Source organism: Punica granatum, chromosome 4 (genome assembly GCF_007655135.1).
Source record: "Punica granatum isolate Tunisia-2019 chromosome 4, ASM765513v2, whole genome shotgun sequence".
Taxonomy (NCBI): Eukaryota; Viridiplantae; Streptophyta; class Magnoliopsida; order Myrtales; family Lythraceae; genus Punica; species Punica granatum.
In genome coordinates this window covers 13,779,707-13,897,384 of record NC_045130.1, presented here as the reverse complement: position 1 = coordinate 13,897,384, position 117,678 = coordinate 13,779,707, and the positions used below count along the sequence as shown (strand labels likewise).

Here is a 117,678-nt window from a genome sequence, read left to right as displayed (position 1 = left end):
CGAATGTGGGAATTGGAGCCGTTCTTTCTCAAGAAGGCAAACTACTTGCTTTCTTTGTAAGAAGTTGAATGGACCGAGGAGGAATTATTCGACGTACGACAAGGAATTTTATGCCATTGTTCGAGTTTTGGCCAATTGGAGGCATTATCTTATTTCGAAGGAATTTGTGCTCTTCTCCGACCATGAGGCGTTGAAGTATATTAATGGCCAGCATAAGCTCAACAATCGCCATGCCAAGTGGGTGGAGTTTCTACAAGCCTACACGTTCGTGATCAAGCATAAGAGCGGCACTCAAAACCAAGTCGCTGATGCTTTGAGTCGGAGGTGTGGTTTGCTTTCATCTATGCAAGTAAAAGTGTTGGGGTTCGAGATCATCAATGAGGTTTATGAAGAGGATGTTGATTTCTCCAAGACATGGCGTGAATGTTCCAAAAGCCCTTGGAAGGACTTTCTCGTACATGATGGCTATCTTTTCAAGTCCAATAAGTTGTGCATTCCTCAATGTTCTTTGAGGGAGGCCATCATCAAAGAAGCTCACGAGGGAGGACTTGGAGGTCACTTTGGGCGAGATAAAACGCTTGCTCTTATTGATGCGCAATTCTATTGGCCGAATATGATCCGAGATGTCTCGAGACATGTGGAGCGCTGCAAAACATGTCACATTGCTAAGGCTCATTCTCAAAATACGGGCCTTTACACTCCACTTCCGGTCCCCAATGCACCTTGGGAAGATGTGAGCATCGATTTCGTGGTGGGATTACCAAGGACACAAAGGAACAAAGACTCGGTCATGGTGGTGGTGGATCGATTCTCTAAGATGGCGCACTTCGTTTCGTGCCTTAAGACCTCAGATGCATCTCATGTTGTAGATCTTTACTTCAGAGAGATTGTCAAGCTTCATGGCATTCTGAGGACCATCACTTCCGATCGTGATACGAAGTTTATGAGTCACTTTTGGCGTACGCTTTGGAGAAAGCTTGGAACTACTCTTCAATTTAGTTCCTCCCATCATCCTCAAACCGATGGCCAAACGGAGGTGGTTAATCGAAGTTTGGGAAGCTTGCTAAGGTCCTTGGTGAAAGGAAATATTCGCCAATGGGACATGGTGCTGCCTCAAGCGGAATTTGCTTATAACCGATCTCAAAGCAAGTATATCGGTAAGAGCCCATTCGAGATTGTTTATGGATCTAATCCTATTGGTCCGTTGGATTTAGTCCCTTTTCCAATTAATCACTTTTTTAGTAGTGATGCTAAAGAAAGAGTGAAGCAAATTCGGAGTATGCATAAAGAGGTTCGCAAGAAGATCATTCGGCAAAATGAGAAGTACAAGGAGCAAGCCGACAAGTTCAGGAAGCCGGCAACTTTCAAGGAATGAGACTTGGTATGGATTCATCTTGGCAAAAGAGCGGTTTTCCCAAGGTCGCTTTAGTAAGCTCAAGCCTAGAGCTGATGGACCTTTTCGCATTTTGAAGAAAGTGGGTGAAAACGCATATAAGGTTGAGCTACCGGGAGACTATGGAGTTTCTGCGACTTTCAATGTCTCTAACCTATTGCCCTATGCTGGAAAAGACGAAGGGTCCGACTTGGGGACAAGTCTCTTCCAACCGGGGGAGAATGATGGAGAAAACGAGAAGACCATATGATGGTTCTAGAATATAATTAAAGGCTGTTGGACTGAAACCGAAGAGTCATTTCGTGCTTAGTTTTCTGAGTCGTTTCTGCACTAAATAGGATCAAATAAGATGTCATTGGAAAGCCCTAGAAGTCTAGTTTCCAATGAATCAAACTGTTCGTAATTTGGAATTGTCTAGGAAAAGTTATTGTCATTTTCGTGAGTTGTGTCCAGAAAAATCCGAGAAAATAGAATTAGAGTTAATGGGGTGTCTTGGGAAGGTAAAAAGTCCTTGTGTCCTTGTTCTATAAATAGGATGATCGTGTAACGATATGGGCAAGTCATCTTTGAAGTAATCAATTTATATTCTAGAGTAACTCATTATTTGAGTTGTTTTTCTCTGATTTCGAATAATTCAGGTGGATTTCTAAGGTTCTTCGGGTCGTTCGCTCGTTGTTTTGGGGGCTTGGTCCTCTCTTCTCTCCTTACCGCCATCATTTTATGTATAAATATCACTGTACAAATCAAATCAATGATAATAAAAGAGGGTATAGCGTATTGGCGGAGGCTTAGCCTAAGATTTGATATTCTTTGTGCGACTAATTATGCCTCTTCAATTTATTAGCTCTTAAAATTTTTATTTCATTATACTTAGATCCAAAAACATCTCCTATAATCTTTAGAAAAAAATAATAATAATGATAGTAGGCTAAAGTTTCTTTCTGTTTATAGTATCCATTCAATTTTTTCACATTATATCTCAAATTATGAAGAGGTCAACATTCAATTTTTTTAGCAAAGAAAGATCATTATATTTACCCAAAAAAATATCATTATATTTAATATTTATGTAATCAAAGGAAATATCGTTATATTTTGGGTGAATCACCTAGAAAAACACGATATTTTTATACTTTTTTCTAAATATGACACGATATTTAGATAATAGCACGGAAATACACGATCTTTACATTTTTTTTCGTAAATATAGCACGACATTTAGACAATAGTATCTTCTGTGCTATTTTTCAAATGTCGTGTTACATTTAAGAAAAAATATAAAGGTCGTACTTTTCTAGGTGATTAATCCTTATATTTATAGTAAAATTGTCTACCTAAGTAAATTAATATGCAAAATAAAACTCATTTAACATACTGAAAACTAATAACTACATAGAACTAATATGGTGATCAATTATAAATATGATTAAAATACAGTCTTCGAAATATGAAATTGGCTATATGTTCATGATTGATGTATTTGTCATGTAAAAAATATGGCTCTATTTTAGAAATTTAATATTTTCAATAATTTCATTTTTTTTATCATACAATAATTTCATTAGATAGAAACAGTAAAGTTTTCTTTTCTCTCTTTTTTTTTTTTGGAACTAGGGACAATAAAGCTATATCGATTTCTTTGCATTTATTCACCGATCTATAAATAACGCGCTTCAAAGTCTCCAAAACGTCGTATAAATAAGCCCCTCTCTCTGAGACTCAATAATCCTCAAAAGAAACAGCCATGATGACCAAAAACATGGTGATTGCGCTGTCCAGGCCCCACGTCCTCTTCTTTCTCCTCCTCGCAAGCTCTCTGATGCAGTGCCACTCCCGCTGCAATTTCCTCGACGAAAACTTGTCGACCACAAACATCAAGGGGATGTTTGTGTTTGGGAGCTCTGTCGTCGACAACGGGAACAATAACTTCCTCCAAACCTCAACCCGCGCCAATTACTTGCCCTATGGGCTGGACTTCCCGGTCGCACCGGCCTCTGGCCGGTTCTCCAACGGGAAGAATGTCATTGATCTCCTTGCCAAACTCCTCGGGCTCCCCTTCATCCCGCCTTTCTTGGATCCTTTGACTAAGGGTCTGAGGATGGCTCGTGGCGTCAACTTTGGTTCCGGTGGTTCCGGTATTAGGGACGAAACTGGCTCTGTTACGGTGAGAAATTAACATATATACATAATGATATGGTTTGACAACCATAAAATTATAATCATCGGTTCTTCTGAGATTATTTGAGAAAAGTGGTTTTCCTTATCTATTTTTCGTGTTCACGGAGCTTATATAGACTTGATTTGAGCTCATAACTTAGATTGTTAGGTGATAGAACTCAACCTCTTTACGAAATGCAAATCCTATTATTACTATTTAATTGGCCAGTGTAAAATTACATTTTGTTTGACTTTCAACAAAGACCCGATGTGAGCATCCAAGACATCAGATGATATATCCTAATAGTGCCGTCTTAATTATTATTATAATTAGCACATATATAAGACATTAAAGTCAAAATTTACCCACCAACAAAAGTGTTGGTTAAGTGGTTAACAGTTCATCTTTTACGAACACAAGTTTTAATTCCGAGAAACGCACTTGTTGGGAGGGGGAGAGAGAATAACCTTTAATGCTCGAACTCCTGATTGGATTAGTCAGACTCTATTGGACTCTGAATAGCATGGTACACATCTAAAAAAAAAGTCAAAGCTTACCGACGGAAATTAGTTCAAGTAGTTCGATATTTATTACACTTTAAGTAAAGTCTCGAATTCGAGTCTTTGTAAATGTGAAAAAATTCATACTGGGCTATCTCTTAGTGGGCTGACTCGACTTGACTGAATTAGTTAAGACTCAATTCATCTTCTAGATACTAGATTGTACGTCGAAAAAGTCAAACTTATTCTTTCTTCTATCCTCGATTTAATAACTTGTACTAGGATTACTTCAAATCTTTTCCTTCTTCTTGCTCCTCCCGTGACGATCTAGAGATAGTTGCCTGTTTATGTTGACCTAATCAACAATGGCATTGAACAGTGCTCATTCGTGGTATATCTATTACGCACGATATCGTCTCCTATGCAACAACCGTTCTTGGCTAAACCTAAGAGGTTTTGCGAATTTGAATTTTTTCCTATTGAAATTTACCAGTCCCCTTAATTCATTTCCATATTCCCTACGAGACCCATGCATTGCTTTTGTTCATAACCTAAACGAAAAGATTATCCAGTATCTTCCTTATTCATGGATCCGACCAAAGAGGAACAACACTTAGTTACATGATCCCCACGCTCCATGGTGCGAGAAAATACCAGTGTAGGAGTGCAAACCAACAATGAAATGATCCGTCAAATACATGGGCCGGCAGCAACTCGTAGGTTTACCTATTGTGAGGAATGACTGCTTAAAATATCACTTCTCATCACTTAGGGGTCCGACCAATAACATAAGGCTGACATCGGGAACCTGTTTCTGCTGAAAATTAATTGTTGGATATGAAAATCGGAATAACTTTTGCAGGGAGACGTGATGAGTCTGAAGGAACAAATAATGGCGTTCGAGGGAACAACACTGGGAGAGCTTGAAGCAGAGTTGGGGTGTGGGAGCAAAGAATCCCTGTGCCACTTCCTATTTGTGGTCGGAACCGGCAGCAACGATTACTCCTTCAACTACTTCCTCCAATCTCCCCCCGATTCCGATGCCGACACTGATGAGAAACTCCAAGCCTTCACCTCCAATCTCACGGCCTCCCTCTCTCAATATTTCCAGGTATGTCTGCTTTTCCGAAAGTAATTATGATTCAATCCAATATCTCTGACACGACATGGTTACATACATGTTCAACAAGACGGGAGGAAACCGTACCAGTCTTTCAGCCATAAGCAAAACCAATTGACATCATTTCCGAACCGAATATTATTACAAATTTACAAACCAACTAAAGTTGGGCTCTGGGATGGGCCCCTGCGAGTGGAATGTCATCTCCCTACTCTCCCTATCAGGGCGATGAACCAGCTTTATTTAGGAGTTATTACGATGACGGTTATGATGACATGGACATATTGCCGTATACGGTTAGGATCATTTTCCATTTTGTCCTAACCATAATTGGAGCACGTTGGAGCGGCCTTCTACATATATATGAGTCGTTAGTTCCTTTGATGCATATGAATCTATCTGGTTGGTTTATTTGCTTGCAACATTAAATTCTCTGGAAATAGAAAAAAAAAATCCATGATCTCAGCTGAAATTGAGCGGATTTTTTATTAGTTTTGGGTCGGGCCTGTGTTTTGTCGGCCCACTTGCGGCTCGTGTTTTCCTTTCTATTGTATACCGTTATGTTCTTTCCTTCATTTAACGGGAGTTGTAATATAGATATAACACCAAAGGGGAAAAAATTAACAAAGAAAATGAAGTCAACAAGTTGCAATGGATTTGACAAACTGCATTTCATGTAAGCTGACTTTATCTGAAAGGTGTCAAAATCCTCGTGACTATGCCAACTAAGTCTCGAGCAAGTATTTGCGGCCGTCTTTCCGAAACTCGAGTGGAAAAACCCTCGAGAAGCACCAATGGAAAATAAAGGTAATTATGTTCTACATGTGTCCTTCCGGGAATTGTTTTCCCAAAAAAATAAGGATTTGGAGTAGTGAGAGTCGCACTCCTTCTCCCTGCACTCCTTCACCAGTGATTGATCAACACAATTATTCTCATAAGGCGCAGTCTCCCAATAAAACTCTAATAGTCAGCGGGGGGGACAATTTACTTGAACTTTCCCGATTTTATATACGAACTTCCTGTAAGCTTTTCTAATTACATACAAAACTCTTATTTTAGAAGAACCGCCGAGCACCAAAGACTACTCGAATGATCTCCTGCAATTTCGACATGAAGAGTTATATTAATTTATGTTTGACAAATCAATAGTTAAGCTCCGTTTGGATTTAAAGTTGCATTTTAAAATATTACTTTAACTTAATTCTACCCACAACAAAATAAAATTCTACTAATAACAAAATAAAATAACTCATACAAAGTCGAAGGGTGGGTCCCATTTATATTACTTCTTTTCAAAATTAAAAACACATAACTCATACAAAGTTAAAAGGTGAGTCTCATATATAACTATTTATACCATTTTTTTTCAAAAGTAAAATTTAATTTTAAAATGTTACTTACAAATCAAACGTAGCATTAATTTTGAATATAAAGCAAACCCATGAGAATACCGAAAAAGATGGATCACACTCGAAATTCTATAAATTTCGATGGAGGCGGATGCACCGAGACCTGATTGATTGATTGATAATTGACACGGATCATGTTAGAAAAATCGTAATTATTTTTATCTGATTATTAGTAATCATTTCTATTTATTTATTTATTTATTTATTTATTATTATTATAATTATTATGGTCATCATCATTTCTATTGTATGGTGGATGCAGAAGCTGTACGGTTTAGGTGCCAGGAAATTCGTGCTGATGTCAGTGAATCCGATAGGGTGCTATCCCTACGTGAAGGCAAGCAGACCAATGGTCAGAGTTCAGTCAATGAACAGAGCAGCTCGTCTCTTCAACTCCAACTTGGTCTCTCTCGTCAACGACCTCCCCGCCCGCTTGCCCCATTCCCACGTCGTTGTCGTCAACGCCTACAAAATCATACGAGACATCCTAAAAAACCCCAGCCCTAAAGGTTCGTGTGGTATATATCTCTAACAAACTAGTGAAACTTACTTACTAGCTCCTTTACTCTTAATCGAGATGTGAAATTTATCGTCGAAACTGATCTCAGTTCAGGATTCACGAATACCGAGGAGCCGTGCTGCGAGGTCCGGTCGATGGCACAGGGCGGGAACGGGATATTTTGCAGGCGGGGTGGGTTGACGTGTTCGAACAGGAGCAGTTACGTGTTCTTCGACGGGATTCACCCGTCGGAAGCCGTGAATGATCGGATATCGTCCAAGGCTTTCACTTCTTACCTTTGGTCTGAGGTTTATCCCTTCAACGTCTGACACCTCGCATGGCTCGTCTAGCTTAATTAACCAACGGTTCTCTCTATCTTCCTTGTCCTAATTAGTTGAATAAAATTCCTGAATCCGATACTAGTTCTCCTAGTGGTTTCGGGTTTTCAAGAAGTTAAGGTCAAAATGAACGTATGGCATTTGTATATGAATATTTTTCATGAATTCACTCATATCAGGATCACAGTTCATAACCTAAAATATTATGAGCTTCTAATATTAATGAATCATGACCCATATTAATCATCGAGGAACAACTTTTGGCACACCTAAGACACCTTTAATCTTTGGCACTACAGGAGGGAATAATTAAATTCAGGTTGTAATGCTTTTTTTTTTTGATGGAAAAGGTTGTACTGCTTTAACTAAGCCATTAGCAAAGCCCAATACATATCAAAAGCATACTTTGAGCTTTTGTCGTCACAACTGCTTAATTGGTTTACTATGGCCCGTGGGGCCTTTTTCAATAGAATTATTGTTGGACGATCGATTTGTGGAAAGGGCGGCCGTTTGTGGATCATTGATATTAATTATTCACTATATGGAAAAAGGAAAAGAGAAAAAAAGAATCAATCAAGATATACGTCGACAAGTTACCAATCACACACAACAAGAAAAATGGGCTATGACGACATTTTTTTGGGCCTAGGACAAGCGTTGCCAAAAGTCTCCTGATGCTTAGGGCGACACATGTTGTGTCCAATCGGCATAGGTCTGGCCGATGCTAGCCCGACCTATGGCTACGCTTAGGAAGGGTCGCCATAGAACAATTAAAATTAAAGAAAAAGGTTTGCTCGACGCTTACTAGCGTTGGCCAAGACCTAGCCTAAGTCGATGCTTGGAAACGCCGGCTTGGGCCTATTAATATTTAAAAAAAAAACCAATAAGCGTTGGCGAAGGCTAGTTGAAATTTAAAAAAGAAAAAAAGAAAACAAAACAGCAAGTTGTCAACTCGTTGTTAGCGATAAATGTCTACATTGAAACCCTAAAACCCAAAAAATTCTAAACTCTAAAATCCTAAAACCCAAAAAACTCTAAAATCCTAAAAATTGTTTATCATTGACAACAAGTTGACAGCTTGTTAACAGAACGACGAAAACGAAGATGAATACAAAGATGAGGGTTCACAATGAATACAAAATATGCAAATTCAACGTATATTCAAGAGATGGAAAGAACTACACGCCAAATCGGATACATAGTCAAGCAACAACTGTTAATGCGAACTCGAGCATATGCAAAGGAAGTAATAGACGGATTAATCGATTGAGCCAAGCAGGAAGCTTCTCGTTGAAGGAGAATTTGGATTGGGCATCGACATTGTCGGACTTGAAGACCCTAAGGCCTTCCTCGAGCTTCAACCCGTTCTCCGTCATTAGGCGATATTTGTTGTCCCCATCCCTCGCTTCGATGCAAGAGGATCGAATTAGCCAGGGATCTCACTTGTAGGCTCCTAGACCTAAGACCAAACCCGAATATCTCCAAAACCAGCAACGATTTTGCCATAGACCGATTAAGAAACAAAAGAGGAGGAGTTAGTGAGTGAACGGAGAAGAAGGAAAGATTGCCACCCCGGGAAAAAGCAAAGAGGAGGAAGAGGAAGAAGAAGAAGGCTCTGGCAAGGGGACGAAGTAATCGATTTCAGCGGTGAGATGTTTGTAGAGCAAATAAAAAGAGAGAGAATGAGTATGGAGATAGGACTACATAGAGAAAGGAAAAGGAAAGTAGGTGATATAAATGATATAAGAGAAGACTTAATTTAGTTTTTAAAATTTTCGCCCAATTTGGTCTTTGAAATTTTCGCTGCGCAATGAGCGGGAACTTTCCTATCCAACGTTTCATTACAACAGTTGCCTTCTGACAACAAGCTGCTAACAAGCTATCAGATTGGTAATTGTTGAAAATTTTGAACAATTCATAAACTATCAGCTAGCTGGCAACAAACTAACGAGCATGAAATGTGTAAATCAAAGACTCAATCCCCTCCTTAATAAACACGACCGAATTTCATATCAAGGATATTAATCGGTGAGATCGCTCGTGTGTGATTTTATATTGGGCCCGTTTGGTTTCAGAATTTGATTTTAGAATCATAATTTTGATTTTAACTCTACCTATTACACAACAAAAACACACGCTTCCCAAGTCAAATTTATAAGACTATCTCATTTGTCTTTTTCCACAATCAAAATCAAAATCAAAATCAAAATCAAAATCAAAATCAAAATCAAAATTACTTTAACTCTGAAACCAAACGCACTATGGTTGCGTTTGAATTGTTAGTGTGATTTTAGAATCATGATTTTGATTTTGATTTTGATTGTGGAAAAAGACAAATGAGATAGTATTATAAATTTGACTTGGGAAACGTGTATTTTTGTTGTATAGTTTGTTGAGTTAAAATCAAAATCATGATTCTAAAATTAGTTTAACAATTCAAACGGGGCTATGTCTCGAACCCAAACTCGGTTTTAATTGGTTAAATATACATCGGGATTGAATATTTCAAAGTAACGAGTATGAAATGTGTAAGAGATCAAAGTACTCGATCCCCTCCTTAATAAGCACGATCGAATGCATATCTATGGGATTAATTGGGTGAGATTGCTCGTTTGTGATTTTGTATGTCTTGAACCCAAACTCGTCTTTAATTGGTTTAATGCATCGGGATTGAAAGTTTTAGTTAACGAGCATGAAATGTGTAAGAGATCAGAATGCTCCATACCCTCCTTAATAAACACGACCGAATTCATATGAAGGGGATTAATTAGGTGAGATTGCTCGTGTGCTATTTTCAATGTCTCGAATCCAAACTCGATTTTAATTGGTTAAATATATCAGGAACAAAAATTTCAAAGTTAACGAGCATGAAATGTACGTAAGAGATTAGAGGGCTCGATCCTTTCCTTAATAAACATGGCTGAATTCATATGAAGTCGATTAATCCGGTGAGATTGCTTGTGTGTGATTTCTAATGTCTTGAATCCAAAATCAATTTTAATTGGTTCAATATATCAGGATTAAAAACTTCGAAGTTAACGAGCATGAAATGTGTAAGCGATCATAGGGCTCGATTGGCCTCCTTAATAAACACGGCCGAATTCATATCAGGGGGATTAATCGGGTGAGATCGCTTGTGTGTGAATTTCAATGTCTTGAACCCAAACTCGGTTTTAATTGGAATTCAATATATCATAATCAAAAATTTCAAAGATAATGAGTATGAAATGTGTAAGAGATCAGAGGGCCCGATCCTCTCCTTAATAAACACGACCAAAGTCATATCAAGGAGAGTAATCGAGTAAGACCACTCGTGTGTGATTTTCAATGTTTCGAATACAAACTCGGTTTTCATTGGTTCAATATATCAGGATTGAAATTTTCAAAATTAACAAGCATGAAATGTGTAGGAGATTAGAAGGCTCAATCGACCTTATTAATAAACACGGCCGAATTCATATCAAAGGGATTAATCGGATAAGATCGTTTGTGTGTGATTTTCAATGTCTCAAACCCAAATTCGGTTTTAATTGGTTCAATATATCGAGATTGAAAGTTTCAAAGTTAACGAGCATGAAATATGTAAGAGATCAAATAGCTCGATTCTCCGGAATGAACACGACCAAATTCATCTCGAGGGGAGATTAATTTGGTGAGATCACGCATGCGGTTTTCAATGTCTAGTGAGACTTAAAGCCCTAAACCCTAAAACTCAAATTATGATGCATTTTCCACCAATCTTTATCTTATGAAAACAAGTTACTAACAAGTTATCAACCAAATCATATATATATATATATATATATATATTGAGCACCAACTGGAAACACGTTGACAGCTTGCTGTCAGTACGCATATGGTGACTAACCAGAAAGATTTAATTTGGATTTCAAAATTGTGGTTAGGCGATGGGCGGGAAATTTCCCACGCAACATTTTTTTTCTTTTCAATTGAAAAATTTGGGCGACACTTGAAAATGTCGGCCTATGTACCCTTGGTCGACGTTTTCAAAAGTGATGGTCAGGGGTCCATTTATCCCTTGGGCAACGCTTTTTTTAAGCGTCGCCCAAGGTATTTCCAATTAAAAAAATTAAACATTTTAATTTTTTTAATAAATGTTGGCGACGCTTCAAGAAGCGTCGACATAGGTAAACCTATGGCGACATTTTTCATGAAAAGCATCGCCTAAAGTCCATCTCATAGAACTTTTCGCGACACTTTTGTAAACGTCGCCAAATGGTCATTTTGTTGTAGTGATAGTACCATATTGAGAATATGATACATTTCATATGTCTGTATACGATACAAATGACTATATTCAACAATAGAATTTTTACAGGCAAAAGTGCTACTCGTTTTATGTCTAACTCCAGCTACGCATACCGTCTATAATTTTTTTTTGGAAAAAAAACACTTGTAATTCACAAATATTTCAATTTTCACGTCGAATGTGTACATATGTACAAACTTGTATAAGAAGGAATTGCGGGCACCAATTTAACTTCTCTCAATATGTTCAACCAAAAATGCATTCCCAGCATTTCCTCAAAGTTTTTCATTGATGATTAATCAAATTTACCACAAGGATACATGTTTGATTATTTTATTTTTTTTATTTCTTAACCTTTATACTTCGTTTGGATAGAATAGAAACAAAGAGAAAGGGACGAAAATTGATAAAAGAGATATGTTTTTCTTGTTTTCCTAACTCTTTATTGTTTGTTATTCTTGTCCTCAACTTTTTTCTTTTTACCATTTTGGTCTGGATATCACATTTTTTGTCAAAAAATACGTTTTTCATACAAAAAAGATTTTAATATTAATTTTTATGTTGAAATTCTTATAAAAAATTATAAACAAAGAAGAAAGATGGAAAGAAAGGAGAGAATATTATGAGGGTGAGGGAAGGATGCGATGATGGCCTCGTCGATAGCTACCGTCCTCCTAATTAGGGTCAATGGTGCCTTCGAATGGGGGTGGTGGCCGCCGGCTAGTGCCCCAACACCAAATTAAAAACAAAAATGGGAGAGAGAGGAAGCTTTCCCCCCTCCCAACCCCAACCCCATACCAAATTGAGGTCACTAGCAACCTCACTGGTTGTCGGCGACTCTTCATTTTTTAAATTTAAAAATTTTGGAAATTGGAATTAATATTAAAAATTATTTTTGGACAAAAACATATTTTTTTAACGGAAAAGGTGATGCCCTGGACTAGAGCATCAAGAATGAGAAAGGTTGAGGACAGAATGACAAAAAGTAAAGGTTTAAGATGAAAATGATAAAAATGCTAAAGATTTAGGGTTAATGTAGTATTTTAAATAAGATCTTAGAGATTAAATAAATAAGAGTTTTGTTATATCCTCCAAAACGATGGAAATAATTGTAATTTTATCAACATCCATCTAATATTCAAAAGTTTAGTGGTATTGACTAATCCAGGTACGAGTTGATTCAATCTACTAAAGGGGCTCCCAATAATAGATTATTATTATTATTAATAAGACTTAAGTTGGAAACTTTATGTAAGGTAAAGAGATGTCGAATCATCTGAACTAAATCACATTGAATTTATATGTAAATTTTAGAAGAATAATTAGGCATATATAATTTAATTTAAGAAGACTTAAAAATTTTTTGATAAATAATTCTAAATTGGGGCTAGCTAGCAGGAATAAGTTGAGGCTAAATTAAAGGTCCCGACAAAGAGGATAAAGGCGGCCGCTTTGGTTCTTTTAATGCCCTAATAATGTTCCAAACACACCCCCACTTTTAGATTAACCAATGCTTTACCCTTAATCAATATGCGCCCTTTCAATTATAGGAATTATTATTTAGAATAAGTTCCAGCCTATATGTATATGTACCTAATTAACAGTATTACTCTAGTGGGCCAAAATTAATTATTAATAATCACTTTCCCCAAAGTCCAATCAGCGGATATTTATGCGCTTTTAATCCTTTAAAAACACATTAATAAGACGTTTGATTTTAACGAAAAAAAGATTAAAACGTTTTCTTTTTCCTTTCCCAAAGCGCAAGCAATTGACTATAATAGGTCTGTACGTGCATGCCCATATTGCCGGTGCCTGTAGAACAACATAAGTTAGTGCATGCGCATGGACATTAATTCTCGTCTGCTCGGTCCAATTTTAGTAAGTTATCGAGAGTTGTATGCACTTATTAATTCTGACGACTTTCCGGTGCCTCCTTCCGTGGTAAACTTGGCAAATTCTCGTAGCTAGTGTCATACACCACGGTGTTGTGTTGATATTCCGATTGTAGGGTCAGAACACGTAGTTTATTTTCATCGTAATATATATATAGAGACCTAGAGATCAATCGGTTGAAAAGGTGTGTAGCTTTATCTATATATAAGTATATATTCGAATCCAATGAAAACCATCGAGAAATGCAGTGAAGTGCCGTGTCTTAAGCTATATCCAAGAGATTTGACATCCGGTATGTATTTTCATCATGATGATATTTCTTATATAAACTCTTCTATTTCACATTTTCATTATTTCTCTCGATGAATTCACTATCTCCATTTAAAGATTTAGAATCTTTTCCTTTTTTTTCCGGAGTTCATTTCACTAATCTGATTGCGATGTAACTGTGTCCAACTGTCCACTATATAATCAAATTAAAATATGAAAAAAAACTAAAGCAGAGATGAATTTTGCAGAAGCATCAAATTCCATTGTGCTCTGAATGAATCGGGGCGACTGGTTCTCTTTGGAATTGCTTCAAAGTTCCTCTGTATGTGTCACAGAATCCCAATCTCTCTCCACACATGTAGAACCCTCGATATATGATCGTAAAGCATCATCAAAAACCGCGTAAATATGTTATATATATATATATATCATATATGTACAAATACAAACACACACACAAAAAAAAAAAAAAAAATATATATATATATATATATATAATATATTACCCATGGCAGAGCCTAGTGCATAAGCCAATATTTAATCCTGGCTCTCGAAAAGCTTGGCTATTACTTAAGTGGGCCTACATTGTACATGGGCTTTAAGCCCAACGCTTAGCCCACTTCCATTAGAAAGAAGCATAAAATAAAGGGAGAATTACAAAAATAGCCATATAAGTTGACCTTTTTGAAAATTGAGTCTTATAAGTTTAATTTTGACTTTTTAATACTATAATATTTGTTCCATCAGACACTTATGGTCCAAATTGTGACTGACAGTTTATTGGTACTAACATGAACATAAACGGTGTCTAATATTTTACAGGTTTGATTAAAAGAATTACGCAATATATATATAAATTGAAACAAAAGAATGAAGAAGAAAAAACGACTCAACGAAAAAGAAAAAAAAAAGAAGAAGAACCAACTAGCCCCTTGCCAGGCAGGTAGGTTATTGGGGCTAGGGGCCTTGTCGGCGGCCTACACCCCCAAATGAGGTCATCAGTCCCTTCAAGGTTTGCTGCCAACCTCGATCGGGGAGGTGGGGGCCATCGACTAAGCCCTCGTTGCCGGCAGTCACCCAGCTCGAGAGGGGCTGGGTTCTTCTATTTTCTTTTTTTTTTGTTTTTAAAACTATTTTTTGAATTTTTTTTAATTTCCACATAGGCTTTTAAATAGAGGTGAAAAATATTTAACACTTTTTACTTTAACGTCAATACCAATTAACAGCCAGTCATGATTTTGACTATAAGAAAAAAATAAATTTATAGGTTCATTTTCGTAATTCTCTTTACAATGAAAAAAAAAAAGAAAACTTTTAGACTTCAGCTTAGATTCGGTACATGCTTATATGGTGTCCTCATCATGTAAATTGAATGCTTACACCTCTCATAGAAATGGGAACCTGATGAGACCGAACGGCCCCGGAGGCTCCACGGAAGTTTTGAATATCGGATTAGCGAATCGGTTTTGTGAGTCATTACCGAAAATCTAAATGCATAAGTATGATGAATTCGTATTTTGTCTGTGTTTATTCGCGGACTGTTATAATCGGAACGTGAAATCACTGGCAAGACTTTATTTCGAGATATTTTACATGAATTTTTTTTTTGGGTGCATTATGGGCAGGAACTATAAAGTCTAACGAAATGTTAGAAACGGGTGAGGAAAGGATTTATTTATTTAGTGCCCGTTGGAGACCAACTGAATCCCTTGCCTCCGTTTCCGTTTGGCTCCTCTCTCTCTCTCTCTCTCTCTCTACAAAATCATTAAAAATAGCTTACCATTGTCTCTCTCTCTCTGCTCTGTGTCTCGCTTACTCTGCTTCGCCGCCATTAGCAAGTCCTTTCCTTGTCCTGTCGACCTCACCCAGTGAATAAACCCACTCCAGAGTCCATACTCCATAGTCCATACTCCTACCCAGAGAAAAGAAAAGAACAAGAACAAAGAGGGCTGGGAGCTAAAACCCATAGTAAACCCCAACAACCTTCAGGCTTTCATCTTTGACAACCAGCCCCTCTGTTCTTGCTCTGTTTCTCGACCTCCTCCTTCTCCTCCTCCTCCTCTTCTGTGCCCTAAACGTTCGTCCTTTACCTTGCCGGCGGGTTTTCTGCCTTTCTTCTCCTTCTGCTGTATCGAGTCTGTTCCTCCATTTCTATGGACCGACGGTGACAAAACTTGTGAAAAAGGTGCAAACTTGATGGTCTTTTGTATGTTTTATAGCCCAACAGATTCAGGTTTTTTGGAGGTTAGGAATGTCTGGTCACCAAATAAAATGAACTTAGTTCTCTCACTGTTTGATCGAATGTTTTACTTTTTCTTTTTTATAAGCAGGTTACATGCTTTCCTTGTTTTAGCTTGGAACACTTGCTGGGCTATTACAATGGCGGAGAAAGACCCCGATCCCTCAGCCCGAAAGCTGCCCTCTGCCTTTGAGGTAACATTTCTTTAGATTATGCTTAGACAGATCCGCGCATGGAACCACCCCCACGAACATATGGAACGGAGCAAGAGCAACCTCGTAAATGAAAAACCGGTTCATATTCTCATGACGTTCTGTCTTATCTGTTTTAAGCTTCATAGAGGGTCATGTTTGAATGAAATGTGGACCGGTAGTAGTATATCATGTCGAAGCACTCGTTGACTTCTTTGAAAGCCAAAGCCGGTATGTTTCGGATGAGACTTCTGACCCTTTTCAGCTCGAGCAGGTTGTCGAGGAGCTGAAGGAGCTAATGGGAATGGTGCTGCCCATAACAGCTATGAACCTCCTGGTGTTTATTAGGCAGGTGGTCTCGGTCCTGTTCCTAGGGAGACTCGGGAGCCTCGAGCTAGCTGGAGGTGCCCTGGCGATCGGGTTCACGAACATAACAGGATACTCTGTCCTGGTTGGCCTCGCCTCCGGGCTCGAGCCGGTCTGCAGCCAAGCCTATGGCAGCAAGAACTGGGACCTCCTCTCCCTCTCCCTGCAGCGGATGGTCCTCATACTCCTAATCGCAATCGTTCCCATCGGCCTCCTGTGGCTCAACCTTGAGCCAATCATGGTCTCCATGGGCCAAGACAGGGCCATCACGGCCACCGCCGCCACCTTCTGCCTCTACTCCCTACCCGACCTGCTCACCAACACGCTGCTGCAGCCCCTCCGGGTCTTCCTACGGTCGCAGAGCGTGACCAAGCCCATGATGTACTGCTCCCTCGCAGCCGTGGCCCTCCATATCCCTCTCAACTATGTGGCCGTGGTAAGCCTCGGGCTGGGGGTGCAAGGCGTCGCCCTGGCATCAGTCATCACGAACATGAACATGGTGGGGCTGATGGCAGGGTATGTATATGCATCCGGGAGGTGCGAGCTGACATGGAAGGTCGGGGGACTAGCGAGGGTGTTCACGGGGCTGGGCCCGCTGATGAAGATGGCAGTGCCAAGCTGCGTGGGCATATGCTTGGAGTGGTGGTGGTACGAGATCGTGACGGTGATGGCAGGGTACTTGCCGGATCCGACGACTGCCGTAGCAGCCACCGGGGTCCTCATTCAGACCACTAGCATGATGTACACTGTTCCCATGGCTCTTGCCGGTTGCGTCTCCGCCAGGGTAAGAACTAAGAACTTAATTATCGATCGATTAAATTTTCCAAGTTCCAAGCAAAAATCTGCCATGGCTATATCATAGGATTGCCCCGTCCTAGTTATTTGGCCTTCCCATACACTTCACAATCTTCCAGGTTGATCCCTCTGTCTTTCTGAAATCCTTGTGTGTCTCTAGGCCCATCTACTTTCGTGTCCGAAAGACGCGAGGCTAATTTCTTATTACCCTCCGATACATAATCCCGATAAATGCGGTCTCGTGTCTAGGGGGAAAGGATGGGGGGCAAGACTAGCTAGTGTCTTTGTTTTCCTAGGAATATAAAACTATATGTGTGCCATTGCAATTGGGAATCTGTCATATTGGTGTTTGTCCTTTCCTACATTTTTCATTCCAGGAATTCCTCCTTTTCTCCTTTCCATGCCTAAATATTAACAAAGACACCATCCTGTCCGCACCCGATGAAGTATAAAAGACGTTCATTGCACTCATTCCATATCCCTCAATGGGTTGGTGATCGCTTTTCGGGCTTTCCTGAGTTGCCTGGGGCTTATTCAGGAAACAAACAATAAACCTGAAACTTTGTAAAAACAAGAAAAACATTTCCTCGTCCTGGTGGGCTGCCCTGTGATGACACGACGCTCACTCTACCCAGTACCTAATCGCCCACCCAATCAATGTTTTCTCTTTTCAAAATCGAATTATTCCGTCACTTTCCAGAAAAGATATGGTCAGCTGCTCTTCCGCCGCGGATGAATAACACTCAACAATAATTGCTCCATGTCGGAGATAGTCCGAACAGTACTATGGTTGTGTAAGAAAATTTTTTGCCTAGATGCGATTGACAGGTGTGCTGCACGGGCCCATGTCCTGGCCTAGGCCGGGTCGGGCACGATGAATAGCCAGAATTTCCTCTCTGTTTCTTGCCATAAGAATGGAAAAGGGTAAGCTATCATTGATAAGTGACCAATCGTGGATGATCGACGCAATTGCAGGTGGGGAATGAGCTAGGAGCAGGGAAGCCACAAAGGGCCAAGCTAGCTGCATTAGTTGCATTGGGATGTGCATTCGTGATTGGCTTCATCAATGTCGTATGGACCGTACTACTGAAGGAGAGATGGGCCAATTTCTTCACCGATGATGGGCTAGTCAGGGCCCTAGTCGCCTCTGTCCTGCCCATCATGGGCCTCTGTGAGCTCGGCAACTGCCCCCAGACCACCGGCTGCGGGATCCTCCGTGGCACCGCCCGGCCCGCCATCGGGGCCCGGATCAACCTCTGGTCGTTCTATTTCGTGGGCACCCCTGTGGCAGTGGCCCTAGCCTTTGCACTTGAGGTTGGGTTCAGAGGGCTGTGGTTCGGGCTTCTCTCGGCCCAGGCAGCCTGTGTCGTGTCCGTCCTCTTCGTGGTGCTGGCCCGCACCGAGTGGGAGGTGGAGGCCTTGAGGGCCCGGAAGCTCACTGCCCTGGAGATGAGCGGCGCGTCAGGCAATGATGATGGTGGGGCAGGAGGAAAGGTTGGTGATGGAAATGGAGGATGTGACGTTGAAGAGAGCAGAGGGTTGCTTGTGAATGGAGATGATAGCGTGTGATGATCTCCTCTGGATTTGGTATTTTGGCAACGTAGATATATCATCAAATTAAGTAATGTGAGGTCTAGAATCGGAGTTTATGCTGTGAACTAAGCTTGAGTGATCTTATCCGACACGACGTTGTGCGGAGTGGACCAAAGACTGTTGGCATTTTGATTGCATTAATCAATCGAGATAAGAGATTGATATCTAAGGTATTCCATGATGAGTGCAAACATCTTACTCTTCTAAGTCTATTTTGAGAATCACATGTAGTGTCTCAACCTATCAATTGAAATTAATTCTCGTTCGATTGTCAGTTTTTCTAATAAGCACGAAATACTTTCAATAAGTTTTGTGACTCTGTATAATAACAGGGAAAGTCTACCTATGAATAGAATTTGCCAATTATATAACCAACCTTGTTACCCTCCGCTTTTGCTTATTGGGTTGGCAACTTAGGGCGGGCCGCAGGGGTGTGGGGACATGAAGCGCGCATACTTGAACATGGTGCAATCAGGGGGAGTTGCCTTTGAATTTTAAGGTTTTGCTTCCACAGAGGTACTGAGAAAGACAAGTACGACAATGTCATTACATTGCCACTTATTCCCCATGCAAATGAGAAATAGCAGTCTCAATGTGAACATGATGTACACCTCTCTTTTAAAATGCCTTCCCCCGTATTGCGATAGGACTTGGACCTCGGCAAGATGGGAAAGCACTACAAAGTTCTGGGTGCATTTATTTCGGAGAAACTCGAACTCTTGTATCGGAAAAACTTTGATACTTGAAGTTGCATTACACTATCACAGTAACAGTAAGGATCCAACTCAAAAACGTTCTTCTCATATGTATGTAGGCATATATCTGAGCATGCGCAGAAAACACGTATGGCAAACGAGTAGGAGTTCAGGGGAGTCAACCATCGAATGTGAATGAAACATGAGCTGACCAGCGAGATTCCTTCCACAAGCATCCCTCAGAGGAGCCCTGCACATACACATGCTGGACTTTTTGATGGGTCTCCTTTATAACCAGAAAAGAATACGGACGTGCAGTGTTAATACTATGATGCTTTGCAAGCTTTATCAGAAGGAGATGGATGGATGGATCGGGAGGGGAATCGGACAAAGTTAGGTGTTGCGCATTACTGGGGGAGGAAAATGCTCGTGTTGTGTCCTACGGACTGCTTAGCTTCTCGAAAAGATTTAGGAAGTGGGGGTGCTCCTTAAAAAGTGCCCTTTTTAAGATGGGAACAGAGGAGGGACGAGTGGATGGGGAGGAAGGATGGGACGAACGGACGGACCCTATTGTATTTTATCACACACTGCTTCTACTGTGGTGGGTATCTATCATTAGTTCTTTCGGTGCTCTTCTGCTGTCTCTGCAGTCTCTTTTCTCTGCTCCTCTCATTCTCTTTTCTTTTGCCACAATTGATGAGGATGAGATGAACTTAAGAGTGAGGGAGAGGGACCTGAGATTGCGACCCAACATTTCACACGCGCGCGCGCACGCGCCCGCACAATTATATTGTTACGTGTGCATGCTTTTTCCCTATCCGATCAGATATGATGCCTGGCCGGTGGTTTGTCATCGATCTTTCCACATCCTTCCACACGTAGATGGTTTAACAATAAAAGTAATGGCCCGGATGATCATCCATGGACAACTGATATAACATTTGAGTGGTCATCAAAATTGCTAGATCAAGTTTGTGATCTCGTGCTCTGAGAACCCGATAAAGTCCATCTTTTACATAGTTCTTCTCCAAGTTTTGATGGACTTCCATCATATGGCTTGGCTATGTGTTGTCATGAAAGCTCGTGTTTGCCCCTTTTTCTTCACAGTGCATGAGATAGGTCAATTTGGTCCTAGAAAGGGATATGGAAGTGAGAATGCAAAATATGCACGAGATTTAGTATATGAAAATTGAATGCGATGTCACTGTACAAACCCGCATTTCCCCTGTTTCGCCCGACTTTTTTTACCTAACTGCTAGTAGACAGAATGGGTTTAAAAATGGGGGCCAAAAAAAAAAAATTCTGGTGCCAAAGGAAGTGATCTTTTATTCATAAAGCATATCATGGAATGAGGCCAACCTCTGTATAGTATCTGCTCCCATCTCCAGTCTCAGGTGATGGAGTGTCATTTTCAGATTATAAAGATAGGAATTAAAACGTGACAAAACTTCCAAACGCATCATGACGAAATGGAGCAGTCAATTTCATATATATGCCGAATCCTGCTTTTGATCTAGAGAATATATACCTCTTTCATCCACAAAAGTACCATGTGATGTGCTATTAACTGTATATTTGAAAGTAATCTGAACCGTGGAGTTTACGGCAAACTGCAGAGGAGGCCGACCTTTTTGTGTATATCTAATGCAATTCGAGGTCATTCGTGGAGCCGATACACACTACACCCCGAACATTTTGTGATTTTCCAACTTCGTAGCTGATGTTTCTCAAAAGGGTAAAGCGGAGGGTGACATTCAATTCAATCAAATCCTAACACTCCTACAATGAGGAGGAGAATATGAGCTTTTGGTCAATTTGGGCTTTCAAGATATAACACAAGCCTTCAAGCTGAGATTGCTCTGCGATGGGCGGCCCAAATACCATTTCCCAGAAATCAATCTTGCATTGCAATGGTCATACGGAGTTGGGAGTGTTCGTTTCCTCTTTGCAAGGAACTCTGAATTGAACATAATCTACAATACCGTGCTCCCAGGAAGAAAACAGATGCGTTGAGAATTGAAATTACTGCATCAAACTAGATCATCTACTTTGGCGGTACCACCCGGTTTAATTTTCAATTATCGGTACCAAGAATCGGCTGACAATGTCTGCAGGCAAGTCTTCGATACCTAGGCCTTGGAATTTGTTGCGTGTACAAAACGGAGCAGAATAAGTAACCCTCAAAGCACTAAATAATCATTAGAAGAGTAAAAACCATTACAGACAAGACATTACCATCTAGTAAAGCAGAGGAGCTAGCTATGGGATGAGCAGAAACAAAAAGCTCATGCCGGTGATAAACCCCTGCTTCTTCTAGATCTAGTAGTAGAGACATTCGATCTCTCTTGCGACCTTGTTCGAGGCTTATCACCTCTCCGTGCTTCCTGCCTCCAAGTCCCAGAGGATCTTGTCGAGACATTCTTATCGCTCTCACCAAATTGTCTTCTGTCCATTCTTCTCTCAGCACGACTAGTAGGATGATTCCTCGAACTTGAATCTCTTTCCCAACTTGCTTTTCCTCTCCGTGCTTCCTGCCTCCCAGTCCCAGAGGATCTTGTCGAGATGTTATTATCGCTCTCACCAAATTGTCTTCTGTCCATTCTTCTCTCAGCACGACCAGTAGGACGATTCCTCGAATTTGAATCTCTTTCCCAACTTGTTTTATCTCTCCGTGCTTCCTGCCTCCCAGTCCCAGAGGATCTTGTCGAGACGTTCTTATCGCTCTCACCATATTGTCTTCTGTCCATTCTACTCTCAGCACGACTAGTAGGACGATTCCTCGAATTTGAATCTCTTTCCCAACTTGTTTTTCCTCTCCTTGCTGAGGCGTTCCTACAAGTCCTACCCTGTCTAACACCTACATCCTCATCGAGATCATTGTCATCCTCATCAACATCACAATCATCATCGTCATCGTCCTCAAGTTCAGAACTTGACAGGTTATGCACACCATTATCTTCCTCACTCTCATCCTTGTCTTCAGCATGTTCTTTCAAACCGGAAACCTTCTGGTCCTGTTTTTTACTGCTCGAACTAGGGGCAGTAACCACTTTCTGCTCTTCCTTAATTGTGTGCATGAGATGAATGTACCTGCTCCTCATTACCATTATCGGATGCTCCTCGATTAGAGAACCCCTTTTGAAAGCCCCCTTCAGAACAACGGTATAAGTCCCTAGCTTTTTCGACAAGTAGAATATACCCGGGTGATTAAGCAGAGCCATTTTGAACCTTGACCTGATCCCAAGAAACTCTCCAACAGAAAGCACATTGTCCTTCTCAGTTTTCTTAGACACAAATAGATTGAGCAGCTCATGTAGCACTGCAGCCGCCCACTTATCAGACTCGCCGGTCTGAGGACCCAAATGGGAACCATCCTCGTATGGAGAAACGTAGGGCAGCCTCTGCCACTCATCGACCCATTTCTTGAACTTCTTGTCTATCTCGAACCCTTTCGAGAAATTCATGGGGAACACGACCGGAGTTCCTTTCTTTTCGATGGCGGAGACAGCATGCTCATTGCTCCAACACACCAGCTCCAAGACTCCAACTTTATCACTCCTACACGATTCTGAGCCAAAATCCCCATTGCCCGCAACCCTGAAATAGTCGGGGAAATCAGAGACAATGCTTTGAACGAAATCTCGAGGGAGACCCATATCCCACATTAGCTGATCCAGAAGACCCAGTGGGACTTTGTTGACTCTCGAAATCATCAGCAGCTTCAAAACCCTATCCGCAGCATCCTTCCTGTAACTCTCGCTCTGATAAATCAGCTGTTCGTCAGCATCCAGCTCCAGCACCTCGTCCTTGAGCTTGAAGTGGGGATGGACCGCAACCCCGCCGGGCATAAATTCCTCAAACACCGAGGGGTACCTGCGGACGAACTCGATCGGGCGAATCGGGATTCGGAGGGAGTCCCTATTCTGGGAAATGACGGAGATGGGGAGGGACTTGGAGGGCTCCGATTTGAGGAGGTTCTTTAGGTTGATGAGGGGCCGGAGGTTTCTCTCCCTCTCGACGGCGTGGTCGAGGCCCCGATCGCGGACGAATTTGACGGCGGTGGCGTCGAAGGAGGAGGGGCGGAGCTGGTGGGTCAGAGGAGGCGGGTAGCGGCGACAGGAAGAGGTCTTCGAGAGCCTGCGGAAGATCAGCGTCATGGCAGCAACGAAGCGAAGCTGGAGGAACTATGGATTTCGATTCAAAATCTCAGCTTTGTGCTTGCTTACCTCTGCACCGCCGCGTTAATGGCGTTGCTGTTTTTCTTTGGAGAGGGAGGAGAAGGGTTTTGACTTTTGACTTTTTAAAGGGGCCGCAGGGTTTTAGAGCTCTCTATTTCTTAGGCAAATTCGATCGATTGCCTTACATTTAGGTTTAGAGCTTTATAACAATTTAACCTAATTCGATTAATTTGATTTAGATGGGCTTAGGCACGTTGGGAGTGTCCTTTTTTTTTTTTTGGTTATTTCAAAATAGAATTTTAAAGCTGATGAATGCTAGTAAATAAAAACTATTGACAATTGGAAGCTCCAATGGTTTTTTTAAACGTGCTCTAGTTTTTATCTTTCTTATGGCGAAATGACCAAGGCACCATTCGAGTGAGTTAAAGAAAACCTATTCCATTAGGGGTCCATAATTTATGATAATAAGCTATTACTCAATTGAAATTTGAATCAATGGCCAAAAAAAGAAAATCTAAAATTTGGTTAATATGATAAGAGAATTTCACTGTCTCCAAAAATTTTGACTTCCCAATGATTACGAGAAATAATTCTCGAGAACATATATTACGACTCTATTAAGATGTATGGATTTGCACTCTTGCGCGCATTAGTTTGCTAATTTGCGCTGGGCATCATCAATAGCCACGTGTTTGTCTCTGTAAAGGATAACCGTTGATTCTGGCAGATGGAAAAATTTTGATTAGGGATTCTACTTCTGGCGAGATTCCGGCAGCCGGAAACGAGGAAATCGGGAGCTTCGCACGTGAAGACTTCGAGAAACCAGTGGAGACCTCTACGGAGCTATGAGATGAATTTTCCAGCTTTGAAGCCATCGGGAATCGCATCGCAAGTTCAAAATGGACCACCCAAAGTTGCTTCGACTTCATCGGAGCTCTTGCAGCAGGCTACAAAAGAAAAGAGTGCTATTCCAAAGCGAGGGCAGACTCAAAGTTCCACCAAAGCTGCTTCAGGTTAAGGCAGAGTCGAAGCTGGTAAGCCGTTGAACTGGACGAAGATTTTTCCCGGAGTGAAACAAAACCTAGAGTTCCTTGAACCCGAGGTTATTGAGGGAGAAACTATTATTTGTCCGCCAGATGAAGTTGAGGAAATTGGGCGTAGTCACTGGGATAACTGTCTGGTTGGCCAATTTATGGGTAAGCCTCCTCCATTTATTAATATTATCAAGATGGTTAATAATGTTTGGGGAAATTTTGGTAGAGTTTCTGTGAGCACCAAAGGGAAAATGTTTATCTTTCAATTCGATAATCCTAAGGTGATGCAATGGGTTCTAGAATTAGGCCTATGGCACGTTGATAAACAGTATATGGTGCTGCAAAAGTGGTCAAATGACATAGAAGACTCTCGAGTCAGCTTGATGAAGTTGCCATTGCGGATTAAGTTGTGGAATGTGCCTTTGAGCTACTTTTATGATAAAGGTATGAGTTACATCACGAGTGGGATCGAGCTATTGCTTTGAAGACACGTATGGACTGTGCACGAGTCTGTGTGGAGGTGGATGTTTCTAAAGAAGTTCCTGATACTCTCAGATTGAGGAAAGGAACATATCATTACATGGAGATAGATGCTGAGACGCCTTGGCTGCCACCTAGGTGTAAGAAATGTCACGTATTTGGCCATGAGTGCCGTGAGGCTTTTGAGGAGAAGGAGCGAAAGAATGTTCATGAGATCTCTGTAGAAGAGAAATCGAAGAACAACCCAGTTATGGAAGCAGCCTTTTCCAGCGAGGCCCAACAAAATATTATCAATGAGGTCGAGTCCCTTCAAAGGCGGAGGGTACTGCTGATCGAGAAGCTTCGGTAGGTGCAGCTAAAGAGAATACTAGTTTGTTGATTGTTAAAGAAGACAAAGTATCTATAAATGAGGATGTTGATGTGCCTCTTGAAGAACATGGAGATGCTGACATTCAAGTGCAGCATGATATTTTCGAAGTTGGGGGCACTAAGACAAAGGACGGTCTCTATAGGGGTGGCATATGCTGTTCAAATAGTTCAGGGTAAAAGAGATCGAAGAAGAATAAAGGAAAGGATTCCTCGTCAACCCTACCCAAATGAATATTATGACATCGAACATTATGGGTCTTAATGATTCCTTGAAGCAAAGGGCAGTTCAAAGGATGATGAGATCTTACCAAATAAATGTATTTTGTTTGCTGGAAACTCGAGTTAAGGAGATTCATGCTGCTGCCATTCTCAATAGTTGGCAAGGGTAGACTTCTTGGAATAATTATGAATAATAGAATATGGTTATTGACTGATAATAATTGATCGATTTCTATTCTCAAGAAAACTGATCACCTTATCAATTGTATGATTGGTCTTCCTGATGGTAGGGCTTGGTGCTACGTTACTTTCGTTTATGGCTCTAACTGTGCTCTGAAAAGAAGAGTTCTTTGGAGGGATTTGCAAGAACTGTCTTCCGCTGTACAAGGGTACAATTATTTCAAAAGACGCCATATGAATGATTTTGATGATTGTCTAAATGATTTGAAATTGTTTGACCATAGCTATGCATGTTGTCAATATACTTGGTCTAACAAAAGGATTGAAGGCTACCAATCAAGGAAATTGGACAAAATACTTATAAATGAGGATTGGTTGTTGTCCAATCTTTATTCTACGGCTGAATTCCTGCCCCTTCAAATCATTGCCCAACTTTGCTTTCCATTGGAGTTAGGGAGAAATCCAGAAAAAAGCCTTTCAAATTCTTTAATCATTGGACTGTCCATCCTCATTATAACTCATTGGTTTCGACTGGAACAAAAAGAATAGAGGGAATGCTATTTTCATCCTTTACAAGAAGATGAGAGCTCTATACAAGTAACTCTACCTTTGTTATAGATCTGGAGCGTATTGTGGAATCTAAGGGGCCTTAGCACATGCAAAGTATGCTGGTAGCAGCTGTCTCGATTCAGGAGATTCAAGATGCCCTTTTCTCCATGAATGGTGATAAAAGCCCAGGTCCGTATGGTTATACAACTTGTTTCTTTAAAACATCATGAGTTGTTGTCAAGGAAGACTTTATTAAGCTGTTCAATATTACTTTCAGAGCGAGATTATGAATAGGGAAGCCAACTCAACAATCATCACTTTGGTACCAAAGAAGATCAAAACTGACAAAATGAGGGACTTCATACCCATCTCATGCTGTAACATCTTTTATAAATGTGTTACAGAGGTCTTGGCAATAGAATCAAGAAAGTTTTGTCGGGAATTGTGAGAAAAAACCAATAAACTTTTATTGAGGGGAGAAGAATCTCTGATAATATCTTTATCGGCACATGAACTTGTGAAGGAATATAATAGAAGTTCTATTACTCCAAGATGTTCCATTAAGGTGGATTTGATGAAGGCTTTTGATTCACTGCAACGGGGTTTCTTGTTGAATCTGCTGAAGGCTATGGGTTTTCCTGAAAAGTATGTTAAGTAGATATGAGGGTGCATCGCCGATTCCTATTTTTAAGTTACAGTAAATGGGACCTAGCTGGTTATTTTCCTGGAAGGAAAGAGGTAAAACCAGGAGATCCTTTGTCTCCCTATCTATTTGTAGTGGCTATGAGATACTTAACTCAAATGCCAAATAACGCAGCTAGGGAAGATCGCATTGGATATCATCCCAGTGCAAGAGATTGGGAGGTGCATATGACTTGTTTATCTTTTCAAATGGGACTCTTGAATATGTGCAAGCCATTTTGAATGTCTTGGAGAGGTTTCATCCTCTATGTGGCCTGAAGCTTAATCCTAAGAAAACAATATTATATGGTGGATGTATTTGCCCTACTCAGATCGATGAGTTGCTTCTTCGCACAGGTTTTAAAAGAGGTCAACTACCTGTGAGATATTTAGGAGTTCCATTAACTACAGGTAAACTCTCCAAACATGACTGTTCCTCCCTGGTTGATAAAATAACCAAAGGATTTGCCAAGTACTTGTCATATGTAGGCAAACTATAATTAATGAATTCTATCTTGTTTGCTATGGCTAATTATTGATGCTCCAATTTCATTTTGCCAAAGAAGGTTGTTGAATTGGTAAAACAAAAATGCAGGGCCTTTTTGGGATCTGGATATGATAAGTTGGCTGGAAGAGCCAAAGTTAAATGGGATGTTGTTTGTCATCCAAAACATGAAGGGGGATTGGGTGTTAAGGAATTAGGAGCTTCGACTAAGGTTGGTGGTTTGAAACATATATGGATGCTATTGACTGAAGCAATGCTTACTTGATAAGAAGAAGGTGTTTCTGGTCAATCAAGATCCTGGGGGATTGCTCATGGAGATGGAGAAAGCTTTTGCAACTTCGAAAGGTTGCAAGACCACTTATTAAAAACAAGGTGGGGGCCTGGAGATAGTAACACCAAGCAGCTTCTCCCACTCCTCTCTTCCGTACTGCGGCGGCAAACCTACCATCACCATGGAATGTATGCGTCGCCTCTAGCAGTAATGGGAGATTAGAGTACCTGGAGATAGTGGCCGCCCTCTCCTCGCCTCCGCCCTCTCCCTCAATCCTTCCCCCTTCGGTGCTTTGTTGGAAGTTCTGGAAGTTCTGGACAAGGTTTTATCAGACCCAATTCGACCCCACTTCGCCATTGTCAATGTTGCAACTGGAGAAGCCAGATCTGATCTCCCCACCCTGCCCTGCCCCCCTTCTTCTTCCGCCATTAAAGTGAAAGCTTCGAGCAACACACATTGGGGTGGGGGGTTTATCTGCAGCAACTTGTTTGCTCCATTTCCACCCTTTTGAAGTCTGACTCAGTTGGCTCTGAAGTGAAGTGCGAGGGCGAATCCATCTTCCAACCGCTTCTTTGTTGTTTCAAGATCTCCCCGAGCTGATTGCAGGTGCACCGTAGGTGATTTGCTCAGATCTGAAATATAGAAGCTCCTCAGATCTGATCCGGCGCCGTCCGAGTCTTCTCCTGAAACTCCTCAGATCCGGCGCCGATTTGCTCGATCGGACCCCTTGATCGGTAGTCCTTCCAGAGCGGAGCAGCCGTATCAGCTGAGAAATGTCGAACCCAGCCCCTCAATCGTCGATAATCTCTGTCAATCCTGATCCGACTTCAATTTCAGGTGAGAAATCGACTCCTAAGGGCCCTCTCAACTGGAAGAAAGTCTTCCCGAAAGTAAATCAAAATCTTGAATATTTTGAAGGCGTTGAGCATAGCAATGTGAAGCCTCCTTTGGAGTTTCTACAGTTTGGTGTTGATCAATGGTGTTTTACACTAATTGGAAGATTTTTGGGCAAAGCCCCTGACTTTGGAAAGGTTGCCTCGGTGGTCAATGGTTTATGGGGAAAACACGGGAGGGTGACAGTGAGTACACTGGGAGATTTGTTCATCTTCCAGTTCCCGTCTGAAGCAGTAATGTCTTGGGTTCTAGAGACGGGACCATGGCATGTAGAGAGAGTTCTTAATTTTGCAGAAATGGAGCCCTCATTTCACTGAGGAGGAACTAAACATGAGGAAGATGCCAATCTGGGTTCAATTGCGGAAAATTCCTTTGCAGTACTTCCATCCCAAGGGCATTAGCTACTTAGCGAGCGCCATTGGTAAGCCTCTTTTCATGGACAGAGCTACTGCTCTCCGATCAAGGTTGGAATATGCAAAGGTATGTATTGAATTGGATGTTGATAAGGAAATCCCGGAGTTTCTGAATGTTGATTTGGGTAATAATCACTCAGCAGAAGTTCTAGTGGACATTCCTTGGTTGCCAGACAAATGTGACCACTGCAAGGTCTTTGGTCATCGATGCAATAGCTCAGCGGAGGTGCCACCAGTAGCTGAGATAACTCCAAACGTTCAGCCTGCTGAGGAGAACTGTCATACTGTAGAAGCAACATTCCCTGCCAGCCCAACTACTGTGGAGGAGACTCGGGCTACTGAGACGACGTCTCGACATGCTGGCAAGGCCCGACGGAGATGTATCGCTACTGAGAAAGCTTCCCCTGTTGTTGTCACAACTCTCACTGACCAGAATGAGTTCATGGGAGACTTGATTAGTGAAAAGGGTAAGGTCCCTTTATCGTTTGAACTAGGCGAGGACGAGGAAGGCCATAAGGGGGTCACCAGCTCTGATGATGACCGGGAAATTGCTACAAAAGTGAAAGAGGCTCGGCCGGGGGCACAGCGGTAACCTAGAAGTGCATCGAAAGGAGTAGTCCAGGCAGTCTTGAAAGTGCAAGGATCAAGGAAGTCAAGGTTGGGTAAGGGTGGTAAACCTCCCAAACAAACCCAATGATTATAGCCTCGTGGAACGTTAGAGGGCTAAATGACCCTCTTAAACAGAAAATGGTTTATAAGTTTGCTCAGGACAATGACTTGGGGATTTTTGTTATCATTGAAACTCGGGTGAAGGAGGTGAACTGTAAAAAAATTGCAGATGGATGGAAAGGTTGGTATATGTTTGAAAATTATCAGTTTGCTGGAAATGGTAGGTTGTGGTTAATGGTGCGAGAGGATTTGCAAGTTCAAATACTAAGCAAGTCTGCTCAATTTATTCATCTTCTGCTCAATGTGCCTAAAGGAGTTGGCTGGATTGCGGTAACCTTTGTCTATGCTTCAAATGATATGATGGAGAGAAGGTTGTTATGGCATGATCTGCAGGTCGTCGCCGGAAGCATGAGTCACAGTTGGGTGTTGTTAGGAGATTTCAATGCTGTAAAGGATATAAAAGAGGTCAAAGCAGATGGGAGGGAAATTGCCATGGATCAAAGCATGCGGGATTTTGCGGACTTCATGAATTCAGCTGAACTCACTGATCATACCTCCATTGGATGCTACTATACATGGAGCAACAAAAGACAAGAGGGTTTCTAAGCAAGGAAGATTGATAGAGTCTTGGTTAATGGAAAGTGGCTTCAAGGGCAAATAGCCTCCACCATTGAATTCCTCCCTCCTGGTATCTCTGACCATTGCCCAGCTATGTTGAAATTTGGTGAAAAGGAGAGTGCAGGCCCTAAGCCATTCAAATTTTTTCATTTCTGGACTGAACATCCAAAGTATATGGCACTGGTCAGGCGAGTCTGGACAGAGGCTCAGGAAGGTACTCCAATGGAAGTGCTTTACAAAAAGCTGAGGAGCCTCAAGATGCATCTAAAGGACTTCAACAGAACTAAATTTGGGAATGTACATACACGGATAAACGATTTGCAGTCTGAGCTCGCCCAGGTTCAAGCTACGTTGCTGGATAGTGATTGTATGCCTCCTGAATTGATCAAAAAGGAGGTGGACTTGCGGGTAAAGCTCCTAGAAGCAATCAACAGGGAGGAAAAGTTTCTCAAACAAAAGTCTAGAGTAGCATGGCTAAAAGCGGGAGATCAGAACATCTCTTTTTTTTCCACAAAGCAGTAAAAGGTAGACATGCTCGAACTACCATACGAGCCCTATATTCTGCTTCTGGCGTCAAGTTAGAAGGAGTGCAGGAAATTAAGGACGAAGCAATAAATTTCTATCAAGGCCTCCTGGGGAAAAAGGATGATTGTATTGGGGGGATCTCGACATCTCGGCTTTCTTCCATACTCAAACGGAAGGTTCCTCACTCAAAACATCAAATGCTTATGCTGCCTATTACAGATGAGGAGATTAAAGCTGCCTTATTCTCGATGGGGAATGACAAGTCACCAAGGCCTGACGGCTACACAGCATATTTCTTTAAACATGCTTGGCAAATTGTTCAGAAGGACTTCACTAATGTTGTGCAACACTTCTTCTCCTCAGGAAAGCTTCGAAGAGAGGTAAATTCAACGATCATAGCTCTTGTCCCAAAGAAGGAAAAAGCAAACTGCATGAGAGATTTCCGACCCATTTCTTGTTGCAATGTCGTCTACAAATGTATTTCAAAAGTGTTGGCAAATAGACTGAAGGAAGTGCTCCCGGATATTATCAGCTTAAACCAGACAGCATTTGTGCAGGGTAGGAAAATTTCAGATAATGTATTACTTGCTCATGAGCTTGTGAGGAATTATCACAGACAAGGAATATCCCCACGTTGTGCCATAAAGATAGATCTTATGAAGGCCTTCGACTCTTTAAGCTGGGAGTTCATTCTCAATAGTTTGGAAGCCTTGGATTTCCCGCCCTGTTTTCTCTGGTGGATTAAGGGATGTATCACCTCCCCTTATTTCTCTGTGGCTATCAACGGGACTCTAGCTGGTTACTTCCCTGGTAAGCGTGGAGTGAGACAAGGTGATCCGATATCCCCATATCTATTTGTCATTGCCATGGAGGTGTTCTCCCTCACCATGGATTTGGCTGCAGCTGAGGGTAAAGTCGGCTATCATCCAAGATGTAAGTCACTCCGTCTAACCCATCTCTGTTTTGCGGATGACTTGCTCTTATTCACTAATGCTTCCAAGGACTCCCTCGTTGCTATCCTTGATGTATTGAATGCCTTCTATCATTGGTCTGGTCTGATGTTGAACTCTGAAAAATCTGAGATTTTTACGGGAGGCATTTCTGAGGATTTTGTTTCTGACTTGGTGACTTGCTCTGGATTTAAAAGAGGCTTACTACCGGTGAGATACCTCGGCCTTCCTCTTGTTTCCGGGAAACTCTCTTCGAAGAATTGTGAAGCTCTTACCGAGAGAATCGTGGAAAGAATCAAGAGTTGGACTGTGCAGTATTTATCTTATGCAGGAAGGGTGCAGTTGATTAACTCTGTGCTCTTTAGTATGGCCAACTATTGGTGTTATCACTTTATCCTCCCAAAAAAAAGTCATCAAACTTGTGCAGCAGAAGTGTCGATCCTTCCTCTGGAAAGGTCTCGAGCAATATGCAGGTGGGAGCAAGATCAGTTGGGAAATCATTTGCCTCCCAAAAGCTGAGGGAGGTCTTGGTATCAAGGACTTAACTCTATGGAACAAGGTGTGCGTATTGAAGAACTTATGGTCTCTCCTTATAAATTCGGGCTCTCTTTGGGTGGCTTGGGCAAACAAATACTTAACAAAAGGCCGTAGTCTTTGGTCTTTACGGCTGCCTGGAGACTGCTCATGGAATTGGAGGAAATTAATGCAGATCAAAGCTCTCATGTTCCCTTATATTAGATACAAGGTTGGTTCAGGCAAAACTGTGTCCTTTTGGTACGATACCTGGCTACATGTTGGCCCGTTGATCAAATATTGTTACAGAGGACTTCAGTGCTTCCCCTCACTCAGGGAGCATGCAACAGTTAGTGCAGTTCTGGTGGAAGGGCAATGGCACTGGCCGAGGAGTTCGGACCCACAAGCTACTTGTATTCGGGATTTGGCCACAGCTCTCGAATCTTCTAACCAGGACAGAGTCTTATGGACCCCTCAGAAATCTGGGCAATTCTCTATTGCAAATGCCTGGCAGTGTCTTAGATCGAGAGGCCCTAAAGTGGAATGGGGAAGTGCAATATGGTTTGATGGACATTTTCCTCGCTCTTCTTTTATTAGCTGGCTCAGTGTTCATAATAAACTAGCTACTAAAGACCGGCTATCAAAATGGGGGATTCAGCTTGCGTCAACTGAGTGCGAATTTTGCAGTATGCAGAGGGAGATTCGTGATCATCTCTTTTTTGAATGTCTTGTTACCCAAGGAATTTGGAAAAGTTTGCTAGCTCGAATCGGTTTGCACCGAACTACGGTGAGTTGGAATACGGAAATCAACTGGATTGCTTCCCTTCGAGGGAAGAAGCTTGATGTCATTTGCCTCAAGCTTCTTTGGACTCACTACATATACTGTACATGGCGAGAGAGGAATGTCAGAATTTACCAAAAGCATATCTCTCCTCCAGCGGCAATAGTTCAGAAGGTCTTTGCAGATGTGAAAGCGAAGCTGAGTGTTTACCCTCGTCTCTCACAAAAAAATTGAAAATGCTACGTTAGTCAGTCACATGTTTAACTCTTCTGATTTTGTTCACAACTAATTAGTTCCCTTTTGGGGTAGAGTTTGGGGCTTAGTCTCTCATGTCGTGCTGGGTTAATGGCCTCAGATGTAATCATTTTTTATTAATGAAATTCGCCGTTCATCTAAAAAAAAAAAACAAGGTGGGGGATGGCACTCGAATCTCATTCTGGTTTGATGCATGGCTCCTTGTGGGACCACTTGTGTGGATTTCTGTAACTGAGGCCTCATTTGGTTTCCAGCCATCTCGAGGCAAGCGACGGTTAGTGTGGTACTTAGAGGAGGCGCACGACACTAGCCAAGAAGCACAAATCCTGAAGCTCCTATTATACATTCATTGGCATCTCAGGTGCAGATAGAAACTGAGGATTTAGTTGTATGAAGTGCTTAAGTATATTCAGTTCTTCTATGGCCTGGAGTCAAATAAGGCCAAAAGGATATAGAGTGGAGTGGAACAAAGTTATTTGGAACCCTGAGAATGCTCCCAATATTGCTTTTATCTCTTGGCTCGTGTGGCAAGGAAAAATTGCTACCAAGGATAGGCTTGTGCAATGGAAGATCTTATAAAATTTCAACTGTGAATATTGTAGGAGAGAGGAGGAAAGTAGAAGCCATTTGTTTTTCGCTTGCCCTATAACCAAAGGAGTTCAGTTGAGTGTTTTAAGCAAGGCGGGACTAACCATGCAAGTGGCAAGGCAAGATACTGAAGTTGCTTGGCTGCTTACTTTGAAACGGATGACTCTTAATGCTGATATTTCAAAGCTAATGTGGTCTTTTTAAGTTTATACTCTATGGAGAGATAGGAATGTTAGAATTTTTAAGAAATTCATTGTTAGTGTTAGACAGTTAGAGGAGCATGTGAAGGAGACGATTCTTACTCTTCCAAATGTAAATAGAAGGATAGCAAAGTCGAGTTTAGCCCCTATGTTGGGACTGAGCTAGGGTTCAGTTTTCAAAGCCCACTCTTGGGCTCTCTTGATTGATATTAGATATGTAATTATATTTTGATATGAATAGAAACAACAATTATCAAAGAAGAAGAAGAAGAAGAAGGTGTTTTTCCTTTAAAAGAAAGATAACTTTGAAAGAAAAGAACGCAAAACTCTTCTTTGTTAATTATTATGACTTACGAAGTCGTCCCGTAATATTTGATTGCTTGTTCCATATCTCAATCTTGAAATCTATAAGGGTCCCGCACATCAAGTAAGTTTAGGGGTTTGATTTCAGCTCAAAGAATTATGGAGTCTTACCAGAGTTTTGAAATTGAGAAAACTTTTTCAAATGTAATGATGGCACGTTATTTTTCTAGAGTCCCAAAGCTCGTAGAATTTTGTCTCACTATATGAATATCATCACTTATCGTTTTAGACCTATTAAAAGAAAACATCTATAAAAAGGTTTTGCAGTTGGGTGAACTTCTTATGCTAATCCTTTATTACGACTCAGTATCGCTCGACTCGACATTGAATGTGCAGTTTGAGGGTATAAATTTGGGGTGGGTCCACATCCATCATTCTCTCACTACATCATACACTTGCCGTGATTCGTTCAAGGGTTGACTTGCAAATTTTCCATCATTAGTTGACAGAAGATCGCTTGCTTGAGGGGCCAATTCGGGAAGGGAAATTTCCAGCGAAGAAGACAAAGAGGGAAAAGAAAACTCACTCGCTCGCTCGCTCGCTCACTCACTCAATGGGCCGTTCCTCATTAGTGGAGAAGAGTAGCAGACAGACTTGAGAGGCCCTCCGCGTCACTGTTGGGCCTTTGCTGCGGCTTCACCATTTCGCAGGTCAATCAATTTCTTCATGAATTCAAACAAAAAAAAATTTGGAGGAAAATATTTTCTTTCCTTCTTCTTGTTTTTTTTTGATTAATTCTTTTCTTTCCTTTCTTCCCCCGAAATGAAATGTCCAAAAATGCGTATCTTTCGATGGTCAAACATGAGATTTAATTTAATGATGGATTCACTCTTCTTGATAGATATCTCACGGTCATTTAATATTTGCGGATCGTGAAACTCGTTGTCCCGGAAAATATCTGATGCGGACAAAGAAGATGAACTGATTTTTTTGGGTCGGAAAGGGAAGGGAAGAGTAAAAAAGTGGGTAAGGAAAAGGAAGAGGCACATTTACATGGGGTCAAAGCAAGACAATAACATTCCATTTCATTCAAAGGGGTAAAAATGAGTGCCGTAGAATTAATTCACCTCTGCCCATATGCAAGCAAGAGGGTGGACTTGGGCCATTGGACCTTGACCAGCAGAGAGAGAGAGAGAGAGAGAGAGAGAGAACTGCCTGTGAGTGTATGTGGGTGTGGCCTCACTGACACAGAGAGAGAGAGAGTGAAGCTAGTCTGTATTCCTTTTCTGCAGATTGTTGATTTAGGTCGTCTCCCTTTACCTGCTGAATCCCGCGGGTTTGATAGAAGCTAGAGAGGAGAAAGCCCGGAGCTTTCAGATTAAATGCTGGGTAAAGCTTCAACCTTTACCTTGGCTTCTTGTTCTGCAGGTGGGCATTCTTCTTCCTTCAGATGCATCTCTCCCACCGTGTCTTTAGATCTCATGCATATCGTCTGCACCCTGCTGGCTGCTGCTGATTTCGCTTCTGGGTTTTTGGGTTAATTCTGCTGTTTCATGGTCGCACTCCTGTTGCTGCTCGAATTTCTTGTTGCCTGCAGTTTGATTGGGAGTGATGTTTATGTTTCTTGCTCTTGATTTTGATGGTTTTGATGGCTCTCTTAGCTCTTGTTTCATGGGGCAGCTCTTTTTCTTTCTTTTCCTCTGCAGGATTTGGATTTTGCGGTGTGCTGATTCGTTTCTAATGGACTGGAGCTTCAATGGGGATCAGGAGTGGTACTTCTTACCATTGCAATACTTGTTTATACTCTCCAAGGTTTAGCTGACCTTCAAAGTTCAAGCTTTTTACCCGGAGAAAATCCGAATCAGAAGTAGGCTTGGATTGGACACAAGAAATAAAAGGAGAGATGGGAGGGCTCTGCTCGAAAAGATCCAGTGTAGATAATGCCCCCAGCGGAAGCTCGCCACATGCTAATGGTCATGTTGATAACGATTCTGACTTCTATCAGCATCAGTCCCATGGACTTCCTACTAAAGCGAATAGCAATTCAAATCCATCCACGAGCAGAGAAATTTTGCATAAGCAACAATTGGGAGAACCCTTTTCGTTTCCGGAGACGAATACTGCAGTATCAGTTGGCTTGAGACCAGAAGATGATGGGATTCCTAGGTTGTCAAGGGTTGCATCACTAAATTCTCGAACAGCAAAGTCTAAGCAAGTGGCCAGTGCAAAGGTATGTATATGCGTTGTTTGTTTTCTTTAAAAAGTTTTGGATACTCGTTCACATATTATACTCTGCCCTTTGATTTATCTGGGTTTTGCTCCTTTTTAATTGCTTAAGCAACCTTACATTAGGAAGGGTGTTCCTTATTGGAAAAACTGAAGGGGCCCGAAAGTAAAAATGACAAGAGGAACCTCTATAGGAGATTGAGTTATTATGCAGAAGAACTGTGTCAAGTTATGATCTTTGGAACTTTTGGCCAGTGGTTCAAATGCTTTCTCAAGCAATTGTCAGTTAATAGGTATTGTTGGTCACCCAAAGAGTTCACTTTCCTCTGAAATTTTTGTCTGTTTTTTTTAACCAAGTATGAGCTCTGAGTGCTTAGATAATGTCCACCTATCTGTCTATCCAATTAGTCCATGAGGAGTTCTCTCAGCACTTGTTCATTTCTCTTTCAAAATCATCCATAAGATTATTGCAGTGAAGCCCCGAAGTAGATGTCTACATCAGAGAAGTTTCGCATGCCCTTTTATGGAAGAAATTTAGTGCAAGCCTCCTGAAGAACTCTTTGTAATTGTTTGGGGTATCCTTTTAACGATCATTTGACATTAGCATGGAAAGTTGGAAATCTGAAATTGGCAGATAGCTCATTCTTGGTCCTTTTCATCACCTGAACTTGTATTTTGATCGTGTTGAAATACCATAACATATACCATCCTTCAGCAGATTGTCTCTGATGTCTTATAGGTCTCAGAAGTTGGTTCACTGCTGGGAAAGGCTGGAGGAAAGGCTGTGGACGTTTTAGACACGCTTAGCAGTGGTGTCTCGAGTCTCCATGCTAGTGGTTTTACTTCAGGGGTGACTACAAAAGGAAATAGAATATCTATTTTAGCCTTTGAAGTTGCGAATACAATTGTAAAGGGTGCCAATCTTATGGAATCCCTCTCGAAGGAGAACATCAAACATCTCAAAGAAGTGGTTCTCCCCTCGGAAGGTGTGCAGAATTTAATATCAAAAGATATGGATGAACTCTTGAGAATTGCTGCAGCAGACAAAAGGTGCTTCTTTTCGCCTCCTTTATTTTCTTTACCAATGTATATGTAAACGTTTCTTTTATTGATATAGAATAGCTTTTAATTTTCGTTTGTGCTTGCAGAGATGAGCTAAAGGTTTTCTCAGGTGAGGTGGTTCGATTTGGGAATCGTTGTAAGGATCCACAGTGGCACAATCTGGACCGCTTTTTTGACAAGTAATTTATGGGCTCTTTCTGATTTTACCTTGTAGGTGTCTTTCTGATAAGAATTTTTTCAGAAGTTCTCTTACGATGATTCTGTGAATCTTAGGTTGGGGTCTGAAATAACACCTCAGAAGCAGTTGAAAGAAGAATCAGAGATCGTGATGCAGCAGTTAATGAACCTGGTCCAATATACAGCTGTGAGTACTCTAATGGGATGGCCAGCCTGTTGAGAACTGTTGGAATGTTGTCAAGAACTGGTAGGACAAGGAATGACTTTATTCTGCTGTCTTGACAGGAACTCTACCATGAGTTGCATGCACTGGATAGATTCGAGCAAGATTATCAGCGCAAGCTCCGAGAGGATGATTCCTCAGCTAATGCTACTCGAAGGGGTAACTTTTATTAACTCAGAATAGCAGTTACACACACACACACTCTTCAGTTGTCCACGTGGTTATTTGTAATTGTCATATTTTGACCCTACCTATCACTATATTTGTTAAGCTCCTTTTGTTTATGTGTGCACCTTGTTACATGTAGGAGAAAGCCTTTCAATCTTAAAGGCTGAGTTAAAGAGTCAGAGGAAGCATGTTAAGAGGTTGAAGAAAAAATCACTCTGGTCACAGATATTGGAAGAGGTAGCAAAAGATGTTATTTTCCTGCTCATTTTTAAATATATATATATGTACGAGAAATTTTGGGTTTGTCATATGAGCTTAATGTCTAACCAAAATGTGGTAAGTGTAATTAGTATCACAATCACAGTAATTATCATGTAGATATGTTCTGTTGCTTTTATAGGTGATGGAGAAGCTTGTTGACATCGTGTATTTCTTACATTTGGAAATTAGAGAAGCCTTTGGCAGTGCAGGTATGCTTCTAAAGCACTTAAAAACTTTAATCTAAAAACTATAATCCTTGCTTATTTTTGCCGCTTGAGGAAAAGAGAGAACTGTCAATCGACTTTTCTATCATGATTTTCCTTTTTATTCTCTTTTATAAGTTATCTTCAATGTCATTGTTGCAGACTCTGATAGACCTGCGAAAAATAGTCCAAGCAGTCAGCGCAAAACATTGGGTTCTGCTGGTTTGGCTTTGCATTATGCAAATATCATCACTCAAATCGATACTATAGTGAGTCTAAACAGTTCCACCTAGTTCTGATTATTTTCCCCAGTGTTTTTGTCCCCTGCATTTCTACCTGTTGGTATTCATATGTTGGTTAGCTTTGATGCCTTGTAAGCTTACTGACAAGCTCGGCCTTTCTTTAGGTTTCGCGATCAAGCTCCGTCCCTCCAAATATGAGAGATGGTCTGTACCAAGGGCTTCCTCCTCATGTGAAATCAGCTCTGCGCTCCAAACTACAATCATTTCAAGTCAAAGAAGAGGTAAATTGCACCACGGTTGACCACTTGTCAAGGTTTCCAGTGAAAAGATTCTGTCAAGAAAGATGATTTCCCATCTGAAACTATCCTTTTCGATGTTGAAAATTGAAGCTTACAATCTCACAAATCAAAGGAGAAATGGAGAAGACACTGCAGTGGCTCGTTCCTATTGCTGCAAACACAACGAAGTAATCATCTCTTTTTCTCTCTCCCCGCGTGTAATGGCAATTCAGATTTTAACGAAACTATTCTTCTTTCTGAATTTTTGTTAGAGCTCATCACGGCTTTGGCTGGGTTGGAGAATGGGCAAATACTGGGTAAGTTGTCACCACCATTTCACTTCTGCAAAATGCATGTCAGATCTGTCCTGGACCTGGTAGGAAATATCTAACACCGAGTAATTCTATATAATTCTCTTAATATGACTATGCTCAGGACTGATGTGAACCGGAAACCTGCTGGTCAAAATGACTTGCTTCGGATTGAGACACTCCACCATGCAGAGAAGGATAAGACCGAGTCCTACATTCTTGAGTTGGTGGTTTGGCTCCACCATCTTGTTAGCCATTCAAGGGCCGGGATCAGGTCACCTGCAAAATCTCCCATCCAATCTCCGATTAACTCATCGATCCACAGGGCCCCCTCTGCGTCCTCCACGCTCACAGTTGAAGACCAAGAGATGCTTCGGGACGTGAGCAAGAGGAAGCTGACCCCAGGAATAAGCAAGAGCCAGGAACTCGACACTGCAAAGACACATGTCCTCAAGCAACATCACAGGCTGACCAAGAGCAACAGCCATTCCCCGACCACCACTGAGGCTAAGAAGGACCCGTTCCCCATCAGGAGACCCTCTTCGGTTCCAATCATTGACTTTGATATTGACCGGATCAAGGCTCTGGATGTGATTGACCGGGTGGACACTATTCGAAGTTTATGAATTTGTCCAATAACCCCTTGCTGCAGATTCTTTCTTTTTGGTGAGAGAGTGACGAGATCGGCGAATGCAGTGCTAACAGTCCCTTTTGCTATCTCCACCATTCGACTAGTTCTTGGAAGGTTGAGAAAGGATTAGTTTTGCTGAGTTCTGTGTACAGAAGAACACTACCTGGTGATCATTTTAGTGTAACATCTTCAACTCCATTCTTTTTCTTCTATCTCCTTTCTATAGCATTATCGAATATACATCATTAGGTGGAGATCTACATCGAAAGGGTAAAACATCTTTCACGAACACCTGGGAAAATTGACGGGTGAAATTGAAGCATGTGACATCGGAATTTTTCGCCTTTGGCTCGGGGACTCAGTGTCGAAGTGTGTGTTCTTTTCTTGGTCAACGTAGGAGTGTATGTTTGCATTCTCCTTGCTGAACGATTAAGGGTGTAATTGAGCTGAGTCGTCTTGAGTATAGACAAGCCCGATTGGACTCAATTTAGAAATGTTGAGGTTGATTCGGCTCGAGCTCAATCGAGCGTTGATATTCAGCTCGAGCTTGGCTCAAAATGCAATTAAGCAACTCAAGTTCAGCTCCTTTAGGCTCGGGAGAAAAGTCTTCATTCTTCCATAGAAGATAAAAGTATAGGCTTGGGCTACTAATAAAAGTATATTTGAATCGATGTGGACGTCTCACGTAGGCTTTTTTCATAAACTCTCAGCTTTTGATTAAGCGTCCTTTCGAGTTTTCCCATTAACATATACTTACACTTTTTTTATTTTTTGTATTTTGTCGTTAATTTTTACAAGAATTTGTGCAAATATCCAATATGGATCGGCGGGAGGTTTTTAGAATATAGTAATAAACTAAATGGTTACAAATTTCAAGTGTAAAATTTTCATGAAAGGGTGAGAAAGTAAGATAAAAATCCTATTCGTTATAAATTAGATGAAAACCCGTATATTGCGCGGTAAATTTTTAAAATAATAATGCGATAATTATATCGAAAAGTAATTATTTTGTACAAAATATAAAAAAAATCAACATCTAACATTTCATACCATATTTTCTCAATTTAATATAGCTCCTGTATCATTCACCGAAAAAATATGGTTATCGATATTCTAATTAAACCCCTACCAAAAATTTAAGTCTCAAAATTTCTAACTAAATATATAAGAAAAAGAATTTTATAAGAAGTTATCTCATTTTGTGGTAATATCTGTGGAGTTGATCGGATCTCCCGCCACTTGAATTGGAGCAGGATTTGAGGAGTTCTGAACAAATATTGAAGAAATAAAAGAAATGGTCGTAATTCGAGAATCAATAGATTGTTGCTTGTTGAAGAACTCTAATCGTATAAAATACATATTTATAATCAACCGAAGAGATATCTAAGTTCAACAAAAAGAAATATAATATTTTAAATTCTATAATAATATATACATAATTGGAATAGAATTATATGCATACATTATTATATATTTTTATTATAATTTTTACCATTTATATGCAATTTAAAATAATTAAAAGATATATCAAGTATAAAAATCTTTTATGATTAAGTCCAAATAAGAAATTTGATATATTTTATTGAATATACTATTTACATAATTAAAATGACGATGTGCTAATATATAATACAAAGGGAATATATTTTATTACATATGCAAAAGAACCGATATGTACATATATACAAATATAGATCAGATGGTTTAAATAACGGAATCAATTTATACTTATGAATATAATACAAACGGAATATGTTGATATATATGTAAAAGGAATCAATATATACACATAATTTATATTGAATACAAATGAAATATATTTTAAATTTATTTTTATGGTGGATAAATATTATGAATATATTTTTAATGAATATATATTTTTTCATTGTATATATTTTACAAGTATATTATTGCCTTGTGTATAATATTATGAATATATTCTTTTAATGGATAAATGTTTCGACATTAAAGAATATAAAAATTTTCTTATGTATAAATGATGATGTGGCATCCCAAGAGAGTCCTATTTTATTTTTCTAATGATGCGGCGCAAGAACTCAAATTGGGACTTTGTTATCATATATATATGTATATACAATAGATGCTATCCTTTGAAAGCAGGGTAACCACAAAATTAAATATTTAACAAAATATTTATTATAGAGAATTGTTTATAATAATAAAACTAGATAAAAACTCGTGCTTTGTGCGGGAAATGGTTCTAAGTTTTTAATTAGAATAATTATGTTATAATATTATATCGATAGCAATCTTATTACATTGGCATAATTTAGTATGTGTCAGGGAGTATTGCACTTTAGTGATTTCATTACGTCAAAGCGATAACAAATAAGTCTAATAAAGGTCGGTTGCCCCTCCACGACCTTGTAATCTAGGATAAAATTTAAGAAAAGCAAATGATTGGAAATTATATGTTTGAATTGAAAAAAAAAACATAATTTGAGAAATTATCTTAGGACAATAAGAATTATTCAAAAAATTTTATTATTTGTGGTCGAATATATATAGATATAATTATAGATTATAAAAAATCATAAGCAATAAATATATATCGGTATTAATATATTTATTAGATAGTGTATATCTCGATTTCTAAGTATATAGATGTATCGTAAAATAAGATTTTTTTAATTTATACAATATCCAATAAAATAGAATAATCATCATATTAAAAAATCAAACATCTATATATCGATATATCACACATGATAATGAGAAAATTATTTGTGAAATAGCTAAATATTAAAATAAGTATTTTTTTTGGGATTCTTAGTATCAAATTAAATAAAAATAATTATGGTGCGTTTGGATTCAGAGTTAAAGTAACTTTGATTTTGATTGTGGAAAATGACAAATGAGTTGAGATTAAAAATTTGACTTGGGAAACGTGTATTTTTTATTGTGTAGTGTGTTGAGTTAAAGTTAAAATTAAAATTTTTGACTTGGGAAATATATAATTTTGTTGTGTAGTGTGTTGAGTTAAAGTTAAAGTTAAAATCAAGTTGATTTTAACTTACAAACCAAACAAGCCTTTAATGTCTAATTTTTCATACTATATCTTCTCAATATGATATAGTTATCGATATCATAACAACAACCCCAATGAAAATTTAAGTTATCGACCCAAAACTCCTAAAGATATAAAAGAAGAAAAAATTAGATCTTCTCTTGTATAAGTTCTTCTTATGTAGGTAACATGTCATCTCATTGTAAGGTAGAATCCACGAGGTAGATCAGATCCCCTGCCACTTGCATATGGAGTGAAACTTGGGGAGTTTAAAAAGAGATTCGACCATCATTTGAGAGTGTATGGATACAATTTATCGAAGAACTCGAGTAGTATAAAACACATTTATAATCAACTAAAGAGAGATGGATATCTAACTATAATAAAAGGAAATAAGATATTTAATTTTTTTAATAATATATATTCAAAATCGAACTATGCACACACTATTATATGTTTTTTATTTTTTATTTTTTTACCATTTATATGCGATTTCAAATAAAATGATATATCAAATATAAAAATTTCCTATAGTTAAGTCCAATAAGAAATTTGATATATTTTATTAAATACGTTATTTATAGAATTAAATTACGACGTGGCTTCGCAAAAGTACCTGTGAATGATGGCATGGCTTAGCAAGGTTTCAACTTTGTGATGTGATTTCGTGAGAGGCCGACAAAATAGTTTATATATATATATATATATATATATATATATGCTTAATTAGCTTGCAATTGACTTGGTTGTGAATGGCAGTCGTTGAAACCGTCCATTCGAGATTATGCTATTTTATCGATTGTGAAGGCTACAAACTGTGGGAAATGGAAGGAGCTTGGGATTAATTTGTTATTGGTTTTCGTAAGATGAGATTTTTCACAAAAAATAATTGCTTTTATATAAATTGAACAGAAGAAGAACGTATTGCTAAGGAATCTATTGTGAAGATTTATTTGCTAGAGTTGTATGAGCAACGCCACATGGAGGAGAAGAAATAAATAAGAAAAAAGAAATTAGGGTAGTACCATATTTCTCTTCTCTATGGTTATTGGTTTCTTATTTTAACCCTATAAATTAATTCTAGCCAATAGAAAAAAGAAAGAAATGAAGATAAAATTGATCATTTAATTTCTCTTTTGACTTCCCTATAAACACTTTTAAAATTTCTCTCGCATATGTTTGAATTTGTGGAAAGAAACTATGGGAGATAGTTTCACCCCACTGGCACTTTTTAAATTGATTACTTAATTTGTTTTGATACTTATTTTTGCTCTAAATTAAGAGTTGTGGCGCGAGCACGAAATGAAATTTACTTTAAATTATTTCGTATGGTCTAATTATTCTTTCAAAACATGAATATTTTTTATGATTTTTTTTTAGTAAAGTGTACTCATCTCTTGAGATTAGGAGAAATTGCACTCAACCCCATTTATTGAGAAAATATATGCTCAGTCTCGTTTAACTTATTTGACCAAATCATTATTTTTGGTACAAATACCAATTCAGGTCCTAACTTTTGGATTTCTTTATTTTTAATAGGGTAAACTACAAAAAAAAATCTAAATTTTGTAAAAAGTCTCAGTTTTGTCATAAATTTTATTTTGTAACAGAAAAAATCATAAGTTTTCTAAAATGTCTCAAAAATGACCTTTGTTATAACTTCCGTCAATTTTTCCTGCTGATGGTGAGTCCTTTTTAACAGTCCACGTAGGTCACACGTAGGCAAAAATTGACGGAAGTTATAACGGGGGTCATTTTTGAGACATTTTAGAAAACTTATGATTTTTTTATTACAAAACAAAATTTAGGACAAAATTGAGACTTTTTACAAAATTTGGATTTTTTTTTGGAATTTGCCCTTTTTAATACTATACATTTATTTTTTATTGAAAAACGCCCACATTACATGAAATTCTTATTTTTAAAATATTTTCTTTGTTTTGAAAATAAAAAAATAAAAAGTAAAAAAAGAAGAAGCTAAAAGCTATAAATGGAGAAGGGAAGTAAGGAGAAAAAGGAATGGTTGAGGCATCGTCGGCCATTGCTGCCCTAGTTGATGTAATCGGAGGACGCCGAAGACCTCATGTTGCACTATGGTGTCTAGAGGCGACCCATAAGGAATGGCCATGGCATAACAAAAAAAGGATCTTATCCACAAGCACCCCATTGCATAATCGTATCGAATGGTTTCAGGACGGTGGTGGCTACCGTAGGTGATCAACATCCAAAATAATATTACCGGAGGCATTTCTCCTCTCTCTTCGTCCGCCTTTTTTATGTTTGATTTTTCAATTTTTTATTTCAAAAATTAAAGAACATAATAATAAAAGTAAGAAAGAATTTACATGGATATTTTATGTGATGCGGTGGCTTTATTAGGCAAAATAGTAAATGTATGGTCTTAATTAAGAGAAAAATTCAAAAGTTTAGCCCAAACATATATTTTCTCTAAAGATAATGGTTGGTCAAAGAAGTCAAATAGAATTAAGTGCATATTTTTTAAATAAATAAGGTTATATATTATTTCTCTAAATCACAAAGAAGTGGTGCATTTTACCCTCTCTTTTTTTTAGTATTGTAGCGCGGCCTGGTCGTTGTTCAGTAATTGAGTAAGTTATACGTAAATTTGCTTTCATGTGTTATTGGAAAGCGTACCTGATGAGAGTGAACTCGATCGTTGATTTACCAATCTAAAATTATTCCCCCAAATAAGGATTTTGGGAAAATTGTTGGATTTTATTTGCTTGCGGGCAAGCAATAATATGGGCGTGGAAGTCTTTGCTATTTTAGGGAGACGTGAAAGTTCTTCCTGACCTCGTGTGGAATAGAAAATTGGTTGCATATTATTTTACAGTCCACAGATCGTAATAGGATTTTTTTTTGGGTGAGAAATTTAGTATTCGAAAGTCCAATTGAATTATGACTATCCAGTCGAGTCGAGTTGACCTACTAAGGGATTAATCTCTCAAAGCGTGAATTTTCTATATTCACAAGAACTTAAACCCGAGACTTTGTTTAAGTAGAATAAGGGTTGAACCGCTTGAATTAACTTACGTTGGTGCAATAGGATGTATTTATTCCAATAATTTAACCCTAAGGCCAACCTTAGGTAATTTGAAAAACGGTTAGTTTTTAGTTTAAGTAATAGTATAAAATAAGATAAGGCGGTAGAAATGCAAGCGTCCAAGCAAACGCATTGGGAACAAGGGAAAGAGAATTGAACAGGGATGGACACGTGGCGATCACCCAACTCGTGACACGATGACAAGAACTGTAAGCCGAACCAAACCAAATCAAACCAATCAGTACTTTTTCTGTGGTGCAACGCAATGACGCAAATTTTCTTATGCGTCATCTTCCGTCTGATAATTAAAAAAAATAAAAATTTGAGATTTGATATGAGGATTTTTATTATTATATTACTGGAAAAAAATAAAAATAAAAAAATCAGTACTTCGCCTAATTTACAGCCATCTGCCAAACCAAGAAAAAACTGTAGACATGTGCTGGATGGACGGACGGACAGTGTGCTTCTTGGCGACGGAACAGAAAGAGACGATGAAAAGCCGATGCCTTTATTTTCCAGTTCATTGATTCTCTTTCGATACAAACAATGGAGTCCTTCATCTGGGCCTCGGGAGCTCGAGAGAATTGTAGTACTGCTGCTGTTGCTGCTGCTGCTGCTTCTTCACTATGTGGGTACGGTCTCCTGCTCAATGGGCTGTCTCTCATCCCAATCTGGCACTATTTGCTGGGGCTCTTGATCGGTTCGGTCGGGTTCCTGTACAATTACTTGGACTTCCATCTCCTCGAGGATCTCCGCTCGGGGTTCCGAGGGTCTACCGCCGAGCTGACTTACAATCCCGGTTCCGAGATCTACAGCGGCGTCGCTTCCAAGTGCCGCGTTATTCATGGGAGGTATGGATCGATTGACATTCAATTCGAGTTCTGCTGATGACACATTATGCATGCAGAATTGCTTCTGCATGTTCTGTTTCCGTGCTCTGATCGGGTCGGGTCGGGTCGAGGAGAAAGAATTGCCTCCAAGGCCGCCCCCCCGCTGCATGAAGCCGTGTCTTGGGCCGGCCATTATTATCGTGTAAATAAATACTTCAGGAACGAACATATGGCCTATCTATGATTCTTCTTCTGTGCTTGCGAAGAATATCGTAAACATCGATCGGCTCAAGAGTATAGATAAAGTACTCTTAAATCATATATTTATTTGAAAGTAGTTAAGGATAAAATTGTCCATTTATGATATTTTACAAATCAACCCATCATAAATTATTAGAAAAATATTATTGACGTGTGCGCAATATATGTGAATGCAATATTTTATAGATAATTCTTAGTTTCGAGGCATTAAATAAAATTATGTAAGATCTCATGCGGAGCGCGGGTCAATGCTCTACTTTACATTAAAGTAGACCTAAATTTATTTATTTCGCTAATAAGAATAGTAAAATCATGTTAGTAAAGTTATTTTAACCAAAACTAACACAATTGCTTTTATTCCTTATGGTTTGTAAAGAACTTTTTAATTTTTTAACATGGAAATCGTAAAAGAAACTTCAATAATCTGAATTCACTTTATTTCTTTTGGACGCAAGAAAGCACTCCTGAAATTTAAAGTTTCAATTTAAACTAATATAAATTTACATAGTTTCTTATTGCATGTCGGGCATCGTATGGTTTGAATAACATTTTCATTTATGTGTTTTTTGATTCATCAATTAAATTCAGGATTAATTTGATATGCTTATTATTATTATATTAAGAAACATAATTTTTACTTAACTTATATCTTCAGCAATTGAAATACATTAAAATGGATTAATTATTTATCGAAGATGATTGTTTGTTTTATTTTCAACGTTGTAAAGTATATATGTTATATACATGTTAGTAGCAGAGGCCGCCTGAGAGAAACTGGGGCCTAATTAAAGCAAAATTTAAATATGAGGCCTTCTATTAATTCAACAAGATTGATATGAGCCTATATGTAAATTTTAGTTTTCTAACTTCTTAAGATGCAAACTTACTAATTAAATTTTTCTAATTAGTTTTGTCTAATGGTTCCCTTTCAACCAACACATCCATTTAACCTTTCCTAACACATTTGTTGGGGTCCGAAAAAATCTGGTCTTGATCACGTCAAGTCACAAGCTTCAAGCTTCCACGAGCGATCTGCAAAAAGGGGGAAGAATGGGATGAAATCCCGATTTCTCTTTCCAATACTTAAATGAGAATTCATAGAAGAAATGAAGAAGATTGAACTTATGGGTTTAGGCATGCATACCTGAAGAGTATTTATAGAGATTATAGGAAATCTCTTCTATATCAGATATATTATTACATATAACAAGTCGATATACTTACTAGATATAGGTTTATAGATAGAATAATATCTCGTAAAGACATTAACATGATATTCAAGAGATATATAAAAAGAGATATATAAAAGATATTAAGAGATATATGAGAGATGATTGTGCAAGGAATATATCCACAAGACTTTGTTACCAATTTGGTGTATCAAGGTGCGCCCAAGATGTTAAATCGAACCGATAAGGTTTGGGCCTATTTAACAACATTATAGATTTTAGGTAAGATTTTATTAATTTAAATTATAAAAATTTCTTTTCGGACATAAATTAAGATAATAAAATGTTAGAATGAGCTAGAACTTGGGTATTGAAATTGATTCGCTATGCTTCATCGTTACTGTAATGTTTTGCTATGATTCTTCTCAACAATAAAGAGAGCTTCTTTTTTTTCCTTATCTACCTTGACAATCAAGAAAATCAGAGAGACTGTTAAAAATTAATTTGAAAGAGAAACAAGTTTGCCTAATTGAACGCTTGTTTTAGATTATATATGTTTTGAGAGAGAAAAAAAACTTACTAAATGGTGGATTAATTATGGCGGCCTAATTAAATTGATCAATTTGTGTGTTCGGCCTGCTAAGTGACGTTGGAGAAGAATATTAAGAGTGAAGCTGCGGACTACATTGAATGCTTTTCTGGATTAGCGTGAGAAAAGAACCCCCCTCGGGGAGTGAAATAGAACATGAAACCGTATTAAAGAGCATAAGGATGTAGTTGAGAGATATCAAGGGGAGTAATAATTGAGGAAAGAAGGAAATAAATTTGGTTGATAAAGAGAAAATAATATGTTAAGAATTAGATCAATTGATAGGGGCCACATCCTATTATATAAATATTAATTTTTAATATATTTTTCAAGGGTGGGCCTAATGTTTTTGGGGGCCTCAAGCAATGGCCTTATGCTTGGGCCGGCCCTGCTAAGTTAGTAGAATGAATTATTCTATAATATAATAATATATATAAATTTCATATGCGCTTATTTGTCACCACCAAATGAAACCTCATTCTTTTTAATCTTTATATTTTAATTAAAATTTTGGGATCGAGAAGTCGATGAGAGAAATTTTGGCAGATTCTGATAAATGATTTGACTATATATTGAAATAACACCATATCCCATTTTTTTTTATGAGTTTCTCAATTTTATCACATTGTTTAAAATTACCTAAAAATATCATCTATCCTGCCATGACTTTTTCCTTAAAAAGTGGACAAAAAAACTGATGTGACCTGTTAAGTGGTAATGGAGCCATGTCATTTGTGAAATAGCCATGTCATTCTGCATGGACTAAATTAATATTATGGGTTAATTAATGTTATGTTTGTTTTTTATATAGTTTTCATTGTTCAATTAATATGGTGGGTTAATAAATATCAACCATGTAATAAATTTTAATTTCATATACACTTACTTGTCACCATCCAATCAAAACTCATTCTTTTTAATTTTTATTCTTTAATTGAAAATTTGTGACCAATAGTCGATGAATGAAAAGTTATGGTTTAATTTTAGGGGTAATTATACTAGTGGTCTAAAAAGTTTCACTAATGTATCAAGTTGGTCCAAAAAGTTTTTTTTGCTACTTGATGGTACAAAATATTTCAATAGTGGAACATGATAGTACAAACCGTTATCTCACCATTGACACCGTTAAGCGAAGCTGACGTGGCCGAAACGAGGCCGAGACGTGGCTCTGATATGTTTTTAGGAGTTGGTGGAATGTTATATGATGGTTCAAACTCTTTTGAAGTTGTCACTTAATGGTCCAAAATGTTTTACAGATGTAACATAATGGTACAAAATATTTCTTTAATTAACTTAAAGGTACACCCATGTTAATGGCAAGATGACGACGTCAATGGCGAGATAACGGTTTGTACTATCATGTTACAACTTTGAAACATTTTGTACCATCAAGTAGCAAAAAAAACTTTTTAGACCAACTTGATACATTAGTGAAACTTTTTAGACCACCAATGTAATTACCCCTTAATTTTAAGTAAGTTGGCAAATTCTAATAAGTGATTCGACTATATATATTTTATATTAAATTATATATAGATCATTAGATAATTCTTCTATTATATTGTGCATACTAAATTAATATTATGACTTCATTAATGTTATGTTTGTTTGTTGTTTTTTGAGAATTTTTATGGTTTAATTAATGTGGTGGGTTATTAAATATCAATCATGTAATAAATGAAAGTGCTTAACATCATGGGTATGTGAAGCATCGGTCGGGCCATATGAAGCTGACAGTTTGAAAATTAGAGTGACGACGTTAATCCTCCCCCTTCGTTTTGCAATTATATATTATATATAGATCGACATTATTTGTGTTGACCAATGTAAATTTTATTCAGGTACTTGACTACCCTGTGGCTGTCGTGCCCTCACATTCAGACGATATTCTTGAATTTCTTTGGGAGGCCTCCATCTGTCAGCTACAAAAGGTGATTTTTTTTTTTTGGTAATAAGAAAGACACATAGGTTTAGTACAAGGAAAGAAAATAAAGCGAAATAAAGGGGCACGTTCTGGAGCCTGTTTTTCTTAGTATGAATGGATTATGGCTGCTAAGTTTGTGATAAAGATGAAGTATTAAATTAGCTGTTCTCAGACATACGTAGTTGTGTGTAGCATGTTCATGAGTAAAGAATGTTCAGCCGTTGTACTTGCTTCTCCTTGTCTTTCATATTATTGATTCCTTGAAGATTATAACAGTTCCGTGCTCTGGCAGACAAATCTTCCATGCTCCTGATGGTGGAACCATTGCACTGGATTGGCTAATGAGCTCAGATGGTAAGTCTCAGCAGCTTATAACCACGAAATTCTTCCTCAATCTCCTTCTTTATGAGTACAATTTGATTGTTCACAGTTTCTGGAGGTGCCTTCCGTGCGGAAAGTTCGATATCAAGAGGTGACACGGCTCCCATTGTGGTGGTGGTTCCTGGCTTAACAAGCGATTCTGCTTTGCCTGTTAAGTTCTAATTTTGTTTATGTTTCATGAAACACGTCTTCCTTTTCGAGTTTTCTCATATTCTTTGCTTGTATTTAATAGATTAATGGTTGTCTTGTTATTAACTAACTACCTGATGGATGATGCTGTTGCTTTGCAGTACTTGAAGCATCTTGCTTTCAACACTGCGAAACGTGGGTGGAATGTTGTAGTGAGCAATCATCGAGGACTGGGTGGTGTTTCCGTTACAGTAAGAGTTTCTCCCAACATCATACATCGATAAATATATAGTATTTGACAATTTAGAGCGCTCATACTTTTGCTAACAAGGACTTTGCCCTGGAAAAGGTTTGGACATCTGAGAAAGGGCAGCTGTTAATTGATTGTTATATATCTAGCTACACATTAACAAAGCAACGAGATTGTTGACTATTTCTTACATTTGATATTGTCTCTCTTTCTTTTACGTAAACCCCTGTAACTATTTGCAGTCCGATGTCTTTTACAATGCGGGTTGGACAGAGGATATAAGGGTAGTCCTTCATTATCTCCATGAAGAGTACCCTAAAGCTCCTCTGTTTACTGTTGGGACTAGCGTCGGCGCTAACATTTTGGTAGGTTTGAATAATCCTTTACGCGGCTTTCCTTCAATTAGCATTTCAGTAGTGATGATAAATTAACGATGATCACCTTTCTTGACCTGCAAAAGATACATACATATACCCAAATTATTCATCATTTTTGCTGTCATAAATCACTATTCAGGTAAAGTACCTAGGGGAGGATGGAGAGAACGTTCCAATTGCTGGGGCTGTTGCAATTGGCTGTCCTTGGGACCTTTTGGTTAGTCCTTTGGCTTTGATGTATGACTTCAGTGTTAACTTTTATGGTTTGATCGGAAATTAATGGCACAGATTAGGTGGGATCTCGAGTTTCATGACACAGCAGAAATAATAGCTTATAACTTGAAGTGAAATCATCTGTTGCTCTTCTGCCTATATGCAGATCATTGACAGATTTATAAAGAGAAGACTGGTGCAAAAAATTTATGACAGAGCTCTCTCAATCGGTCTCCGAGATTTTGCACAGCTGTATGTCCTAATTACCTCGATAGCACCAACCTTCCCCTATCAATCTACAGTTTTTTCATGTTTCTAAGATACTTTCCTCTCATTTTGCCTTGCTTATTTAATTTCTTAAGTGGTTCATGACAGGCATCAACCTCACTTTTCTCGCCTTGCCAATTGGGATGGCATAAAGAAGGTTTTGATTTCCTTTCTAGACTTGAACTTTTTGTTTACTAGGGTTCTCTCTCCGTGTGCTTCTTCTAACTAACATAATCTGCCCGGCGTTCTCTCTACAGTCACGTTCAATTCGGGATTTTGACAGCTATGCAACTTGCCTTGTTGGGAAATTTGAGGTATCTATATTTACTTTTACCATTTGTTAAATTCTTCCTTTTTCCTTGTTCTTCTCCTGCATTAATGAAAACAATGTAAACTTTCGATTTTGCTCAGACTGTGGACACATACTATAGGAAATGCAGCAGTTCTAGTTATATCGGGAATGTTTCGGTCCCGTTGCTCTGTATTAGCGCCTTAGACGATCCCGTCTGTACTACGGAAGCCATTCCTTGGGATGAATGCAGGTTGTATCAGCATAAGTTGTTTCCCATAGCCTGTTAGTTAAAAGCCTTAATTGGGAGAAACTGATCAGATTCTTGACATTTGGATAGGGCGAATAAGAACATCGTCCTCGTCACCACAAAACACGGTGGACACATGGCCTTCTTCGAGGGGTTAACTGCATCGAGTCTGTGGTACTTTGTAATTTCTGTACAATGTTAACATTCTTGTCTTTGCATATCTAGAATTGGAAGCACTCGGTTGTGAAAACCTGCTTACATTGCCTATTCTTTGCTGAGAAAAATGACCCGTCTGTTCTGCCATTCAATTTTTTTCTGTTCTCACTGGAATTATTGTTCCGATTTGATCTGGCAGGTGGGTGAGGGCTGCAAATGAGTTTCTTCATGTTCTTCATTCTAGTCCATATATGCATGTGCAGAAGAAGGTACATGTGATTTTATTTGCTGCACAAATCTGCATTCCAAGATCACGGGACATGAGTTCGATATGAGATACAAAAGAAGTTATCAACAAGCCTCAATTTTTCTTCCCTTGATCTTTGTGCAATTTGAATGATATGTGGCTTTACTCATCAGCAGATCAAGAATACTGGGTTGCACCCGACACTGGATACCTCTATCGATCAAGGCCCCTACGTGAATGTGGCCGACGGAATGGTAGCTGCAGCGGGAAATGAGCACACAAGAGATACCTTGGAAGAAAATGAGAGCAGTAAACTTCCAGAAGATCTCCACAAAGACAACAATGAAATAGTCCCAGATGCAGAAAAAGATGGAATGCAGATTACAGAGACAAAGCCCGATATGTCACGCGAGAATATAGACCATTAATGCAGGCCGGGAAGGATGATGGGCATCAAGAATGCCCACCAGAAAGCAATACATACTTCCCAGAAGAGGCTGCTAAATACATGAAGTTCTCTAATAAAAAGTTTCTAGTTTTAAGCAGTTAGTCTTGCTTGTTTAGCCTTTCTCTTAGGCCGTCCAGGTTGTGCATTACAAAGGCAGTTCAGGCAGCACTTTTTCGACTTTACTTAATATAAGAGCACTACTGAGTTCATCGGAAATAAAGTGATGCTCATCACAGATTTTGAAAAGAAAAAAGTACCGATATGGAATTACTTGCTTACATTGCAGTTGTATTTGGTCGGCCTCTGGTGGGTTCAGCTATCGGGATTTTCTTGAAACGGAAGATCCGGAAAGCCTCCCCTCGCCTCTCTGCTTAAAAGACAGCCTCAAGCTCTCACCTGGCCAAGTTATCATTGGAATGGCTCATTGACTAGTGTTTTTCACAAGCCATTAAGTCTATCGAAAGATATTTGATAGTACGATGGATTCCCGATTCACGTTGGCTTGATAATTTTGTACATGATCGACATAGAAACCTTCATTGTTCTGTAAGCCTGCTCATAATATCATTGACACAGCTCCATCTAAATTATAAGCTATGACTATAGTCTTACCCGTTCCATTTTGATTACGTATAGATCAACATATCGGTGATGGCATTCCTACGAAAGAGCGATCGATGCATTTACACCATATGGTATTTCAAATCCGCAAGATTCTCAATCAGCGGTCGACTTCGATGAAGACAAGAATTTTAGGTAGGATAGAAGCGAAAGGAAAAGGCAAATTTTCATCCCACAAGGAAGACCGTTGGATTACGACATTTTCAAATTAATAAAACGCAGCAACAGTTATCCCAAATTCTTGTGTGGGAATCGAACCTTCCTAGCATCATGTCTCAAAGAATATATCCTTGTCCTTTCTGCATCATTAATTTTTCTTCGAGCGACAGGAAGATATATAATTCGTTCACATCGAATACAATTTGTCAATTTTATCATATATATATATATATATATATATCTTGTGATATATATGGTAGAGTAGAACACATTCTCTCTTGCAATCAAGATATTTAAAGTCCAGTACTACCTGTGATCCTTTTATATTAATTGTTATACTAAGTCTATTCACCTCTTCGTAATTAAAAGAAAACCACGTTATAGTGTAAACATAATAATTGTATTAATAAGGAAAAATAAAAGTAAAATGACATGATATCTTGGCAAGAGGGGGAAGAGATAGAGGGAGAATATTCAAAGGATTGAAAAGCATGAAAATCCACAGCAAAAGCCAAATGGGTTATCCCTTTGTAATCTCAGCCATCTTATCTCTAACCCTTTGGAATTTAGCCTAAAAAGTGGTATCTTAATTGCACCCTTTATTTTATAATTTTCTGGTTTTTGTCTCTTTTTCATGGGAATAAAAAAGTCCATTTCTTCTTTGGAGTTTTGTGTTTGAATCAGTCTTTGGATTTATTGTGAAATTTCCCAATAGATTATCGAAAGAAATGTCGGGTTCTATGAACTCAGCCCATTGGTTCCATTGACAATTAAGTATTACCAATCCGTACATGAAGTATAATAATCCACAACATCATATGCTGAGGAATCAACCTGCATATTTCTCCCCGGAACTTCGGCAACCTTCATCTATGGAAGTGAATATTGGATTTATATGACAGCATATACCATTTCATCAAATTCGCAGTCGGCATTCCAGCGATATCGTCTTGGAAATGAATTTGACTCTTGCACCCATGAAAATTTTCGGAATAAATCTTAATGGGTTTAGGTGATCGTCAGAAAAGGCCTATCGAGTAAGGTCAGAAAATGATTAAGAAAATAAAAGTGAGGAATTGAAAACATATTGATTTGCGATACGGGATCTAGTGGTTGAACCCAGATAATGTTTTGACTGTGACTTTTTCTCTCCACATCTAACATTAATAATTAATAATTGTAAAGCAAAGCTTCCATAATTTCTATTCCAAAAAAACAAAAAACGAAAAAACAATGTTATCTCTCCACCAAAATCTTATCTCTCGTGTTTCCTTTTTCCTCTTTGATGACAAGCTAGCAAACATATATTATTCTATTATTATATATAGAGAGAATATACAATCGGTAGATCCACGAAGGTTGATTATTAATTAAGATATCAGGAAACACGGAATCATGTTTCCGTGGGTTCGTGGTCTATTAGCAACATCACATTGCTCAGATATATGCAACAACTAATTACCAGAGATTAAGACGAGATCCTAGTCACATGTTCTCTTAATTATAATTTCACCATAGTTGCATATAATAGTTTTTGTGCCAATATGGCTATCGATTTAATCAACCTATCTAAAACAATATAATCAAAGAATATTGTTAGTGAACTTTAGCAAGAAAGAACACATAATATCGAAGCACGATATAATCAAGAAATTGTGGGATATATATACATGAAGTGACGGATTAATATATATATATACATATATATATATATATAAACTAATGAATCTTTTTAACTAGGTTAATGAATAAAATTTTAGATGATCCTACCTCAAATAATATGGTGAGAAAGAATCAATAAGAATTCTTTAATGAAAAATAATTATGACAATTATTCGAGTGATTAGTATAAAGTCTCTAATTTCACACAATTTGATTGGTACTTCCTCACATCACGTGACGATATAGAACCACCCAATAAGTTTTCAAGTTAATGACAATATATAGAGTACATTTTTGTAATGTTTTTGTAGGGGAATAAAACGAGAGAGAGAGAGAGAGAGTAGGGAAATGATATGTGTGGGAGGAGATGTAAATGTATTGCAGGCGGGAGTTGATCAAAACATGACATATGTCAACCTCAAGATGCATTGAAAAGAATCTAAGATCATTTTTGGAATTTTATCTGATGATGAATATATGCATGAGTTGAGCTGTTAATTATATGTATAATAATTAAGAAATGAATGATGATTCATTAATTGACATTAATTATATATGTAATTAATTAGTGTATATAGCTGCATAGGCAGTTACTATTTGTATGTGTCTTCCAAAAAGAAGGCATGAGAGGCCCCGTGTTTTTCAACTATCCCAATTTGTCTTCTGATCCGATTATAACGTGCGGATGTACCTAATAATTAAGAATCATTCAAACATTAATTTCAATGTTAGTAATTACGTATATGCGCTTTATTCCATCTGCCAAAAATTAAATAATGATAATAGATAACATTATAATTAATAACAATATATATGAATATAAAGAAAATATTTAGAGAAGTATGAAAGAATATTTTAAATTTTCAGTCATTTATTGTCATTTCATTAATAAATAAATATCTATTTATAATATATAAAAACTGAACAGCGATATTGTAAGAGCTCCGTTAGCAAACCTTCAACTCATGGTTGATCGTCTTTTCGACTGCTTAGATAATTTAATTATAGATTAGAGATTTATGGTATTTGTTCATTTTTACATTATTATTTTGTAAGCACATTGTCTCTAATCTATGTATGCAGAATATCTTGAGACATTTTCTGCATTCAATGTGTGTAGGATATTGAGAAGTTTTCTTGATTATTGAATAGAATCTCTTGAGATATGTGATTTTTTTCCAAATTCAATGTTTCAGCATCCTGTAAATTAAAAATTTGAAAATTCATCATACGCATCATCTTTCGATTTAGTATAGCTTTTCTAGCACCCTACTTCTTACACGATATCTATCACTCTTAGCATAGATACAAAAAGTGTATACTACGTGATTATTATCTCTTGGTATATATATGTTATTCGCATTTTCATAAGAATAGAGTTAATATTTGCTTATTAACATGATTTTCCTTTTTCGGCTCTTGCTCAAAATTTGTAATATTTGTAATTTCTATTTAGTAGAAAATATAACTTTTGTTATGTGTTTTCTAAATCAAAATTGATCGTACTTTTATATGTTGCTTTCCTAATTCTCTGTCATAAAAGCAATTTATATCAATATCCCCAGCAATGCATAGGTACAACACTAGTTTATTATACAGAAAAACAAAGTATACAGAAATCAATAAAAGACAGGTTTGTTAACTCGGATAAAGAGGAGGAAATTTTTAAAATTCTAAATCCATATTTGGTGACAACGGGATTGGGATAGGATCCCTTTGGGATGTAACTATTAAGGAACTAATCCTAAGGGTGAATGTAGGGTGGATTAAGATAATTTTTGAGGAAGAGGTTTTAGTGTAGTGGCACTGGACGCCTATTTGGAATCAAGAGATCCAAGCTCAATACTGATTAGTGGGACTTATATGCCCATTTATGCTTTATTTCCAATCTTTGCAGTAAACTCGTGGGCCTTCTTATGACACAAAAAATAAAATATTTTATACATAATGACATTCGTGCTTGTGATTTTCTCTTATATTTATAAACTTTGCCACTTAATGGGAGAAAAATGGAGGGGGCGATGGAGGACCAATGACAGCAACATTCATCTAAGCCAGGTCATCGGTGGCATTAGGGCTCGCTAGTAACCTGGACTGGGTGGTGGTGTCTACCATCAAACCTTCACTACCCGAAATCATCCCACATCTCCCCTCCTCAAAGAAAAAGAGAAAGAGAGGAGGGAGAAGGGCGCAATGGTGGCCTGACATTAGCCACCACTGCCCAGTTAGGGCTCTATCAAATATGAACTACCACCACCCAGTCTAGGTCGCTTGCGAACATGATACCACTAGTGACCTAGCTAGGGCAGTGGTTGCCGACATTGGTCCACCGCCATTCCCTTCTTCCATTATAGTAGTTCAGCTGACATTTTCTTTATAATTTTTTTAATATTATTTTTATTTTGAGAAATTAGGAACAAATTAGGAACAAATTAAGAACATCTTGATTATTTCAATTGCATATTCCAATTCTGCGCTAGAGCATGTACCAATACTTGATTATAGTATCAAAAATTCATAGGATTTTTTTTTTTGGTAGTGGCTCATAGCGAACATCTTATTTAAAGAGAATAAGTGCCAAATCACTTTAATCAACTTATATTGGTGCGGATTTTCAATCCGATGCTATCTTCCATATCCTATCTTAGAGGGCAACCAAAGCACCGCCAAAGATTTCTATGCGTCATTGGCCTTTTCCTTTGCAAGTTGATGTCGCTAATGGCAGAAACAAGAAAGCGGCATTTGACTGCTAGTGCTTGCTACCCTACTAGGAAGAAGCTCCTCATCAAAGCAAAGAAATATATATTCTCTTGTGCCAACTGCCAACATATAATTCGTTTGCTAATGCAACCACTTTACGCTAGACCAATTAATTAAATCCTTTTTCTATTATATGTAACAAGAGATATATTTCTATTATTATTTGTATTGATCCTTGTCCTATAATTTTTGTTGTTAGCATCAAAATTGTCTTTAATTGATTAGGACAGTGATCCAAAGACATTAGAATTCTTGTGTCCTGAAGAAACATGGTGGAGTGAAGAGATTATCCTCAAATACTTATTATGAATGTGAAGCATACCATGCATGTCTCATTTTCTACTGAGTCCAATTTGACCAATTTATACCGAGTACTATTACAATTAATTAATCACACTAAATTAAATTGTTCGGGTAAGCGCTTACCTGCTGTTCTTGTGTTTGTGGACATACATGTTGCATGTACTTAAACGAGTTCTCTCAATTTGTACTTCCTCGAGAGTTCAATTATTCATTACTAGATCTCCAATGATTAAACTAGCCAGTTTTGTGTCAATGTTGTGCGCATTACATGATCACAGAGTGCATATACAGTCACTGCATGCATGAAAACGGTTGAAAATCAATAAAAACTAATTAAAGACAATATATACATACTATTCATTAAATATAATTATTATTTAGTTGGCTAATTTAGGAAGGAAACTGCTAGAAAAAATCAATGCAGGAGGAATATTATGTGAAGAGTATTCATATATATCTAGAAGAAGAGAAGAGAAAACAAGGTCGTCGAGGGGCGGTCGGTTTGATGCCCCTTTTTTCCCGCTGTTTTTTGTCGACTGCGTATGGCATTTTCTTGGCCTTCTCAACAAACCCAAAGGTCCGACCCCATCACCAAATCTCTCATATTTGTCCCCCTTCTGACGGCTTATTTATTTTTCTTTGTTTATGTCATTTTTTTTTAAATTACTGACATATAAAAATCGAATCAAGAACCTCTAATCTATAGTCTGGTCGAGGGTCAAACATCACACTATTTCTTGTTTTAATGTGTATCATTTAATATATGAAAATTCATTGGATCTTGACTAATTTAGGATCATGATGAGTCAACTCACTAAGAAATAAAATTTTCTCATCATGAATTTCATCCATAAAATTCGAAACTGAAATCTTATTTCTTTTTTTTATGTATAAACTGAAATTTTATTTAAGAGAAATAAGTATTGAACTATTTTAGTAGTTATTCTTTAAAAAAAAAACCCTTTGGAAAGAGCGTTTTCTTGACCAAAAGACACCAATTCTAAGGAATAAAAAAGATACCATTCTTTCTGATCACTCTCTGCTAATATGATCATATCCTTTGCTTCTATACCTAAACAAAACGACAAGAAGGAATTTCTATGAGTAATGTCCCCCACTCTACCCTCCTCCATAAAAGGTCTCCCTTGGTCTCACTTCTCACCCCTCCCCTAGCTAATCCAGCACGGTTCACACACAATTTACGTACTTACGTATACTGTTGTGTGTCGACCGTGATTGTGTGATCAATGAGCATGCTTCTATGGTGATCTCATTATGGAAGAAATGACCGAAGAAGAGGAAGATCAGCTTCTCAACCTCAGCCTCGCCATTGTGTCCGGTTGCGGCGAAGAAGCAAGGAGGACGAAGAGGAGGAGAAGGGATGGCCATGTCTTCATCAACTTGAACCATGTCGATGCGCATGGTGAAGGCGGAGTACTTGAAGAAGGGAAGGTATTTGCTCTTCTCCAGATGAGAGAGGAAATGCTAAATACTACTACTGACTCCTCAACCTCCAAGAGGAAAGCCCCGTCAGTCGACATCCATGAAGACGGGAAAGGCCTGCACTTGATCCATCTCTTGCTTCTCACTGCCACTGCAGTGGATGAGAACAATGTGAGGCCCGCCTTAGAGAACCTCGGCGAGCTGTACAGGAGCGTTTCCATGACTGGCGACTCGGTGCAGCGGGTAGTGGTCTACTTCGCCGATGGGTTAGCTGCGAGGCTACTGACTCAGAAGTCTCCGTTCTTCGACACGATCATGAAGAAGCCCACGAGCGAAGAAGAATTTTCGGCCTTTACTTATCTCTATCGAGTATCCCCCTACTACCAGTTTGCGCATTTCACCGCGAATCAGGCTATTCTGGAAGCCTTTGAGAGGGAGGAAGGGCACAATCACCGTGCCCTGCACGTGATAGACTTCGATGTCTCCTATGGGTTCCAATGGCCCTCCTTCATACAGTCACTCTCTGAGAAGGCGACTGACTGGGCCAGGATATCCCTTAGAGTAACCGGGTTTGGAACGAGCATGGAAGAGCTCCAGGAGACCGAGTCAAGACTGGTCGGTTTCGCCAATGGGTTCAAGAACCTCGTCTTCGAGTTCCAAGGGTTGTTGAGGGGCTCCCAAATCATCAACCTAAGGAAAAAGAAGCAAGAAACAGTGGCGGTTAACTTGGTCTTCCACTTGAACACGTTGAACAGCTCCTCGAAGATCTCCGAGACCTTGAAGTCCATACACGCGTTCAAACCCTCGGTCTTGACCCTGGTGGAGCAAGAAGGAAGCCGATCCGCCCGGAGCTTCCTTTCGAGATTCATGGAGTCCCTGCACTACTTTGCCGCTATGTTCGACTCCCTAGATGATTGCCTCCCGATGGAGAGCTCTGAGAGGCTGAGCATCGAGAAGAACCATCTCGGTAAAGAGATCAAGTGGATGTTGAACTACGACAAGGATGGTGACCGGAATACCGATCGCGATAACTTCTCGAAGTATGAGAGGATGGAGACATGGAAGGGGAGGATGGAGAGCCACGGGTTTGAAGGGGTCAAGATGAGCTCAAGGTCTTTGATGCAAGCAAAGTTGCTGCTGAAGATTAGGGCAAACAATTACTGCCCACTCCAGCTTGAGGGAGAGAACAGTAACAATGGAGGGTTTAGAGTCATTGAAAGAGATGAAGGGAGGGCCCTTTCTTTAGGCTGGCAGCACAGGTGCCTGATAACTGCCTCTGCATGGCACAGTGTGAACTAGGTAGAGATCACATATATACATACACTTAGATATAATTCATATGATTGATCTTATATATATGATTATTTCTCAACAGTTTATTCATATCATTAATTTTTCTTGTAACCTTATTATTCCAACCAAATAAGGACTGGTAATTTTTCTGAAATTGCTACATAGAGAGTTTCCTCCTCTATTTTACTATTATTGTTTTTTTTTTGTTTGGGTTTAGAAGGAAGATGCATTGGCCTAATACAAAAGGAAATAGCAAACTAATATTAAAACAGCACATGAGGTACTCCTGTTGGACGAAAATTGAACTTCGAAACCTCTTTATTGTTTCCCTAAATGAGAGTGAACATACTACTGCACTCCATTCCATATCAATATTCTCCTTTTTGTTTAAGAAGCATGTTGTACACCAACATGGATTGCGTTCAATGCTTGTACTTTTTAAGTAATATTTCGAGTTCGAGTATTATGAACTAATAAAATCAACGTTGGAAGACCTTTACTCTTTAGTGGATCGACCCGATTCAACTAGATTAGCCATGGCTTAATTGGACTTCTGGATGCCATGATTCACACTAAAAAAAATAGCATCTTATACACCAACGTTAGTTGCTGGTTTAAGAGATTCGACACTTATTCTCTTTAAGCAAGAGTTTTCATTTCGTATCTTGTAAATAAAGAAAATCCATTATAGAAAGAGCTTTACCGCTTAGGGGTCAACCTGTATTAGTGGGGGGTCTATTAGGCTACTAAATAGTATGGTGTATAAAAAAGATAACGTCTTGTATGACAATTCATATTAAGTTTGCCTATAGACCTAATATTATTTCAATTCAATTTAATTGTTGATATTTACGCACTACCATTAACTACGATTATAAAAAGTGATATTACGAACGTGGGTTAGTTTAAGCAATTTGAAACTTGTTTTTCTTAAGTAAGATTTCGAATTCGAGTATTATGAATTGAGAAAATCCACACTGTGAGAGTTTTACCCCTTAGAGAACCGACCTAACTAAACAAGATTAGTCGAGACTTAATTGAACTTCTAGATATCGGGATTCATATCAAAAAAAGAAAAGGTGATTGTACCGTGGGATTTCTATAGGTACTGAAGAGGGGAAACGTGTGCTACTTATTATGTATGTTCTTTAAGGACTTTCAATAACAAAAGGAGTGAATGAATGAGAAAGGCAATTTAATGCCATTAGATAAGTCCTCGGCTAGGAACTAACGGTACGTTTGATTTCGGAGTTAAAATAATTTTGATTTTGATTGTGGAAAATGACAAATAAGATATGATTATAAATTTGACTTGGGAAACGTGTGTTTTTGTTGTGTAGTGTGTTGAGTTAAAGTTAAAGTTAAAATTTTTGACTTGGAAAATGTGTATTTTTGTTGTATAGTGTGTTGAGTTAAAGTTAAAATTAAAATTTTTGTAATTTTAATTCTAAAACCAAATAGAGTGTAATAAAATATCCAAGATTTGATTCTCTCTAGTGAAACCTATGAGCCTTCCTTATACTGAAGAAAAGAAGTTAATTAACTTAGATTATGCTAATTCCCCACCGAGTTCGTGCAAGCTCTTGTCAAGCCATATTCTCTTGGATGATCCTATGGGGGTTGCATACCCTCGTTTTTTTTGTTTTTCCCCGGTAGGTTGCATCCCCTCGGTTAATTGTACAAGACTCTTGGTAGGTTGCACCCCCTCGGTTAATTGTAATAGACTCTGGTGAAACCTAATGAAGACTTTATTTTACCGAAAAATAATATAATTTACTTGTTTTTCAATTTAATATTATTATTGTAATATTTTTTTCGATCACAATGGAGGTCCATGGTAGTCTTGCCTAGAACCTTTTGGTTACCCAACGAGAACCTGCACCATTACGCTACATCTTCTTTTTAAACTACAAGAAATTAGGTCAAAAATCTTAAGGAAAAGGCCAAAAGGAAAATATATCACCGAAATGTCGAGAGTGAAGTAAGAGAAATTCGAAAGGCTAGCCGTTGGATTTAAATCGACAAAACTCCCAACGGCTTCCTTTCCAAAAATCAAAATCTCCCTCTCTCTCTCTTCCTTCATATTCATCATCTTCAGTCACTCAATGCGCTGATACGATTCAATCTCAAATCGCGAGTGAGTGAGCTAGAACTCCTTTTTCTCTCTACCCTTTAGAAATGGCGGCAGAAGAGCTCAAGATCCCAGTCTTCACAGTCCTCAAGAACGGAGCGACTCTTAAGAACGTATTCATCGTCAACAATCCCCCTCCGCTGGACCAAGACGGGGACGACGAGGGCCAGGAGGAGATCTTGGTCGTCGGCCGGCATCCCGATTGCAACATTGTGTTGACTCACCCTAGCATCAGCAGATTTCACGTCCAGATTTATTCCAATCCCTCCGCTCAGAAGCTATGTGTAATGGATTTATCATCCGGTACTCCTATTTCCTTCAATTTTCAGTCAATTCCATCTCTGTGAAGGCTTTCCTGGGTTTTCCTCGAGTTTTAGGGATTTGAGCAGCTTTTCAATACTATCAATTTGCTGTGCGCACGATACCTGAGGCATAGGACATTGAGTTTCTTGATGGTGTTCTTGTCTTACGAAATGAGGCAGTCCTTGAAGAATTGATGCACAATTACATAAGTAGTGTATGCCTAAAAAATGAAATTCGAATCGGAAGGATTAACCATTTGTAGACTCTTGTTTGTGCTTTGAGTCTTTGATTGTGAGGTTGTAATGGTGGTTGAATTTAATGGTTTCCGTGTATGGCCAGTGCATGGGACATGGGTGTCGGATAAGAAGATCGAACCAGGGGAGAGGGTGGAGCTGATTGAGGGGGATTTCCTAAGAGTTGGTGGTTCGACCAGAGTCTACAGGCTGCACTGGGTACCCGTGAGCCAGGCATATGATCTGGAACAATCATCTGTGTTGGCATCAGCCTCGGTTGAAGTAAAGCAGGAGGAAAGTACTGCAGCTGGGGAAGAAAAAGCGGTGGAAACATATGAGGTCTGAACTTTGGCACCCTGCAAATTCGCCATTTGTATTCGTCTGAAAGTGAATAAATTGTTTGTATTTTCTCCTCGCTCATCTTCTGCTGCTGTCCTGTCCAATAGGACAACGATACTCCGGATGTTGAATTTGAAGAGCTCGGGAAGTTCAATGATCCATCTCACAAGAGAGAGGAGGAGCACTCACCATCTGGTGAAGGAGACGTGGTGGGAGCAGCTGAGGTTCGAATAATTGTGCTTTTCCTGCTTGAATGTCCAGCACAACTCATGTCTAAAAGTATATCCCGTAATTTCTCCTAAAATGTCAATTTTCTCGCGCTTTCCCTTTTGATAGGACGGTGGTCTACCAAGGATTGTTGAGTTTGAAGAAGTTGAGGAGTCTATAGATCCACTTAGCGAGATAGAGAAGGAGAATATCACGAATGCCAAGGGAAAAGTAGTAGAATTTCAGGTGTATTTTTATTGCCTTCCCATTCCCTTGAGAAATGTATGTCCACACAGCTTTCCAATTTTTCTTACTCTTTGCTTCTCCTGTTAAATAGGATGAAGGGTTACTTAATACTGATAGTGAGAATTTTGGGAAGTTTGAAGATCCGTCTTCATGGGAAGAGAGTATGGAAATTTACCAGGTGAGTGAGAACTTTCTTCTGGAAATGAAAACGAGTAAGAGAATCACTTCAGATGTAAACTGACAGTATTTCCTGTCTCCTGATAAGCAGGACATGTTGACTGAGGACCAGGAAAGTCACTCACTTGATCTGATTTTAGGAGAGATGGGTTCTCTAGCATTCACTGAGAGTTCTGGATTGCCTGCAAACTATGAGACCGCCACAGGACTGGCTATGTTTGAGAACAGGGGCTCTTCAACGATTGAAGAACATGAAGCATCATTAAGTCCATCGGAAATTCATCCAAATCAGATACACAGCAGCAATACATGTCAACTTCTTGGCTCCAACTCCATTAGGTTATCATTGCCCATGCAAGATGAAACCAAGGATGAAGACATTGGCAGACAAAGATCAGAAAAGGCAGTTTTGGAAAGCTCTGTGGTTACTGAAACTCTGGAAATAGTTCAAAGCAGGTGCTCATCCGGGAAGGAAAATGAAGGCAAAGAAAGTTTGAGCCATATTTCTGCATTATCTCTGTTGGAATCTGCTCCTTCATCCTTAGAGGGGATACTTGCAGAGAATGGAAGCACACAGAAGTTGGTTGAAGAAAACCTCATCTTGCCGCAACTTCTTTATGCAAAGCCAGATTTGCCCTCTGAGAATAGCAATACACAGAATAGTGTGCGAATTCATCAACTTGAACAAAAGGACAGTTTGAACTTGGACTTGGCAAATCTTGCGACAGAACCCTCAAATTCTGGTCTCTTTGAGCACAATATTCTTTCAGAAGTCACTTGTCAATATGTTAAAGAAATTCAGCCAGCCAGATCTCCACTGGGCAGAGAGAGCCAATCTGAAGAAGAGAATTTAGAAAGTCCTCCAATAAAGGTATCCACAAAATCCAACCCATGCAGTATTTGGTCAAGAAGAGGTAAACCTGCCACTTTCCTTCGGCTTCAAACTGGCAGCAGCAGAGGGAAGAGCAGACCTGCTGCTCTTAACTCTGAAAATGGGCAGAAGTGTAAAGAAAGTGTTGAAGATGAAGTCATCAACAGGAATCTATTTTCTGGCAGTGATGGAGAGGAGGAGATTTTTACACCAGACAAGGAGAATATGACACCAAATACGCGAAAACTCAAATTTATGAAGGAAATCGGTAAAGTGGGAGTTCTACATTCTAGGCCACTCAAACGATCCTCTTCCATTGTTTCCTCTGGCCCTAAGATTTGTCTCAACAAGGACGTTTCCGAATGTTCAGATCAAGAGAATCAGACACCAATGAAGAACTTTACGCCTAACACCCTCCTACATAAATCTGCAAAGGCCAGTAAGGTCCTCTCTAGCCCCATTAGTCATCCTGATGAAGATATTTTTCACTCTTCGGATAAAGAGAATCAGACACCAAAGTTTCAGAAAGAGCAGAGAGTCAAACCTACATCCAGAATGCGATCAAGATTGGTAAAAGAGATCTCAGGGGTAAAGGGGAGGGAAAGGATGCCATTCCAGTCTTTGCGCATAAACTCCGAGATAGAATCTCATTCATCAGGGCCTGGTGCTCTAACAAGCGGCGGCAGCGAAACGGGAAAGAAGACAGTTTCCGGTTTCATTTCTGTAAGTTCACAAAAATGTCATAGCTTTTGGTTCCACACCTGGTACAGACTGATTCTCAGAACGGCTGTTCTTTTTTTCCCTAAGAAATAACTCAGCTTAATCTGCAGAACAACTCTAATGGTGAGAGAAAGAAGAGTTGGATCATGGTCGCGGACACAAACTCTTTTCTGGACAATGAATCAAGGAAGTCGTTGCAGCTTCTAGAAGGCCTTAGAGGAACCCAATTGGTTATTCCTCGAATCGGTAACCAACTCTGCAACACATGAATGCTATTACATTATCCAATTGTATAAATTTTATATGCCATCTAATAACACCTAGTTCTTCATATTAATCAGTCCTAAGAGATCTGGACTCTCTGAAGCGGCAGCGTAGCTTGTTCAGAAGAAGTACAGGGGTTTCTTCGGTGCTGGAGTGGATAGAAGAGACTATGGTGAACTCAAAATGGTGGATTCAAATACAGAGCTCAGCAGAGGAAGGTTGGGCGGTCGCCCCAACTCCTCGTGCTTGTCCCTACTCCTTAAATGAAGCAAGTGATAATTTTCCAATGTTCACAGCTAGTGCCGCTCGATTTTCATTGTCTGGGAATCCTTCAGTCGAGATAATATCACCCACAGCAGAAGACCGTATTCTCGAATATGCTCTGCTGGTTAGAAAAAGAAACTGCAATGGACAACTCGTCCTCCTTAGCAACGATACCTCTTTGAAAATCAAAGCCATGGCAGAGGTATGCAACTTTCTTCTATTCCTCCAGCAACCCCTCAAAATGTTTTCTGAAATGTGCTTCCTCTTGTAATCGTTTTCGCCTCCAGCAGGGTTTATTATGCGAGAACCCACAAGAATTTCGTGAAAGTTTGATCAATCCATTCTCCGAGCGGTTCATGTGGGCCGAGAGCTCCCCCAGAGGACAGACCTGGTCATTGTCCGATGATGATGTTCTGAAAGAGAAGTACTTCCGGCACCCATTCAAGAAACCATCTCGAGGAGATGATGCCAAGGGGTTGAAGCTTATCCTGCGCCACAATTCTCAGTATGGGCAGATGAAGTCAGTGAGCTAAAACCATCACTTCCATCTTCAAGCCTGATGCCACCATTTCACTCTCCAAGATTGATGATAGTCTTCGTGTCGGACGAGATTTTGAGGAACAGCTTTCCTTGATTGCATTCTTCTTAATATTGCATGTAAACTTGCAATCTTCTATCAAGAATTTCAAAGGAAGCAACAATCGATGACCATGTGTGGATTCACATTGAATATACGTGATACTTAGTTCGAGCAAGTAAATGAAATTAGACTAACGTACTGCCCGCCAAATGGCGCTAGTCGTTAAAGAATGAAGATTATTATTAGATATACCAAAAGAAAATCATTTATTTAAGCTCAAGAAATAACAGCTGACACCACATTCTGCAATTGTGAAACAAATTAATTATATGGCCTTGATGCCTCTAACTAGTTCTAAGTCACTCTAGATTGCTACAACTACTTTGCCCTCCATTTTTCTGATCATAATTACAAGACCCAGGAATGTAGAATGATAACCCACCATCCGAATCATCAAAAGCAGCTCGGGTGAAATCGTTAAACCCACTGAAACTACACGAATCAAAGTTTAAGGGAGAAAAGCAGCCAGAAGGATCATCAATAGTGCTTTTCATATCTATCATATCTTGGATCCCACCTCCATTATTAGAACCCGAGTCGAAACTGAAACTTATGTTTTGAGCAACCTTACTTTTCTCTCCATGAGCTGTTTCTCCTTGCTCAGACGGGCCTGCTGCTCCTTTATTCTCATCTAAGGGGATTGCAGGAGTGTGACCTTGGAACAGAGTAATGTGCCCGAATAGCTTGTCCTTCCTCGAGAATGTGGTCCCACAGGAACAAAGCCACTTGTCCTTCCCACAGTGCTTCTCGTGAGTCTTGAGATCTGCAATCACCGAGAACTTCTTCGTGTTGCATCTGCTGCAGGTGTAGCTCTTATCGCAGTGGGTTCTCTTGTAATGGTTCTTGACACACAAGATAGTCTTCAGAGGTTGGAACTTCTTGTGATCCTTGTTCCGTTTACAGCCTGCAAAAGGGCAGGAATACCTCTTAAGAAGCATTGTCTCGGAATTATTCCCTTTGTTCGGTTTTGCGAGTGCTTCTGGGGTCTTGTATTCGTCTCCATGACCCCTCATATGCATTCGCAAATTAGCATCCCTCTTGAATCCCTTCCCACAAATCGTGCAGAAATGGGTGTGAGGAGCGAGGATTTCTTCTTTCTCGAGCTGTAAAATCTCGTAGGAACCAGGGGGTAGATTCTCCCCTTCATCTGCATCATCTTCTTCTTTCAAATCATGCTCCTCAATAGGGTAACTACGATCAGTATCACCTGCGGGATCCACCGGGTTGGGCTGATCGGGAACTTTTTGGCTTCCTCCACTGCTCTGCTTTGCATTTGCTGCATTCGAACCTACCCCAGAATTATATAGTATTCCACCGAGCTGCCCAAGATGTCCAATTGGTGGAGGGTTAGGTCCTGCAATCTTATGCTTTACCGACGGCAAGAGACTTCCTGCAGTAGATATCAGCTGGACGATTATTGATGTAAGATCAGCAGTTATGAGCTGCTGTTGCTGCACCACCACATCATCACTCTGTCCCAAAACTTGGCCTCTTCGGCCAACAATGAGATGCACCAGATCCTGCAATTGATGGATCTTCTGCTCCAAGAACGAAAGGTTGTTCAACATTGCTCGAGGATCCCAATCTTGGGCCTTGCCGATTTGAAGTGATTCGTTGGTTTGCTGAACTCCCCCATCTTGGTTGCTGTTTTTGCTGTTATTGGACTGAAGGGAGGAGCGGATCTGATCCGAAGCCTGGTTGTATTCTGAAAATGGAGGGCCGATCCTCACGCCATGGTCTCTAAGTGAAGAGTCTTCCCACGGGGACTGATCTTTCTGCAGACCGAAATTGGAGAAAGACGGCTGAGTTTGGTTGACTTGTTTCGCTAGATTGTTCTGGGAAGAAGGTTTTGGCCAGATTTCTGTGCATATCCTTTCTTCAATATCCATCTTTAGATCCTCCATCGGGTCTACAACAAAGGCCAATAACAGCTATAAAAACCAGAAAATAATACTAATTTCAATCGGATATGGATTCGTATCACTGAACATATACAATAGCTCTCAATCACAGTACGCTCCCTTTACTATTGATGCAGAGATTGATTAGATCAATGCGAATCAGCAACTCTGCTTAACAGGAAGAGATTAAGTTCAGACTCCAAATCAACTAAAAAAAAAAAAAGTCAACTTCGAGACTAACCCATCATACTGATTTCATACAGCACAAAAATTGAAGTAATACACACACACACGCACACATATAGCTTCGACCATCTTGAACTGTAAAGCATGAGCTGAGTTCTAACAGCACAGACAACATCCCATCTGAAGATAGATAAGCGCAAGCATCCTACATCCTAACGATTCAATCACGAGCTGCAAATTGAGGAACAGCCCCTGATAGAAGCATAAAGACCAGAACATTTGACCATTCCATGGCATCAACAACATGGGCGCATACATCTGAGAAGAACCCTAGGAGGCCGGGACATGAGAACACAAACCCCAAGAATAAAGGCGAGAACTTTGAGGTATAATTACCAGATTCAAAGGTGCCCAGATGCTGAAGGTGCTCTGGCAATTGGGTTTTACTCCATTTCTTGAAACGGAGCAAGGAGGCAGAGGAAGAACAAGGTTGAGAAGGGGGAAGGATTTAGTGGAGATTTCAGGCAGCTGTGATGGGAATAAATCGAGACAGACAGACGAAGGGGAAGATGACTGCCTCTGCCATGTAATGCGTTCGGACCGCAGCTCGGTCAAATCAAGTAATCATGGGCATCAATTTGTTGGACTTTCACAGTCAAGTGGGGCCCCTCACGCCATGGGACATCCACCCTTTCATCACCTCCGTTAACTAGTTACATCCTAGTCAAAGATGTGTGGTTCTCGATAAATATATATATATACACACGCACACATGAGGGGGGAGCTTATTCGCGTGGGGTTGCGAGTTAAGACATGTCTTAATAAGACAAAATGGTCGTGGGGGCAAGCCGAGTCTTACAAATCAATTTCGACTCAAGTAACCATCTCTTCGATTTGAAAGCTAAATCGATTAATCATTTGTCAGCTAAATTGATCGTATATTATACAGAACATGCATGAACACAGATTTCATCTTAATTCTGATCGGTATAGTTCCTCGGCTACATGATAGGAGGATATCATGATCCCACTTTGATCCATCCAAATGAGATAATTCTTGATTTCCTCCTTGCCGGATTTATGCATTTTCCATGCTTGTGATATGATGTTAAGATATAAGGTTGAATAATTGTTAATAAATTAATGGATACTAGGCTGCAATACCCGCGTGATGCCGCTGATCAAAAGAATTTCTCATCAAACCTTTAGTTTATAATAATGTACATAATAATCAATATATATAGAGTATAATTGACTTTAATGATTAAAGTATTTATGTATAAAACTTACAAACTCTTGACTGATAAGATTTTTTAAAAGGTCGCACTAATTAATATTTCGTACAGTATAATGGCTAACATTTCTTTCGACTAATCTTAATTTGAATTTTTAATACTCTAAATTAGAAAAAAAAAATGAGTGCAATATCATATACCTTAAAATGACCTATTAATTTTAAGCGAATGAACTTTATTTGCAATTGGTGTATGATATTCATTAAAAGCATATTATAGTTAAGACCAAGTTAACACCCCGTGCAATATTGTATTTCACCAAAAAAATAATAACATGTCTAATGTCACAAATAAAAGGAGACTTTTAAAATTGGTGATAAATTGACAAGATTTTTTTACCAACGGGGGTTGGTTTTAGATAATTCAACATTTATTCATCCAAAGTAAGGTATTGAATCCGAGTCTTGTGATTGAAAAAAATTCCACGACCGATAAAGATTTATTCCTTGTGAGCTAAACCTAATTGAATCTAAATCAATCGGATCCATTAAACTTTCATATATCAAGTGGTGCATCTCGAAAAAAGAAGGCTTACATAGTTAAATTAAATTAAATATAGAAAAACATTAAAAATAAAACATAAAATAAAAAAGGATAGCGGAGTGGATCCTTGCTTGTGGCAAATAATCGATTTCAAATATTAGGCGGTGTACCTGAGAAAAAGAAAAAGAACTTGCACGATTAAATGAACTAAAAATTTTAAAAATATATATATTAAAAATTAGAAAAGAGAGCAAGCTGCGTCCCCACGAGTGGGAAAACCCACGTTACTTGCAAGTTGGGCTGGACAGGCGAGTTTTCATTGTTATAAAATAATAATATAATAATACTATCACTATATTATTAATCACACATCTATATATATATATATAATAGATCTCTCTTGCGATATCATATCATTATTTATATAGTAAAAAAATGTCAATATTCTTTTATTAAGAAATATTTATCCATCGAAAAAAATATTCATAATATTTTCTTATTTAATCTATATAGTAGAATATATAGATTACATCCGCATACAGCCCAACGGAATATGTATATATATTTCACCTAGCGAAATATATATATTATACACAATATGTATAAATGACGTATGTTAATTTATATTTATATATATATATAAATATATTATAATGGAATATTTTAATGGATAGAAAGAAAATTTCATTATTAATTATTAAGAAAATAATTTGCATGTATATCTTGTCTCGAAATTATTAAATTATAATGAAATATTCATAATATATTTACTAATTTGAGGATGAGAATGAAATAGTTCACATATGGTGTTTCCTATTATATTTTTTTAATTTAAAGTGTAAAATCCTATTAATTATGATATATATAACTATGAATTTCGTATTCCATTTCCTCTTATTTGAGCACTTTCTATAGGTTTTTCTCTCCCTTCAAACTCTATTATTGTCTTTTAATACTATGAAAAAAAGCTTATGCTTATATTCAAGTTGTTTTATTTTGACGAGTAATCACACGTTTACATTAAAAAATAGTTGGATAGATTTAATTTTTCATCTAAATTCATGTAACTATCTTTATACTATTTGAGGAACAATCTAGTGTTGGATTTTATGAGCCAATTTAAGCTATATGACTCTTCTATTAGTATATATTCATTTTTTATTATAACTATTCTATTGATAGTACTTTTGCTTGATGATTAATAAATATTATGTTTTTGAATTTCAAATGTTAGGACGATCTATTAGATATTAGTTATTGTGTTATTATTCTTATCTTTATTTAAGAATTATTTTCTCTTGCTAAATTAGAAAGACATTTTTTTTTAGTGAACGGAAGATAATTTTTTAAAATATATACTAAAACTTTAATAAGATTTTTAATTTTTCTTTATAATTTCGTGCATGCTGCGGATCATTATCAAGTTATTTCTGGATGAATGACATAAGAAAATGGTGGGGAAGGTGTGCGAGGAGGATTACCAGGAAGCTACGTCTCTTTGCGAAGCTCAAGAAGTCTCTCTTTGCTTTCTCCATCATCATCATCATCATCATCATCGTCATCGTCATCACCCTCTTCAGATCCTTCCTTGAAGGAAGGAAACCCATTGAACCATCGGTTACGCAGCAGAGAGAGAGAGAGAGAGGAAGAAGAAGAACAAGAATTTTCGACACGTGTGAGACACGACAGCTGTTAGATCAAGAATCCTCGTTGTCAACTGCCAAAGCCGACATTTATATATTATCTCTTATTAATATAAAAACTGTAATAATTTTCATATAAAGAAATAATATGTATGTTCACAACCTGCTCCCTCCTTTTTGTTCTGTCTCACGTGCCAGGCTCCAGAACTTGCTTACTTTGCTAAGCCAATCCTTCCTTTTACTTTGCTTATTTTATACATGCGTTTATTTATGTATGTATATGTCAGCTTAAGATGATAAACAAAGAGGAAATGGCATTAGAGAGTAAGCTTTTCAGAAGGATTAGTAATTAATGCATACAAATTCACTATCAATAGAAATAGCCTTCTCAATATTCCATAAAAAAGAAATGGAAAAGCTCTGTTAAAGTAAAAATGTAGCAAAAATTTGAGATGACTGCGCCGAAAGAGAGAGGGATCATCTCTTCTTCGACTTCACGGGGACTCCTTTGTACATGGTCACCTTTTCTTTCAGCGCATCTCGCCTTGGGCGAGCAACCTTGTTGTTGGGGTCGAATAGAAGCACCTCCTCGAATGCCTTGAGGGCCGAATTCAGATCCTTCTTCTTCTCGTATGCATCGCCGAGGTTGTTCCAGGCTGTGACATAGCCTGGCTGGAGCTTCACAGCCATCTCAAATTGTTGAATACCTTTCTCGGTTTTCCCATCTCGAATATAAGTAACTCCAAGAGCATTGTATACCTGTTCAAATGTTACAGGCATGTAGCATGGTCAAATCTAGGAGTTATATCCTCTTACAACCTTCAACCTGATGCGCTAAGTGCCGATACAACATTTTATTCTTTTACAAGTCTTCCATCTTCTGTTGTTAAAGAGGAAAAATTGTCCCATTTGATCCATTTACTTTCATCCTTGGACCAATTAGTCTCCGCACTTGGACTTTGGGCTTCCTTCCCGACATATCCACATGGTGGCACATCAGGTTCCATGTTAGAATCCATTTTACACGATCCTTAATCCACAAACCCAACAATTTTCTTCACAAATTCTTTTTTCACGGTTCTTGGTTCTCAACACACATCCAGCAAGCGTATTAAGAAGACAAAGGTGGCAAGTTAAGATAAACAGGTATCGTAAGAGGTCCAGATATTCCAGCTATAGCAAAGAAAATAACAATGGTGGAAAGTACCAAAACGTAATTGTTTTGGTGAAACATTCATTAGTCTAAAGTATTGAGTTATGTGAATTAGTACCTGAGCAAGGTCTTGATCATCTCCATCCCATTTATCGATAGCCTGAAGCAAGTACTTGATGGCGGCAGGGTAGAATTTCCTCCTCAGCATCACTGCACCAAGTTCAAAGAGCCCTGTTGCACTTGCATCTCCACTCCTCACTTGCTCCTGTGAGATTATGGAAAATGAAAGAGCTTCCTAACTAATCTCTCCACTAAAAGTAGCAAAATAACAAATTGAGGCATCCGCTTGAGGAGCTGGTAACATAGATCTTTCTCAGCTACTATCTAATAATCTACTTTACAAAGGAAATGCTACAATTATCCTAAATTGTGAGACCGGGACAAGTCTTAATGGTAACTTGAGTGGACAGTTCCATGAGAAGTGGCAATAACTCTCAGTACAAAAATCAATTACAAGAATACTTTACCTGCAACTCTTTAGCAGAAAGGTCGAGTTCTCTGCGGACTAGGACTTGTCGGATCACGAAGAAACTGCCGACCCCAAGCAATGCAAGGAGCAAAAGCAGATATGACAACTGAATTCCTAATTCAAACAATTCTCCAGTCTCATAAACCGCATTTACTTTAATCATCTCGCTTGCATCTGCCTCTTGCGCACAAATTAGCCATGCAGGAGCTCCAAGAGAGAATGAAGAGAACCACAGGAATGGCTTCTTCAAGTTCATATGTTCAACATTCAAGGGGCTTCCAGAGAACCCTGGAAAAAGGAAAGAAGTTAAATGAGAGTTTATTTAGGACATATTAACACAAAATTTGATCATGAAAGAGAATTACTCAGTGAAATTTTATAAGGTGATAATTTACATTAATATGGTCTGATCATGATAGTTTGAGTCCATGGAAGGCACAGAGGTGAAAAAGATTTTTATATATTTCTGTTTAAAATATGCTCTTTTATGTGCCCCCCAAAAAAACAATGTCTTAGCATCAACCTGCTCATAATCATTGTGATCAACACATGCACATTCACTTTCAACAAATGAAAGAATGACTGATGATACAATCACTTTCAACTCATCCACTGACACATTTGGTTATCTACGGTACAATAACACAAACTGCTGCAACTGAAGCCCCCGTTCACATGATTCAGATACACTGTTGAGTGTTGAGTGTTAAAAGGACTTTCGAGACTGGTAATAGCAAGGCAAGGAATTACTCTTTGGAGCCGGCAAGACGAATCGTTCCACTTCCACTTCTCTTTGACATATCTGCCTTCACCCACAATATATGAAAATTAGTAGATTGCATCCCTTAGACACCACCTCCATTTATATTAATATTAACCCAAAAAAAAAGAATAATAATCATAATAATCAAAACGAAAATACAAAAAAAGAAAAAGAAAAAAAGACGCACTTTCACATATATATTTGCTCTGTAAGACAAATGGCCAAATTATATTTTTCTTCATTTTTCCATCTAAAGGACTCATAAGAAAGAAGGAATCATTAAAAAGACAGCAGAACACAGCAACATTTACATGGACATGTAAGTCGTATTACTTGCATGTTCTTAATATGATTGAAAACTAATATTCAGCACCTGTACCTGCGATTTTGGAGAAACGATCAGACCCAGCTTGCGACTTGTCCCGGCAGCAAAACCGGGCAGGCTGCAGTGCTGAAGGGAAATTATCTTGTGAGGAAGAAACCCAGCAAAGGAATGAAAGTGAAGTCTGCCGTAGGATCACACAAACCTGAAAAGCAAGCTTGGGAGGCTTCAAACTGAAGAACCCAAAAGAGAAATAGGAGTGCAGATGGGAAAGAAGGTGATGGTGTTGCAGAGGATGAGGTCTTGAGCTCTGGGCAACAACAATCTTCATCTTCCCCCGCTCCCTACTCCCTAGCCCCAAGCATCAGCTTCCCTCTCTCAGATCACAGAGCGAGTGGTTGAAGATGAAGACCGTGTCTTCACTCTTGATGGAGAGGATAAGATGGGCCTTCCGTGGGCCAACCCGATGCTTCTACTCAGGCCCATGATGGGCCCATAATTACTTGGATGCGCCAGGTGATTGGCCCATCATAGGCTTGTGGATGGGCCCATGTTAAAGCCCACGATACCTATATGGCTTGCGAATTGCGTCAATAAAAAGATAACGCGTACATAGGGATGTTCATGAGTAGAGCTTGTGAGTTGTGACGGTTGGATCCAATTTCAAACCCTTTAGAGAGGGTCTGCCTCCAAACTTTTTCCAAACCCGTGAAGAATTTAGAGAATTAATTTCTCAAATCATTCCCACTAAGTTGACGGGTTCCCATCAGAACTCGTCTTTTACCCTTTACGTTATGTTTGGTTCGTCGGAATGCAATTGATGTAGAATAAAATGGATATGATTAAAATAGATAGAGAATGGAATTGAAATTCTAATGAAAATTTATTTGTTTGGTTAGAGAGAATAACACAACTGAGAATTGAAATTTTATATTTGGTTGATCGGAACACACGGAGAATATGACATGTTTCATAGCCAAAAGACACATGTACCCTTGATTTTAAATATTACAATAATGTAAAATAAAAAATAAATAAAAAATAAAAAGGCCATTAGCACTAACAGCCATAGACATTCACTACCATGCCACTCAAGCCAACCGTGAGTCACGAGCCCCATGGTAAGATCGCCTTGGGTTCACGAACCAAGCCCGAGGGCCGTGAGCCACCAATTTGGGTGAACCCAAGCTCGGGAGCCATGGGCTCGTCTTTTTCTCTCTAGCTCGAGCTCCCCTGATCCTCGCCTGAACCAAGTCAGTGCACAAGAAGCTTGGGTTGGAGTCAGGCCTGAGATCTCGACCCACCCGTGTCTCTCGCGAGCCTTGGGTTCACGGTCAAACCATATCCTACCTAGATTTTAGTCTCCTAAGTCGAATCTGGCTTCTTCGAGGTCGAGTCTAACTTCATGACCCTGAGAGACCCGCTGGGAATGATATAAGCCGTCGTGGAGGTGGAGTTAAGGAGGCAGCAACGACTGTGGCGATGGAGGGGCGAAGCAACGGTGTAGGTGGTAGTGGAGGGGCTGAGCTAAGGGTAAGATGGTGATTGTGCCTAGGGGTGATCGGTTCCGGGTACCCTGTTTTTTTCATGATACCCAGAACCTACCATGTAAGGGACCAGTTCCAAGATTTTAGAACCGAACCCTACCCTGTTGAATCCTGGAACCGGAACCTACCCGGAACCTGTATTATACCACAGGTTCCGGGTACCCTGTTGGAATCTGTAAATTTTTTTATCTCGCTAAATAAAATCGAAAATATTCCACCCATAATCAGTAATCACAGCAAATATAATATCGACATAAATATTCAAGCAAATAATCACATCAATCATCAATTAATTAGCAATTCCATCGCAAGAAAAAAAAAAAGCAAACCTAAGCTCTCAGTGTATCATCAAGTTTTTTTAGTCTTGTTTTCACTTGTTTTGCCGGCTGTAAAACACGAAAAGTCCATAGTTCGTTACGGTAGACAAACAGACCAAAACCCAAACATAAAATAGTAATACATGGCTATTGCTTGCTCAGGGTCGAACCGCAGCGACAACATCCTCCCAGCAAAATATTCCAGCAAGTATTTTAAATTATTAATCAGATGAGCTAGCTGATAATATAATACATCTACTTGTATCTTTTGTAGTCCTGGAGCCTGTCGTTGTGTTTATACTCCAATTTCAAATATAGTTCTCCATGGCATTAGTAGGAAGTCTAAGGTGATTCCACATGATAAACATGAGCAGCTGCTCTATCATGAACAACAATTTGAGTCCATGAGGAACGACTGAATTTTCTGAAACTTATTTGTCTACTTTTTTGATGATTTAATCACGAGAGTACTAGGAAACATGCCATGAAAGAAGTTGAGAAACGAAAACGAAATAGAGAAAATGGTGATTTGTTTGTTGCTCTCAGTCGAATGGCCAAAGTTTTTCCACAAGAGGTGGAACCTACTAAGCCGGGGGCAAGGCATGGTCCTCCGCCATTAGAGCCAAAAGAAACCATAAAAGCCAGAGACTTTGCATTGCTCGCCGATGCCTGCCTTTCTTCTCATATATCTAAAAAGCGAGAGATATTTGAGGATATGATATCTCTCAGCTTCTAGATAACAGAGTCATCAAAGCACAATCAAGCAGAGCACTGCAAGCAATAGCAATATGCTATTTCTTCAAGCCAAATGACACGGGATCATACATCCGCCACTCAGGTCACCCTCCGGTGTGGTTAAAGCAAAACGATCATCATCGAGCATCATCATCTTATAAAAACAAACAAATAAATAAATAAACAAATTGGCAATGATAAAGTGTGTACTGTGGAGCCTACGAGAAATGCAGAGTAAAAAATTCTGCAGAGATGCACAAAGTTTTGATTCGACTAGGAAATAGAAAATGGTGATTTGTTTATTGCTCTCAGTCGAATGGCCAAAGTTTTTCCACAAGTGGTGGAACCTACTGAGCCGGGGGGGGGGGGGGGGGGGGGGGGGGGGCTTGGGGAAGGCAGGGTCCTCCGTCATTACGACTTTACAGCAAAAAGAAACAGACAAGATAAGACCTGATTTTGAAACTACCAGATTTCAGGCAGTAACTTCCACTTCACCAAATGAGCTGAAACGGGGATGATGAATCAAGAACCAAACGCAGAGCTTGAAACACTAGCAAAGATGACGACTTTCGCGGAAATACAAAGCCGATTTAGGGTTTTGACAAACATATTAACAGAGCATATTCGATGGAGAGTCCAGAGGAGAATCTTACCGGGAGCGATGGAGACGAGAGCGACGGAGAGGAGCTGCGGTGCGGTCACCGAAAGTCGGAGGCGATGAATCCTACGTTCTCCACTTCTCCCGACCCCTGCAGCCTGCTTCAGACAATGAGACTGAATACTGATGAGTGAGATTAACTTTCCCTTTTTTTTTTTTTGTAATTACCATCCGATTCCGAATACCGATTCCGGTTCCGGTTCTGAGTACCCAATAAGTTGAAATCGGAACCGGAACCGGATGTCACCGGTTCTTTATTTTGATACCCGGACCCTATCCTATTTTCAATATGAGCTATCCGGACCTTACCCTAACGGGTAGGTTCCGACCGGTTCCGGGTATATTTGGTACCCATGCACACCCCTAATTGTGCCCACCTATTCCCAATGGGAATTGTTATAGAGGAGGGGGGAGTCAGGCATGGCAATTCTCTTTCTATGGAAAATGAGAAAATTCATATGGAGTTGTCGTTCCTATTTCAGATGTAAACAAATGTGGGAAATGTTATTCTCCACGAAATAGATTTGGAAGGGATTGGCAATTCTGGTCAACAAAACATGCCTTTATTGTATTCGTAACCATTATAAACAAACTTGAATAGTAGTAACAATGAAACTATTATTTAATTACACAAGTTTCAAAAATGAAAAAAAATCGATTAAATTAGCATCAGTTCATCACATCGAGTTTCTCCAACACAGCCCATGATAAGTTAAAACAATTAACTTAGTCAAATGAATTAAACTGACTCAAACATACAATACTCCTTAATCCTCCATAAGTTGTACATTTCATCGACATCTTCTTCTGACGCATTGAAGACACCATGCATTCCATTACACATGTATGGGGTAATTTAGTAATTTCAGTTTTTCACTTTAATTAAAGGTTATTTTGTAAAATTAACAAATGGACAGGGCTATTTTAGTAATTTCAAGCGGGTTTGAGATGTCTTCAGATGCAAAATACCCTACATGATTTTAACTAAAAATCAATCAACCCTTCTCGCAACCCAATTGACAAAACCTTTAGCTGCCCATCAGGATTTAGGTCAAAATCCGTTTACAGAAAGCCATGAACATCCACATGTATGTATGACTCTGCAGGCCATTCTTGAAAGCGATTTTCTGGTTTCACTGTGTGAATTAATCCATCAATGAATAGCATCACTTCAACGATTGACCGAATAAAACCACGCAGAAAGACGACTTCGATGTTCTTCATCACGAAATCTAAAGAGTTTACGCGGAAACAGAAAATTAATTGCCAAAGTAACTCAATCTTTCTTATTAATCTATATGGGAACACTGCGCTACAAATGGTCTAGATATCCTCAAACTGTTATCGACCGTCGTAAACGAATCGCAGACGGCAAAAAGGACAGGACCTTCCTAGTTGTAGCTAGGAAGTGCTCATGATTTGTAGAGCTCCATAACTGCCCAGATGTTGCAAGCGCAACAAACAAACTTACAGTTGGAGAAACCAGCAGCCTCAGACAGCGCCCTGAACTCACTCTCGGTCCTCTCCTTGCCATTGGGCTGCATCATCATGGTGTTGTCGAGTCTCGATGCATACATCGAAGAGATACTCGTATCTGGTTCCTCGAGTAGTAGATGATATATCAGTATCAGTTTCCCCTTGCTCGGAAGAGTGTCATAGCAGTTCTTGAGTATCTTCACGCAGTCCTCGTCGGTCCAATTGTGGAGGGCATCCTAGAGCGCGTAGAATTAAACATGGGAGTCGGGCCTTTAGTATGTATAATTAATTAATCATTGTCGGGTTACTACAACAAAATTACAAGGAAATCTGACAGAATTAACACGTTCAATATTTTGTACGTTTTACGGTATAACAATTTTTTTATGTGGACACTGTTAATGAAAGTTAACATCGGGTTACCCGAAACTCACCTTTATCATGATTGCGTCTGCCTTTGGAATATTGCTCGAGAACATGCTTCCTCCGACATGTTCAATGCCTATGGTAAAGAATGAAAATCGTACGTTGCATTATAAATTTGAGGATTTACCCTTTCGTAAGTTCCAATTTTCAACAATTATTAACAGAATTAACCTGAAAAATTACAATATTTGGTTTGGTTATTTTTTTTATCAATTAGCGGAATTAGAGAAATACCGGGATAAGATGGGGCTTCCTTGATGACATGGGGCAAATCAAAGTTGATGCCCTTAATTGAAGGGTACTTGGACGTGATCATGCTGAGGCACTTCCCGGTCCCTCCGGCCACGTCAACCAGTGAACTGAGTCCCTCAAACCCATCATATATCTCAAGAATCCTCTTCATCATGAGGTTAGAAATAGCCACCATCGAGCTGTTGAAGATGGTGTTGAAAGCCGGGTCATTGTCCATGTACTCGAATATCGACATCCCGTGAACCTTCTTGAACTGGTTTCCTCCTTCTAGGACAGCGTCCTTGAAGTGAAACCTGTACGCATGGGTGGGAAATTATTATGTAGTGTGTGTGTATATATATATATATATATATATGTTCTATTATATAATCAAATTATGGCATAAATGAATGAATGAAATTAGTCGATTAATTACCAGGCTTGTTGAGGAGCAGGGTGGGAATGGAGGGCCACTAATGAAGCCAACGATGGCTCTTCACTCTCTGCTTTAACAAAGAACCGTGAGGACGGGGCGAGGCCATAGCGCCTCTCAACCCTCCCATCCTCTAGGGTTTTCACGGAGCACGTCAAGAGGGAGTGGCTGGCAAGGAGCCGGAGCATCCTGTCGAGCCTTGAGGCAACGTCATCGTCGGTACAGTCCACGGCCGTTTCAAGCTCGGAAGCTATCTGGGAGGGCAAGAGCTGGGCCTTGGGGCCTGCCCGATTTATGATGTCGAACAACCCAAGTTGGGTGGCTGCATTCAGGACCATAGGGACCACATGCGCGCTCGAGAAGAGCATCGCCTGGAGGCAGGCTTCGTCTTCCTCACTGAGAGAGCCGCTTGGCGGGAGCAATGGCTTTAGTGATGGAGACATTTTTCTAGGATTATTATTACGAATTATGGCAGGCTCTAATCCTTTTTCTAGCAAGTGTAGTTACTGTATCAATTAGGTGATGATGGCTAATCATTCATTATATGATTTATAATATATATACATATAGCTAGTGTACATTTTACCATCTGCCAGTCTCCATGGAGAAATCATGTAAGTTCACACTACCATATCGATCATTCTTAGCCGCCTACCAAATAAAAGCACGTGATATAATCCAATAGGATTGACTTTGGGAAAATGACTTCTTTCATCAAATCCCAAATTCGAGTCATATAAGAGACCGTGCAGAAGAATATTCTCTATCTGATCACTTGCATGGCTTGAAACTCGACTAATCTGTCCCTTGAACTTGCGGAGTGTTCAAGTGGACTGTGAATATTAATCGAGTGAAGGCTGAATACCCCTTGTTATCCAAAAAAGAAAATATAAGCACGTCGCATAAGCACAACCTTCAAATCCATCGTTAAATTCCACTTCATTTAGATCTTTAAGTTGCTTCCACTAAAGGACCGTGCACAGTAAACTCTATTTTGCTCAGCTTTTGGGGGAGACTAGGGACAATTGCATCATCATGTACTCTTAGGCCATGTTTTTCATTTTTTTTTATTATAAAAGAAACTCACGAACTTATTAAAAATAATAAGAAATTAAGAGAAAAATAATAGGAATTTAAAGAAGAAAATGAAAGAGGTATTTGAAATTTAATGAAGAGAATTGAATCCATAAAGTCTCTTAGTTTTTGGTCGAGAATAGGTGCCATTACAGTTCACACCTTTCTCCCCCTTTTTAAGGTAAAAGCCTCTTTCTTGCTGTTAGATGACATTTGGGATCAGTAAGGCGCGTTAGAATTTCTTGAAGTGGGATATAGTGCTATTATTTGCCAAGTCTATATTTGGTAGCCAAGGTCAATCCACGCTAAGAGAGTTTTACCCCTTAATAGGCCGACCCGGTTCGACTAGATTAGTTAGGTCCAATTGGACTTTCGACTACTAGAATTGACACCGAAAAAAGATCATTTAAGGTTTCCATAATTATTATATAATTTCTCCAATCCAATTAATTGTTGTAAAAGATCATATCCACTTTGGTCAAAATAAATATGAAGTATCAATATTGATTGGTTTAGAGGGTTTTAAACCTCCTTCAATAAAGTAAAATCTCGAGTTCCAAATTTTTGAATGTAAAAAATTCACGATTAAGAGAGTTGTACTCCCTTATCCTTCGTTTGGAATCAATTATTGCAAGAAATGATCTCATGATGCTACTCGAATTTGAATTATTTAGGAACTTATTGAACTTCTGAATGTTAAGCAATTGCACATTAAAGAAAAAACATTAACTATATTTTCGATAGGCAAAAATAACGGAAAAAAAACGAGGAATCTGCAGTCCCTTTCTCATTAATTTGTGGCCTAGGATTTTTTTTAGGTAATTGCGTCATATAACATAATGTTTGAATGAATTCTTAGTTCTAATCCAAATTTAATTTTTTATCTGAGATATCCAAACGTTGACGTGTTTGTTTCAAATCTATTCATATGCTAACTTTCGGCCCAAAATTAACGGAATTGCACACATGGCATGTTAACTTTGTAACAAGTGTCGAGATAGATGTGAAATTAACGTGTCACGTGTGCAATTCCGTCAATTTTGGACGGAAAGTTTGCGTCAGGATAGATTTGAAACCAACACGTTAACGTTGAGATATCTCAAGTAAAAAATTAAATTCGGACTAAAATTAAGAATTTATTCAAACGTTAAGCTATATGACGTAATTTTTTTTTCCTGAATAGGCTGTCCACGAGAAATAAATCGCCCTTATTATATGACTATTTTGGTTAAATTATTAGACAATTTTCAGTCAAATTTGTCCCAAAAACTTTTGTGCAAATAATTTTCCTGGTCAACATGATAAAAGGAGGAACGTCTGTGTTGACCTTCTCCATATCCTTTTCAGGAAGAAAATATCCTACCCATTTCCCTTTTCGTCGGATTCATAATCATGATATCAAAGACTATATTAAAATTTCCCATAACCTATACATTACATAAATAATGGAAATCTTTAAATAAAAATAAATTATTAAAATTATAAATATAATTATATACTCCGCTCAGATGATCTTTTACTTTTTCCTCCTATTTACTCTGATCTCCTCTTTTTCCTTCATTGCTCTTTTATAGTCACTTTTTTCCCCCCGACGGTACAACTCTTCAAAAAGACAAACGTATAAAAAAACTAAATTTTTTGGTCATTGAATTATTAATTATTTTTTTGTTAATTTCAATAATTACTTAGTCAAAAAGATTATTAACATCTCATTTCACGTCAACGCTTATATTATTGTAACAAAAAAATTAGAGATTCGTGTAGAATCGTGGGCATGGGCAGTGCGGACTCGTCAAATACTATATAAAGGCTGACACACGTTTTTGTTTCACTTTTTTATTCTAAAAATTGGCATATTAGATAATGAAAATTAATTGATTCAAACGATTCGACGTTTGTTTTGCTTAAGTAATGTCTTATGTTCGAGTCATTATGAATGCAGAAAATTCACACTGTGAGAACTTTAACTCTTAATAAACTGATTCAGCTCGATTGAATTAGTTGTGAACAAATTGGGCTTTTAAATGTTAGGATTCACATCGAAAAAATTGATATATTAGATATACTTAAAGGTTCAAATGGGATAATTCCTCAAAGAAACTACCGGATTTTCTTCTTTCTTTCTTTTTTGTTTTTCCAAGACAGTGTAAAGTATTAGCCCAAACAAGCCCGAAATTCTTTCACTGCAAAGAACTTCTTTTGCTTGTTTACCTCGAAAATTAACTCAGTCAGATTGGCTTTTTTACTATAATATTCCCAACTTATGGACCAATTAATTAGTTGTAATTTGTATAGTATTAACGGATACGTCGTCAATAGGATACATGCATGTTCTAACGAGTGTGACGGGTTAGGTTGTGCAGTTTTGATTTTTCTATGGTGAGAAAAGTATTAGACGCCACAAAGATTTTGGTCCAATATATCTTAAGTATGTGTATGCGTGGTGATTGGATTCCAATAATTCATGCGAACTGTCCAAGAAGCTGCCCGCCTTCCCCAGACGGCTTATTACTTCCGTGATACATTTTGATTTTGGTTTCCTTTTTGAATATTTCATGTAATCTATTGATAATATTAAGAATAATAAAAAATTTATTTATTTAATAAATTTCTTGAAATATAGGTCTTAACATGAGGATGTTTATGCATCTGCTAAAGGCGAAATTTTCGACCTTGATGTCCAAGTGCACGTGGCACTTGTTAGATCACATATTATCACGTGAGAATAGGCGTTGAGAGATCAAATATATAAGTGATCTATATCAGAAAATAAGAGAAAGAATTGGGATTTATATAAAACTTGGATTCCATGACCTAACAGCTTGAAAATTTAGGGGTATCAAAGCCACGATTTTACGAACCCATGCGCACTGGCACCACGCCTTATCCAGTGTCGAGAGTAGCCAAAAGTGTGCCTCCTATTAGTCCCCCTTGGGCCCTCCCCTGAGCTATTTAAAAAGAATTTAATTTCTAATATTAATTAATAGAAAAAATAGAATCTAATTTTTAAGCTAAAAATTCAATGTCATATTATAATTATAAGTGTCTCTTTCTTATTTAAATAATTCAAAATATCAATCTCATTCTTGAGATTTTTATCTCAAAAAGTAGCTGTAAAAAATTGCGTTCAATAAGAATTGAACTTAGACCAGAGATTTAGAAGCCCTTTATCCTATCCATTAGACTATGGAGGCTTTTTATATTCCGAATTTTTTTTCGCATTTTAAATTTTCCATATTTATATATTATATGGGTAGGAATTGCTTATTCAATTCAATGATTAATAGTAAATAATAGAAAGATTCTATTAAATAGAACGTGGCACATGTTAAACCACAAAGTTATCAAATGAGGGTGGGTGTTGAGAGATCAAATATATAAGTGTTCCACATCAAGCAAATAAGAGAAAGACTTGAAATTTATATGAGATTTGAATTTCAGTACTACCTAACAGTTGGAGCTTCCAAGTGAAAAAGGAGCCTAAGCACGTAGATTTCTTGGATGGATTTTTCCTCATTCTAATATTTTCCGTAATCTCGCGAAAATGCATCAAGACACCCTCTTATGGTGAAAAAAAATGATTATGTTACTTTAGAAATAATAAGACTCCATATGGAATTAATGAAAAATGAATTTACACTATGAATTAACTGATTGAAAAGTTAATATATGAACAAGGAAGTTAATATTGATTAAGAGAAAAGGAGGCTTGAGGAGAGCAATTTTATTCACAGCATAAGCAATTTCATGACAATTTTGGTTAACATTGTTAGACAATTTGAATTTTCAGTCAAATTTGCCTGGTCAACATGATAAAAGGGGGAACCGTCTATGTTGACCGTATCCATATCCTTCTCAGGAAAAAAAGATCCTACCAATTTCCCTTTTCTTCGTATTCATAATCATGATATCAAATCCTATTTTAAAATTGCCCAAAACCTATGCATTCCATAAATAATAGAAATCTTTAAATAAAAATAAATTATTAAAAATACAAATATAATTACCCACTTCACTCAGATGATCTTTTACATTTTCCTCCTATTTACTCTCTCCTCTTGTTCCTTCATTGCTCTTTCATCGTCACTTTTTTTCCCCGACGGTACAACTCTTCAGAGTCGTAAAAAAATATGAGTATCGCATTATTATGTTTTTTTCCCTTTAAAATTAATATCTTACTTTATACCTTTTAAATCTATAATATTACTCATTCCATTCTTCTTTTGAATTTTGTCCCATAGGATTAAATTCTAAACACTCCCTCCCTTTTCATATATGTAGATAGATACTACATAATATACTATCGATTTTAAATATGATATAATTGAAGTTAAAGTTTTTTATAATAACTAATTAATTTACGGGATTTGTTGGAATAAAAAATATTGAGAGTTGAAAATTTTTGAGATTATTAATAGTGATATGACACTATAAGATTAATGAGTAACTAACCAACATGAGTGGTTCAAGCGGTTCGGCACTTGATCTGCTTAAGTAGGGTCTTGAATTCGAGTCATTGTGGAAAATTCATATTGGGAGAGTTTTACCCCTTAATTGGCTAACCCGACTTGACTGGATTAGTGGGGACTGAATTGGGCTTCCGAACACAAAGATTCACACCGAAAAAAAAAGAGTAAGTAGAAATATACGTAATACATATACGTATGAAAATATATATGTAACACCAAACCAAAGTAGTTGTAGTCGCCTAGAATTTGACTTCACTATCGTTCCTATTGAATTTTCATTGGGTTTATACGGACTTGAGTCCATTTCCACTTAAAAGTTCAAGCTAATAAGTGGTGGTATCCAAGTCGTATATTAACCCATGGATTTTCCTTTTTTTTTCCGATATGGGATTTATCCCATTTTACTCTTCAACACACACCCTCACGTGCAACGTGTGGTCTATTTCTGTCTACACGTTGTCACATGCCCGTAAACACCCGCCCTCAACAATTGACCTCGAGTCGGGCTCATTTTCCGTGCTCGGGCGAGGGGGGACACTAACACGAGGCGCACTCTTGGCTGCACTCGGACATACTGGGCCTGGCGTGGTGTGGGTGCGCATACGCGCGTAGGCACGCATACGCATAACCTAGGCTCTGATACCATATTGAATTTTCATTGGACTTATACGGGTTTGGATCCATTTCCACTTAAAAACTCAAACTGATAAGTGGTGATATTCAACCCATATATTAATCCATGAATTTTCCTTTTGTGTTCCACACTCGAGCTCCCGAGAAATGACCACAATCCACTCAGCACTTCTAACTTCTAAGTCACTATTGGGCATCGGAATTGGCTCAGGTCAAACTTTTTATTAGCCTTCCTTCTCGAATTTACTTCTTCTTTTTCGTTTTTCTTGCAACAATTGCTTTTAGCTATTGCAATAGTATTATTTTCTCATGGGATTGCGGAAAATTCGATAAACTACAGTAAACAAAAGCTAAGCTCAATCTTTTGTACAAGATGACATATAGTCTGAGTTCTAAATTGTTCCTCATAGAGTGCTAATCCCCAAAACTTGCACCATCCTAAGCATTCATCATAACAGATGTCGTAGACTTTTATACATTATGGATTCCGCAAACCATGTCGAAATTATACAGTAATGATCTCCAGATCCAGTCTTTCTTTGACAGTTAAATATGTACGTAAACGTAACCATATAAGTACCATATCTCTTGATATTTTTTTCCTTGGATGTTTGCTCTCTTTAACTAAATTCCTGAATTCTTGATTGACGATGTCTTTCATCATACCAGTCCCATATGGGGGCCGACTTGGTTTGACCACGTGACGCTTGTTGTTGATATTTCCATAATTGTAAGTAAAGTTCGCTCGCTGGATACTTATTTTGCCATTGAGGTATATGCTCACGGTTGCAATGGTAGATTTTTGTCATTATAGACTACAACAAGATGACTCTACATGATAAGAATAAGCATACATCATCAAAACTAATAACTTTTTAGGTCTTAAAAATTAATATTAGAAAATTCTCTTGCATAAAAGCAGTGCTAACCAAACCCACGAGATTAAAAGATGGACTACATTACGAAGGATCTCATACGGCATAGAACATGTGATGAGTAGACCATTCCATAAGATTCTCACGATTTGTAAAGCTCCATAACAAACCAAATAGTGCAAGCACAACAGGCAACCCTAAAATTGGAGAAACCAGCTGCATCGGCCAGTGCCTTGAACTCCCTCTCGGTCCTCTCTCTCCCGCCGGGCTGCATCAGCATTGTGTTATCAAGCCTCGACACGTACATCGAGTACATGCTTGACTCCGGTGCCTCCGGCAGTAAGACATCCAACACAATCACTTTGCCCTTGCACGGGAGCGCTTCATAGCAGTTCTTGAGTATTTTCACGCAGTTTTCGTCGCTCCAGTTGTGGAGGGCATCCTGTGACCGATCAAGAAACATGCCGAGACTCAGTACTTTTTTGGCGAACACACACGGGGCTGAAGCCCAATGTACGATTTGTATTTCATTCAAATTCATGGGTTCAATCAATCTTTACGGTAAAGGAGTCTTTGCAACAGCAAATTTATCACTAGGCAATGGAATATGGAGTGCCATATAAATATTAATGTCTAAATATAGTTTTCTTAGTGCTATGTTAAAGGCAATTAGCGACTAACTAGCAATATTATTAATGAAAGGGTATTACCTATCAAATATCTCATGATTAGCGGGTGGGTCAAACCTCGGCATACAAATAAGAACAAATTCAATTAATAGATTGAGAGTATCTCGTATTTTCATCACAAAGAATATCTACCAGTATTCTGAGTAATAAATTTCCAAAATTCACCTTTATCATGATTGCATCTGCTTTAGGGATGCTTGAAAACATGCTTCCACCAACATGCTCAATGCCTACAAAGAATTAAAGCCACATCTCTTTAGTTACAAGCCGAGGAATTTCCTTTTTTTAAATGTCGTTGTTCTGGTTATTTCTACCATATTTTCTTAATTGTAATGATTTTATTGAAATAATGGCAGGTACCGGGATAAGGTGGGGCTTCCTTGGTGACATGGGGCAAATCAAAGTTTATGCCCTTAATCGAAGGGTACTTAGAGACGATCATGTTGAGGCTTTTCCCGGTCCCTCCGGCCACATCGACCAGTGAACTCAGTCCCTCGAATCCGTCGTATATTTCAAGAATTTTCTTCATGATTATAGTGGAAAGAGCGACCATCCCCTTGTTGAAGATGGTGTTGAAGGCCGGGTTACTGTCCATGTACTCGAATATCGACACCCCGTGAACTTTCTTGAATTGGCTCCCTCCTTCAATCACCGCGTCCTTGAAGTGTAACCTGTGGACGTTTAATTTACAAACAGAAAATAGATAATTTACCACCAGTGTTTTATTCATAAAATCGACTCTCAGGGGATCACATAATATGATTATATCCAATTGAGGTCAATTGTATCATAGCGATCAATTTGTACGCAGCATTTGAATGTCGCGGAAATTGTGAGACTTTTTTTTTTCTCTCTTTTTATGATTTTAGGTTGTGATTGTGACACATTAATTCATAGGAGAATCTATGCATACAGTTACATATATTGTTTGGCACATTTTCACTCAGCTAACATATTTTGGCAATATGTTAATCAATTCATTGATTAATCGATTTCATTACCAGACTTGCTGTGGTGCCGGATGACAGGAGAGGGCCGTGAGTGAAGCTAACGACTCATCGCCCTCCTTCCTCACAAAGAACTGAGCGGCCGGGGTGAGGCCGTACAACCTCTCGACCCTCCCATCCTCGAGGTTTTTCAGGGAAGACGTCAAGAGGGAGTGACTCGCGAGGAGCCGGAGCATCCTATCGAGCCTCGCTGCCACGTCAGGGTCCGTGGTTTTGAGCTGAGAGGCAATCTCGGAGGGTGAAAGCTGGGCCTTGGGCCCTGCCTGGGCTAGGATGTCGAACACCCCGAGCTGGGTGGCGGCATTCAGGACCATCGGGAAGACGTGGTTGCTCGAGAAGATCATGGCCTGGAGGCAGGCTTCATCTTCCTCGCATAGAGAACCCGGTGCGACCAATTGGCTTTGTGCCGGAGACATAACTTCTTCCTCGATCTCCTGTTCCGGTTCTACCAGCTACGTCCTCATGAGCTAGCGGGTGTTTACTGGACGACTCTAGCGGGTGTTTACTAGACGACTCATGGTCATTATATAGAAAAACGGTAAAACATCTTCTATCTACCAGTCCAACGTTGTACTGTGTACATATATACAACAATTAGAAAAAGAATTATGATATATGTTATTATCATCTATGCCCATCTAACAATTTTCTCATACAATCTTTTTGCCAGAAAAAGGATTAAACGATGGCCGGCTTGGATATATTTTTGCTAGATTTTTCAACACCTGGACGGTCAAATTTGTCGTGCATATTTTTGGCTCCTTAGTCTATGCATCCTTCTTAATTATAATATAAATAAATAGAGAAATTTCATTTTCCCCCACTCAGTGAGGGACCGAGGGGAGAGGCTGACCGAGGCAAGTTGGGCCGCTTAGAATTGCTGCGTCCTAAGAAAATTTACATATTATATTATCAAATTTTGATAAAATTCTTTATCATCACTCCCTAATCCAGGAAAACAATTTCCTATGACCTCGCTCCCCTTAGTTCACATCCATCGTCCGTTCCTGCGCCTGCTTAAAGTAATAGATGACTGAAGAATCACAAACGACTCAGATTTTCTCAACCTACTATTAGCATATTAATTTTGTAAGAATTTATAAAGAATAATAATTATAAAAAAAGTAACAGCTAATTTCATGAGAAACTTAGTACGATATTAGCCCTAAAAACATAAAGAGATCCTAGATCTCAATATTAGAATTGAGTAAAGTAATAGACCTAAAATAGCAGGAACAACAAAATAAATATCTAGTCATACGAGTTTCATGAATAAAAATACCGATCAAAAAAAAAAAAAAAAAAAAAAACCACTCCCTAAGGAGTTTCATCACGTTGAATTCACCAATTACATATCTCGAATATAACTCTTAGTATGTTAGAATAATTCACTAGAAACAAACAAATTAAACTAAGTCAAATACCAAGACTCCTTAATCCTCTACAAGTTCCACATTTTCATCAATGTCTTCTTCCAGTGCATCAAAAACATCATTATTCCACTATAACCAGCACCTATAAAAATGGAGATAGGACATAATCAAATAATGGACATACAAAAAAAAAAAAGTAACTGCACCAAGAAAAAAGAGGCATTAATCCTGATTGAATTAGAATTGGTTATTCCATAAATCTAATCAATGATAGGAATATTTTAGCAATTTTATACCTCAATGGGCTCGGGATGGGCTTTGAGGTAAAATACCACACCCTTCCCAAACCCTAGATGATTTTGATAAAAAAATTCCTAAATCCTTCCCATTATCCAATGGACAAACTTTTTAATGCCCCATAAAAATTTGGAAATGGTCAGAGTCCTTTTATTAAAACCATGAACATCCCTAAAAGTGAAGTGGCACGATAGCCAATACTAATGGGAATATCACTAGCTCGCTGTCCCTTATAAAAAACGACAATCTTCTATGTTTCTTTCCAAATAAAAATGTGAAGATGACCTAGGTGGCGCCTAGTTAATGGAGTCGGATATATCTTTAGCTTACTAGGTTTAACATGACTTCTGTTATAGATTTTTTTTTTTAAGATACAATGCCTGAATTATAAGTTTAATATAATGATATAGAAATTTTAATAGCTAATAAAAGGATACTTTTAGTCTCACCATCAATATTAAACTTAGAACCCTTTAATTATCTGGAGAATGCGTATGTCATTTCGCTATAATCCCTTTGATAGATTTGTGTTATAGTTTTGCGCAGGAGGATCCTTCCAATTTCTTCTTTCTGTGATGTTCCGTTGAGCATCATGTACTCGAATTTTCAGTAATGGTAATAATCCCATTACTTCATAGAAAATAATATTCCTATCATGATTATTAATTAAAATACTCAATATCTTATTATAGAATTTCAGACTTTAACAGCTCATCATCCAACAAGAAAGTAGTTGGCACGCAGGAGTATTAGTGGCCGCATAACCAAAAATGAATGGATCTTCTTGATTTTTGTCCACTCCGATTCTCTCTACTTTTTATCCACAATAATATTTTTTTAAAAAAATATCTATGCATGTATATTTATTATAATAACTGATGTTCCAAATACGTCCAAACAAAATTAGAATAATGAGAAATCAAAAAGTAAAGAAAACTCTCAATCGGAGAAAAACATCCACGGACAGAACAAGAGTACTCACTACATTGAAAAATTTGAGATTACAACCAAGATATCACTTTTTTTTCCCAAGCCCCCTTACTTACCCAAACCTCGCTGAGAAGACTCTTCCCCACCTCTCAATTCTCTCACATTTCTCACTCTAAAATCCTAGAGTTACGGAAAAAATAATCCCGAGAGAATTCCCGAAAGATCTCACCCAATATTCACCGTCCCTCGCAATGTTGTATCCCTAAGTACAAGGCTCACTCTCTATATATGGATACAAGATCCCTCATATCTCAAAAATATCCTAAATCACTCTAGAATATTCTTCCCTTTGAAATATATATATTTTCCTTTTTAAATAATCTAAAGATATCCTAAAAATATACATAATATCTCCTAAAAATATTTCACTTTTCAAATATTCAAAAGATATAAGGAAATCCCTAGAAAATAGGAAATATATCATCCATTCCTCTTTTCGACCGATCTCGTCGCCGCCTACCAGGTCTTCGATTCTTCGAGTCTTTCAAGCTTAATGCGAGACATCTCCAACAAATCTGCAACAAATCTGCAACTTGGTTCGCATTCAGCCAAGAACGATCAGCCTTCCACTTGACTGCTCCGTCACAGCCACTACCGGCCTCTATCTCACCTTGCACACATGTCGCTTCAGTTCAAGCCACCCTTAGGCTTCTCCGAGGTGCCAGACTTCCTCAGCTTTCCTTTTGTGCACACTCCAAAGCTGAATCGTCTACAAGTCGTATCCCCAACTTCAGCACTGCTTTAGACCACTAATTTCGCAACCCCAAGCAATCCCACAGTCTCAAATGCTCCCTCTGCATGTCTCTTACTCGCGAACTGTTCCATAGAGAATATTGTCTCTCCTCAAACCTTCCCACTTGAACATCCTCTAACACCACAGACACGAGTTTCCAGGTCTTTCATCACGAACTCCACCTTCTTCACAGGTTTCTCCACCTGTCCTCGGCTCTCGCTCTTACTCTGCTCCACCAAAGCAACTTCATCAAAAGTAATAACTCGATTGACAAGGAATTTCGAGGACTTACTGATCGAATGCAATGACCTACACCCATTAACCTTTTAAGGCCGAGATCATCCAAGTACTTTTCTTCCGGAGTTGACCTTTCTAACGATGTCATAGTACCGACTTTACCTTGCAGAACATATATCCCAACCCCAACACCACTTTCATCGCCACGAGAGCTCCCTTCGAGACCTTCAAAACTCAACCTTGGCCCCTGTACTTGTAACTAAGAGCATCAAGACTTCTTAACGAGATCAGATTTTTCCTTATACCCGAGACATGCCTAACATCTGACAATATTATCTCACTACCATTATATATCTCAATTCTAACTCTACCAAACTCGATAATATTACATGTCTGACCATCCGTCATTAAAATTTCATCACCCTATGTCAACCGATAAGCGGTAAGTAACTCTCTATCATGAGAAATATGGTAAGAGCTACCGGAATCGAGAACCCACAGTGCACCTGACTAACCCGATGTAGTGAGAGACCTTGCCCCATATCCGTTGCAACTGAGTGAATGTCTCATTCTCCTCTGCGTTGCTCCGTTGCCCCTATATTCGTCGATGCCTTGACTTTTCGCTTTTGACAGTCCCGCTTGAGATGGCCTTTCTCATCACAAATTCAACAAGTCCTTTTTCGAAGCTTGACTTACTCCTACTATGAGATCTCTTCTTAGTCGATATGGCTGTTGCCATAAGTCACTCACCATTGCTTCCTTAGTTACTGGTCACCATCTCCTGTAACTCCTTCGAGTTCAACGACGCATTAGCATCTTCTACGGTGATGTTTATCCTCCCATAGAGCATGGTGTTGACGAAGCTCTCATAGGACTCCAACAGAAAGCACGGTATCAATAAGGCTTGATTGTCGTCTTCTATCATGACATTCACGTTGGCGAGATCCAACACGATCTGGTAGAATAGATCCACATGATCACCTATGGAGGTTTCTAGACTCATTCTCAGCTTGTACAATCGTTGCTTCAAGTACAACATGTTCGTTAGGGACTTTTGCAGATATCGTGATTCCAGCTTCTTCCAAACTTCCGGTGTCGAGCCCAAATCACACACCTCCCGCAAGACTTTGCTTAACAGGCTCAGTTGGATTATGCTAAGAGTCTTCGCCATGACCGATTTCTTTTGGTCTGCCATCAGGGTCGGATCCAACTTGTCCTCTCCTCCTAGTGCTCCCTCCAAGCTATGCTGAACCAATAAAGCCTTTATCTTTATCTGCCATAATCCGAAGTCGTTCGTCCCACCGAATTTCTCCACCTCTAATCTCGCGCCCGACAACTTTAACAGCTCCAAAACCTGTGCTCTGATGCCAATTGTTGCTCCAAAGACGTCCAAACAAGATTAGAATAAAGATAAATCGAAAAATAGCGACACAAAATATATGTGGTAAAAACCCTAAAACGGAGGGAAATATTCAAGGATAGAGCATAAGTATCCACTAAATCGAAGAACCGGAGATTACAACTGAGATATCACACGTGTTTCCTAAGCTCCTTTACCAACCTAGACCTCACCGAGAAGAGTCTTCTCGACCTCTCAATTCTCTCACCTTTCTCACTCTAAAGTCCTAGAGTTATAGAGAAAATATTCCCAAGAGAATCCCTTAAAGATCTCATCTAATACTCATCGTCTCTCGCAATGTTGTACCCTCGAGTACAAGACTCATTCCCTATATATATATATATATATATAAGATCCCTCATATCTCAAAGATATCATAAATTTTTCTAGAATATTCTTCCCTTTGAAATATAGATATTTCCCCTTTTAAATAATCTAAAGATATCCTAAAAATATACATTATATCCTATGAATATTTCACTCTTCAAATATTCAAAAGATACAACAAAATCATTAGAAAATAGGAAATATATTGCCACTTCCTCTTTTCGATCGATCTCGTCTCCGCCTATGAGGTTTTCAATTCTTCGGGTCTTTCGGGCTTAATGCGACATCTTCAACAATAATCTTAATAAAATGACGATGAGAATTTTTAGCCCAAATCCCTATCAACAAGCCCAAGCCCAAAGAAGCATATCTTGGATATATCAAGAAAATATACTCGTGATGTAGAAAGGGAAGATGAGATGTCTTGATCCATAAATTATGAATATTATAATCCTTATTGGGCAGTATATTTTATTTAAATAGAAAGATATTTAGAATTAGATATTACTTCGTATTTTAGTTTGAGTCAAGAGTCTTAAGTATCCAGTTTTGGAACAATTACTTGTTTTGTTTTAGGAAGTTATATAGTAAGAATCTAGTTGTTAATTTCTCATTTTAGAGTCTTCTTAGTCGTCTTAAGCCTATATATATGTTTGGGCATATCATTATAAGATAGAACTTTTTATCTCAGTATCAATAGTATTTCTTGGAGAGGTTTTCTCTTCTATCGTAGCCCTTTAGGGTGTTATTTGTCTGGTTTAGACGTGATCTATTCCCTTCGCGTCTAAATTCAGATTTAGGCGCGAGAAATCATGATCCGCACTGCGTCAATTGCAAGATAAAGCTACTATATTCTGTCGGATAAAAAATTATTGTCTAGCTAATATGATTGTCCATGTCATCTTGCAGGCACTAAACCAAACGATTGTTTCCTATATATGGTAGTATGGGCGGCCATACTGATCTGATGCATGCAGACTGGATAATCAATAGACAATTTTTTGGATTCACGATACGGCATATCTGATGTGCACCTCTCTTATACCCGATAATAATTCCTCTCATATTGGACAATTGGATCAAGACAACTTAAAAGTGTGAATTTTGAATATTTACGGGACCAACATATGCTACAAAATTTACATAATGACGCAAATCAAATTACACATGTTAAGAGAAATGATTTGATTTTCATCGATACATGTAGAGTTAATTGCATCGGTGGTCCAAAATATTTTTTTGGTAACTTGTTAGTACAAAAAGTTTTAAAACCGTTTCAATATAGTGCATTCCATCAATTGCCCCTAACGCCGTTAACATTTTGCTGACGTGACGCGTCCTATGCATCATTTTTATTACGTGGAAATAATCATAGTGCGCCACGTCATTTAAGAAGATACAAAATCTAAAAAAGTCCAATAAAAATACAAAAATAGTAAAAATTTAGAAAAATAATAAAAAAAATTATTTTTAAAAACTATTAAAAATAATTTTAAAAACTTTTAAAAATTATTTTAAACTCTTAATTTAAATTTAAAATTTTAAAAAATTAAAAATAATTTTTTATTTTTTTCTATATTTTTAGTATTTTTCTATATTTTTTATTTTTTTGTGTTTTATTATATTTTTTCAAATTTTATGTCATCTTAAATGACGTAACGCACTATGATTGGTTTCACGTAACAAAAGTGACACATAGGACGCTACATGTCAGCAAAATATTAACAGCGTCAAGGGTAATTGACGAAATGCACTACATTGAAACGGTTTTGAAATTTTTTGTACCAACAAGTTATCAAAAAATATTTTGGACCAACCCGAAACATTCATAAAACTTTTTGAACCACCGGTGCAATTAACCCATATATATATATATATATATATATATTTCGCACTTACCTCTGGCTAGCTTCTCCCTTCTTTGTCAAACCCATGTCTATTGTAGCTAATATTCCCTAATATTCTCGCCTAATAGCAGACGCGTCATATATGCTTTATTCTTATTTTATCCCATTTTCTCCGTATCTTTCCTTGTCCAAATGTAATTCTAGTAATATATATATGCATGCGTGAAACGGGTAAATTCAAACTTTGAACGAAGAATTGCTCTGGTTGTCAACTTTTCCACTATAATGATATGAACTATATAATATGGCAGTAGTGTGGGGATATATAATTTTTTTTTCATGTTGCTTTCCATTCGATCGTCAAAAAAGAAAACCCCAAAAGAAGTTGGAATGATCGATGGTTGCGTTGTTTATGTTTTCTTCCTTGACTAGCGTCGATATCTTGTTTTTTTGATTTTATGATATCTATCACATCTATCTACTATCTGTCAAAATTATATTCCTAGTTCGCAAAAAATTATGTTCTACTCCGTGCTACATATCGGTATAATATCAATGTATAACATAGATAATAACAAAAGCACACTGAAGAGGAGTTCAGTGCACAGAAGCACTTATTTTCGATTTGAAATCAAAAGGAGTTATGTGTTCGGTTATTCTCATCGGTCGGACACTTTTTGTGCCCACTATCATTTTGGTCTTTTAGTCAAAACTAGTAAATTGGAGCTGTTCGATGAATTTTCAGATAATTGTTGTGGACCACTTATTTGGAGAGATTTGTACATAAATATACATATGCGTATGCACAAATTTTCCCAGTCCGACGGCTAGTCAATATCTAACAACTTTGGAGAAAAGAGAATATCGTATTCTCATTCACACTGAATCATAGTACATCCTTTCCTATATGTACATCAATTACCTGAAGGCAAAGAAGGAAAAATAATATACGACTAGCTAATTACAATGAATAGGAAAAGATACAAGGAAAGAATCAAGGAAATAAGGACACAATATTGATTGTCAGTATATCTAGGATTGACTTCCCCAATACTCCCCCTCAAGTTGGAGCGTGAAGATTATGAACGCCCAACTTGCCAAGAAGAAACCGAAAACGGTCCTTCCAAAGTGCCTTGGTGAATATATTCGCTAGTTGCAAATGAGTAGACACATGAGAAGCAAGAATGGTTTTCGACCTTAGATGGTCCCGGACAAAATGACAGTCGATTTCAATATGTTTTGTTCTCTCGTGAAAAACCGGGTTGGCAGCAATGTGTAGAGCAGCCTGACTATCACAGAATAATTGAACTGGCTCGATGTGCTCAATCTTGAAAGACCAAGGCAAGCTTTTTAACCATAATGTTTCACTTGTTGCACTTGTCATAGAGCGATATTCCACTTTAGCAAATGATGTGGAAACCGTGGTTTGTTTCTTGGTTTTCCATGAAATGGGGCAGCCCCCAAGAGTGATGAAGTACCCGGTTAGAGAACGACGAGTCATTGGGCAACTAGCTCAATCCGAGTCGCAATAGGCTTGTAATTGAAGAGAAGAAGGCTAGAGAAGTATTCCTTGACCTGGGATTCCTTTAAGATATCGAAGTAACCGCTTAGTTGCATCCCAATGTGGTTGCCTCATATCTTGCAAGAATTGAGATAAAATATGAACTGGATAGCATAACTTCGGTTGTGTGATAGTTAAATACACAAGACGTCCCACGAGGCGTCGATATTGTCCAGGGTCTGAAAGTCGTGAACCCATATAAGAAGATAACCGAAGTTGTTGCTCCATGGGAAACATAGCAGGTTTTGCTCCAAGCATCTTGGTTTTAGTTAAGATATCCAATGTGTATTTCCGTTGCCAAAGAAACATTGCTCCTCCTTTTCGTGCTATCTCAATGCCGAGAAAGAACTTTAGATGGCCAAGGTCTTTGATGCGAAAATGATGGTTAAGATAGTCCTCGACCGCTACACAACGAGTCGGGTTGTTTTCTGTCAAAATAAGGTCATCGACATATACAAGGATAATGAGAATATCGATGCCTTCAGACCATGTAAACAAGGAATGGTCTGCTGCAGATTGCTCAAACCGTACTTAAGCAATGCTGAAGTGAACTTAGAAAAGTGAGGCTTGTTTTAAGCCATATAGAGAGTTTTGAAGACGGCACTCCTTACTCCTATTGGATGAGCCAAAACCAGGGGGCATTTGCATGTAAACTTCTTCCGCATGGTCCCTATGAAGAAATGCATTGTTGACTTCAAGTTGATGAAGATCCCAGCCTCGAAATAAGACTATGGTCAGTAGACATCTAATTGTAACTAGTTTTGCCACCGGGGAAAACGTCTTAGTGAATCAATGCCTTCAACTTGTGTAAACCCTGTGCGCACCCGAATTTCATCTCGTCGGGGCACGCGTGCGCGCGCCTATGCAACGCGGCTTGGGAGTGTCCACCTTCCCGGGGACGCGCGACGGACGCACGTGAGAAGGAGTCGCCACTTGCCATTTTACGACCCGAAGGTCGAGGGCCGGCAAGTTACCCGGGTCTAGGGGTACGGGGTACACCTAATTGCTAAGGCATATGGTCTGCGAAACCCGAAGTTCCGAATTCGGGGGTTCTGTTACATGCGAGCCTATATCTCGCATGCCCTATCGGTACTCTAGCTTGTCTAGGCTTGCCATTTTAATTTAATTACCGCTTAATTAGGTTCCGCTCATCTTACGCGTTTTGACACCGTAAATTCGAAGGAACACTCCGACCGTCCACTCTCCGACCGGGATTCTTACATGAATAAATGTACAACATAAATCCTTACATTGTCCTCTCAAATAAATAAAATACAAATTACAGCAACTGAATCCCGGTCGAATCGCGTTCGGTTATTATTCCACTCGTGCTCACCGTGTGGTTTGAAAAGACCGGAATTGAAATTAAGATGCGCTCAGTGTTAGGGGGGGTAGACCCCGTGATCTACGGTGGGGCGTTGGATCCCCTATGGGTCGCATCCTAAGGGATCGAGCTCGATCCGCATAACAAAACAAGTGCAAGAATGTAACAAAACGGGCATAAATAAGCAAACAACGGGATTTTGTTATTGCCGAATTTACGTGAATTAACCGATTATTAACCGGGGTATCTTGGCATACAAATCATACCCTAAAACAAACAAAGTAGGTACAAGGTGTGAATCGATCAAGGATCGCATCGGGAAGATATTTCGCATTTGGCATTATTTTCCGAGGACTTGACGTACGTGACGTCTGTTGTCAAGTCTTGTGTTGGTGGGTTGCTTTTAGAATTGTTCTATGTTGTGACACTACGGTTATTACAAGTTATTACCGAACATTGATTCCACCCGTAAATCCTAGAACCTAGTGCCTATCCCGCTATTGCCCGCTTTCGTCTTAACCAAGTACACAATTAGTCCGGTATTTGTATTTTGAGCCCATCCACCGAACTAACTACCCGAGACTACGCTAGAATAACGAAAAACTCATCGGTCGGATAGAGCGGGCTATGCAGATGAACCTGCGCCTAGATAGGTAGCCCATCCCTACCCTGATACCATAATGTTTCTCTTATTCTAACCCTAGGGGTGTCGCTAAGTTGCAAATAGACGATTTTGCCCTTGAGGTAAAAATTATTTTCGGGAAAGTGAGATTACGCGGTGCGGGCCACCTCGGCCTGTGACCGGCGCTAACCGATTCCCTAGACCTTCCAGGGTTGTCAAGAACCCTAAAAGAGCCAAAAGATCGGTTAATCTATCCGGAAGTGATCTAAGAAAAACTTCCACGTCCCGACCTGAGTTTCCTGAAATCAGGTGAGGCCTCGAGTCGAGTTGCGCAAGTCCTTCCTAGACATCCATGTCACATCGAACCACGTGTCTCGAGTTTTATAAAATTTGCAAGTTTTGAAAAGGGCACCAACGCATGTTTGCAACCTATCGACGCATGTTACCGATTTATTATCAATTCGTGCAAAATTATCAGGGCCGAGTGAATTAATTAATCGCATGAACATCCCAATTACCCCGTTAGTGGAATTATTGGTTAAATTAATTAATGTTTTGCCAAATGCTCTAAATATGCGAGTTTCAGACCGTCGAGCCGATCATTGATAGACCGTCCGATGCGAATCCTAATTCCCGACCGCCTTGGGATTTAAAAGTTAGTTTTAGGTCGAGTTTGCATGATTAAGTAGATTCATGTGAGGTTTCGATTAAAAACGAGAAAATAAAGCATTTAAACACGGATCAGGAGCACATTATCACATCAAGCACAACAAACATACAAATTTACACAATCGGTGCCGCTATGATCATGATAAACACATACAAGCATACGCAAACATAATGTTGATAAAACTGATAAAACAGCACCGATTCATGCGAGCAAAAATCATGCAAAGAGCACGCATCATCACATTGTATACAAATAATTACAGGAACAAATATTTAAAGGGGGCACATACGTTGTCGATCGGGGATCCAAGTAGGTAAGGGTTGGATATCTTAAAAAATGTCCAGGGACTGATTTGAATAATTTTAAAAGAACAGGGACTGGTTTGAAAATTCAGATAAAGTTTCAAGGGACTGATTTAAAAATCCTGAAAAATTGGGGACTGTGAAGAAGTTACTGAAAATATCCCAGGACTTGTTTGAAGCGAATTTGAAAATTCGGGCTGATCTGGAAGTGAAAATGCCCAGGGACTGAACTGAAACGACTCGAAGAGTTCTTTGGGCTGGTTGGAAAATTCAGGAAAATTCAAGGACCGATTGGAAAATGCTATAAATGGCTGAGACTCGGCTGAAACGAATTTTACAATTTTGGGGCAGATCTGAAAGGGCGAAAAATGATCCCGGGACTAAAATGAAACAACTCGAAAAGTTCCTTAGGATGTTTGAACAATTCTGAAAAATTCAAGAACTGATTGGAAAATGATAAAAATGGCTGGGCCTTGGCTGAAATGAATTTTAAAATTCGGGGCAGATCTGAAAAAAATAAAAATGCATCCTCAGGACTGAAATGAGACAAAGCAGAAAGTTTGTAAAATCGAGTTCGGGACAAATCCGATCAACCACGCAACCCAAGAACGTTCATTTCACATCACATCCATCCAATCAAACATTAATATTCAGAAATGGAGCCCTAAAGATGCTGCTAAGTCGAGAATTTACCTAGTTCGAGAAGTTGAGGGGTGATTCTGTAAATAAAAATAATAATAAAAGACAAAATGCTGGACGAGTTGGGCCGGGCTGTGACGGGCCGAAATCCGGTGGGGTGGACTGGGCCGAATGGGCCGAACGGACCGAGCTGGGCTGGACGCTGGTGGACCGGGGCACTACCGCTGGACTGGGCCGCCGCTGGGGTGGCTGTTGGGCCGCAGGATCTGGACCGGACCGCGTTGGTCTGCTGGGTTGGGCGTATCTGTTCAATGGGGATCTGGACCCGATTACAAAATAAATAAATAAATAAAAATAAAAATGGAGAAGAAGGAGAGGGATCGGGCGATGATGTCGGCGTCGGGGACGAGTCGCGTGCAAGGGGAAGAAGAGAGAGCCGGGGAGTCGAGCGGTGGGAGCTACGAGCTCGACTGGGAGTTGGGCCGGGGAAGCCGAGTTGAGGGCGAAGTCGGTGTGGGAGCCGAGGGCGAGTCGAGGGACTGTCCGAGCTCTGGGGTCTCGGTGCCAAACGAGCTGCCGGTTCCGAGGGAGGGCGTTCGAGCTACGAGTTTTCCGTTTTTTTTTTTTAAATCGAGAGGCCGAGAGAGAGAGAGATCCGAAATAAATCGGGCTCCGGCCGTCTTAAAACTCGAACTAAGGGTCGTGATTTTTTTGAGAGAAAATATCGGAGCTGCCGGTCAAAAGAATGGCGTCCGAGCTGGGAGTTTTCCGTCCGAATCAGCTGGAGATTTTTCGCGAGAGTCCCCCCCGAACTCTGTGAGCTGCGGGCTTTTGTTCCGGAATCGAGAGAGAGAGAGAGAGATCGTGTGCACGAAATCCGTTCGCGTGTGCAGAGGAAGACGTTGGCGTGTGCAGAGGAGTTGGCGTGTGGCAGGCTCGGGTGCAGCGGCTCAGGAGGCTCGGGTCGAGGAGCAGCTGGAACGGAAAGGGAAAAAAAAAAAAAAGACAAAGGAGTCAAAAGAAGAAGAAGAAGGACGAAGGCTAGGGGGAAACAGGGAGGAAGAAGGGAAAGCCATGGTCAGAAGTCAGCAGTCTGACTTCTGACCGGTTTTTGAATTTTTTTTTTTTTTGAAATTGATGTGCGTACAAATTGAAAATTCCGTCTTCTCAATCGGACGTCGGAAAGATAATTCGAGACCGCCATCACGCTTCGAAAAATTTGATGATCGATATTACGCGATAAAATTATTTTCAATCTCGAATTTTGTCCCGAATTTTGAAAATTGACGTCGATGCACGCGAAATTTGAAAACGTCCCAAAATAGTATTATTTTTGAAAAATCATAAAATTGGTGCTAGATTAGGAAAATGTGCTATCTCCGAAAAGTCGTGAATACTCGGGTAATTAATCGGAAATACTTCCCTCACGGGCGGCAAAAAAACGACGATTCTGCCCCTCTGAAGCCGGTGGACCAAAATTGGGTGCTGACAGCTTGCCCCTCTTTGGTTGCGTGCTCGGATAGAGGGTGCAGCCAAAGATAATGAGAAGCACCCGTTCGGTCTTGACGACCACCTGGCCATTCTCTCAGATGCAACGGACTTGTTTGTGGGAGGAAAAAGACAAAGGAGTCATGGCAAGCAAATGCAGGGCTAAAGTTCGTAAAGCAATAAATGTGAACACGAAATCCTAAAAGCGATAAAGGTTGACACGAAGTCCGGAAAGCAGTAAAAGTGAACAAGAATTTTAAAAAGCAGTAAAGGTGGACACGAAGTCCTGGACGCAGAGTCCGAAAAGCAGTAAAGATGGACACGGAGTCCTGGACGCAGAGTCCGAAAAGCAGTAAAGATGGACGCGGAGTCCTGGACGCGGAGTCCGAAAAGCAGTAAAGATGGACGCGGAGTCCTGGACGCGGAGTCCGAAAAGCAGTAAAGATGGACGCGGAGTCCTGGACGCGGAGTCCGAAAAGCAGTAAAGATGGACCCGGAGTCCTGGACGCGGAGTCCGAAAAGCCGTAAAGATGGACGCGGAGTCCGAAAAGCAGTAAAGATGGACACGAAGTCCTGGACGCGGAGTCCGAAAAGCAGTAAAGATGGACACGGAGTCCGAAAAGCAGTAAAGATGGACACGGAGTCCTGGACACGGAGTCCGAAAAGCAGTAAAGATGGACACGGAGTCCTGGACGCGGAGTCCGAAAAGCAATAAAGATGGACACGGAGTCCGAAAAGCAATAAAGATGGACACGGAGTCCTGGACGCGGAGTCCGAAAGCAGTAAAGATGGACACGGAGTCCTGGACGCGGAGTCCGAAAAGCAGTAAAGATGGACGCGGAGTCCGAAAAGCAGTAAAGATGGACGCGGAGTCCGAAAAGCAGTAAAGATGGACACGGAGTCCTGGACGCGGAGTCCGAAAAGCAGTAAAGATGGACACGGAGTCCTGGACGCGGAGTCCGAAAAGCAGTAAAGATGGACACGGAGTGTTGGACGCGGAGTCCGAAAAGCAGTAAAGATGGACGCGGAGTCCGAAAAGCAGTAAACATGGACACGGAGTCCTGGACGCGGAGTCCGAAAAGCAGTAAAGATGGACACGGAGTCCTGGACACGGAGTCCGAAAAGCAGTAAAGATGGACACGGAGTCCGAAAAGCAGTAAAAATGAACACGGAGTCCTGGACGCGGAGTCCGAAAAACAGTAAAGATGGACGCGGAGTCCGAAAAGTAGTAAAGATGGACACGGAGTCCTGAACGCGGAGTCCGAAAAGCAGTAAAGATGGACGCGGAGTCCGAAAAGCAGTAAAGATGGACACGGAGTCCTGGACACGGAGTCCTGGACGCGGAGTCCGAAAAGCTGTAAAGATGGACACGGAGTCCGAAAAGCAGTAAAGATGGACACGGAGTCCTAAAAGCAGTAAAGATGGACACGGGGTCCTGGACGCGGAGTCGGAAAAGCTGTAAAGATGGACACGGGGTCCTGGACGCGGAGTCCGAAAAGCAATAAAGATGGACACGGAGTCCTGGACACGAAGTCCGGAAAGCAGTAAAGATGGGCATGATGCGAAAATGCAGGGAATGCAGAAGCAACGACTAGTGTCAAGGAATGGCGCGGGACGCCGAAAAGGGGCGCTTGGCATTGGGTCATGGCTTTGTTGGGATGGTGTAGTGGTAGGTGTGGCTTGCAGTTTGTCACGTGATTGGACGCGTGCTGGGTGACTTGTGTCACGTTCTTGGCAGGAATGGTCTGATCACTGTATTCACCGGGGATGCTGTTGCTTGTGAATGTTGCCATAGTGAAGCTGGGCTGTGGGTTGGACTAACTCTCGGGACCAAGACGCATCTTGTCTCGGTGGAGAGTAAGGATTGCACGTGGCTCTCCCGCAGAGATGAGCACCACTTTCTATTAGTCGTGTGAACGGTGGTGTACGCTGAATGTGCAGGGCTAATGCTACCCCAAATGTGCTGATCTGCCAGAGGCCGGCCTCGCCGCTAGGGCGGTTGCTCGTTGCTCTGCCGGGTGCCGGCTCTGTCGCAGGGGCGATTGTAATTTGCTGGGGATGCCCCGGTCTTGCGATGAAGGGCTCAAGTTCTAGACGAAGTGCCCACGTACCTCGAGGGATGGGGAATCAGAGTCCGTCGTGGTTTCCGCATTTGTTTTACCTGTGATCCTGTCATCATTAGTAAGTCATGGGATTACTAGCGATTTGTAAACACAGGTAAAAAGATGTGCTCGCGACGCATGTTCTTTAGTTTCGGGTCGCCTGGGCGACCCGTAGAGAATTTTTGCTTTGGCGATGCGAATGAGATCCCATTTTCGAAGGCATCAATGCGAGGCCTCCAAGGCTCCTGTTGGCCATGCACGAGCATATCGAGACATTCTCAATGATGCCCTAGCGGCTCTGTCTATTATTCGACGCGCCCGTCGACTTAGGACCCTTCTCGTCAGGGTACCGTAGGGCGGCTGCGTTTGTGACCCGCCTGGGGATTTATGTGCAAATTTGGTTAGACCTCAATCTATTCATTTCCAAAGTGTTTATGACTTGACTCCCGGAGATGAGTGTCTAGGATTTTGGCTTCGTGGTAGCCGGTTGTAGGGTGGCTATGACCCGTTTGGAGTTATGCAATGACAAAGAGAAAAGAGAAAGCTTAGGAAGCACGCTGTCCCAAGCCAAAAGGATACATGGGTTCACGCCCTGCAGCGACATGTACCCCCTTTCTCTTCCGTCCTTCGGTTGGTGTTGGCTGTCTTGAACTGCTTGGATTGCGTGCTTGGTCGCCCGCTGTGCTTGAGGAAGAATCCGCCTTTGACACTTGAGTCGTGCAGGAGAGCCGATCGGGGATCATGTTGGAGTAGATAACCTGGTCATTTTCCTTGGGGATCCCTGGTCTGCGCAGTGTGCGAGAGCCTAGGGTGACTGTTTTGTTTATCTCTCATTTTACTCTCCTTTTGCTATGGTTACCCACCTCGGGGCCGTACCTCTCAACCTAAAGGGGATTCGCTCTCCTTTTGCCACGACTGCCCGCCTCGGGATTTTCAGCCGTGCCTCTCTTTGCCCTAGCTTTTGCCTAGGTCGCCCCGAAGGGTTTTCGACCTAGCGGGCTTGATTATTTTGTCTCTCGAGTTTGCAAGGACGAGAGGTTCGAAGGATTCGACCTCCGAGTGCATTGTGTTATGTCTTCGTCGAGGAGTTACGTCTGCTGCTCCCCTTTTTGTCGGAGTTTGTTGATTTCTTCTTCGAATTGGCAGTGCCGCAGTTTTATATCTCGGCGGTGCTTTGTTTTGTTCATTGGCGGGTTTTTCCTGCGTCTTTTCTCTCTCTCTTCATTGGCGGGTTTTTCCCGCTTCTTTTCGCTCTGTTTTTTTTTCTTGCAGTTGGGGTTTGTTTTGTGCCCCGTGTATTTGTTGGAAACTCCTCGACTTTACATTGCGTGGTCACTTTGGTGTGCCTTGCCCTATTTCGTGATGTCTGGCCTTTCATAGAGGTTTGGCTCCTGGATATTCGAAAGCCGAACTTCGTGCTGCTCGTCCTTGCAAACTTTACAAATGATTTCCCCTGTCGTCTAAAAGGAAAACAAGATTTGCCCTGGGGTACAGGTGACCAAGGTTGCCCCGGCATGAGTGTTGACCGCGGATGCCCTGGTCTTCGTGGTCTGCGTCGAACGCCGCTCTTGACCGAGTTTTGTCGTTCCTGTGGAGGGTACCCCTAGGAGGATAGGTGCTCTTGAAGTCGGCGTACGTGCTTTGCTTCGAGGGCCATGCTTGCTATCGACTGAGATGGTTGGGTTGATAGCATGTGGCTCACTCAGTCGTTTTTGTCTTCGACCTCGTTAAAAAGGGGGTACTTCCTCATCAAGCCTCTTTCCTGTCGGAGTATAAGGAGAGAGACCCGATAGGAGTTCTCGCGGAGGTGTGAACCCGTGTATCGCTCTTCGCTTGTAGCCGTCGTGCCCCTGTAAATGATGACAAAGAAGATGATGTATTAGGTGATTATACGGTGAAATATGTGGTAAGAAATGTAAGGTGGACCCATGAGAAATTCCCTCATCCAGCGCACGACCCATGGGGTGCCGCGCGTGGGGGACACTCAATTTCGGGAGTCTGGTCATCGCCACGCTGGAGCAGTTAGACTGTGACTGGGAACCGCATAGTTGTACTTTCCCTGATTGCGGATTGGTCTGCGCAGCCGTCTTAGGGAAAACTCGAGGAGCCGAGTCCCATTGGGACATGCGAGTCGAACAGGTCCGACAGAACTAATAGGGCGTCTTCGAGATTCTTCAAGTGCCCCTTGAATGGTTCGTTCATGCCGAGAGCTTGTTTGGAAATGCGAATAAATGTAAAAGAGCTTGAAGGAGAATGTATGTTGCCCCAGTAGCAAGTCGATGGCCATAGCGGAGGGTGGGTTGGGCCCAATCTTCGATCGGCAATGTGAATGGGTTAGAAGCCCCGTGGCGGGTGGGCTGGGACATGCTATGTTCGTTGGAGCTGTTGCCTGTGGTCTTTCGTGGAGGGATGGTCGTTCTTCAGTGTTTGGAGTTCACGGAAGTAGCAGAGAAGTGCTTCCTGTCTCGATTGTGGTCGTTCGGGATTCAGATTGCCTTCTTGTCGGTTATTTCCTGCAATGGGAAAGGGGAACGAGGAAGGAGCAAACTATGTTCGCAATTTTATCGCAAGAATACAGGGGATCGAACTAGCCTGATAGGCGTCGTGCGAGCGTGCTGGGGGTGTGTGCATGGGTAAGGTGGAGGCATGCTCGCACGACGCGAAAGGACGCACTCGATTGTGCTGGCAGATGTGCTCATTTGCGCGAAGAGACGTGTGCGATCACGCGATGACGCTTAGTTGTGTGGGATTAGAGAGAAGCTAGCTTTGCCAAGGAAGGTGCATCGGTCCTCGGGCCATGGCTCGCCTTACCGTGGAAGGAGGGTAAAGGTCGCGGTTGGTCTACCTGCAAAGAAGGTTTTCACTCACTCGTGTGGTGGGATGTTAGCTGTTATGCAAAACAGTAAATGAGTGGGATGCATGCGATGCGTGAGTTTTCCAAAACTAATGCCATCATTCACATTGACTCAAAAGGTTCAAAGTACAATGTAAATTTTGTAAAATAAAGCCCTAAGTCGATCTTCCACCACATTCGAAGTTCGAGCGAGCGCGACATTGAATTTGTGTAGTGGGTCTGAGCGAGCTCCCTCTAAGGTCGTGGTTGGTCGACCAGTTCCTCATCTTTCTCAGCAGCTTATCGGCGAAGGTAATCGATCATGTTGTTGGTGAGATCGACTATGGTGGTTGTGCCTGAAGTGGGGGATGTCCTGGCAAGTGTGCCGGTCTTGGTTTGCGGAGATTCGGTGGGACCCTCGTGTGTTGACGGACTTTGTCGAGGCACGAACAAGAGGCCGAGCAAGGCGTCTCTTACTAAGACGAAAGGAAGACCGACTTAGGACTCGTCCATATGAATGACACCCTAATTTTGTAAAACGGATGATGCATGTGTGCGAAGAAAGTAAATGCCCACGGCTTAGTACAATTACAAGGTACATCACTCTTGAAATAGAAAAGACTCAAGTGGCACGCAGGCCGACATGGTGGAATGTTTGTCGGAGCTGGGTTGGAGTATGGCATGGAGCTTCTGCAGAATGCATGGTTTTAGTGCTACGGGGACCGTGCTACGTAGGGATGGGGGCTCCCGACTCAAGGGTGTCAATTCCTTGAAACCGAGCGGGATTCTTTTCAAGGCCTAAGCGGCAGTCGAACTGCGCGCCGTACCCCTACTTCGAACCCCTATCTAACCTATGCTCCTATTACCGGTCGTGGGACGCGACCCATAGGTACCTAGAAGCTAGTATGATATGCAATGCATGTGCGAAAAATAAAAGTGCATCAAGTAGATAAGCGAAAAATTGCGGAAAGCGGTAAATAAACAAGCAAACAAAGCAAGCAGGAACGAGCCCGAACCCTCTAAGTATCCCCAGTGGAGTCGCCAAGCTGTGCGCACCCGAATTTCATCTCGTCGGGGCACGCGTGCGCGCGCCTATGCAACGCGGCTTGGGAGTGTCCACCTTCCCGGGGACGCGCGACGGACGCACGTGAGAAGGAGTCGCCACTTGCCATTTTACGACCCGAAGGTCGAGGGCCGGCAAGTTACCCGGGTCTAGGGGTACGGGGTACACCTAATTGCTAAGGCATATGGTCTGCGAAACCCGAAGTTCCGAATTCGGGGGTTCTGTTACATGCGAGCCTATATCTCGCATGCCCTATCGGTACTCTAGCTTGTCTAGGCTTGCCATTTTAATTTAATTACCGCTTAATTAGGTTCCGCTCATCTTACGCGTTTTGACACCGTAAATTCGAAGGAACACTCCGACCGTCCACTCTCCGACCGGGATTCTTACATGAATAAATGTACAACATAAATCCTTACATTGTCCTCTCAAATAAATAAAATACAAATTACAGCAACTGAATCCCGGTCGAATCGCGTTCGGTTATTATTCCACTCGTGCTCACCGTGTGGTTTGAAAAGACCGGAATTGAAATTAAGATGCGCTCAGTGTTAGGGGGGGTAGACCCCGTGATCTACGGTGGGGCGTTGGATCCCCTATGGGTCGCATCCTAAGGGATCGAGCTCGATCCGCATAACAAAACAAGTGCAAGAATGTAACAAAACGGGCATAAATAAGCAAACAACGGGATTTTGTTATTGCCGAATTTACGTGAATTAACCGATTATTAACCGGGGTATCTTGGCATACAAATCCTACCCTAAAACAAACAAAGTAGGTACAAGGTGTGAATCGATCAAGGATCGCATCGGGAAGATATTTCGCATTTGGCATTATTTTCCGAGGACTTGACGTACGTGACGTCTGTTGTCAAGTCTTGTGTTGGTGGGTTGCTTTTAGAATTGTTCTATGTTGTGACACTACGGTTATTACAAGTTATTACCGAACATTGATTCCACCCGTAAATCCTAGAACCTAGTGCCTATCCCGCTATTGCCCGCTTTCGTCTTAACCAAGTACACAATTAGTCCGGTATTTGTATTTTGAGCCCATCCACCGAACTAACTACCCGAGACTACGCTAGAATAACGAAAAACTCATCGGTCGGATAGAGCGGGCTATGCAGATGAACCTGCGCCTAGATAGGTAGCCCATCCCTACCCTGATACCATAATGTTTCTCTTATTCTAACCCTAGGGGTGTCGCTAAGTTGCAAATAGACGATTTTGCCCTTGAGGTAAAAATTATTTTCGGGAAAGTGAGATTACGCGGTGCGGGCCACCTCGGCCTGTGACCGGCGCTAACCGATTCCCTAGACCTTCCAGGGTTGTCAAGAACCCTAAAAGAGCCAAAAGATCGGTTAATCTATCCGGAAGTGATCTAAGAAAAACTTCCACGTCCCGACCTGAGTTTCCTGAAATCAGGTGAGGCCTCGAGTCGAGTTGCGCAAGTCCTTCCTAGACATCCATGTCACATCGAACCACGTGTCTCGAGTTTTATAAAATTTGCAAGTTTTGAAAAGGGCACCAACGCATGTTTGCAACCTATCGACGCGTGTTACCGATTTATTATCAATTCGTGCAAAATTATCAGGGCCGAGTGAATTAATTAATCGCATGAACATCCCAATTACCCCGTTAGTGGAATTATTGGTTAAATTAATTAATGTTTTGCCAAATGCTCTAAATATGCGAGTTTCAGACCGTCGAGCCGATCATTGATAGACCGTCCGATGCGAATCCTAATTCCCGACCGCCTTGGGATTTAAAAGTTAGTTTTAGGTCGAGTTTGCATGATTAAGTCGATTCATGTGAGGTTTCGATTAAAAACGAGAAAATAAAGCATTTAAACACGGATCAGGAGCACATTATCACATCAAGCACAACAAACATACAAATTTACACAATCGGTGCCGCTATGATCATGATAAACACATACAAGCATACGCAAACATAATGTTGATAAAACTGATAAAACAGCACCGATTCATGCGAGCAAAAATCATGCAAAGAGCACGCATCATCACGTTGTATACAAATAATTACAGGAACAAATATTTAAAGGGGGCACATACGTTGTCGATCGGGGATCCAAGTAGGTAAGGGTTGGATATCTTAAAAAATGTCCAGGGACTGATTTGAATAATTTTAAAAGAACAGGGACTGGTTTGAAAATTCAGATAAAGTTTCAAGGGACTGATTTAAAAATCCTGAAAAATTGGGGACTGTGAAGAAGTTACTGAAAATATCCCAGGACTTGTTTGAAGCGAATTTGAAAATTCGGGCTGATCTGGAAGTGAAAATGCCCAGGGACTGAACTGAAACGACTCGAAGAGTTCTTTGGGCTGGTTGGAAAATTCAGGAAAATTCAAGGACCGATTGGAAAATGCTATAAATGGCTGAGACTCGGCTGAAACGAATTTTACAATTTTGGGGCAGATCTGAAAGGGCGAAAAATGATCCCGGGACTAAAATGAAACAACTCGAAAAGTTCCTTAGGATGTTTGAAAAATTCTGAAAAATTCAAGAACTGATTGGAAAATGATAAAAATGGCTGGGCCTTGGCTGAAATGAATTTTAAAATTCGGGGCAGATCTGAAAAAAATAAAAATGCATCCTCAGGACTGAAATGAGACAAAGCAGAAAGTTTGTAAAATCGAGTTCGGGACAAATCCGATCAACCACGCAACCCAAGAACGTTCATTTCACGTCACATCCATCCAATCAAACATTAATATTCAGAAATGGAGCCCTAAAAATGCTGCTAAGTCGAGAATTTACCTAGTTCGAGAAGTTGAGGGGTGATTCTGTAAATAAAAATAATAATAAAAGACAAAATGCTGGACGAGTTGGGCCGGGCTGTGACGGGCCGAAATCCGGTGGGGTGGACTGGGCCGAATGGGCCGAACGGACCGAGCTGGGCTGGACGCTGGTGGACCGGGCCACTACCGCTGGACTGGGCCGCCGCTGTGGTGGCTGTTGGGCCGCAGGATCTGGACCGGACCGCGTTGGTCTGCTGGGTTGGGCGTATCTGTTCAATGGGGATCTGGACCCGATTACAAAATAAATAAATAAATAAAAATAAAAATGGAGAAGAAGGAGAGGGATCGGGCGATGATGTCGGCGTCGGGGACGAGTCGCGTGCGAGGGGAAGAAGAGAGAGCCAGGGAGTCGAGCGGTGGGAGCTACGAGCTCGACTGGGAGTTGGGCCGGGGAAGCCGAGTTGAGGGCGAAGTCGGCGTGGGAGCCGAGGGCGAGTCGAGGGACTGTCCGAGCTCTGGGGTCTCGGTGCCAAACGAGCTGCCGGTTCCGAGGGAGGGCGTTCGAGCTACGAGTTTTCCGTTTTTTTTTTTTAAATCGAGAGGCCGAGAGAGAGAGAGATCCGAAATAAATCGGGCTCCGGCCGTCTTAAAACTCGAGCTAAGGGTCGTGATTTTTTTGAGAGAAAATATCGGAGCTGCCGGTCAAAAGAATGGCGTCCGAGCTGGGAGTTTTCCGTCCGAATCAGCTGGAGATTTTTCGCGAGAGTCCCCCCCGAACTCTGTGAGCTGCGGGCTTTTATTCCGGAATCGAGAGAGAGAGAGAGAGATCGTGTGCACGAAATCCGTTCGCGTGTGCAGAGGAAGACGTTGGCGTGTGCAGAGGAGTTGGCGTGTGGCAGGCTCGGGTGCAGCGGCTCAGGAGGCTCGGGTCGAGGAGCAGCTGGAACGGAAAGGGAAAAAAAAAAGACAAAGGAGTTAAAAGAAGAAGAAGAAGGACGAAGGCTAGGGGGAAACAGTGAGGAAGAAAGGAAAGCCATGGTCAGAAGTCAGCAGTCTGACTTCTGACCGGTTTTTGAATTTTTTTTTTTTTTTTTTGAAATTGATGTGCGTACAAATTGAAAATTCCGTCTTCTCAATCGGACGTCGGAAAGATAATTCGAGACCGCCATCACGCTTCGAAAAATTTGATGATCGATATTACGCGATAAAATTATTTTCAATCTCGAATTTTGTCCCGAATTTTGAAAATTGACGTCGATGCACGCGAAATTTGAAAACGTCCCAAAATAGTATTATTTTTGAAAAATCATAAAATTGGTGCTAGATTAGGAAAATGTGCTATCTCCGAAAAGTCGTGAATACTCGGGTAATTAATCGGAAATACTTCCCTCACGGGCGGCAAAAAAACGACGATTCTGCCCCTCTGAAGCCGGTGGACCAAAATTGGGTGCTGACAAACCCTTTAGCAACCAGTCTAGCTTTGAATCTTTCCACGCTTCCATCAGCTCTACGCTTAACTTCAAACACCCATTTACACCCTATCGGTTTCTTACCCGATGATAGTGTCTCCACAGTCCACGTATGGTTACTCTCCAAAGCACGGACTTCTTCAAGCATAGCTGCCTTCCATCATGGATCCTTTATAGCCTGCTTATACGTGCTAGGCTCAACTTCAGAGTCCAGTAATGCAACAATTGCTTTATGTGAGTTGGAAAAACGATCATAAGAGAGATGGTGCTTGATATCAAATGCCATACCAGAGTAAGGAAAAGGAGCAGCTTCCTGAGGGGGGGTGTGGCACTCCAGCATGGCATATATAGTCTTTTAGACGAGTTGGAAGTTGCTTAGCCCTCTCAGATCGTCTCAATACCTGTCGTCTTCCTTCGTGTTCCACAGAGTCTGTCATCCGACCTCTATGCAGTATAACTTCCCTTGATCGTTCTTCATCTACCTGATCGGCATGAGAAAGGGGTCTATTGCCAAAAGTGTTGTCCAGAGAAGCGACTTTTTATTTTTGTTGATCATCAACTGCATTATCACTGAACTGCCTGTGGCTTCCTGAATTGTTTCCAGTTGAGCTAGAAGCTCTACTTGTACTGTAATCACTCCCCCTCTCGCTGGACAATATTGCTTGATCATCAGGACTGTCATGAGGGCCACCTGCAACTCGAAAGTGAAGATGCTCCCATTGGTCATCAATTATAGGGGTTGATCCTTCTGCATTCTCCATTCGTTCAGTAACTCTTTTATCAAATGGAAATACAGCCTCATAAAAAACCACATCCCGCGAGATAAACACTTCCCTCGCGGAGAGATCATAGACCTTCCAGCCCTTCTTTCCATAGGGATATACAAGAAACATGCACCTCCTTGATCAATTCGAAAATTTATTTTTGCTTTTGGTTTTATACACTACGTAGCATAAACATCCAAAAACACGCAAATGACCAATGCTAGGACGCCGGCCAAATAACACTTCATATGTACTTCTTCCTCCCAATATCGGTGTGGCTGTATAATTAATCAAGTAGCTTGCAGTTAGCACGCATTCTCCCCATAAATCAATAGGGAGTTGTGCTTGAAACCGTAATCCTCTTGCAACATTCAGTACATGTCTATGTTTTCTCTCTACTCTGCCATTTTGTTGTGGTGTTTCAACACATGTGGTTTGGTGTAAAATCCCGTTATCTGCATAAAAGTTTTGTATAGCTCCAGACAAAAACTCAGACCCGTTATATGTTCTTATCACTTTAATCTATATGTTGAACTGTGTTGCTACCATTCGATGGAATTCAAATAACTTCCGCTATGTTTAAGCCTTTTCTCTCATCAAAAATACCCATGTAGCTCTACTATGATCATCGACAATCGTTAAGAAAAAGTGTGCTCCCGATAATGAAGGGGTATGATATGGTCCCCATATAGCATAGTGGATCAGATCAAAAACTTACATAGCTTTATTTGAACTAGAAGAAAACACGGCTTGAGTTTGCTTGGCTCTGAAACAAATATCACGAGCCTTATTTGTAGTACTAGGTTGCTTTATTCTAGGGATTAAAGACATT

General features: G+C 39.8%; 12 protein-coding genes across 17 annotated transcripts; 7 read left to right on the top strand and 5 right to left on the bottom strand.

Moving 5' to 3' along the window:
* The first annotated feature begins 2,992 nt into the window (after nucleotides 1-2,992).
* LOC116203149 (GDSL esterase/lipase At5g45670-like) lies at nucleotides 2,993-7,636 on the top strand. 2 transcript variants are annotated; one of them, XM_031534814.1, is made up of 4 exons: nucleotides 2,993-3,557; nucleotides 4,914-5,162; nucleotides 6,843-7,089; nucleotides 7,194-7,636. In XM_031534814.1, the coding sequence occupies exons 1-4, from the start codon at nucleotides 3,138-3,140 to the stop codon at nucleotides 7,406-7,408; spliced, it is 1,131 nt and encodes a 376-aa protein (XP_031390674.1). In that variant the 5' UTR covers nucleotides 2,993-3,137; the 3' UTR covers nucleotides 7,409-7,636. The 2 variants fall into 2 exon arrangements, with proteins under 2 accessions (XP_031390674.1, XP_031390675.1); XM_031534815.1 differs by having other exon boundaries at nucleotides 7,189-7,636.
* Nucleotides 7,637-15,562: 7,926 nt separating this feature from the next.
* On the top strand, nucleotides 15,563-19,203 carry LOC116202432 (protein DETOXIFICATION 54). Its single transcript, XM_031533975.1, has 4 exons — nucleotides 15,563-16,038; nucleotides 16,184-16,286; nucleotides 16,558-17,433; nucleotides 18,420-19,203. The coding sequence occupies exons 2-4, from the start codon at nucleotides 16,233-16,235 to the stop codon at nucleotides 19,011-19,013; spliced, it is 1,524 nt and encodes a 507-aa protein (XP_031389835.1). The 5' UTR covers nucleotides 15,563-16,038; nucleotides 16,184-16,232; the 3' UTR covers nucleotides 19,014-19,203.
* A 2,696-nt stretch (nucleotides 19,204-21,899) lies between these two features.
* Nucleotides 21,900-24,155, bottom strand: LOC116205718 (protein WHAT'S THIS FACTOR 9, mitochondrial). The gene has a single exon (XM_031538366.1). The coding sequence runs from the start codon at nucleotides 23,887-23,889 to the stop codon at nucleotides 22,018-22,020; it is 1,872 nt and encodes a 623-aa protein (XP_031394226.1). The 5' UTR covers nucleotides 23,890-24,155; the 3' UTR covers nucleotides 21,900-22,017.
* Nucleotides 24,156-30,252: 6,097 nt separating this feature from the next.
* On the top strand, nucleotides 30,253-36,725 carry LOC116204137. The gene is made up of 7 exons (XM_031536215.1): nucleotides 30,253-30,772; nucleotides 30,884-31,200; nucleotides 31,371-32,581; nucleotides 32,695-32,797; nucleotides 32,977-33,466; nucleotides 36,336-36,435; nucleotides 36,614-36,725. The coding sequence occupies exons 1-7, from the start codon at nucleotides 30,253-30,255 to the stop codon at nucleotides 36,723-36,725; spliced, it is 2,853 nt and encodes a 950-aa protein (XP_031392075.1).
* Nucleotides 36,043-40,899, top strand: LOC116205309. Of its 2 annotated transcripts, none has more exons than XM_031537875.1 (13): nucleotides 36,043-36,296; nucleotides 36,614-37,137; nucleotides 37,873-38,183; nucleotides 38,282-38,374; nucleotides 38,469-38,559; nucleotides 38,658-38,754; nucleotides 38,903-39,000; nucleotides 39,164-39,233; nucleotides 39,390-39,496; nucleotides 39,634-39,750; nucleotides 39,859-39,935; nucleotides 40,020-40,064; nucleotides 40,183-40,899. In XM_031537875.1, the coding sequence occupies exons 2-13, from the start codon at nucleotides 36,811-36,813 to the stop codon at nucleotides 40,682-40,684; spliced, it is 1,935 nt and encodes a 644-aa protein (XP_031393735.1). In that variant the 5' UTR covers nucleotides 36,043-36,296; nucleotides 36,614-36,810; the 3' UTR covers nucleotides 40,685-40,899. The 2 variants fall into 2 exon arrangements, with proteins under 2 accessions (XP_031393735.1, XP_031393734.1); XM_031537874.1 differs by having other exon boundaries at nucleotides 36,048-36,335.
* Nucleotides 40,900-47,207: 6,308 nt separating this feature from the next.
* Nucleotides 47,208-54,775, top strand: LOC116204911 (phospholipase ABHD3-like). Of its 2 annotated transcripts, none has more exons than XM_031537280.1 (14): nucleotides 47,208-47,635; nucleotides 51,475-51,564; nucleotides 51,850-51,911; nucleotides 51,988-52,088; nucleotides 52,229-52,318; nucleotides 52,560-52,682; nucleotides 52,834-52,911; nucleotides 53,074-53,159; nucleotides 53,283-53,331; nucleotides 53,432-53,488; nucleotides 53,586-53,716; nucleotides 53,804-53,887; nucleotides 54,069-54,138; nucleotides 54,293-54,775. In XM_031537280.1, the coding sequence occupies exons 1-14, from the start codon at nucleotides 47,331-47,333 to the stop codon at nucleotides 54,542-54,544; spliced, it is 1,578 nt and encodes a 525-aa protein (XP_031393140.1). In that variant the 5' UTR covers nucleotides 47,208-47,330; the 3' UTR covers nucleotides 54,545-54,775. The 2 variants fall into 2 exon arrangements, with proteins under 2 accessions (XP_031393140.1, XP_031393139.1); XM_031537279.1 differs by having other exon boundaries at nucleotides 54,290-54,775.
* A 6,340-nt stretch (nucleotides 54,776-61,115) lies between these two features.
* On the top strand, nucleotides 61,116-62,895 carry LOC116204912 (GRAS family protein RAM1-like). Its single transcript, XM_031537281.1, has one exon. The coding sequence runs from the start codon at nucleotides 61,345-61,347 to the stop codon at nucleotides 62,809-62,811; it is 1,467 nt and encodes a 488-aa protein (XP_031393141.1). The 5' UTR covers nucleotides 61,116-61,344; the 3' UTR covers nucleotides 62,812-62,895.
* A 1,927-nt stretch (nucleotides 62,896-64,822) lies between these two features.
* Nucleotides 64,823-69,290, top strand: LOC116204907 (FHA domain-containing protein PS1). 2 transcript variants are annotated; one of them, XM_031537273.1, is made up of 9 exons: nucleotides 64,823-65,239; nucleotides 65,579-65,811; nucleotides 65,919-66,035; nucleotides 66,148-66,264; nucleotides 66,356-66,442; nucleotides 66,533-68,035; nucleotides 68,143-68,278; nucleotides 68,374-68,762; nucleotides 68,848-69,290. In XM_031537273.1, the coding sequence occupies exons 1-9, from the start codon at nucleotides 64,984-64,986 to the stop codon at nucleotides 69,091-69,093; spliced, it is 3,084 nt and encodes a 1,027-aa protein (XP_031393133.1). In that variant the 5' UTR covers nucleotides 64,823-64,983; the 3' UTR covers nucleotides 69,094-69,290. The 2 variants fall into 2 exon arrangements, with proteins under 2 accessions (XP_031393133.1, XP_031393134.1); XM_031537274.1 differs by having other exon boundaries at nucleotides 64,826-65,239; nucleotides 68,851-69,271.
* A 72-nt stretch (nucleotides 69,291-69,362) lies between these two features.
* LOC116204910 (protein SENSITIVE TO PROTON RHIZOTOXICITY 1) lies at nucleotides 69,363-71,975 on the bottom strand. The gene is made up of 2 exons (XM_031537278.1): nucleotides 71,684-71,975; nucleotides 69,363-71,109 (listed from the first exon to the last, which is right to left on the bottom strand). Exon 2 carries the CDS (start codon nucleotides 71,102-71,104, stop codon nucleotides 69,500-69,502), a length of 1,605 nt encoding a protein of 534 aa, XP_031393138.1. The 5' UTR covers nucleotides 71,105-71,109; nucleotides 71,684-71,975; the 3' UTR covers nucleotides 69,363-69,499.
* A 3,063-nt stretch (nucleotides 71,976-75,038) lies between these two features.
* LOC116204916 (tetratricopeptide repeat domain-containing protein PYG7, chloroplastic) lies at nucleotides 75,039-77,874 on the bottom strand. Of its 2 annotated transcripts, none has more exons than XM_031537285.1 (6): nucleotides 77,681-77,874; nucleotides 77,533-77,604; nucleotides 77,141-77,192; nucleotides 76,389-76,678; nucleotides 75,980-76,126; nucleotides 75,039-75,467 (listed from the first exon to the last, which is right to left on the bottom strand). In XM_031537285.1, exons 1-6 carry the CDS (start codon nucleotides 77,804-77,806, stop codon nucleotides 75,186-75,188), a joined length of 969 nt encoding a protein of 322 aa, XP_031393145.1. In that variant the 5' UTR covers nucleotides 77,807-77,874; the 3' UTR covers nucleotides 75,039-75,185. The 2 variants fall into 2 exon arrangements, with proteins under 2 accessions (XP_031393145.1, XP_031393146.1); XM_031537286.1 differs by having other exon boundaries at nucleotides 77,141-77,196; nucleotides 77,681-77,750.
* Nucleotides 77,875-81,991: 4,117 nt separating this feature from the next.
* LOC116204913 (caffeic acid 3-O-methyltransferase-like) lies at nucleotides 81,992-83,828 on the bottom strand. The gene is made up of 4 exons (XM_031537282.1): nucleotides 83,302-83,828; nucleotides 82,869-83,179; nucleotides 82,643-82,710; nucleotides 81,992-82,444 (listed from the first exon to the last, which is right to left on the bottom strand). Exons 1-4 carry the CDS (start codon nucleotides 83,739-83,741, stop codon nucleotides 82,145-82,147), a joined length of 1,119 nt encoding a protein of 372 aa, XP_031393142.1. The 5' UTR covers nucleotides 83,742-83,828; the 3' UTR covers nucleotides 81,992-82,144.
* Nucleotides 83,829-90,251: 6,423 nt separating this feature from the next.
* LOC116204914 (caffeic acid 3-O-methyltransferase-like) lies at nucleotides 90,252-92,552 on the bottom strand. Its single transcript, XM_031537283.1, has 4 exons — nucleotides 92,040-92,552; nucleotides 91,399-91,709; nucleotides 91,204-91,268; nucleotides 90,252-90,791 (listed from the first exon to the last, which is right to left on the bottom strand). Exons 1-4 carry the CDS (start codon nucleotides 92,459-92,461, stop codon nucleotides 90,492-90,494), a joined length of 1,098 nt encoding a protein of 365 aa, XP_031393143.1. The 5' UTR covers nucleotides 92,462-92,552; the 3' UTR covers nucleotides 90,252-90,491.
* Between the last annotated feature and the right edge of the window lie 25,126 nt (nucleotides 92,553-117,678).

Coding starts and splice junctions, on each gene's coding strand:
- LOC116204911 (XM_031537279.1), top strand. CDS start 47,331: ATGGAGTCCTTCATCTGGGCCTCGGGAGCTCGAGAGAATTGTAGTACT. Junction 51,565..51,849: donor CCATCTGTCAGCTACAAAAG/GTGATTTTTTTT, acceptor GTGCTCTGGCAG/ACAAATCTTCCATGCTCCTG. Junction 53,332..53,431: donor ATTGGGATGGCATAAAGAAG/GTTTTGATTTCC, acceptor TTCTCTCTACAG/TCACGTTCAATTCGGGATTT.
- LOC116204910 (XM_031537278.1), bottom strand. CDS start 71,104: ATGGAGGATCTAAAGATGGATATTGAAGAAAGGATATGCACAGAAATC.
- LOC116204907 (XM_031537273.1), top strand. CDS start 64,984: ATGGCGGCAGAAGAGCTCAAGATCCCAGTCTTCACAGTCCTCAAGAAC. Junction 66,443..66,532: donor AGAGTATGGAAATTTACCAG/GTGAGTGAGAAC, acceptor CCTGATAAGCAG/GACATGTTGACTGAGGACCA. Junction 68,036..68,142: donor CAGTTTCCGGTTTCATTTCT/GTAAGTTCACAA, acceptor CTTAATCTGCAG/AACAACTCTAATGGTGAGAG.
- LOC116204914 (XM_031537283.1), bottom strand. CDS start 92,461: ATGTCTCCGGCACAAAGCCAATTGGTCGCACCGGGTTCTCTATGCGAG. Junction 91,710..92,039: donor CCGGCACCACAGCAAGTCTG/GTAATGAAATCG, acceptor AAACGTCCACAG/GTTACACTTCAAGGACGCGG. Junction 90,792..91,203: donor CAGATGCAATCATGATAAAG/GTGAATTTTGGA, acceptor GATCGGTCACAG/GATGCCCTCCACAACTGGAG.
- LOC116205309 (XM_031537875.1), top strand. CDS start 36,811: ATGGGAGGGCTCTGCTCGAAAAGATCCAGTGTAGATAATGCCCCCAGC. Junction 37,138..37,872: donor AGCAAGTGGCCAGTGCAAAG/GTATGTATATGC, acceptor GATGTCTTATAG/GTCTCAGAAGTTGGTTCACT. Junction 39,751..39,858: donor CATTTCAAGTCAAAGAAGAG/GTAAATTGCACC, acceptor TGAAAATTGAAG/CTTACAATCTCACAAATCAA.
- LOC116203149 (XM_031534814.1), top strand. CDS start 3,138: ATGATGACCAAAAACATGGTGATTGCGCTGTCCAGGCCCCACGTCCTC. Junction 5,163..6,842: donor CCCTCTCTCAATATTTCCAG/GTATGTCTGCTT, acceptor TGGTGGATGCAG/AAGCTGTACGGTTTAGGTGC. Junction 7,090..7,193: donor AAAAAACCCCAGCCCTAAAG/GTTCGTGTGGTA, acceptor ATCTCAGTTCAG/GATTCACGAATACCGAGGAG.
- LOC116204913 (XM_031537282.1), bottom strand. CDS start 83,741: ATGTCTCCATCACTAAAGCCATTGCTCCCGCCAAGCGGCTCTCTCAGT. Junction 82,711..82,868: donor GGAAGCCCCATCTTATCCCG/GTATTTCTCTAA, acceptor TCTTTACCATAG/GCATTGAACATGTCGGAGGA. Junction 82,445..82,642: donor CAGACGCAATCATGATAAAG/GTGAGTTTCGGG, acceptor TACGCGCTCTAG/GATGCCCTCCACAATTGGAC.
- LOC116204916 (XM_031537285.1), bottom strand. CDS start 77,806: ATGAAGATTGTTGTTGCCCAGAGCTCAAGACCTCATCCTCTGCAACAC. Junction 77,193..77,532: donor TCGTTTCTCCAAAATCGCAG/GTACAGGTGCTG, acceptor GGGTGAAGGCAG/ATATGTCAAAGAGAAGTGGA. Junction 76,679..77,140: donor CGTCTTGCCGGCTCCAAAGA/GTAATTCCTTGC, acceptor TCCTTTTTCCAG/GGTTCTCTGGAAGCCCCTTG.
- LOC116202432 (XM_031533975.1), top strand. CDS start 16,233: ATGGCGGAGAAAGACCCCGATCCCTCAGCCCGAAAGCTGCCCTCTGCC. Junction 16,287..16,557: donor AGCTGCCCTCTGCCTTTGAG/GTAACATTTCTT, acceptor CAGCTCGAGCAG/GTTGTCGAGGAGCTGAAGGA. Junction 17,434..18,419: donor CCGGTTGCGTCTCCGCCAGG/GTAAGAACTAAG, acceptor ACGCAATTGCAG/GTGGGGAATGAGCTAGGAGC.
- LOC116204137 (XM_031536215.1), top strand. CDS start 30,253: ATGGTTTATAAGTTTGCTCAGGACAATGACTTGGGGATTTTTGTTATC. Junction 31,201..31,370: donor AAAAGGAGGTGGACTTGCGG/GTAAAGCTCCTA, acceptor TCTGGCGTCAAG/TTAGAAGGAGTGCAGGAAAT. Junction 36,436..36,613: donor GCTGCTGATTTCGCTTCTGG/GTTTTTGGGTTA, acceptor TTTCCTCTGCAG/GATTTGGATTTTGCGGTGTG.
- LOC116205718 (XM_031538366.1), bottom strand. CDS start 23,889: ATGACGCTGATCTTCCGCAGGCTCTCGAAGACCTCTTCCTGTCGCCGC.
- LOC116204912 (XM_031537281.1), top strand. CDS start 61,345: ATGGAAGAAATGACCGAAGAAGAGGAAGATCAGCTTCTCAACCTCAGC.